Source organism: Myripristis murdjan, chromosome 5, assembly GCF_902150065.1.
Source record: "Myripristis murdjan chromosome 5, fMyrMur1.1, whole genome shotgun sequence".
NCBI classification, from domain to species: domain Eukaryota; kingdom Metazoa; phylum Chordata; class Actinopteri; order Holocentriformes; family Holocentridae; genus Myripristis; species Myripristis murdjan.
This window is the reverse complement of record NC_043984.1, coordinates 17,337,044-17,480,054: the sequence shown is the minus strand read 5'-3', so window position 1 is coordinate 17,480,054 and position 143,011 is coordinate 17,337,044. Positions and strand designations below refer to the sequence as shown.

The window sequence follows — 143,011 nt, the reverse complement described above, 5'->3', positions numbered from 1 at the left end:
TCAGCTGGTGGATGACCAGGAAGTTCTCCATGAGACCTTAAATTTAAAAAAAAAGATAGAATCCAAAAGTCCTGCACAAACCACTGATTTTACTCACTTAAAAGAGCGCTATGTGCTAAATAAGTGCTAAATAAAACACCGTATATTTCTATCAGCTATATTGATAGATTACAATTTATTTTGTTCTTCAGGACATACCTGGTGTTTTTGATTCATTGGGAATCAAGCAGCGCACAAAATGTGGATGAGTGCTCCTTAAGTTGGTCATCAACTTGCCCAGGTTTTCCTGTTACAGGTAAAATGTGACATGTTTATAATTTCCATTATGGTTATTATTGACATCAGAGCTCAGCATCCTAAACATTTCATAGAAATCAAAATATTTATTTTCCATTCACCCCATCATCTGAGATGATGCATGCACCGTTTCCCAATTTCCTCTTACATTTGCTTTTGCAAAAATGTGCAAAAAATCTGTGTGATTAATAAAATATGCATACAGCTCTTAATTTTGGTTTAGATCACTGTATTTTCATTAGTGTTCTTAGCTGGAGAGGGCTTTCCCCAAGCATTTTCATTTCCATAACATTATGACCATTATGCACATTTCCCACCTTGGTCGATATAAAAAAGGATATTTAAAAATAAACAAACAAATAAATAAATAAAAAATAAGAAGAAACTTAAGAAAAGTTAATCAAGTTTTATGAGGCAGGTTTTGTAAAGACTGACAGATACTGATGATTCGAGTGATGAGAAGATTATTTACAAGCGATCAGAAGAAAATAGATGAAACTAAAAATCACCCTGAAGAGAGCTGACACCGTCTGAAATGAACCACCCTTCTTCTTTCCGCCACCCTTCTTTCCACCTTTTGCATCTGAAAAATGCATGTACAGTTATATTTTCAACAGCAAATAAATAATTTCCATGTAAGATCTTTGTGTAGAAGCTAAGTATTTTGCATACTATAAAATATTTGTTGTGGTTTTACTGAAATTACCATTATATAGTCTATGGTGCTAAGTTCTTTTCACGTAGTTTAGCACTCATAATTGCCAAGTTATACAAAACCTCTACCTTCTGCAGAGGCATGGGCAGCAAACAGCATGGACAGCAGCTTCAGTGAAGACTTCTGGTACAGCTGGACGACAGAATCGTTCAGAGGATCCTTGTTCTTATCCAGCCAGCCTGTGACATTGTAATCCACAGTGCCAGCATAGTGTACCAGAGCAAAGTGAGCCTCAGCTTTGCCTTTGGCAGGCTTTGGCTTCTGGAAGGGTGCAGACTTGCCAAGATGCTGATCATTGAGTTTGTTCTTGAAGGTCATGTCTGTTGCCTTGGGGAACATGCACTCCTCTTCAAGGATGGAGAAGATGCCCATTGGCTGTTAATGATAACACAAAAAATAACTTCTTTATTGATGTACTTTGGATGCGGGTAATGATTAATTCTGTCATAGCCGCTAAATATGTCTTGTGCAGTACCTTCTCAATCAGCTCAATGCAGGCAGCCAGATCCATACCAAAGTCAATGAACTCCCACTCAATTCCCTCCTTCTTGTACTCCTCTTGCTCCAGGACAAACATGTGGTGGTTGAAAAACTGTTGCAGTTTCTCGTTGGTGAAGTTGATGCACAGCTGCTCCAAGCTGTTGAACTTGAAAAAAGAAGAAGCAGTGCAAATGTCTGTGCTTGCTCACTCTGAATGAACTTAATGACTTTGTGTAGTTTACTTACGTCAAAGATTTCAAAGCCAGCAATGTCCAGCACACCGATGAAAAAGCTTCTGGGCTGCTTCGTGTCCAGCATCTCATTGATTCTTATGACCATCCACAAGAACATTTTCTCATAGACGGCCTTGCACAGAGCCATGGTTGCATTATGCACCTAGATTCAGAGAGTTCAGCTGAGTTGTGGTTATACAACACTGGAAGTATTTTTAATGTTCAGTTATTGTTTTGTTTCCTTTCATTAACGTTTTTGTTTCAATTACCTGTGGCACGGTTTGACCTTTTGTCACCATTTCATTGCCGACCTTGACTCTTGGATAACATAAAGCCTTGAGCATATCAGCAGAATTAAGGCCCATGAGGTATGCGATTTTATCAGCCTCTGATGAAAAGAGAAATGATAAATCCGCCCAAATCACTGATTTGTTCTTGGTGTAAGCAGATGATAAGCAGTTATCAAATATGAGAATGCATTATCTATCTATCTACCTATCTATCTACCTATCTATCTATCTTTTTTTTTTTTTTTTACAGTGCAATAATTTTAAATTGTTTCTGTGGTAATATGTACAGTTGTACAGCTCTCACTGCTTTTGCAGGGTAGTCTGGGCTCTACTCGGTGTAGTGGAAGATAAACATTTCAGAGTTTGGCTACACAGTCAGCATAGCCACACTACAAGGCATTTGAATCTAGTATTTACCCTCAGTGCCATCAGGCTCGGCCTGCTCTTCACGTTGTTTCTGCTTGAACTTCATGTTGCCATGATGCATCACAGCTCCAGTCAGCTTGTAGATGCTTACCTTCTCTTCTGCATTGAATCCCAGGATGTCAATGGCAGTCTGAGGAAGAAATGAACAAAAATCCCTGATTTCTCAAATTTACAATACTTGTTTATCATTAAACTTACAGTTGGTAAATAAAAGACAAATAAGGCTTTAAAATGACAGCTGGACGTTACCAATAACTCACATAAGGCTATGCTGACATTTGAGAAGCCCCAAAGTGAATACTACAAAAATACTGGACTCCTTTAATAGTTAATGTTGACAATTTTGGATGCCCGATAATGGAGTTTTTCCAGATATCCGATATGCCGATATTTTCCAGTTCTTTTTGCCGATGCCGATAAAATATATATGCGCATATTTTTTTCCACCTAATGTCAGAGAACATCAAGTCTCTCATGCAGTGGAATTAATTATTATGCCTGCTCTTACTGTGAAATGCCCACTAGTAGATGCAGACACATTTTTCTCTTTTTCAAAATGTACACATTCCTCTGGGCAAAACACGAAAACTACTTCAGCTTAGGTTATGTAAAACATGCCATATTTATTTTATATCACATTTTCTTTCAAATAAAACTGTGAAATCCTGACAATGGCCACAACCAGGACAGATTTGACCTATTTCACATATCGACTTATCGTATCGGCAGAAATCTTCATTTTGGGCCAATATTTGTAAAGCAAATATCTGCAGATACCAATGTCGTGCAGATTTTATCATGCATCCCTAAATTTTACAGAGTTTCTACTTACATCAGTGGCAATGAACTCCTCAACATCATTGATGCTCTTGACTGTGATTTCACCCTGACTGATCATGGGATAGTCGTAGGGGTTTGTGGAGATCAGAAGAGTATCTGAAAGATATTTATTACAATGCAATGTATATACAGAGACAGTTGTGGCACAGATTTGTTGCAAAAAAACAAAACAATAACGCAGTTTTATAAACTCGCTCACCTAGTAGCTCTGGTTTGTGGCCAGTCATCAGCTGGTAGAAGATGTGGTAGCTTCTTTCAGCAGACAGCTGGAACGTCACTCTAGACTTCTCCAGCAGATCTACAAACAAAAACACTGAGTGTGTATACAGTATGTCCACAAATAAAACCTTTCTGGATAAATATACACTGGAAGCTTACATGTTTCAATATCAGCTGAAGCCAACTTTCCAGTCGATCCAAAATGGATTCTGATGAATTTACCCTAAGAGAAAATTCAAAAGTCAATATAGACCATGCTTGTGGCTTCATCTATTTTCATGTGCAATCTTTTTACTATTATCTGTTTAACTACAAGGCAAAATTGTTGTTGTTTGCACTTGCAGCACTATATAGTGCAGTATTGAATCATTTTCAAAACTGCTCTACATACTGTTGTGCAAAGATAAACATAAAAAGGGTGTACTACCTGACATCTTAAAAATGCCAAATGTTTTTAAGCAGCAGCATTTTTTGAAGTAAAACTTACAAAGCGGGAGGAGTTGTCGTTCCTCACAGTCTTGGCATTACCATAGGCCTCAAGCAGTGGATTGGCTGCAATGATCTGATCCTCCAGTGAACCCTTAAGATGAAACAACACATGTTTATAGATAGATAGATAGATAGATAGATAGGTAGACAGACACACATTTATGACATGTTTACCTGCATTTTTCCAGGAACTGGCTCTGCTTTCTTTCCTCCAGCCACTGCGATTGTCGCAAAGTACTGGATGACACGTTTGGTGTTCACAGTCTTCCCTGCACCGGATTCTCCACTAAAAAAGGATTTTAGGACACATGCATTGGTTTCAATCATACAAAGCTCTTATTACCCCCCTAAACACTATTTTTAGAATAGACTTACGTAATCAGGATAGACTGGTTCTCTCGATCTGTTGATGAAAGAGGAACATGTGAAAATATATTGTATTACTGCACTGAGCTTTCAGTATTACAGCAGTAAAAGTGTCTAAATTTATGCTTACCTTGGAGCATGAACTGATAGGCGTTGTCAGAGATGGAGAAGATGTGTGGTGGGGCCTCAATCCTCTTTTTGCCTCTGTACCCTGTTACAACTTGAGCGTCATACACAGGAAGCCACTTGTAGGGGTTCACGGTGACGCAGAACAACCCGGAGTAGGTCTGTAGAGACACACACAGTTGTTACTCCTTCTTATTCAACCCTTTACTGTCATGTGAGGTTTGATCTACTGATGTACTGGACCGACGTTTCAGTTCAGACTCACGTAGATCATCCATGCTGCATAGCGCTCTTTGAGGTTATACAGCACAGCAGGCTCGCTGAGGTGGGTCATCATGGCCATATCCTCAATCTTATCAAACTTTGGAGGATTCATGGGATGGATGTCATCCTCCTTCACAGTGAGGCTCTGCACAAACACACAAATGATTTAGCTGTAGCAGTGTGTAGCAGCATTACTAAATAAACCCTGAGGATTTAAGCAGTGCCTTGATCACATGAGGCACCTTTTCGTTAATAGCTGCCCACATACCTTCCCATTCAGAGTCTCCACGGTGGCTTTACCACCTTCTCTCTTGATGAGCTTCCCCTTGAGGTACATCTCAGTGGGTTCAGCCACAAAGTAAGCTGTTTTAGCATCAAATGGGGTGTTTTGGGCCTCTATCCTCTCCCTCTCTGGTTTCCGGAGGAAGACGGCCGCCGGGCCAAAACACTCCATATCTGGATCGCCACTCATGGCAACTCTGTTCCAGGTAAAATGACGACAAAATAGTTATTTAAGGGAAGACGATTTCCTATTCTAGATTAATCTTTATGGTTCCTCTTCATGAACATGCAAAATTACAGATATGTGTTTCTTTAACAGTTTTAACAAATGCCTGACTTCCTACAAAAACAAATTTGCAAAGTAAAAAGTAATTCGATTAAATACTTCCACACCATTATCTGGATACCAAAATTCATTTGTATAATTGTTATGTTTCATAAGCAGATGCATGCGTATTATTTACCTTTTTTGATGCCAACTGATGCAATTCTTGTGCTTATACTTTCAAGGGAAAAAAAATGATTAGAAATGCAACAACTAGACAACTAGACAACAACTAGAATCATTAAATTGCTAAATTATCGATGTTCAATGGGTGATCAACTGAAAGTCAGTGACCAGTGAAGAAGGATGACAGCTTTCTCACCTGTGCTGGTAGCCCGTCAGTCCAAAGCTTCTGTGAAGCCTGTGGGTGCTCCTTTTATACTGCCGCCCCAGCAGGAGTGGCCATCCTGTTAAGGCCATTGAGCTCATCTTGGATGAACTTTTGGTCATGGATGTCTGCCTCATCTCATCACCAGTACTGACCTCACCTTCTACTGTAGCGTGAAAACAAAGATTAAACGAAACCCTAGACCCAAAATTGAGCATGGGTGAAACATTATGGAGATGCTCGGGAAGACATTCAAATATCTCACGGGCTTGCCATGCACTGCTTTGTTTTGCTTGGGGGAATAAGAGATACCAAAGCATTGCTTAAAATCTGTATGTAATCCAAAGAAAAAAAATGCTTTACATGTTTAAGCTTTTCATGTGCATGCAAACATGAGAGCATATCATGGTATCAAACTGAACTCGAGCACAGACATTGTTTGAAGTATCTCTTGAGCTAAGGGACAAGTGTTTAGCTGAAGCTAATTTAAGAGTCCATTATGGTCCATTATGCTCTTGTGCTTTCTTTCCCTCCAGAAGAAAGATGACACTAAAGATGGTGTGTTAAAGTATTCTCTTGTGGTGTGATTAGGTTGCAATAAAAGGCGATATTCAATATGTTTGGCCTTTCTTTATGGTCTTATTAGGACTTAAAACAAATATAGCGTCCAGCTCGCTCATGCCCAAGTTCTTACTATTGCAATTGTTGACAAATGTGTTGAGCCCCCCTGTTATTTACATATCAGATGTTTTTTAGCATCCTGTTACTAAGCATCTCAGAAAAAATTCAAGGCTGTACATCTAGTTGTTTGCAGTTCAGACTCTCAGTATTGTGACAAGCTTGGCGAGGACAATTTAGTAAAGTTCAGTTTCTTTACTTGGTGAGTAAAGATCTATGGAAGTGTGTTGATGCTGCTGTGTTCCTCTGTAGCTCAGTGGGTGGTGCATGGCACTGGCACTGCTGAGTGTTTGGTTCCTGTGGGGGCCTCTGATACTGCAAATGCTTGTGCTTTAAGGGATTCGGTGTAAAAGTGCCCTGCAAATGAGACATTTGTAAGTGAGTCTTTGTAGTGTATTTTGTTCATGTTAAAAAGCAGAAGAAGGCAGCAATTTAGTATTTTTATTTTAGTGTCGCTGCATACATGATGGTTACCCATGGTTAGATGCAATGCTCGCACTGAAATTGTTTGATGAGCATTTTTTGCGGTCTATCATTTTCATTTTAATCTCAGTTTATGACTGTACATTTTACCTGTACAAAACATGGCCACTGGACAAAGACGGTGACCCACAGATAAGGCAACGCGTAGAAAGCGAAGTAAAAGGCAATGATCACTTTAACATTTACAGTTTTCTACAGTACCAGTTTGCTTACCATTTTTATAGTATTTTTTTGGTCATTTTGGTCAGTATGAAAGCCAAAACGTTGTTAATGGATGTATTGCTGCAGCCAGTGGGATAGAAATGATACTGAATGTGCTCAACACTGTCAAACATCACTGTTGCCTGCACGTATATCCCTGCATATATCCTGTACATACATATACAGGATATATGCAGGAGGCTAACACATATAGCCAATATGCACCTATAAGAATGAAAGAGGTGTAAGACCTGTTTCACATCAATCATAAACTGTACAATTCACATTCTCTGACTGTCACTACTGGCTGAACTGCCTGGCTTGTAGACTGCATCAATAATTGCATCAATGCTGCTGTTGAGAAGAAGGGAAACAAACTAAAATCATCTTAATATAAAAGTTACACCGCTTTGTGGATTGATGGACATGGTGATAGGTCTTCAGCCAGTCACACAGAAAGATAAACAGAAGCATGTGTCTGTTTCAATTTAGTTTGTTTACTGCATGTATGAGGGAGAGAATCCAAATTAGTGAGAGAGGTTAAGGGAGTGAGACAGAGAGAGAGTGGGAGTGATGCTCTTCTGTTGTTTTCATAAGTGGACACCGAAATGAAGTGTTCACAACTGAGAATGGTGTTTGCACCAATGAAAACACCAAGATCAGGTAAGTTAATGATTTAAAACTATAAAAGTGCCTTTGCAGTCATGAGTTTGTGAAAATTTGTGCAATGAACTTGCTGAATGTTATTGTCTATGTTTGTTTTTGTTTGATGTGTGTGTTAAATCAGAGAAAATATGTCACTGGCCAGCATCTAACAGCAACACTGTATTTTCCAAGAGCCCATTTTCTGTAACAATTAAAAAAAGGTAACATGTTATTGTCCCATTGTTATCTTTTATATATTTTGTTATCTCTCTGAGTGTAGTAGAATGTGAGAAAATGCATAATACACAGTATTTGAATGATACGCGCAAGATTAAGTGATAGTTCAAAGTGGGTAGGAGCATCTCTCTTATCCAAGTCACATAAAATTCAATGTAATTTACTTCATTTTCTGAAGAAATTCTCAAAACCCAATGCTGATAGATAGAGTATTGAACATGAGATGAATAGCATGGAAAGGCTCAGTGCCATAATAAGTATTAGTGGTACGTCAAAAATCACTCTCAAAGAAAATTAACTTCTTGAAGAAGACAGATCAGGGCTCATCAATCAATTCTAGATGCCAAAAAGAAACTGGGGTATGGTAGAGGTTGACAGGGAGTAGGGTAGTTTGACTCTAGTACGTACAGTAATGCATGATATGAATTAACCATTATTTAGTGAAGTGTAACTTTTAGTAGGGCATACCGTCAGTTTTAAAGAAGCACTACACAATTTCCAGCAACGCATCCTCTTTGCGTTCGACCCGTACAACTGTGTTTGCAAACGAGTCTTGATCTGCGGCCGCCACCAGCTCTATAGGACTTATTGTGCTCATTTGATGATGAAATCAGCATCTAAGATACTCTGAAGATACCATCATCAGAGGTAAGTTATTCATAACAACAGAAACTTCAATGCTACACTACACACTGCAACAGCAAATATCCTGTCATTGTGCCAGCAAAGACAATTTAATATGTCAGCTGCTTATATGGCCTAACAATTGTTTGGTGAGTGCAACTGATTTTTGAGGCTACAGGCCTGGGTTTCTGCCAAGTTATGTGGTATGAATGTCTTACATGCACATTGTGTGACACCATGGAGGAAAATCAACTACGAGACAAGAATGAAATAATAAATTCTCTGTTGGCAAACATAATTTCTGCATTGTATAGGTACCCTAAGGATTTTGGCATATTTCAGATGTGCATTCTTAGTTAGTCAGTTTTTAAAACAACTTTTTTTTTTAACATTTTGTTTTTTGAAAAAGGGTTTAGAGTTGTTTTTTAAGTGAGGTAAATTATCTTCACCATGTCATAATCTCTCATTCAAGACATGCTTTATACTTGACTACTGCTGGTAAACAAATGTTTTTACAGAAATAGATAAAAGGTAAGAATTACTCTCATACCTTTAGCAAACCCTGATGATTTTCTTTGATGTCCGCAGCAGCTGGCACTCGTTACCTGAACTTCCATCTTCTTCTTTCTTCTTGTGTATGCTGAGGGATAATATTTGAGAACTACTGCTGTTAGTTTTCTTGATTGTAAACCACAGTGCAAAACTGGGAACACAGGCATGGTGTTAAATAACCCTTTATCAAGCAATTAAAACTATGTGCTACCATCTTCCAGTTTGTCATTATGAAAATATTTCCTAAGGATACAGTTGGCAAACATAATGACGTAAAAATCTAATTAATCTAATAAATTGGCTGACTCCCTAATCTGACCTCAAATCATTTCACGGACAGAAAATACTGGAGTTTGATGTAAAAAAAAAAAAAACATGGAGAGAGGCATTCAGAGGCATGAAGGAAGCATTAGGTGCAAGTGTAATTTACTTGACTGACAAGAAGGGTCCTGATAAAAACCAAAATAGTCTATATGCATTGGACAAAGTTTTTAAATATGTGAAAATAATAATTACTCTCATTCCGGTAGTCAGAGTGCCTTGTTGCTGTTTTTTCTCTTAATTGGAGATGTGTTATTTTTACTCTTCTGGATATTGATATTGTAGTACCATGAAATCTCCAGGTGGGCCATTTATTAATAATGGAATTTAGGTAGGGTATTTTGTGCATGCTTTCCCTTTGCCTTTTGTAACTTCCAGTCAGTTTTCCACAGCTGATTTTAATACAGGTATGTTGATTGGCCCTTTCACTATGACTGTGGAAGAGAGATCAATGTTAAGTCGCCCCATCACATAATGTGGTGTCTCTTTCTCAGATGAAATTTTGATCATATATATATATATATATATATATATATATATTTTTTTTTTTTTTTTTTTTTTTTTTTTTTTTTGTATTTTACAGCTAGTGCCAGAATATCTATGGCAGATTTATTAAAAAGCTTAGGAAATGTATTCTGCAATATTATTTGTCATATTCACAAACAGTGTACATTTTCCTGCTGCCCAAGAAATGGTCAAATTTCAACCAAATACGAGTCCTTTATGCCTTGATTCTTTCTCTGTGTGGCCACTCTGACAAGCTGAAGCCTTGCATTATGCATGAAGAGGTTTCCTTGTATCAACCCAATAAAAAGTTCAGTTAGTGCTATGTGAGGATATAAATATTATGCTTTACAGAGTTACTGACACACCTTTTAAAGACAAAACAAAAATGCTGCATATGCTCATTAAACTCATGAAAGCAGTTGGGCGAATTTTGGATTCAATTAAGAAATCCCCACACTTTTTCCCTCTTGGATCTCTGCAACCTTATGCAAATTGGTTCATGAAGATGTGGATTTCTCTTTTACTAAAATTAATATGTTGAGCTACTGCGGTCGGGTGAGCTGCAGGGCGGATTCAGGTGAACTTTGAGCTGATGTTTGCATCACTAATGCTTATAGTAAACTCTTGTTTCCAGTATTTACCAAGTAGCCACATAATTCAAAGTTTGATTGGAGTAAATATATTAAAGCAGGATGAAGCTGGGCATGTCCAAAGTTTTCCACAGAGAATAAATCAATAAATAATGAGGATCCTGTATTAAAATCTCCGCCCTGGTCCGTTCTCAGAGTTCGCATGTTTTCCCAGTGGGTGTGTCGGTTTCCTTTTGGTGCACTGGTTTCCCTTACAACATGAAGATGTCAGGTCAACTGGAGACTCTAAAACTGCACAAAGGTGTGCATGTTACTGGTTTTGTCTGTCCATGTATTGCCCTGTGTGATGGACCAGCAATCTGTCTAGGGTTACTTCCGTGCCTTGTGCCTGGTGCATGCTGGGACAGGCTCCAGCCTCTTATGGCCATGAATAGGAATAGGAGTATGGCAGGAATAAATAACTAAGAACATACTATGTGTGTTAGCCAGCCTCCCAAATACAGGACAAGAACATATGTGTGCTAGCCCACCCATTTGTGAGTGCACACTCAAACGGTGTAATGTGTAATATCATGTTTCTGAATGGCCGTGACGGACTAAGGACCTGTCTCTGTTTCTCTGCCCTGTGCAATGCATGCTGGAACAGATCCCAGCCTGATGACCCTGAGAAGAAATAAGCAGGTAAAGACAATGAATGACTGAATGATATGTGTTGAAATTTGGAGACTTGTATCAGTAATAAGTATTTGTCTAACACTGTAGAAAGGTGAAGGGGCTGGGCTCTTGAAATGTTAGTTAGCAACACTTCAGCAGCTCTGTGTACCTTTGAAAAACAGTATGAGCCTGTCCTGGTGTCCACAGGGTGCCACTGCACCCTCCACTTAAAGCACCAACCCACCACAGCGCTGTCAAAAGGGCCACACCTCTGCGTTTTCATACAGCTCATAGAAAAAACACAAACAGGGAACCCCGGTAGCTCACCGGATAAAGAGTATGTAGCATGTGCTAAGGCTGAGCCCTGATCACAGGGTCCTCGGTTCGAATCCAACCTCAGACCATTTGCTGCATGTCACCCCCTCTCTCCACTGTGACTGTCAAATAAAGCAGAAATGCCAAAAGAAAAACACAAACTAAACTTTAAAGGTTTTTTTTGTTATTTAAAATGTTGCATTTTATCATTCATAATACGCATTTATATTTTGTTATGGCAGTATTATTCCTTACATAACAGGGAATAATAAAACATATAGCAAACTGCATTTAGGTATATATGCAACACAGCTCTCACAGAAACACCTCGGCCATAGGCGGCAGTTTTGCCCAGTTCTAACACTAAGTCTGATTCGAGGACAGTTTTGCGATCAAGCAATCACCATCAGGGCTGCAGCACGCCAAGCAGCCTCACCTACTGTGGCTTACAAACATGTTTGTAAGCCACTCTATTTTCTAAAGTAGTTAATAATGTTAGGAGCACTGGCTAATAATTACTATAAATCAATTAGACAGTTTAATTAGTGTGAATTTGAAGAATTTCAGGCCAAATTTCCTGAATGGGTAGGCATATCACACCCCAGTTGTTCATCAGAATGTAGTTAGTAGTTTCCAAAACAACACGTGTGCACTGATGGAGACAGATCCACTCCCTCCACCTCCCACCTCGGCACAGCCCAACCCATCTCCCAAGAGTTCAACAGCGACAGAGACACACAGCTGTTACCAAAACCCAACACTTGGCCATAATTTGAACTGACAATGTTTCACCTAATAATAAAAACTGATCTTGTCAAATATAACTTCAAAATGTTATGGCATTCCTCAAACTAATCTCGCTATAGTCACCAGCAGTTACAGCCGGATATGAATAGCCAACAATATGCAAGACTGTTCGACAACACTGCAATGTGCAGTCTTATGTAATATGACTCCAGCTTTCATTACAGCTCTACGAACAAATTCTCATACAAAATATGAATAAGATCACATTTTTAAGAATTTTGCAGTTAATGAACTTGACATAGCTGCCTTTCAGTATTATAAACCAAAACTAAAGCTGCTGCAAAGTTTAACAAGCAATAACACAAATGAGTTAAGTGTTTACATTTTCCATTCTCAAGTGCTCATCCAAACCACAGCATATATTAAAAACATGAAAAGGGCTGTAAATACTAGTACATAGAAAATCATTTTACTTTGAAAAACTTCACGACTGAGCCTGAAGTTTTTTTTGAAATCATGAAAATCATGATTTCACTTCAGAAAATATATTAAAGACAATATGAAATGCACTTAAAATATATGTACTTACAATGTTAGGCATGCTTGTTACTGTAAATGTAACATCCATGCTCTCTGTGGCCAGCTAGTAGACTGGAATGTTACTTGAGACGCACCTTGGTTTGTTATCCTGAGCACAGTTGTTGCTGCTTGACAAATGAAGAAACTGACAGAGGAGATCAAAGCCCCCCAAAAAACACAATTAGCCTCTTAAGCATGTGGCATTTGGCCGAGCACCAACGAGCCTGCTGCTATATTTGAGTTTTGTCCTAATAAGAAAAAAGTGTTTCAGAGCAGATATCAAGTATCACATTTTAACTCAAGACAAGAACCCATTATATCTCATGGGTAACCACTTTAGAATTTCTTCTTCTTCTTTTCCACTATCATAAGTGTATCATCTTTCCAATGGAAGAAGTGTCTTCTGGCTGTCTGAGCCACATTCTTGGCAAAACCGCTTGATGACGGTCATTCTTGCCATCTTTGACAAGAACATCACAAACAATTTGCATGCAAGAACATGTAATAGCATGTTCACAACAACATGGAGAAAAAGAGACGTCAAACCTCAAGAGCAACAGAGAAAAATGACCCAAGGCTCCCAATCGATCACTCAGTGGCTCTTGATTTGGAGATTTGTCTCTGTCTGAGGCAGTTTTGGGTGAAGCTTCTGGCACCATTGTGAGAAATAATCCCCTGGCAATCCCTCCTTATTCTTACGGCTCACTGGCAGACTTTTTATTTTCTAACAATCTATGACTTGTGTGGCCTCTGCAACAGTATATCACTGACATTTTAAACCTTCTTCAGAGCTCAGGAAGGCTCTGCTGTTGTGCCAGAGAGCATTAAAATGATGCATCAGTCACATCTTTGGACTGTATGTCTGTGACCATGGACTTAACCTTGAGCAAAGACAAAGCCTATCAGCTGCTTAGTGTATTTGCAGATGTCAGCATTCAGTGACTAGGAAAATTTTGTGCACAAATGTTTGTCAAAAGGCTGTTTCCACCTTCACAAATAAAGAAATAACTGAAAATTTCCTTGGATCTTATGTTCTACAGCTATTTAGAACAGCCAATAGTTACAGGAATATGAATAGTACTTCTGAAAATCAAGCCAAAACTACTTTCCCCATTCAATATCCAAGACTGTCAGTGATCTAGCATGGAAGGCATCACATAAACCAAGGAGGCTAATATGACAACTAGAGCTAAGAACTGCAATAACAATGCCAGGCATCATGCCCATATAGAGCGAGACATGTGCAGTGGGCCCCCATCACACATTATAAAAGCCGGAGGGAGTGCCTTTTGACGACAGACACCCGGCAAAGGTAAGATGCTCATTTGCTCTGATATATTGAAACTCATTGAACTACACTGATTAAAGCTAGAGTTATACTCATACAGGATGCATTGTAATGTTACAACTTCACAAAAAAGAAAAAAGAAAGGATACACAGTTATATAAAAGCAAAGATATTTTCAGCTTGATTTAAGGTCTATTATATGAGTTAGTTTTTTTTCCTATTCAGCTAATGTTAAAACCCTTTATCGTCCCTGTCATTTGTGAACTCACCATTTTGTCTTGCTTTTCAGATTTCTGCACAGAGTCTGCTAGAGAAAAAACTTCACCTCACCTGGTGCCCTCCAAGGTAAATATGAATTTGTATTTGTTTGGAAAGGTAGCACCAGAGAAGAGAAATACCTTGAAATAGTAAGGCATATATGATGTACATGTTCCCTAAATCCTCATACTTGTGCCAGGCTTTGGTTAAATATTGGTATGCCAACAGTCAGGCTTATGTTTGGACTTTAGGAAACCCTATTTGGCTACAATAGTACCATTAGTTGTTATTTGTGTGTCCATTCTACCTCTATTCCTTTCATCGTGCCACTGGCCCTGGCTTTTTAAATGAATGACTGCTGTGATATTTACTGACTTGCAGAAAAGCTCCATCATGAGTGCAGACGCGGAAATGGAGTGTTTTGGCGCGGCGGCCGCCTTCCTCCGGAAACCGGAGAGGGAGAGGATAGAGGCTCAAAACACCCCGTTTGATGCTAAAACAGCTTACTTTGTGACTGAGCCCGCTGAGATGTACCTCAAGGGGAAACTCATCAAGAGGGAGGGTGGTAAAGCCACCGTGGAGACTCTGTGTGGAAAGGTGAGGGACGCCATTGGTGCATGCATTGCAATAATATTGGTCAAATGGACAACTGGTACTCTATTTATAGATGTGTTGTCTTTGTAGGCAAACTCAGTTAAAAGTAGAGTTAAGTAACTTCGCCCCACCAGAGGATGCTCTTGCTCAATTGCTCCATTGTTAACACAGGGAGGAGCCCAACTACACGGCACCCTGCTCGGCTCAGGCCCTGCTCAGTGCTCACCAGCTTCACTAGATAACCAGTGCCGTGAACAAGAACAGATAAAGAATATAAGCTTTGGAGTAAAAAATGCACTGCTGTAAATAGGGCTGAACAACATATCAATATTATATTGATAATGTGATTTGAGACTAGATATATCTGGGATTTAGATATCGTAATATCGTGATATGGCGCAAGTGTTGTCTTTTCCTGGATTTAAAGGCTGCATTACACTAAAAGTGATGCAGTTTTCTGAACTTAACAGGCTGTTCTAGCCGTACTAATATTTGTCTCTATCTGTTTTGTCATCAAATCCAAAATACGAATGACTGTTTATCAAAAATTTCATATGTAATATCCTTTGCTTTCAAGTCACATGAATTTAGCTGCCAGTGAAATAGTCATTTCACTTTTTCTATGGTTGCAAAGTGCTTGGAAGGCAAGGTCAAGAGATTGAGATGCAAGCATTCCAAGCTGTCGTCTCCAGTGAAAGTTGTTGCTAATTCTGGAGCGAACAATTACTAAAAATGAGCTGAATTGAGTGACTGGCGTATGGGTGCTTGTGGTGCGTTTAAATTGTATATTTGATTAAAGATAAAAAATCATTTGTTTATGATAAAGGTAACCAGTGTGGCTGTCTACTTGATTTTGTTTACATTCAAAATTTCTCATTTGTCCTTGAGGCCTGATGAACATGTATGAATGCATTTCCTCCCCCCAAAAACATTTTTAAAGTCTTATTTTTTTAATATTTGAAAGTCATATCTTAACAATGGCACATGTAATATATCTCCCCCATGCTCATGGCATGCTGGAGGAACATGATATGTAAACAAAACAGGGGCCATGTTTTCCTAGTGTGCACTATAGCGCCACTGGTGGTCACTAACTACATGGGCTACTTTTCATATGATTCCTGTGGATGTATTATTTTTATTCGTAAGTTTAAGTTTCAACACTATATTTTGCGCCTTTAAAAATATTTTTCCAGAAACCGTTTTGCAGAAAAGCATATGTTGTGAAAGGCTAAGATGGGCTGAGCATGTTTTTTTTTTTTTATATTTTCTTTGTGATTAGCCACAAAGATTAATAAATAGTTTCAAACTGAGGTATCACCCTTGTTCCAATCTTATCATTGCAATTACTGACAATCCAGTGTGAATAATAATAATAAGCTGCATCTAGATAACACCAGTCCACTATTATAAATGCACTCCTGACTTCTGTGCCTTTTGCCATGGCAGAGCCTCACTGTGAAGGAGGATGAAATCCACGCCATGAATCCACCAAAGTTTGATAAGATTGAGGATATGGCCATGATGACCCACCTCAATGAGCCTGCTGTGCTGTATAACCTCAAAGAGCGCTATGCAGCATGGATGATCTACGTGAGTTTTGATGAGTGGTGGAATCACAGTTTAATTAATACAGATATGTTAATATTTGGATTTATTGGATTTGTGCAAAACATTGATATAATATGTAAAACATTTCATCAAAATAGAAAATTCTTGCCTCTTTCATAAGGTTTTTTTTTTTTTTTCACATAAATATTCAACATTGTCACAGACCTACTCCGGGTTGTTCTGCGTCACTGTGAACCCATACAAGTGGCTTCCTGTGTACGACTCTCAAGTTGTAACAGCGTACAGAGGCAAAAAGAGGATTGAGGCCCCACCACACATCTTCTCCATCTCTGACAACGCCTATCAGTTCATGCTCCAAGGTATCAATACTTTTTGTATGCTACTATCTGTCCTAAATACTGTAGCTGCACGACAGAAGCCAATCTCTAACAACTCTATACCATTTCATAACTTACAGATAGAGAAAACCAGTCAATTCTCATTACGTAAGTACCATACTCATTTTTTTAAACAACAGGAATACTGTGATACTGGTTATTTTTTGCAATGTGTCTTCATTGACTTACCTCGCCCCCAGTGGAGAATCCGGTGCAGGGAAGACTGTGAACACCAAACGTGTCATCCAGTATTTTGCGACAATCGCAGTGGCTGGAGGAAAGAAAGCAGAGCCAGTTCCTGGAAAAATGCAGGTAAATAACGCACATATATAAAAATATATATAGTAAATAGGTTAAAGAGGAGCAACCTTCTATTCTTGTGTTCTGTTCTTCCATTAAATTATAAAAGCTCAGTCTTTGCCACACTGACATAATGAATATTATCTCTAGGGGTCACTGGAAGATCAAATCATTGCAGCAAATCCCCTGTTAGAGGCTTATGGTAATGCCAAGACTGTGAGGAATGACAACTCCTCTCGTTTTGTAAGTTTACTTCCATTACTCTTTGATTTTAAAACATTTTTGGATTTAATGAGCACAAACATTCACTATAAAATAGCTATAATAAAATTAGAATCTGTCTCTGCTCAGGGAAAGTTCATCAGAATTCACTTTGGAACAACTGGAAAGCTGGCCTCCGCTGATATTGAAACATGTAAGATTTATTGTGATTTTCAACATGTACTGTATTCTCTTGTTCATAGTAGCATCCATTCATTCAGTTATGCTTCATGGGAAATTTTTCATCCCTTAAATCCCACACAGATCTGCTGGAGAAGTCTAGAGTGACGTTCCAGCTGTCTGCTGAGAGAAGCTATCACATCTTCTACCAGCTCATGACTGGCCACAAACCTGAGCTAATAGGTATAAAGTGGATGATGATTCTGTTTTTCTTCAGTCATTCACTATGGCAAATGACTGTAACTGGTATACTGCAGTGTTTCTTCTGTATTCGTTTACAGAAACTACCACCACCACAAGAGAACACTTGAAATCAAAATAAACATTGTAATTGTGTGTTAGAATTATGTAAAAAAAAACAAAAAGTATACTCCAGTGTTTTATGTGATTATATTATGATTAAAAGCATTTTTAGTCCTAGAACCTCAGCTTGAATCTCAACTTAGGCCCAAACACCAGATATGGGACAAATAAGAGAGCTGCTGCTCAAAAGCACCACAGCTGCACAAAAATCATAAAGGAAACACACGATACAGTATATAAATGTATGTTGTTAATCATTTTTTCAGAGGCCCTCCTGATCACCACAAATCCATATGACTACTCCATGGTCAGTCAGGGTGAAATCACTGTCAAGAGTATCAATGATATTGAAGAATTCATTGCTACTGATGTAAGTCTACTGCATGACAATAGCTACCACAAGCCTGGCTTATACAATGCGCCTTTGTCAGAATGCAAAACACTCAGGATTACCTTTGCATGATAGTTGTTGCTGCTTGTAGCAGAAAGTAACACAAGTCACGTTTGATGTTTCATTTATGAAAGCTTGCTCTGTAAATTACAGACTGCCATTGACATCCTGGGCTTCAGTGCGGATGAGAAGATAGGCATCTACAAGCTGACTGGAGCTGTGATGCATCATGGCAACATGAAGTTCAAGCAGAAACAACGTGAAGAGCAGGCCGAGCCTGATGGCACTGAGGGTATGAAACTTACACAGCCATGATCTTCACTGCACTGACACAATTTTTATCACGTGATCAAAAAGTATGGATTCACAGCACATTTTATGAATGTGTACTAGAATTTAATCAAACACTATTTGTGTTTGTTGTTTTAGTGGCAGATAAAATTGCCTACCTCATGGGTCTGAACTCTGCTGACTTGCTTAAAGCACTATGCTACCCAAGAGTGAAGGTTGGGAATGAGTTTGTGACCAAAGGTCAAACTGTGCCTCAGGTAAGATATAATCAGGAACGAAGAAAGAAACAAATAAACACATATAACTGTCCTCCTCTATTTTCAAATGTAAACTACATTTATAATTATTTTCCCTTTCCACCACCTTTTAAGGTGCATAATGCAACCATGGCTCTCTGCAAGTCCGTCTATGAGAAAATGTTCTTGTGGATGGTCGTCAGAATCAATGAGATGCTGGACACAAAGCAGCCCAGAAGCTTCTTCATCGGTGTGCTGGACATTGCTGGCTTTGAAATCTTTGATGTAAGTAAGATTGGATGAATACTACAAAATCTTTGGCAGTTTCATCGAAATATTTAAGTTATGAGAGCCATCAAACCTTGGGTTTGTGGTATGTTCAATCTTGTAGGACAAATACGTGGGATTTATTTTTGAGTGCACAAGTTTAGTTTTGAGTTAGTGCTATTGTAGACCCTAAATTACCTATCTTAATGTCTTTAGTTCAACAGCTTGGAACAGCTGTGCATCAACTTCACCAACGAGAAACTGCAACAGTTTTTCAACCACCACATGTTTGTCCTGGAGCAAGAGGAGTACAAGAAAGAGGGAATTGAGTGGGAGTTCATTGACTTTGGTATGGATCTGGCTGCCTGCATTGAGCTGATTGAGAAGGTAGGTCATGTATAGTGTATTTACAAATGAACATGTGTATTTGTTTGTTTTTTTTCGTTTGTTTGTTTGCTTTTGTGTGTGTGTGTGTGTGTGTGTGTGTGTGTGTGTGTAATAATCATTTTCTTGATGACAGCCAATGGGCATCTTCTCCATCCTTGAAGAGGAGTGCATGTTCCCCAAGGCTTCAGACACAACTTTCAAGAACAAACTGCATGATCAGCATCTTGGCAAGTCTGCATCCTTCCAGAAGCCAAAGCCTGCCAAAGGCAAGGCTGAGGCTCACTTTGCTCTGGTACACTATGCTGGCACTGTGGATTACAATATCACAGGCTGGCTGGACAAGAACAAGGATCCTCTGAATGACTCAGTTGTTCAGCTCTACCAGAAATCCTCAGTTAAACTATTGGCTCATCTTTATGCGACACATGCTTCAGCTGAAGGTAAATGTCATTTAAAAAATTAAAAAATAATAATAATAATAAAAAAAATCAAATCTGCATGTTGATAGTATTTTAGTGCAATTTTTGATGCATTTGCTGATTCCTTGCATAACAGAACAGTGTTTAAAACAAAATGCATTGTTCTTGTTCAGTGTAATAATTAATATTTAACTCTGACAGCTGAAAGCGGTGGCAAAAAGGGCGGCAAGAAGAAGGGAGGTTCTTTTCAGACTGTGTCTGCGCTATTCAGGGTAAGCATTGCAAATATTTGCTTGCTTCATATATTCGAAAATGAATTGCTTCCTGCATGTAACACTATAATATATGCCTACATTTTAATACAGGTAATATTTTCATTATGTACCAATATATGTTTTGCAATATTTCAGGAGAATTTAGGGAAGCTGATGACCAACTTGAGAAGCACTCATCCTCACTTTGTACGCTGCTTGATTCCAAATGAGTCAAAGACTCCAGGTAGGCATGTCACCACAGATCAAGCATCAAGTATTTACAAAAACTGCTGTCATGATGCAAAACTGGACTAAATGTGTATCTTCAAGGTCTCATGGAGAACTTCCTGGTCATCCACCAGCTGAGGTGTAACGGTGTACTGGAAGGTATCAGAATCTGCAGAAAGGGTTTCCCCAGCAGAATCCTCTATGGTGACTTCAAGCAGAGGTAAATTCTACGATTACACACACACACTCTCTTTTTTACAATCCTGCAATCAGTTATTCGTGCAATCATGGTCTGTTACCATCCAATCAGATACAAAGTATTGAATGCCAGTGTCATCCCTGAGGGGCAATTCATTGACAACAAGAAGGCTTCAGAGAAGCTCTTGAGCTCTATTGATGTAGACCACACGCAGTACAAGTTTGGACACACAAAGGTAATCTATATATCTTGAAGAGGGTTAGAAAATGTATTTTTTAAACAGCTAAAGTAACATCAACAGCTAACCTTTAAATTTAAAGTATGCATTTACATTTTTATTTAAATTAACACTGTCTTTTAGGTGTTCTTCAAAGCTGGTCTGCTGGGTCTTCTGGAGGAGATGCGAGATGAAAAACTTGCTACCCTGGTGACGATGACACAGGCTCTTTGCAGAGGTTTCCTTATGAGAAGAGAGTTTGTCAAGATGATGGAGAGGAGGTGCATACTGAGCTTTAATAATCAATGGGCAACTGTATAATGGTGGACTATTTCTTATAATTACTAACCCAAATATTATGTTTCAATATGGAGTCATTGTTTGCTATCCAATACAACATTACAACATTCAAAATAAATGTTTGTTTCCTTCTGTGGCTGTTATTTCCAGGGAGGCAATTTATTCTATTCAGTACAACATTCGCTCATTCATGAATGTCAAAACTTGGCCATGGATGAAACTCTATTTCAAAATCAAGCCTCTTCTCAAGAGTGCAGAGACTGAAAAGGAGATGGCTCAAATGAAAGAAGACTTTGAAAAAACAAAGGAGGAACTAGCGAAGGCTTTGGCAAAGAAGAAAGAACTGGAGGAGAAGATGGTTACTCTCCTACAGGAAAAGAATGATTTGCAGATCCAAATTCAGTCTGTAAGTTAATCTGAGCAAGAGGATTTTTTCACTGATGAGATATTTAAAAATAGCTCTAAATGCCTTCATCTTTCTGTCATTACTACTAAAGGAAGGTGAGAACTTGGCTGATGCAGAGGAAAGGTGTGAGGGGCTCATTAAGAGCAAGATTCAGCTTGAGGCCAAACTCAAAGAGACATCCGAGAGACTGGAGGATGAGGAGGAGGTCAATGCTGAGCTGACTGCAAAGAAGAGGAAGCTGGAGGATGAGTGCTCTGAGCTGAAGAAAGACATTGATGACTTGGAGCTCACCTTGGCCAAAGTGGAGAAGGAAAAACATGCTACTGAGAACAAGGTTGGTGTATCTTTTATAAGTTCAAACTGTTTACTATTTGTAGAATCCTATAACCCATTTTCACAATATGGCCAATACAGGTTAAAAACTTGACAGAGGAAATGGCATCTCAAGATGAGACCATTGCCAAGCTGACTAAGGAGAAGAAAGCCCTCCAAGAGGCCCACCAGCAAACTCTTGATGATCTTCAGGCAGAGGAAGACAAAGTCAACACTCTGACCAAGGCCAAGACAAAGCTAGAGCAGCAAGTTGATGATGTATGAGCAATAATGATATGTTGTGAAATGAGTCTGATTAAAAAATGAAGACGTAACTAATACTCAGTGTCTGTTAAAACAGCTGGAAGGTTCTTTGGAGCAAGAAAAGAAACTTCGGATGGACCTTGAGCGAGCCAAAAGAAAGCTCGAAGGAGACTTGAAACTGGCCCATGAATCCATAATGGATCTGGAGAATGACAAGCAGCAGTCCGATGAGAAAATCAAAAAGTATGTGATCATTAATTGATGACATCTTAATCTTCATATCTTAATCTTCACTTACATAGTACATATATATGCAACAGGTTTGAGACCTTTTAGTCTGTTTTCTCCAGAGATAGCCAGAGTGAAATCTTCTAACTAATAATCCTATGAGAATATCTGTTTGTGACAGTCACAATGGGAAGACAGTCAGTCTGGCTGTTCAGAGGCTGAAGCTTTCTATGGTTAAAAGAAGATCAAGCCACTTGAAAGCCAGCTGGATTATATTCTCTATAAATTGAGGAGACAGGCTGAGTGAATAGAAAATCTTACCCCTTTGTTGCTCTCATGACAACACATGAAAAATGAATGTTGAACATGCTACTGAACTGTTTTCCTAAACAGGAAGGACTTTGAAACAAGCCAGCTCCTTAGCAGGATTGAGGATGAACAATCACTTTCTGCTCAGCTTCAGAAAAAGATCAAAGAACTTCAGGTTGGTTCAATGCAAAGCATGTTTGGCAGCACCCCACTAATGTCGGATGATCATGTAGTGCAAATGCATCTACATTGTTTATCTGTTGTTCTTAAACTTCTGAATATCAGGCCCGTATTGAGGAGCTGGAGGAAGAGATTGAAGCTGAACGTGCTGCTCGGGCCAAGGTGGAGAAGCAGAGGGCTGATCTCTCCAGGGAACTTGAGGAGATCAGTGAGAGGCTTGAGGAAGCAGGTGGAGCAACGGCTGTTCAGATTGAGATGAACAAGAAGCGCGAGGCTGAGTTCCAGAAGCTGCGCCGGACTTGAAGAGTCCACCCTGCAGCATGAGGCCACTGCAGCAGCTCTCCGCAAGAAGCAGGCTGACAGTGTGGCTGAACTGGGAGAACAGATAGACAACCTTCAGCGTGTCAAACAGAAGCTGGAGAAAGAAAAAAGTGAATATAAGATGGAGATTGACGACCTCAGTAGCAATATGGAGGCCATCGCAAAAGCTAAGGTAATGTAAAATGTAATGTAATATTGAGAAAGCTGTTTCATAACTGTCTTTTAAAAATGTCTGTGCTATTAGTTTTGGACTACCTTGCATCAGCTAAACTTACGTAAATTTCAGGGTAATCTTGAGAAAATGTGCCGTACTCTCGAGGATCAACTAAGTGAGCTGAAGACCAAAAATGATGAACATGTGCGACAACTGAATGATACTGGGGCACAAAAGGCAAGACTGCAAACAGAAAATAGTGAGTACTGTATGTTTGTGCTTGCTCCATGTAAACCTGTCTATTATACTAATTGCAGTGGCATATTTACAAAATGTACATTGAGGCACTTAATTATCACTGTGGCATGTCTCCTCAAACTCAAATAACTGCTCAAGCTCTGAAATCCACAGATCTATGTTGTGACAAATTTATGTGCTGTCGGCAGCACAGCACATAGCAGATATGTTTGGAATGGAAAATTAGTCTTGAATGATGTGAGACATCAATAATTGTACGTGTCTTCTTAGGTGAAATCAGCCGCCAGTTGGAGGAGAAAGAAGCCCTTATATCCCAGCTGACAAGGGGCAAGCAGGCTTACACCCAGCAGATTGAAGAACTGAAGAGACACATTGAAGAGGAAGTTAAAGTATGTGAGCAGTTCAGAATTTTAAGTTAAATAGTTTTTATTTATAAATGTGTGCATGTGGCTGTCCTAGTGGCTCAGGAATCTACAGTTCCTGAAACGCAGTGTCTTGGATTTAATCAAACCAAGAATTCCAACCTTCACTGCATGTCATACCCATCTCTCCCAAACTTTCCTGTCTCTGTCTGCTTTGAAAAATCAGTTGAAAAGGTGGACATCAAAAACAATCCTTAATATATGTATGTATATTTCTTTGAAAGGCCAAGAATGCCCTGGCTCACGCTGTTCAAGCAGCTCGTCATGACTGTGACCTGCTCAGAGAGCAGTATGAGGAGGAGCAGGAAGCCAAGAGCGAGCTGCAGCGAGGAATGTCCAAGGCCAACAGCGAGGTGGCTCAGTGGAGGAGTAAATATGAAACTGATGCTATCCAGCGCACTGAGGAGCTTGAGGAAGCAAAGTAATGGACACATCTGAACTCAAACTGGTTCCAGATGTGTTGATTCTGTGAACTGTCTTTATTCAAATGTGTCTGGTTTTGCAGGAAGAAGCTTGCCCAACGTCTACAGGATGCAGAGGAATCAATTGAGGCTGTGAACGCAAAATGTGCCTCTCTGGAAAAGACAAAACAGAGACTTCAGGGTGAAGTAGAGGACCTGATGATCGATGTGGAGAGAGCTAACGCTCTGGCTGCTAACCTTGACAAGAAGCAAAGGAACTTTGACAAGGTCAGGCTTTGATTTAAGCCTTGAGTACTGAGATGAAGACCTTAGACAGAGATGAGATACATGTTCTTTCATTATGATTTCAGGTTCTTGCAGAATGGAAGCAGAAATATGAGGAGAGCCAGGCAGAGCTGGAGGGAGCTCAGAAAGAGGCTCGTTCCCTCAGCACTGAGCTGTTCAAGATGAAGAACTCATATGAGGAAACTCTGGACCACCTGGAGACCTTGAAGAGAGAGAACAAGAATCTGCAACGTAAGCAAACTTTTGAGAATCCCAAATATTTTGATGGACCATGGACATAGGATTGGTTTTGCATGCAGAGAAATAACACTGATATCTTTTATTTTTAAAGAGGAGATCTCCGACCTAACTGAGCAAATTGGTGAGAGTGGAAAGACCATACATGAATTGGAGAAAGGGAAAAAGACTGTGGAGACTGAAAAGTCAGAACTCCAGACCTCTCTTGAGGAGGCTGAGGTACTGTTTGACAAAATACTTCTAATTCAGTTCAATTTATGTGATGTTGGAGCAACATAATATATTCCTATTCCTGTTTTCAAGGCTACTCTGGAGCATGAGGAATCCAAGATTCTCCGTGTTCAGCTGGAACTCACCCAAGTCAAAAGTGAAATTGACAGGAAAATTGCAGAGAAGGATGAGGAGATAGAGCAGATCAAGAGGAACAGCCAGAGAGTGATGGAGTCCATGCAGACCACTTTGGATGCAGAGGTCAGGAGCAGGAATGATGCCCTGAGAATCAAGAAGAAGATGGAGGGAGACCTCAATGAGATGGAGATTCAGCTGAGTCATGCCAACCGCCAGGCCGTTGAAGCCCAGAAACAGCTGCGAAATGTCCAGGGACAACTGAAGGTACATATAAATGAGTATCACGAATACATCTGGAGGGGGTCAAACATACATCCTTAAGTACATTTCATACTGTGCTCAATTTAGGATGCCCAACTGCACCTTGATGATGCCCTAAGAGTTCAGGAGGACATGAAAGAGCAGGTTGCCATGGTGGAGCGCAGAAACAACCTGATGACGGCTGAAATCGAGGAGCTGAGAGCTGCCCTGGAGCAGACAGAGAGATGCCGCAAAGTGGCTGAACAGGAGCTGGTTGATGCCAGTGAGCGTGTGGGGCTGCTGCACTCCCAGGTAAAATATCAAAAAGTCCACACAGTGACATGTGAAACACCTACAAAATGAAATTTATCTAATCAAAATTATTATTTGTTTAGAATACCAGCCTCATCAACACCAAGAAGAAGCTGGAGGCTGACCTTATTCAGGTCCAAGGTGAAGTGGAAGATTGTGTCCAGGAAGCAAGAAATGCTGAAGATAAGGCCAAGAAGGCCATCACTGATGTGAGTCAGGACTGGTTTAAGTGCCTGTTTAGTTTCCTTATGCTACTGTGTGTTTCTTTTAGTTGCTGTGAGAATGACATGGCGGTACTCATGGTTGCCATATTTTAGGCTGCCATGATGGCTGAAGAGTTGAAGAAGGAGCAGGACACAAGTGCCCATTTGGAGAGGATGAAGAAGAACCTGGAGGTCACAGTCAAGGACCTGCAGCACCGTCTGGATGAGGCTGAGAATCTGGCCATGAAGGGAGGCAAGAAGCAGCTCCAGAAACTGGAGGCTAGGGTATGAGTCATTAAGACCAAACTATTCATACTTACTGTAAACTCATTGGAAATATTTTGCATCTTAAAGTATATGCTTTCTTTTTCATTCAAGGTTCGTGAATTGGAGGGTGAAGTTGATGCTGAACAGAGGCGTGCTGCTGAGGCCATCAAGGGTGTGCGTAAATATGAGCGGAGAGTAAAGGAGCTCACCTACCAGGTAGTGTACTATTTTAGATAATCATTATATGGGCTAAGGACAACTGTAAGATTAGGTTTATCTCCAGTTGTAATGGTATATGATTTCTGATGTACAACAGACTGAGGAGGACAAGAAGAATGTCGCCAGACTCCAGGATCTGGTTGACAAGCTGCAGCTGAAAGTGAAGGCCTACAAGAGACAGTCTGAAGAGGCCGTGAGTGCACTTAATTCTCACTTAACAATGACATCATGAACACATCGTTCTGTCCATGTTTTCTAATGTTTATATGGACCATTACATAGGAGGAGCAGGCCAACACTCACCTGTCCAGGTACAGGAAGGTTCAGCACGAAATGGAGGAAGCTCAGGAACGCGCTGACATCGCCGAATCCCAGGTCAACAAGCTGAGGGCAAAGAGTCGGGAAATTGGAAAGGTAACATCAGCACAGAACTATCTGATAAGAAACTCATTTTAAATCAATCTTGTCATTCAATTTGTTATGTAATTTCAAATGATCTGACAGATATTTGGTGTTTTATCATTCCAGAGCAAGGAAGCTGAGGAGTAAAGAAATCAACATCACATACTAACAAGGAGTCATACAATATGAATATCTTGTTACATGTTCCCTGCAGCATGTTATACATGTGATCTCTGAAGCCATTAAATTTAGTTCCTTGCACCCTGTCTGTGTCTATCATTTCATTTATAGATCACTGACTGATTAATAATATTATTTCAGTTGCAATCCTACTGTTTCCAAGCTTTCTTGGACTTGAAAAATATGCATTACTCCCAAAGTCATTGAGAACAAGCACATACACAAACAGACATGGGCCAGAAATCAAACATAGAACTAGATGAGCACAAGCTCATCTAGGACAAATTGTTTTTAACATATGGAAAAGTAGCAACTACACCACAAAGATTTTTTTTTTTTTGCCATATGAATCCACAAGTAAAATGAAAATATCAAATACCAACTATTCCACTGATTCAAATCAAATCAGAAGAAACACAAGTGTGGAAATGTGTTCACATTTTTAGTGATAGAGTTGGAAAATGTAACTGTTGATCTTACAGGACTTTCAGAATAGTTATTAACATATGCAATGGTTTGGTGACAACAGTAAGGTGGATGAAACACAACACAGAGTGAACAGATGACATAAGGTGCAATAAACCAAAATGTTTCATCTCATTTTTCATCAATTTTGTGTTTTGGACATATGCAGTCTTTGTTTTTACGTCTTCCATGCATCAAATTGGACACCACTGCGTTCATTTTGCCTGTATGTACCATTATGGTGGATGCTGATCCCAAAGACTGACACACCCTCTAGATCTGTCTCTACACATAAACTTCAAAAAACAGGCCTATCAAATAGAAGTTTGTTTGCTGTGTAAAAAGTCCAAAAGATTACTACAACTAAGACTAGAGACCTGCTGCTGATAGCAATTTGGATAACCTAAACTTCTGAAAACTTTACATGCCCCATTTAAATTTAAATTTAATAAGGACCAAATCCAATGATCTGATGCTTTACATACATACATACATACATTTAGATGTCCTGCTTCTCTGGACACAGTTCTTTTTCATTTTACATTCTACATGTGATTTTGAACAGAGGTTTGCAGGACACGGGAACTCTACAATGTTCCTTTCTGTCAAATTCTCCAGTGAAACAAATGTCTGTCTACGGCTTAATCCAAGACAGTGATGCCGGCCCCTGGTCTACAGTTCTATCAGTAATCCCAGTAAGTTCACTGGTTTAGGTCAATGACTCAGGCAAACACTGGTCACTTCTTTTCTAATTTGGCACATAGCTAGTTACAGGTGTGTCTATGGCCATGTGTTTAGGCTATCCATCCAGCTTCCATACACACTTATTCCCATTCAGAGTCATGGAGGAAACTGGAGGCTGCTAGCACATCACAGCCACATAGGTCAGTGGTTCTCAACCTTTCTTTGGCCAATGCCCTCCTATCCATTATCTAGGTACCTTACTGGCCGCCATCAAATGAAGGCTAATTGTCTTCCAAGAATATTAATCTTGCTTATCATTCAGTGTTAGGCTATATCATTGAAATCACTGATATCATTGAAAAAGCCAAATAACAGATTTGACTTCACTGGACAGTTGAAATATCATTAACATTAGTTTCCCAGGGAGCAAAAAAGCCATGCAAATAGAAATTATATTTATGAGTGTTGCAACAGTGAAATTGGCATTCAAACTTTAATTAGGTCTTGTTATTGATCACAAACAGTGGCCAATCAGAAATGCCAAACAAGAGGCACTCTTATTAACTGTTGCAGCAGAAAACGAGAGTAGTCTGCCAAGGAAAAAGTCTGAGGCTACTTGGAAAAAAATCTGAAGGATATGCGCTGCAGGCTATCCTATATTCTTCTTTTTTCGGATCCCCATTAGCTACCACTAAGGTAGCAGCTACTCTTCCTGGGGTCCATTTATATAAAAGCACACACTATAAAAGCACCACTCTATAAAAGCAAGGCCTACATCCCGCTCGCCCTCTTACCTTTGAACGCCTCAGAGTGGTCAGATAGTGACGGTCATCTTCGGTCTCACAGATCTGCACATTCACAACTTATGATCTGTTTCGACCTCACTCTGACCATCACTACAGTCATGGGATGCCTCACACCAAAAGCATTGCGAGGAACAGAAGAATCTAATTGTCCAAACCTCACTGGCAAAAGACATCAGATCTGCCGTGCTTACTGGTGTTGAACAGGTCACATCTAACACGGGCTGGCCCCAGTGCTGTCCATGATGCTACTGCCTGTTCTACAGGTGGCATGTCGCCTCAAACAGTTTCCACTGGGTATTAGCCAACCACCTACAACTTGTTTTGAATTAAGGTTTATGAGATTTTTTTTCTATGCTGTCCTCAGCATTGAAGTGTAATCTGCCAGTGGAATGCAAGGTGGGGCATTAGTCTGAGATACACCCTCCAAGACAGCTCCTGCAGGAACTGGGTCAGACATGGTGGGCTGCAGACAGACAGTTTTTGCTCCACTAAATGCATTATCTAAAAAGAGTGTTTGTGGAAGACTCCCCACCACTGCTGATTCCTCATCCACCTTGGCAGTATCTGAACGGGGATCCCAGTGCATTTTCCCTTCTGAGTGATGCACACCATCAATCAGAAAGAAGGGAGCAAAAAGAGACAGCACATCAGCATCATCCGTGTCGGCCTCCCCAACATGACTCTGAGGATTAGGCAAAGTGACACAGCCCTGCCCAGAGGGAGGGACAATGAAGGGAGAGGAATGATGACCCTCAAATCTATCTAGAGTTACACTCTCAATAGCAGTCAGAACCTGAAGCTGAATGTTTGAGCTGTCACTCTCTGGTGCTGGAGAAGGCGTCAGATATTTAGTAGTTTCAAGCTCATCCTCACAGCTTGATCTGTGAGGGGAATACTGATGACAGTCATGCAAGTGCTCCCGAGAGCGCTTACAACCATACCTGTCTGGACAGCATTCCCTCTCTCTACCCTGCTCAGGCACAGAGCTGCACAGTCTGGTAACAAGGCGAAGTTTCTCCTTTCTAAACAGATCACAAGCTGCACTGCAGAGATGATCCACGTCCTCCCTCAGATGAACCATTCCCAAACACGACGGGCCTTCCTGGTGCCCATCACGGGGGGCCACTGCTGACTGACAAAGCTGACAGCACTGCAGTCATAATGCCCAACAAAGTGGGATAAAGCCACAAGAAAACCCCACTGACTGCCGACAATGGTAAAAATTTAATCAAGCCCACACAAAGAAGATGGCACATACCAGTGTGCACATGAAGCCAACCTACTAAGTCAAACACTGACCACACCAGCTGCAGTAATCTAGGGAACCACAGGGGCTACAGTACTCACCCAAATTTGCAAATCAAGTATATTATAAGATCTGTTATAAGAATCAGACTTTGAAGAAACATTGTCATGACGTGAGCATGTTCAGAAGAAAACAATATTGTGATTGTGGGCTAAAATCACCATGATTTCTTTCTTACTATATCCAACTGCAAAGTATAATTTGATGAGGCCACCAAATTATATTGATTTTTTTTTTCTCATAATTCTACAACTTTAATGTCAGATATTCTGAGTTTTTTCTCTGAACATTACCCCCCACCACCAGCACCATATTTTCCCTTACAATGGCCCTAATATGCTGTTGTACAAAGCTAGCATGGTAGGCAAAAAAAAAAAAAAAAAAAAAAAAAAAAAAACTTCTGGCTGACAAATTAAACAATGCAGTTTAGCTTAGCCTATCATTACCATGTAACCATATAAAGCAAAAAAAAACCGCCTCAGTTCACGGTGACCTGCAGCACACGGGTGATGAACTGAAAGGTGGGTTAACAGAGTAATTCAGTTTCCTACCTGTACCTGGTCGGAGGCCGGACAGGAACAGAGGAGCAGCCGGAAGTTGTCCATGCTAACAGGGGATATTCTGCCTGCCAACCGGAAAATACTAATAACTATTTGAACTAACTAAAAACTAAACTAACCCTAATCCTATTATAAGTGCATTTCGAGTAATGTATTCATGTACATCCCTAATGAAAAGTTCACACAAATATGTCATTTGACAAAATATTATCCCATATTATTTGACCCTTTTACATGCCCTTCGTGCCCTTTTGCCCCCTTCTGCTGCTTCCTGTCTGTATATTTATACCTGTACTTCATTCATAAAAACATTGTGTTGGAGCTTATGTATTTGAACGAAACAAACAAATAAAACACATCTGAGACACGCAGAAGTAAGAAGTATTTTATAGATTTATTAAATAATAATTTAAATGTTCATTTGACCCATATTAATGAGTTGTAAAAACTAAAATCATCTAATATCTCAAAATTATCCCTAAAAATTGAGCTGGCACCCTAAATAAAATTACCTTAATGTCACAGGAACACCCATATTACGCTATGTTTAATGATTAAAAATCTATGAGTTATGAGTTGTGTGTTGTTGCCACCAGGGGGCAGCATTGCACGGCACTGGTGGACTTGGTGCTGTCAACAGGAGAGCTTGTGCTGAGGCAATGGCATGTAAACAGTGCGATACCGTGGGTGGCACACGGATTTCCCCTGTTCACATTTTGTTTTTCTTTTATCGCTCGTTTCAAATGGATGATCAGTTCGCTTGGTCGAGGCTGGGGGCATCAGCTAAGTTTCTGAGATGAGTTCTCCGGCGCTGTCGGCTGTGCCTACCAATTTGCGAGCAGGATGCGCAGTGCGTTATGCTGCTGACTGGGAACTGCTGCAGTGTAAACAAGACTGTCCGCGACCGCTGCGGTGCTGTGGCGGAGGAGATCACCGTGCGCCCTGCCCGCGGTAGTGCAGGTCTCGGCGTAAAGACCTTTTCCCGCAACCCATCTGTGTTGTTTTGCTGTTTTATTAGCCCAGACAGTGCTGCGATGGACAAACTGCCCTAAAGCCACCAGAGCGAGCGGGGTGAGGAAATTTCATCCAACTGGACAGCTGTCAGCAGCTTACTTTTCTGTCAGATGGACTGGGGACGGATGTTTTTCCACCGCTGAGCAAGCATCAACTTCAACCTGAAATCATGGAGACGGATGCTGGGGACACGACTGCACCCGCGACCTTATCACCCCGTCCACCATGTGCGCGCATCTCCTGCCACAAGAGCAGCAACATCTGCTCCCGCTCCTACTTCATGGTCGTGATGGTGTTTTTCCACATATACATCATCAACGTCATTGCACTGCTACTTTACGTGCATTACAACGACGGCCACGGAGGTGCGGGTCCGAGTCGTGATGCCCCCAGCGGTGAGCACCGCCAGCTCCCCGAGTCTCACCGTCTGCCGGCACAGCCCGAGTTCCTGCGTGATATTTCCCTGCCGCGGATCGAGGGGATAAGGGTGAGTAATGATGGGCCAGTCTCCCACTCACTTACTCACTGACACACACACTGCACACATACACACGCACACACACAGTCGTGTTTCCATCACTTCAGAGGACATTACATTGACTTAAATTAATTTCTTGGAGATCTAAACCCTAACCATGACCACTACTTGCCTAACCCTAACCCTTTACATAATCTTTCCACAACCATGAACTTACCTTAACTTAAAATCAAGACCTCATCATAAAATGAACGATTTTTGTCAAGGGGACTTGCTTTGTGTGGCCATAAGGGAGTTGAGTTCCCACAAAATGACTGCGTAAATAGATTTATGTCCCAACAACATTAGTATTACCTGGTACACACAGACACACACACACACAAACACACTCACATGACCTACAAGTCAACCTTCAATTTGTCTTCCAGGTGGGGCATGTCCAGAAGGTGTCACTAGTGACAGATAAAGTACATGAAATGCGGACTCTAAGCCTGAAACCTCTCCTGTTCGGTAAGAGCCAATACACTCCTACAGGACAAGGCTGTTTTTCAGAGGGTGCTTACCCTTTAGGTGTCTGCTGGCTGAGCTGATTCACCAGTGAAGTTCATTTTCAGATTGTCCTCAAAGATCCCTGTAATTTATTTAGAGAAAAAGCCTAACTGTGGTTCCCTCACGCCCAGCCCTGGCTGCACACATTCCCTCTTTGCCTCTTCATCAGTGCAGCACATTAGTGCAGCGCTCTGGCTCTGTCTGTCACTGTGTCTCAGGCTCAGGCCATCTCAAACTTCCCTATACAATCAATTGGCTGCACAGAACTTGTCCTGTCCGCAGAGCACTGCGGCCACGGGTCTGAGAGGGGCATAATTAGGACTTGAAGTCAGTGTGTATATTGAAAACTGTACTGTCCATCCAGTGATTATTCAGGTCAGAACGCTTCAAGAAAAGGAAGGCAAAGTCAGGGTGTGCAGTATAAGCCATCACAAGGCCTCCGCCTAAGTGCTGCAATCTGTGTGCTAATGAATCACTTCATTTCTTCCTTCATTTTCTTCTCTTAAATTCCTTCTTGGCCACAGGGAACAAGCATTTTCTCTGTGACCAAAATGTAATCCTGCAATGTATGCACTTGAACTCTAATGGAAGTTGCTATTAAAGGTTGAACCATGCATCAATGGGCCTATTTAGGCAGCCTTTTATTTGCAGATGATTTGGCAGCAGCCTACATAAAAATAGATCCATTTGTAAAATGAATCTATTTTACCATCCACATTTAACCCAAGGGAAGAAGTCATGTGCAAGTAGTGCAGAAAACATAACAATACAGTGAACTATATCTTGGGAAAAAAGTGCAATTAGGAACGTTTTAGCTGGTGTGGGTGGGTGTGTGTGTGTGTGTGTGTGTGTGTGTGTGTGTGGTATATATATTTATATAGGAAGCATATAAATAGCAGTTAGCATAACAAAGTCCACAGAGGAAGATAGACAAAAGGCACAAAGTGAAATAGGTAAAATAGAATTCAAATAGATAAATGAAAAGAATAGAATAGAGTAAAATCCATTAAAAGTACGTTTAAAAAGGTGCATTTTCAGCTGATGTGTAAAAGAATACACAGTTGAGGCTGTCCAAAGTGTGAATGATAGCTCATTCAACAACTTATATACCCTGGTACAAAATGTTTGGTCCCCTTTAATTATTACTCTGGGCTTCAGAAATCAGAGTAGAGCCTTTTCTGGTGACTTCAGGCTATGTCAGTGTTTGTATGGGGTAAAAAGTTCAGCAGTATTGATGGGGACTTGACCATGTGTGTGTAGGCTATTGGCTCAGCTGGCCGTTGCCCAGCTTGTGTGTACCATTAATTGCTGCAATCATACAGTCCCTTCGATCCACAAGTTTTCTCCCTATAGCTGCGGCTCTATCTGTTTCTATTTTTTTTTTCTACAGAGATTCCTGATTTTTTGTCCGAGGAGGAATGTCGCGTGGTGATGCAGCTCGCACAGCTAAAAGGTCTAATGGAGAGCCAACTAATGGTGCAAGAGGGCCAGGAGGAGCTGGTGGAGGAGCTAAACCTCAGCCCAGAGGACATCTTCAACCTTCTTGATATCAACCAGGACGGACAGCTGCAGCTCCACGAGGTGTATGTCAGTTTGTGGACTGTGGGCTTGTTGTGTGTGACATTCGTTCTTGTTCCTGAGGTGTTTAAGGCGTTGGTGTCTGGGTCCTCCGCAGATATTGACTCATTCCCGGGTGAGGGACGGCATCTGGCTCACACCAGAGAATCTGCGAGAAATCTATGCCGGGCTCAAAGCTGACAAGGATGGAAATGGTGAGAAGTCAACCTGATGTGTCATTTTAGGTTTAAGCCAAAAACTTTTCACACGAGGTATTATTAATCTGCTTTAGTTTCATACACATTTTTTGTTAATGGATATGTTTTGAAAAATATTAGTTGGCATTTTACAGATTGTTTGCTCCTGAAATTGTTCGGAAGATGTAAAAAATGTGCATTGCTGATGACTTTGTGCTTGTTATTGCTTATGAGAGATGACACTTTCCTTAAGTATTGCAAAATATGAGCAAACTCAATATATTTCCTGTCATTCTGTGATTTTTTATTGTGTTCTTGCATACTTGAATTCATATTCTCTACATGATAGAGAGGAAAATGTTTTGATATAATTTTTATAGGTGAAGTACACTGGAAAAGTTAAAACACACACACACACACACACACACACACACACACACACACACACACACACACACTGATGTATCTCAGTTTGTTGATCTAGTGGCTTTAGAGCTTTGTTGGTGTGTGGCAAGATTTTTTGATTTAAGCACAGTCAAGCATTGGCCCAGGGGTTAGAAAAAGCTCTTTAAACAGAAGCAAGTGTGTCAATATACAGAGTTTTAGTGCCATAATCAGCACTACAACCAAAATTATGACTGTCAGCAAAGGGCCTTCTCTCTTGTCTCCCTATTTCCCTGTAGAATTGTACACGCTGACTCTTGTTCATCACTGTACCCTCTTCAGGTCCTACTATTTTTTGTTTCTAGCTGGGAACCAGCTTTTTGTGTTCAAATGAGTTCATTTTTAGTCTCAATGCTCAGAATGGTTCAAAAGCTTGTTGGTCTAAAAGGCTTACATGTGTGATGGGAATTTCATGACAGGTTTAAATTAGGCTGTTATTGAAAGTCATCTAAGGCTTAATCAAGGCAAGGCGTCGTGGTGTATGTACTTTCTCTCATTTTGGACAGGTTTGCTGAGTCTAGAAGAGTTCAGGCTTCTGAGCAGCGATGCATTCCAGCGCTTTCTGCTGCAGCAAGGGGTGAAAAGAAGTCAGCTGGTGAGGAACAGCAGGCACACTTGGCTGTACCAGGGCAAAGGAGCGCACCGGGTCCTCCAAGACATCAAGAAAAGGTGAGCAGGTCACACAACTGTTGATAGCTGTAGTTATACTTTCTCGTGTCCTATCATTATACAATACCAAATATTAGGTGTGCTGTACTTAGGTTATATAATTAGGTTACGTGAGGTTATGTGATCGCCCTTGTTGGCCAGTCTGTCCATCCATCTGTCAGCAGGATAGCTCAAATATTACTTGACAGATTTGTATGAAACAGGGTTGGAAGATCGGTCAGGACACGGTGAAGAACTGATTAATTTTTCAGGCCAACCCGCCTCAGGCAGGCGTGGCAACAGCCAGGGCTTAGCAAAAACAATGCTGTAGTTTCAAGATGCATCCATATAATCTCACAAAACCCAACAAAGAGGTTTGTTTATGGGTCAAGGCAACACTGACGCCACTGATTGCCCAAATGGGTGTGTGCTAGGACAAAAGAAGACCTGCAACCTTGGCAGCAGTCTGAGCTCCACTGAGTGCCTTCATGTGTAACACAAGTGATTCAGAGATATTTGTCTCAACCTTGCCATGCGATAACAACTCTCTTTGCTTTTTCTTCTGTCTAACAAAGGGTGACTCGTCTTACTCGGCTCCCACCTGCGTTAGTGGATTTAAGTGAGCCTCTCCAGGTGGTGCTTTATGAGCAAGGAGGGCACTACCATGCCCATCACGACAGCGGTCCTGTCTATCCTGAAACCGCCTGCACACACACACGCCTCGCAGCCAACACTTCTACTCCTTTTGAGACGTCTTGCAGGTGAGACTGCAGAAATCCACAGTGTTGAATGGGTTTGATCAACCAACATGCAAATATCTGTCAGTGAATGGGTCTGCATTCGTCTGTCCAGTGTGATTACTAAATTGTGTTTGCTCAGGGCTCATTGCTTTTCATTACATTCCATTGTGATAATTATGGGCATGGTAATTTGTGTGACTTTGCATTGCCGACTTGTAAAGATTTGTTTGCTTGTTTGCAGAGTGTGTGTTGTTATGGGGTATGCACGCACACACGTGTGTCAATTTAAATCTATGTTGCACACCTAGGTACATCACAGTTCTCTTCTACCTGAACTCTGTTGAGGGAGGCGGGGAGACCGCATTCCCTGTGGCAGACAACAGGACCTATGATGAAGTGGTGCGTAGTTGTGTGTGGGTCTGTAAATGTGTGCAGAGAGCCCACTGGGCTTTTGAAGTACATATGGTGCATGTCTGTCATATCTGTGTTAACTCACTGGGCCATTGGGTGCTTGAGCCTGACATTAAGCTAAGTGTATCACTGAGTTTGAATTTGTCTTTTAGTCTCTTATACAGAATGATGTGGATCTTTTGGACACCAGAAAGAACTGTGACAAGAGTAACCTTAGGGTGAAGCCTACCAAAGGGACAGCTGTGTTCTGGTACAACTACCTGTCTGATGGGAAAGGTAAATACTGCCAACACAAAGTTCAGCACCATACACCGCAGTGAACAGAGAAAATAAGACTCAACAACACAAAGCACAGATGCAAGTGACATTTCTGAGGTTTAAGCTCGTATTGGAGTATTAAAGAGTTAACATAGTTTGGTATGAGTTTTCCTGTCAAATAGTTTGATCTTGAGCTTGATAGAGGAAAGGTCATTCATGACAATCTTGTTTGGATCAAAACAAAAATCCAATACTGGATTTATATTTCAGATCCTTGTTTACCTTTCCTACATACACCAGTGATTATCTACGAGTCCCTTAAAGCCAAATGCAATCATATGTAAAGACACAAAACTGAGTCCACTTACCAATATATAGAAATGGAAAAAAAAGGCAGCAAAGAAAAAGATAACATTACATGAATATCTACATGAGGTGATTTAGAAATCAAAAGTTGAGTGCAAAGGAAAAATGATTGCTTCTTGTGTATAATCTTAATTTTCCCAAATAGATTTTGGTTTCCTGAAATGGGGGGACCATATATAAAAAAGGGCCACAGATCTATTGTTGTTCCAATTGTTCCAACCATTCAATTGAAAATACCCAGCAACAAAGCTGTGCCCTTTAATTGCTATTTTCAAAACCATCAGAGCATGGAGCTTCATTGTGAACATTTAAAAATAAAAATAAAGGATTTTGCTAAGCAGAAGAAATGGGGAAAGAAGAGCTCTTATTTATTTTATTTTTCTCAATAGGTTGGGTGGGAGAGCAGGATGAATATTCACTGCATGGAGGCTGTATGGTCACTCATGGCATGAAGTGGGTCGCCAATAAATGGATTAACATCGACCCAGACTACCAGCGGCAGGCTCGCTATCAGCAGTTGGTGTCACAACAGCCAGAGGATGACGATGATGATGATGAGGGGCTGAAGATGAGCACTGACCCGTACAATTCTGACACACATCAAGACTTGTAGCTTTTAAACCAAATCCTAAAATCTACCTAACCTTCCTTTGTCCTGTGCACAACTTCCTTCCTTAATGTCCTCTGCGGCCAGTATGTTGAGTTATATTCAGGGAACGAGGTCACAGTGGGTTTATGCAACTGTAAAGAGAGATCTTAATGTTAAATATTGCTTGGATATTGTTATGCTATTTTTTTAACCCTCTGTAAAAACCCTATTTTAGGAATGTTTCACACCTATGAACTTAACTTGGCACAAGAGACAAGAAACTTCTCTTTGCATGTACTAGGGTCACAAGTTCTGCTGTTGCCATGGGCAAAAAACTGCACTTGACAAATGAAAATGGCACACCATGAACTGTCCGTTGTCCCGCCTATAGTTGTTGCGTGCTGTTACCAAAAAAGAAAACAACTCTTGCACTTTCAGTGTGGTGCATGTTTGCCTTTACTTAGTTCCTTGCATCCATGTTGTTTGTTTTTTGTCAGATTTTATTTGAATAAAATGTTTTGTTCAGATGTTACATTTTTACTCATGTTTTGTGTTTGTTGTTTCTTAATGCACTGATTTACCCTTACTGACAATAAAATATACAATATAAAATGAGATTGTGTTTTTTGTTGAGAGTCAAAATTTTCATTTTATCTGTAAAAGGACCATATCAGTGATTTTGCATGTTTAGTCTGATATCTTCAAAATGTATGAACTTCACATTTCTTTTAATCTTTTCCCAAAGCATAATAAAGTCATCCTCATTAGCTCAAAAGCTAAAAAATGTAGCACTGTTGTGTTTTGATGACTTGAAACTGGACACAGTGAGATGGTCCCTCTGCCAGAAAATAGTCCCTGGGGAAATGTCTGCTTTACACAGCCAATTATCAGTTCTGTGGTTTATGAATGGATACAACTGTTAGCAACAGAAGCACATCATAACACAGGTGCTTCAAACAAAAATTAAAATTAAATTTGAAATTTTGATTATATGCCGTGAAATCTATAGTATCCCCGCATGATTTGCAAAATGATTTGTTGCCATGTAGAAAATGGGTAAAGTGTAGTAAATGGACCAAAATCACTAATATAGTCTTTTACGACAAAATATTGTATGCATATTTATATTGACAATATTTACACCAGCCTATATGCACTTCAAATGCATCCCAAAAGTAGAGCAGAAGGGAAAAACAACAAAGAACAATACAGAATTAAAATAAAGAATAATGCCAAAATACATAAGTCGTATGATCAGCGTACTCTCAGTTTCCTCTGTTACCAACATGATGAAACTACAAATGTTATGTCAGTTTGTGATTGGTCTGTTCATTCCAGCCGATGGACGTTTTTTTCAATCCTCTATGCTGATAGCTGACTGTCACTGCTTGGTAAAAGTTTTCAGAGTCTTGTGCTGCTGTGCATTTCCTGCAATGAGACATCTTGTTAGAAAGTAGTAATTTATTTAAAGTGTCATGATCATGCATGTTTATTTGAACTATCAACTACAGACGCACCACTGAAGACTCATATCTGGGGATCAATGACGCTCCACGATGGTCAAGGCAGTACAGCACAGCATCATGGACCGAGGCAAAAAGACGTCTCTTTGAAATCGACTCAGAGAAGAAGTCTCCCAGCTCCAGCTGCTCCACCACAGACGCTGAACAGGAAGCAGGTTACAGGCAGAAAAAACACCAGGATAAAATCCATTCATGTGCCAAAATACAAGCCTATATTATATATAAGAATGTGTTCACTTACCCTGACACCCAGCCATGTAGACATCTATGTCAATCTCACTGAAGTCCTGGAATATCTGTGGGAACAGAATATGCTGAATATTAATGCTCTGTGAGAATACTGCCCTTAACTTTCTTGACACTCAGGAAGAGTTGGATTCCAAAAACTATTCTCAACTGTTTTATCTTCAAAACTTAAAGCTTTTTGCCATTATGACTGAGTAGGTTACATAATTTATTCTTTTTAGGGAATAACAAGTTACACAAAGCTACTCACATTTTTCATCGTCTTGATAGCCACTGTATCTATGAAGTTGGCTGTGGAGAGGTCAAGAATGATGGAGTGAATGTCCCAGGTCCACTTGCCCAAGGACCCGAGAGAGACCCGCTCCAGGTCGCGGCTCAGGGTGTCCTCGCTACTGGACCCGAGGGTGGTGGTGTCCTCGTCCTGCAGGCCGGACACCGAGCCCAGGCTGGTGGAGTCTGGATCCCCTCCTTTCAGGTACTCCCATCTGCTGTGGCCCTCTGGTGTTTGTGGTGTCAGTGGCATGACAAACACCGTCCCATTCTCTCGCCCGCTCCAGGCCTGCTGATCCTCCTGTGTGACACTCCCGTCCATGCACGCATCTCTCCAGCGGCCAGCCTCTTCCTCCACAGAGAACACCGGCCCTCCGGCCAGCTTTTTAGCTGCCCGCCTCTGTGGGATGGGTAGTGACAGGAGTGACCAGTGGGCCAAGATCCAAAATGTCAGTGCAGTCCTTTAAATATATTTATAAACATCAAAACTAAAAATAGCAGAGTATTACCTCTCTCTTGGCTTGCCTTCTTGCTCTTCTCTCAGCCCTCCTCTCTCTACGTTTCTGTTTTGCCTCCTGTCTCCTCTTATAGATAATCATTTTACTGATGTCAAGCCCACTCTAAAAGCAAATCATGTAAAAAAAAAAAAGTCCTTTTTTGATCCCCAAAACTTGAGAGAATTTGGTTTGATAGAGTAGAGACAGTGGAGAAATTAGACCTTAAAATAATTGGTGTTATTAATAAAGAAATTAAACCTTTTCTTTCAGGGCTTCAAGGTACAGGTCAGCGTTGGCGAAGTACACTGTGGCAGAGGAACGAAATATAGTGATGCCTGGAACTTCTCTCACCTGCCAAATAGAGAAGCATCATCATCAGCTCTCAGAGCTAGGGTAGAAAGTTGATTTTTGAAATTCCCTCTTTTTCATCTTATATTTACCTCTTTGTGGGTCTCTATATCCATATAGAGCTCTGTGCCTGGAATGTTTCCCAGAACAGAGTATGTTGGCCTGAAGGACAAGGGAAAATAATTGTGTATTTTTGTTTGTTTGATTATTTCATGTTCTCTTTCAGATGCTAAACTTGGCTGTCTGCTGTATGTATATACACTATATTACCAAAAGTATTCGCTCACCCATTCAAATGATCAGAATCAGGTGTCCTAATCACTTGGCCTGGCCACAGGTGTATAAAATCAAGCACTCAGGCATGCAGACTGTGAAACAAGACATTTGTGAAAGAATGGGCCGCTCTCAGGAGCTCAGTGAATTCCAGCGTGGAACTGTCATAGGATGCCACCTGTGCAACAAATCCAGTCGTGAAATTTCCTCGCTCCTAAATATTCCACAGTCAACTGTCAGCTCTATTATAACAAAATGGAAGCGTTTGGGAACAACAGCAACTCAGCCACGAAGTGGTAGGCCACGTAAAGTGACGGAGAGGGGTCAGCGGATGCTGAAGCGCATAGTGCAAAGAGGTCGCCGACTTTCTGCACAGTCAATTGCTACAGAGCTACAAACTTCATGTGACCTTCAGATTAGCCCAAGTACAGTACGCAGAGAGCTTCATGGAATGGGTTTCCATGGCCGAGCAGCTGCAGCCAAGCCACACATCACCAAGTGCAATGCAAAGCGTCGGATGCAATGGTGTAAAGCACGCCGCCACTGGCCTCTAGAGCAGTGGAGACGCGTTCTCTGGAGTGATGAATCACGCTTTTCCATCTGGCAATCTGATGGACGAGTCTGGGTTTGGAGGTTGCCAGGAGAACGGTACATTTCAGACTGCATTGTGCCGACTGTGAAATTTGGTGGAGGAGGAATTATGGTGTGGGGTTGTTTTTCAGGAGCTGGGCTTGGCCCCTTAGTTCCAGTGAAAGGAACTTTGAATGCTTCAGGATACCAAAACATTTTGGACAATTCCATGCTCCCAACCTTGTGGGAACAGTTTGGTGCGGGCCCCTTCCTCTTCCAACATGACTGTGCACCAGTGCACAAAGCAAGGTCCATAAAGACATGGATGACAGAGTCTGGTGTGGATGAACTTGACTGGCCTGCACAGAGTCCTGACCTGAACCCGATAGAACACCTTTGGGATGAATTAGAGCGGAGACTGAGAGCCAGGCCTTCTCGACCAACATCAGTGTGTGACCTCACCAATGCGCTTTTGGAAGAATGGTCAAAAATTCCTATAAACACTCTCCTCAACCTTGTGGACAGTCTTCCCAGAAGAGTTGAAGCTGTAATAGCTGCAAAAGGTGGACCGACATCATATTGAACTCTATGGGTTAGGAATGGGATGGCACTTCAGTTCATAGTATGAGTAAAGGCAGGTGAGCGAATACTTTTGGTAATATAGTGTATGTATGTATGTGTATATTCATCATTACAACAGAAAAATCTTGAATTGAATCCTACAGAATCCTGTGTCAAAAGCTGTAGATGCTTTTCACACAGTTTGAAAGAGACACCACAGCGACAAATTCCCTATGCTGCAGAGGTGCCTTACATCTGCGTCCTGAAGATAACAGTCAGCAGAGCAAAGGTGATGGAGGCTGCCAGGCCCAGGTCCAGGTTAAAAAGTAGCGTTGACATCCATGTGACCAACCACACCACCTGAGGAGCACATCAGACAATCAAATCACTGTGTTCATCAGGAAATGGGAATAAAGACAAAACTCCAGATTAAATGTCACAAAAATGTTTTATGTCACTTTTGTTGGTGTTTTAAGGTTTTTTTTTTTTTTTCAAAAAAAAAATTTTTACATGTTACATACAGTACATACAAAACTTTATCCACTGACCAGATCAGTCTTGCTGCTCCTCCACAGTTTGACGATGTCAGAGTACTGCTTGAACATACCCTTCAGATTTACAAAGACAATTGCGGCAAGGACTGCCTGAAACAAACCCCGCCATGAGTTTTAGGATTATTAATCAAGTGTGTATACCTGGAAACTTGAATAAGCCAGATCATACTAACACAACATTATATATATGTTAAATATATGTACAAAAAAAATGCTAAAGTAATGTGAAAGGGGAGACAGGGAGTACAGCAATAGCACCTTTGGCAGCTCCTGGAACAGCGGCCCAAGCTTCAGTATTGTCACCAGCACGATAACAGCTGAGGCCATTCCAGCCATCTGCAAAAAGATGCATTCTTCATAAAACCCAAAATGATTTGATATAATTTGATTTTTTTTTGTTGATGTTGTTGTTTTCTGTTTCTAGATTCACACTAGAAACAGAGATATCTTACATTGGCTTTCAGTGTGTAACTCCAGTGTGTAAAGACAGATGCTCTTTGGATTCACTGACAAATTATCAGACCAAGAAAGAGAGGAAGGTTAGAGTTGTACTTTGCTTTGTGGTCACTACGTCTTAGCCAAAAAACATGAAGGCATGCTGCTTTGCAAAAACTAACCACCCTTTAATTAAATGGGCTCAGCACCTACATGTTTCAGCTTCACAGTCTTCTTCAGGGCATAAGCAGTGTGTCTCAGACGTATTGACCACAAAGCAAGGTACAAGTCTAACCTCTCTCTCTTTTTTGGTCTAGTGAGCCGTCCTTGTTCATGGTTTCTGAACTGCTGCATCCCTGCACTCTTTCAGTGTTTTCCTCTCACCTGTGTTTTTCCTCCAGTGCTCTCCTGAATGAGACTCCGGGACATGGAGGAGCACACAGAGTAGCACTGGAAGAAGCCTCCCACTGCATTACTGAGACCCAGAGCCACCAGCTCCTGCAGCAGGGAGGTGACAGAGAGGAGACAGTGTAGAGAAAAAAATACAGCATGTGGATATTAGTGTACACCGATATCAGTTGGCGGAGATAACTGGTTCACCTGGTTACTGTCCACCTTGTAGCCATGCTTTAGTGCAAACGTTTTCCCAAGTGAAATGGATATGGCATATCCTACAATGGCCAGTGCAAAAGCATCGCCGATAACTTCTCCAAAAAGGCTCACATCCGGTATTTTTGGTGGACTTAGACTGGCAGACAGGCAGAGGACAGGAAGGAAATCAGTTAGTTAGTGCTAACCAAGTCGGGAATATTAATAAACAAATGAAGACAACAATCTGGATGCTTACCCACTAGGAATTTCCCCTACTACTGAGATGGTGTAGTTGTTGTTCAAGCTGGCATAGGATGATATCAATGTGGCTGCCACAATCTAATCACAAGAAACATACATGGCATACCGACAAACACACAAATAATACATCTACACACACTCATACGCAAACGCATTTCAATCATTAAATGTCAATCATTAAAAATCTGGTCAATCATGTGCTAAAAGCATCTAATCATTAGCTGTAGATGTCTCATTTTTGCAGTCTTGCACAAATGCCCTGGCTCTGGAACTACTGCTGACTCAGCCTTTTGGTTCTGCTGTGTGTGTTTCCCAGTGCTGCGCTATCAGCATCACTGCAGCGTGCAGCACTGATAATGTAAACCTCTGCTTTTTTCTCACTAGAGATGAGCGAGCGTGTCCTTGTGTCAACTGACTGTGATGAGCTCCACTGGGATGGGCACTGGCAGCTTCGGGCTGAGGAAGGAGTTGAGCTCTTTAGCTGCAATGAGGAACACCATGGACACGGTGCTGACCACCAGTGTGGGCAGATGGGTGTTGGGCAGCAAGGAGCAAACATCTACCAAGGTCTGAGGATGAACAAAGGTAAAACAGGGATAAGGCTACACACATTTACTTCTGCACAGGTGAATCACAAGCAGAGAATCATGCTGAGCTGCACACTTTCATGGTTTTGTCCAGTTAAGCATTCATCACAGTGAGAACTATGGAGAATAATTTAACAGAGACTGTGAAATTAAACGCAGTGCAGATCAGCACTGTTGTATTAACCACATGCATAGGAATCAGTACCAAATATTTGATGGAAGTGCATGGAACACATCTGCCCTTTGCACTATTGTCTTTTTTAGTACACTAGCCCATCACATCAGTGCACCATAACACTGTTAACACATGAAGACTTGAACACCACATTACACTACATGCACCATTAACCTGCTGTTTGCACCATTGTAGATCTAAAATTATTTTTCTGAGTTGCTGTTTCATTGAACTATTTTTTTGCATATTTTTTTCCATGCCTTTTACCTTTTCATACTTTTTTACAGTAACATGTTATATAGTGGTTACTTTACAATTGTGTGATGTATAGTGACAACAAAGCTGAACGCTGAACCTTGATGATACTCACATACACCAGTGACAGCGGCCCACTAAACCTCATAGGTGACACCCCAAAGATGTACTTCAGTTGTGCCACCACAGCATGGGCTGCAGCAGCCGTTGTGTAAGCCCGCACCAGTGGTTCAGACAAGTAGGTTCCCACAAATCCAAACTTCACCAAACCAAGCACCACCTGTGCACACAAACAAACACAATTACTTGTTTAGGGACAGCAGTAATGACTATATGAGGAGTATCTTTTTGTTGGGTGTACTCTTTTGCAGACCTGGATAACTCCTCCTAGGACAGTGGTAGCAGCGGCCACCTGCACCCTGTATAAATCCCTGGCTGTTACGTCCACCTCTGTGGTGAGGTTGGTCCCGTTCATTTTGAGGAAGGCCATGTCTGGAGCTAGTCTCTCTGTCACACTCCCCACCATGATGCTGAGCACGGCAAATGTACCTGAAGACAGCACACATGAGCAACACCTGAATGTTAATCAAACAGTAATAATTGTTGTCCACTGCCCTCCTCTCTCCTTACCGATGGATATGTGACGAGATGTCCCAAAAAAGAAGTAGACCAATGCTGGATAGAGGGACGTGTAGAGCCCAAATACAGGAGGTAAAGAAGCCAACAGTGAATATGCCATGCCTGTGAGAAGCAGGAAAGAAGTCTTGTTACAGTAGCCACACATTGACACTGACAGTTTTGTAAAGGTGTGTTAAATTTTAGGCTTAAAAGCAAAAGAAATATCCTCCAGAAGGATTAAAAAAAAAACTTATCTGCAAAAGAGTATAGCAATAACAAAATAATGCTTATTTACTCAATGACACACTGACTCACTGACACTGAAATAATACAATGGGTTTTTCATTTCATGCACCCATGAGTCATGACACTCACTCAACACATAGATGACTGTGTTCAGATAAAGACAAAAATACAAAATTGCAACAACTAGTTTTTTCCATAGCAGCAATGTGCTGAGTGACATGTCAACATTATAATATTACAAAATTAAACTGGATATTGTCTGGGATTTTGGCTTATCGTAATACTGTCATATGGCATATTAGAGTTGTCTTTTCCTGGTTTTAAAGGCTGCATTACAGCAAAGGGATGAAATTTGAATTGGACTATTCAAGCTGTTCTGTTATGTACCTCTACCTGCTTAGTCATCATATCTTCATTACTAAGACTGTTAAGCAATAATCTGTATAAATATCTCATGAGAGCATACTCATCCCTACAAAACTGTCACAACATCAATATTGAGATATTCAGCTGAAGGCACTGTGATATTTGATTTTTTCCATATTGCCCAGCCCTAAGCAACAGTTATACTTTCTCGAGCATGATGGGCTATTGTCAGACCTTGTGGTAGGTGCATGATGCCCACACTGATGCCGGAGATGAGGTCTGGCATGCCATAGTCCCACACTGAGTACTTGGGCAGCCAGTATAAAACAGGCAAGCTGCTCACCACACTTCGTTTCAGTCTGGGTACTGTACATCTGAGAGGGATAAGTGGAGGAGATAAGTGAAGGAGAGAGGGGAGGCACATGCACCTCGTTATTCTTAACTGTGCTTCAAAAGATACATTTATTAACAGCCATGGTCCATGGTTATCACAGATCAGATTAAATTGCACTCATTACATCTTTGGATTGTAGTTATCTTCAAGCCACTAAATGGAAGAAACCTCATGTCCCAAGTCGACACCACTTACATGGAATAGCACACTATCGAGTGAGGTGCATTTACCTCAGACTTCAAATTGACAAAATAAAGACATGAACTTTGCCTTACCTCAGGGCATCTTTAAGACGTTCGTTTAGAGAAGGGTGAGTGTCAGAGTAGCTTTTTCTCTGTGCTGCCTCTTCTAGTCTCAGCTCGTCCAGCACATCCCTCTCCACCCTGTATTTCCCAAGTCTGTGTGTTGGACCCATGGCGGTGAATCTAAGCAAACTCTGTGCTTGTTGTAATCTCTTTACTCTTCTTATATGGAGTATACACAGCCTACAAGATGTATTCCTGAGATTTGTATTTAAAATAAATTAGACTGTACAAGCTTTGTCTGTCAAAGCTGCAGTGCAACCACTGTCACAAGACCCATCTGCACATGTATTGTACACCATATTGCCTAATGGTTAACTGGTTAACTACAATGATGACTTAAGGAGAATGATGATTAGTAGGCTTTTTTAACAGTGATGGCTGACCAGAATAAACAAAGATGTGCTAATTCTTACCTTAAAGTGGAAAAAGATTAACTGCCTGTTGAATTACAACAACTATCTGTACCATATAGGAAGTATATTCCAGTAATGTCCGTTACACAAGCAGAAATAAACTTAATGAGCCATGAATTATCGGTTTTAAGCTCAAACTACATTGATCCTTGAGGCTTGATGGAGGAAAAGGCTCAGTAAAATTCAAATGTAGGTTCTCAGAAAAGGTCACAAGTGGCCTTTTAATATCTACACAACACAAGACAAACAAGTCAGAAATTCATCCATGTAAACAAATCAGAATAGATCAGACATCACATCTAAAATAATCATGTTAGCTGGTTTTTCTGAAGTGAACATTGAACACAAGTGATATTTGCTGGTATATTTGCTGTAATGGTCTCAGGACTTTTTTAGCCACCAGAATCACTGGGTTAGATTTGATTTTTGAAGTGTGTGCCCACATTGTTGCCTGGGCCTTTAAGAGAGTGCTGTCATGAAATCTGAATCCAAGCTTGAAGCAATGTTTCATTTCAGTCAGTCCAGAGCGACACACACGTGACAGAGACAACAACCTAACTGGAACAGAGAATGATCCTGAATGGAATGCACTATAATGGGGAAACGTCAAAGTATGAATGACAAATGAATCTGCAATTTGTCACTGTTAATCACTTAATGAAAAACCTATTCATGCTCATAACTGCAGCCCTTCTGACCCACTTGCTGTCTGCCACAGCACAGTCTATTTTTGGGTTAGTTGCTCAGAGGGCCAAGGGTGCAGAGGGGGGGTAAATAGCTTTGTCCCTGCTCAGCCCCTCTCTAACCCCCCTTAAACTAACACATTCAACAACATCAACAGCACATGGAGCCTGATGGGAAAAACACGACCATTTACCGGTGTTTTTAGGCAAAAGACAGCCTAACAGTCGGATTTCTTAAAAGCCAAGGAGCTGATGAGTCTGGTAAGCCTATAGTTACAAGGGAATGGGCTGTTTAATGTGTATGGTGTGGGAAACAACAGAACACATTCAATGCTGTTTTTTTGCTCTTGTATTGTACTTTCAAATGTTACTTTTATCATTCAGCCTCAGTGCATTATAATGCTGATGGCTGAAATATGCAGACAACTTGTGCAACCGTGTTGACAGAGCTGTGGTTATTTTAAGCATTATCAAATGATTTATTTACCATGTATGGTTAATCAAGCAAGATAATTGCTCATCCTCAGTTCCAGATCTACTGTCAAAACAGGACACCATCCAAAGTGCATGTGGGTGGTTAGTGTTAGCACTGCAGCAACGTTTAACATTAATATGAATTTACTAACCTCAGCTTGTATTTTCTAAAATAATGATATCAGCAGCTGAAAACTGATTTTGTTGCTTTTTTTTTTTAACAGGCAGTCTTTTCACCTGTTGTTTCAGAGAACTGATCTTTTTAACCTATATCTACCCTGTGTAAATATTATTGCTGCCAAAAAGTAAACCACAATGGATCTTAGAGCTAAACACGGGCTGGCACTGCTGGACCAGCTGAGGAAGATGAGGGAGACTGAGAACCTGACAGACGTGGTGCTGGTGGCTGAGGGCATCAGCTTTCCCTGTCACCGGGTGGTCCTGTCTGCCTTCAGCCCCTACTTCCGTGTCATGTTCACCTGCGGCCTGCGTGAGTGCGAGAACAGGGAGATCTTCCTGCATGACACCCCTGCTGAGAGCCTGGGCCTGCTCCTCAACTACATGTACTGCTCCGATCTCCCGCTCACCAACGCCAATGTGCAGGGCGTCTCCATCGCAGCTTTCCTCCTGCAGATGGATGATGTCTTTACCCGCTGCCAGCTGCACATGACAGAAAACATGGATGCCTCTAACTGCCTCGGCGTGTATTATTTTGCCCGTGACCTGGGCGCGGAGCAGCTGGCCGATCACGCTCAGCGCTTCTTACGCCAACACTTTGTTCAGGTGTGCCACAATGAGGAGGTGCTGGAGCTGGAGGCCCATCAGCTGGGGAAACTGTTGACATCTGATGACCTCAATGTGTCCCGGGAAGAGACCATCCTGGATGTGGTTATGCGCTGGGTGAAGCACAGCAGCGTGGTGGATGGAGAGGGACGCAGCCGGCATCTGCCAGAGCTCCTGAGGAAGGTCCGTCTCCCCCTGGTCAACCCTGACTACCTGAGAGAGACCATGAAGAGGAACACGGCCCTGCTGGCTGATGCAGACTGCATGGAGATGGTAAATGAAGCTCTGGAGGCCACGGCGATGCACCCCTCCGCTGCGCCACGAAAGCTGAAGCTGCGGTACGGAATGGAGTCCACAGATCTGCTGCTCTGTGTTGGTAACGACGGTGGTGGGATTAGGTCAAGATATGGCAACTATGCTGAGCGCAGCTTTTGCTTTGCCCCGTCCACAGGCCGCACCTACTACATCACCTCGCCTCGCTACGGGGAGGCCCTGGGCTATGTGGGCGCAGGGGTTGTGACCGATGGAAATGATATTATTGTGGCAGGAGAGGCGAGTGCGCGCAGGATGTCCCGGCAGAAGGACGTGAAAGTTGAGATTTTCAGGTGAGAAGCTTATTTTATGCACATACAGACTGGTGAGAAAAAAAACAAACAAACAAAAAAAAAAACAATATAAAGTCTCTTTGTAATGTGTTGGGACACCACGAGCCATCAAAGCAGCTTCAGTGCTCCTTGGCAAAGTCTTTGGACTCTACTGGAGAGATGAAACACCATTCCTCCAACAGATGCTGCACATAGTGAGGGATATTATAGCAGGGCTGCCGTGCAAAAAGTCCTTATTACAAAGACAAATGCACATTTGAGAGTTCATTGATGCAAAAGCCACAGGCACTGGTGGACCACTGGTGCATGTGTGGCATCCATCAAGACAACACTACAGGCCTGAGAGCTGGAGTCCCACAATGAGGGGGGGCACTTGGTTTGCATTTTCCACTCAACCCATCAGAGGGAAGTCTCACTTCTATCCTCTCTTCCAGGAGGACAGTGCCCCCATCCAGAGCAAGGGGACACTAAATGGTTTGATGGGAATGAAAATTATGTAAATTTTTTGCTGTGGCCTTCAGTCACCAGTTCTCCACCCACAGGAGATTTTGGAGCAATGTATTAGACAGTGCCCTTCATCACCATCATCCAAACACCAAATCTTTAGGAAAAGTATCTTTCAAAATATCTTTAGGAAGAATAGAGCTCTATCCCTCCAGTAGAGTCCAGAGACTTGGAAATCTTTTCCACTTCTGGCTGCTCGTGGTGGCCTAAGACATTTGCCACCCATCTGCACAGTAAATGTTATATCCAATAATTATATTTTGAGACAGACTGCCAGATTTTGACTCTGCATTTGATTGGTAGTCATTATTATCTGGGGTTTCCAGGTACAAAGTTGAAGCCCAAGGAAGCTGGGAGTGCCTTACGTCAGCAGAATACCGTGACTCTTATGCTCTAGGATCTCTGGGTGACACGCTGTACCTGCTGGGCGGCCTGATGAAGCTGAAGAAGCAGTATCTCATCACTAACAGTGTGGAGCGCTGGTCCCTGCAGGGGGGGCCGTGGCGCAGCGCAGCACCCCTGCCCATGCCTCTGGCCTACCACAGCGTGGTTCAAATGAAAGATCGCTTGTATGTGATTGGTGGTCGAACCCCACAGGTAATGTGGAAACAACAGGATTTCATGATACAAGCAGAGGTGGACAGTAACTATGTACATTTAATCAAACACTGTGCTGAATTACAGTGAGGCCCTTTTCCTTTACTCCACTACATTTATCGAGCAGCTGCAGTCACTTTGCAGAATAAGATTTTACATGCAAAATATAAATAGGATGCACTGTTATTTTTATTTATTTATTTTATTAAATTTATAAAGGACAGTGTGCACTTTCATTAGCTATTCAAAAGAATAAAAAGATGAGTGCACCAGATTTAGCAAGAAAGCTAATTTCCATCTGTAGTCCTTAGACTGTTAGACTTGAGACTAGCAGTACAACATTAATACAGCATTAAAATGCTTCTTACAGGTTAATGCATCAATAATTTAACACTCTGAAAGCACACAATTCTTCAAAATGACCACTTTTACTTTTCATGTTTGCACACAGTTTACTGCAAAAATGTAAGATTTTGAATGGAGTACTGAGTATTGTAGCAGTATTGAGTATTTTTTCATTTTGGTATTGATGCCTTTAGTTAAGTAAAGGATTGCTTGTCCCAGTACTGTATACTTGTATTCAATTTATAAAGCTGCACTGTGCTAAATAAGCAATTATCCCAAAACATACAGATTCACATTTGATTTTTGTGAGACTCGTCACATCAGAAGGCTACAGAGTCAGATGGTATATGAAAGCGCCGCTCTTTTCTGACTGTGCACCTGTTCTACTTTATCATGCCCCCCCCCCAACCTTCCAGTCATACCGGATGGATGATGAGCCCGACCGCCTTAGTAACCGCCTACTGGAGTATGATCCAAACAGAAATAGGTGGACAGAGTTAGGGCCCATGAAGTACTCCAAGTACCGCTGCAGTGCTGTGGTGCTCAATGGTGAAATCTATGTAATGGGTAAGATTTTGTTTGATCAGCTAACATGTGAATGTGTAAAATAAAGTAAGTCCATCAAATTATATGGTATAGTGACATAGCTCTACATTTTGTTTTTCTAAGTTTTCTTGGCATGTAAGCAAGATACCTTCATGCTTGTCCTCCTTCTGTTAATTTCTACAATAATTTAACAAAATGTAGGTATTTGGTGGTAAACCTCATTTCCACTGATAGGAGGCATTGGCTGTGAGGGTATGGATCGAGGGCAATCACGCCGATGCCTCGATGCTGTGGAGATCTACAACCCTGATGGAGATTACTGGCGGGAAGGCCCCCCTCTTCCGTCTCCCCAACTCTCACTGCGCACCAACGCCTCAAATGCAGGAGTGGTGGGAGGCAAGATTTATGTGTGTGGATACTACAAAGGAGCAGGTAGTAAAATGATGTTCATCCATGTCAATGTTTATGACCTCGAAAGATGTTTGGTCTTTCCAAGTGCTCTAACGCTCTCTCTGTTCCTCTACAACCCTTAGATCGTCATGATGACATAACAAAGGACATTTTAGAGCTGGACCCATGGGAGAACCGGTGGACAGTAGTGTCTCGACGTGCTCTGATGCACGACAACTATGACGTGTGCTTGGTGGCAAATCTCAACCCACGAGGACTCATGTCCCCGCCTGAGGACTTACTGAAGCAGTGACTCCTCGGTGAAATCAGATCAAATTCTGTTTGGGACAATTTGCAAAGCAAGTTCAGCTAAGCCTGAGGCACTTATTGCATTTATTTATTTATGCATTTATTTTTCACTGTATCGCAGCTTTGCATGAAAAGCAATCTGCAGTTTACAACTTGCACATTTTAATATGAGAGAAGACCATATAGAAAAACTATTTTGTAAATATTTTTCTTGTTTTTTTTGTTTGTTTTTTGTTGTTTTGTTTTTTAAGCCTGCTATATGATGTCAGCAACAATGATTGATACCCTAAGACATGCTGCTGTGACATTCATGTCTAAAATATTACCAGCAAGAATTTTCATAACAGCACAAAAAATGTTTCCTAATATTCATGGGCCTTGAGCCTCAGTACAGATCACACCACAGCCAGAATGTTTCAAAGTAAAACATTCCTGCTGTGAAGTGAAACATTCTGGGAACATTTAAAAATCATAAAAGTAAACATATACTGTAATGAGTTTGTAATCATTGCAGACTAAGTACTAAAACCTGTTATTACAGTGTAATAACAGACTTTTTTAAAATGGTATCCTCTGCTTAATACCCTAAGAAACCTGAGCAAATTCACTGGATTTCTTTCAAGGTGATTAGCAAATTAGCAAAAAATTACCAGAAAATGAGTTTAAAAATTAGCAAAAATCTTGTGTTCAAGTTGCATTCAAACACCTCTCACAAGCATTTAACACTTTACCCAGAAATCTGCAAAACATTAGTAAATGTGACATGGAAATAACCATAAAATTACCAAAATAGATTTTTTTAAATTTATTTTTGTGTCATTGTTTTGTTTGGGACATGTTTTAAATGCCTGTTAATGGCATCCTAAAGCAGTCTCAGGCAGTTTCCAGATGCATTTCACATGTCAAGAATTTGGGTGATTTTTTTTTTTTTTTTTTTTTTTTGTGCTCATTTGCTCATTACCAATTTCCCAAATCCAGTGAATCTTCTCAAGTTTCAAACAGCTAATAATGACTAAAATATAAGACTGGCTTAGTGGTTTCGTATACATAAATGTGTTTGTTAGTTGAATGCTTGTGATACTAAAAGATGGACAAAATATTTGATTGTGCTTTTGCCAATAAACATGGATTTCATCCACAGGGTGGAGCATTTTTGTAGCTTTAACACAAGACGTTTGAATGTTATGAGCTCAGTCATATGAAAAGTTGCAGTTAGCTTGCTTTTCTAGTCATTAATGGACCATTCCATTCACGATTCAGAAAAGCCCAATCATTAAAAACGTGTGATTTAGGAGGCCGAGTGTGGTGTAGTTCCACTGTGGTTTACAGCCACATGTGAAAACAAATGCAACTCCAATAGTCACATGTTAAAATTTAAAATTTTAACATTAAAAATTAAAGTATGAGGAAGTGTATGTTTCTGTCTTTGCAGTGAGGGTGCTGCACTGTTGTGCTGCAATACTAAAATTCAAATGTCTGAAATTTGTGAAATGAAGCCTCCTAGGAGTTTTTTCTAAGTGCCAAATATGTATGATACACATCTGTACTCTGACCACTAAAACAGGTGGACAAGTTGGGATGAGGTGTACAATAGTCACACATGAGGGAGTAATGACAAGCGTTACTCACCATTCTGCTATTCAAAGATCCTTTTCTGTCTTGTCATGTAGAATGTGTTCAGAGTTCATCTAGACTAAGCCAATACCAAAATATAGGACACAGGACGATAAAATTGAGTCCTATGACTATTGAAGATAAATTGTTATACGTTTGTGTAATGTGCTGTGAATTTTTAAATTTAGTTAGGCTAAATAAAATACTGCAGGCTAGTTGGTTATAACACATACAGGATAAAATCAGCTGGAAAAAGTCAGCACAGATGCTTAGCTGGTAAATGTAATGTCACAAGAAAATTTTATTTGGAAAAATAAATAAGTTTGAAAAATGCTGATTTAATGTGTAGATCATAAATTTTGGGTCACTATCAAAGCCTTAAAGCAGTTCTTATTAATTCAGTGCTGCAGTTCTCCTCAGTTGTTCCACCTTCAGAGCAGCCAAGCTTTAACAGAGTTAGCAGTCAACAAGTTTTATCCTTCAAAAGAAGTGAGTAAACATCAACAAAAACAGAATGCAGGTCACAAGAGTCTAGCTAACAAATCTGACTTTCTTCCTGCACAGCCAAAATAAGGACACAAAAGACACTTTTTGAGTTATTCACTCTTCTTCACTCTTCAATCAGAATCAGAGTTTATGTCAAGCCAGTGCCACAAACCTTTGACGTTTCCTTGGTTGTCAGTCTCAGCTGACAATTTCTGTGAGCTGGGTTTAACTTTGGTGGGGCTGTTACTCTCCTGGGACCAACAGCTCAGAGGGCTGAGGAACGCCCCTGTAGACGTATGGACCTTGGCCCCCCTGTCCAGATCATGAAGCTGCTTGAGAGGTGTTGAGACTATTTTTTGTTGGATGTTATGGGATACAGGCTGACAGTTTTCATCGCAGATAGTGCCTGTGCTCCTTTGTGATAGCAACAGTGGCCTCTTCCTGCACCTCCTTTGAGCCACCAGAGTGGATTTGCGCTTTCTTGTAAAGCAGCTGTTCTGAAAGGGAACTTCAGCTTCACTGCACTTGGGCTTGCGTGGTGTTGGCTGTCTGCATAGGAGCATGTTGTCCTGATGGATGATGGAGAACTGCTTTTCCAACCCTGGTGAGGTCTGGATTGCTCTGTCTGACATGGTAATGGGGCCAGACTTGGTTGAATACTTTGAGACTAAAGTACTAAGCAGGTTCAGGGCCTTGTTGAGCATGTTTTGCTCTCTTCCTTGTTCTTCTATCACAGCTTCCAGACTGTTCTTTATGTTACACACATGGGAACCCAGCTCTGTGGTAGCCACTCCAGTCTATAACACAAATACATCATTGTTACTCAGAAAGTTATTAGCTACAGAAATAAAATAGATTTCATCAAGCTGAAGCTGCAGTCACATTGCCCATAAGCCAAAAGCTGCTCACCTTGTGTATTTTCTCCTCCATTTCTGTCAGCATCTGTTTCTGGGTGCTCACTCTGGTCAGCATTGTCTCAAACTGCTCTGAAATGCCAGTCTGAATACTGGCAAGATTTTTCTGCACTGTGATAAAATGAATAAAGGTATTAAAATGTGCATGTAAACTGATCCTACAAATTCTTTCATGCCTCTGAAGTCAACATTATTTAAACATTATTTTAAGTGAGCTGATGAAAGCTTATTAATGTAAGGATAGGCAAAATATATTAGTGAGTATATATTTGTATAAATGATATATTTGTTTTGGTTTTTCAGTACTGAAAGGAAATTAAATATTATTTATTTATTGTTTAAAAATATGTGTATAAGATATTGTTTATTTATATGTGTATTTGATTTCTGCAAGTTGAAAATGACCGAAATAAATTCACTAAACTAGAAACACAATTTCAACATGAATGAAACAAATCCCACCAAGTTAGAGGAAAGGAGCAATCATTGTTTTATCACTAGGCAAAGAGCACCATCTGCTGGTGATGAGAAGGACGTGTTTGCTCTCTGCTTTTTCATGTGCAGGTATTCCTGGTGTAACTTACGTGTTGTTTCAAAATTATTAAATCCTTCAAGGATTGTTTTGCATACAGCAGTATTCTCCTCCGTCCCAATGCTCCTCTGTTGTATCTGGAAAAGGTTGTAACATTTGCCTTTCACATCTAAATTATAGAACTGAGTTATATAATGGAATAGATAAAACAAAGGCCTATCACTACTTACATTGTTAAGCATTTCTTTAAGATGTATAATTTCCTTGGTGAGAGTGTCACTGATAAAGCAAACATATTGTGAGAATTAAAAAAAAAACAAACAAAAAAAAAAACAGTTTGACTTTCTTTAATCCATAAAATATGAATGAGCCAAGGTGCATAACATCGCAAATATTCTCAGCATTAATATTCCTGACACAAAGAAGCACCTTTCACTTTTTTCTTTTGCCTTTTTCCTGTCTTCCTCAAACCTATCCAGCATTCCAAGAGGCTTTTGTACACCCATTTTGTCCTTCCCTTCTCCTCCAAACAGGAAAGGTTTAGTGTGGTAATTAATCAAAAACTTTGGCTCACTTCCCTACAAAGTGACAAAATAAAAACACTAGTAATTATTATACAAATCATTCCTGCTTTTCATACAATCCATAAGGCATTTCCTAAAAACATATGCACACATGGTACTGTATGGTGTACTGGATAAAAGCATGTTATCCATCAAATAGCATACACTTCATGCAAAGACACAGGTGCACAATGATGACATCCTGATAATGACTTTTTATTCCCATCCCATTTTTATTCACATCCCCCTCATTCTGCCTAAACTGATATGTTGTGTCATATCTTCATTAAGGGTAAGTCAATAAACTACATTTTATGAGCAACAATCTGGACTGTACACACCATGGGTTTGACTATAGTACTGTGCCATAATACTGCTCAATGAAGTAGTTAAAACACCTTTAGAACAGCAAAAGCCTGCTGTTCAATGATACAAGTCTGTTGTTAGTGTACAAACAATAATACAGGTGGCATTATTGATAGTGAATCACTTATTCTCATTCTCATCTCATCCTAAACTGGCATTGCTTGGTGTTTTTTGTCTCTTCTTACAATTTAACACAGAAGCAACACTTTCAATGTGTCGACAGTCCTATTAGCCTATTGTTGCTGAGTGAGTTGTAAAAGTACTGAGTCATGTCAGGAATAAGGGATGGATCAACATGTTTGGTGTCGAGAGCCTAATTTAACAAAACATCTGCGATAAGAGGGTCCCACTTGCTAAACCCAGTGATAAACACACACTCAGTCACACAATAAACCCTGAAACATTCAGATTAAGTGGCTTGTGGACGGTGCTGTCAGATGGCCCTGTAAATGACAATTACTTCATGCACCTGAGATAAATCTGTCCAATACCTCTTGGGAGCTTTGTTGAGAGGTCCTGGATGAAAAGCTCATCTCCTGAGACATGACCTGAGAGTTTTCAGGCCAAAGCTGAGACCCAAACAGAAACTGTGAGTCTGGTAAACTGCAGTAGCCACTGGCAGTCGCATTCCTGTTGATGGTTTTGGCTCCACTAGGTTTGGTAAATAAAGAAAAACAAAACTTGTCCACACAACACACAGACACAAGAAAATGTTTTTGTTTTTTTTTACAAGCGACAAATATAAGAACTGGTCTTTGCATATCATGTTATAGTGAAAAAGGGATATTCCTCATCCTTTCTGGATTAATAGCCAAGGCAGAGAACAGAGTCATGGATTAGCTAAATTAGCTGAACTTTACCTGCTTCCATTTGGGATGTTCAGGATTTCCTTTATGTTCCACACGTTGGGATTCATTTAAACTGGTTACCTGTATGGTTGTGAAAGTAAAAATTCACTTCAAATGTAGTTACTTGTTATTATTAACGCCCAAGTGATATTGTCCCGGTATCTGGCAAACGTTAATGACCTTTAACACAATGGAGAAAGTTGGCTACTTCACCAAAACATAGAAAACATACAGTTGTTTTGTTAACAAATAGCTATCTAATGTTAAATTTATAAGTACTTGATAGTTTACAGTGGCTATCGTTGGCTAAGAGAAAAAAAAAAACAGGTTTTATATTGACTCACACATTTCACCAAAAACCAGCCGTTATCGATAAAACACTGCTCGCGACTTTTCATATTTCGCGCCACATGATGCTGGGCCGAGGCTGCCTTCACGTGCTGTCGTAAAAGTAGTTCATGTAAGTATAATGCGATATATGTTGTATTGCATACATCACATCTATTAGGCTAAAGAGGTTTTGTGATATCATATAACATAAACGACAAGAAAATCTGACAATACAAAATAATCACAAACAATGAAAATCAATCATAATTTATTAATCTCCCCCTTTTTCTGCCCATTTTAGCAGGCAGACTGCAAAAGTAAGAAAGAAAGACAGTAAGAAGAAAATAAATTAATGAATCTGATTATATTTCAGGCAGATGGCATTAATTAAACCAACAGCCTGCCTTTGATGCTGTCCAGATCTGTCCATTAATCTCTCTTGTTTAAAAATTCTGAATAGGCATATACTGTGTAAGCCTAACTAAGGACAAAAATTGTAAGTCAGTATTCATACACACATTTTTACATGCTATTCCTTAAGCTTTGACACTGTTTACAGTAGCTAAGCCTTTTTTATTTTAAAAATATATACACTCAGTGGCCACTTTACTAGATCCACCTGCACAGTCTAATACAATCCGATACAACCATCCTGCCTTAAAGTTTACTTTTCTGATGCCTATAATGCTCAGGTTTTCTTTTTTTGTCACAGTAATAGAGGTGTTCAATCAATTGCATTGTTTGGCACTGAGCTCATAGATAGTGCTGCTGTTGGACCGGACTGCATTTTATTTAGAGGTGTTTCTACTATTCTGTCCCCCCTCATGTAAATATATAGGGAGGACAAAAAATTGGAAACACCTCTCAATATAATGTAGTCCAGTGCAAGACCTCTGCAAACTACAACCTCAATAATAAACATAGAATTAAATGTACACATTCTCCACAATGTCAACAAAAACTGAACATTATAAACTTTCATAAAAGATAGATTTTATGGCAGAGCTGCTGCACTGAACACCATTAGATTGTACAGGATAGATAGATAGATAGATAGATAGATAGATAGATAGATAGATAGATAGATAGATAGATAGATAGATGTACAATTATCGTTGTGGCTTAAAGATGTATGACAAGCTACATACTCACCCACAAGTCGCTCTATCACCGATGACGCACTAGACTTATTCATTCATTCATTCATTCATTCATTCATTCATTCATTCATTCAACACCTTTATTGAATGTTCCAAAATGTTCTTGTATACTTAATGAAATATGATCATATGACATACAAAATATAAAACCACCCTCCCCTTTTCCTACCATCTGACCTCTCCTCCTAAACTTCCCAGTCCCATCCCAGCACCCAGTTCCAACCCAGCACCCAGCCCTCCCCAAAGTCCCAGCCCAGCAGGCCACAAATGTCCCCAGCTGACTGGGATAACAATTAATAACACTAACGATAATAAAGGAAATTGCACAAAAGTGCACAGAAGAAAAAAACACACATGAACCACACAGGAAAAAGAGAGAAAGCGAAGGGAATCACACATACAGCTACACACATTAACCCCAGTAACAGCAGTGACATAAAACCGGCCTTTTATTTTGAAAACCGCCACAGGAAGCAGTTCTGCAAATGGACTCGGGTCGCTGTGCTGAAGACGGAGCCGTGTTGACAAATACACAATCTAGCTGTGCTGTCTGTGTGCGGTGGGCTTGGCCTCATTAACAGCTAGGAAGTGCCGTGCCCAGGCCAAAGCCTCCTGTTTGAGCCGGTAAGTGAAGCCGCCACTTTGTTTTGTTTTTCCCAACACCAAGAGTGACCAGCGGTGTGTGAGCCTGGCGACCTCACTGACAGGACGGATTTAAGACACTCGGCTAGATTTGAAAAGTGTCTCATTTAACGCTGGTGTCATTATAGCGGTGTAATGTTTGCTAGCACAGTCAGTGGATAGTCAACTTCACTGCGACCCAAGGTAGCAGCAGTGGCAGGTGTTAGCTAGCTAAATGTCATACCATTTTTGAAGTGACGTTCATGGCAGCGTCAACCCATTTAATCCCGTTTGGTGTCAGTGATGAAAGTGTGTTTGTATCTGAAACCGACACCTTACATTGATTGGTACAAAGTGGATAAGAAGGCACCAAAAAAGTTATCTAATGTTGCAGGAAGAGAAGGTGAATGCTGGCCTGTAATACATAAACACATCAAGACAGCCCTTCTCATTAATATTAAACAAATATTAGGCTAGTCTTTGTTGACTGGTGGTGTGGTGTGAACTATGATCTCAACTTTATTCCCAACCCTGACCAACAATTATGCCAGGCATCTACAAAGTTAATCTCCTCTAGCCTGGGCATTACTCAATCCTCAGCCAGAAAGTTGTTGAACCTGTCAAACGTATTGTGATATCAGCCAAAGTAAAGCAAGAGAGAGTATCCTAGATCTGTATGAGGACAGTGAAATAGATGGGGCATTTTATGAAAGGGTAAATATCATACTTCGGGTCATATCATGTGGAGGGGAAGACATTGTAAAATAGGATGTGGCTTGGGGAAGGTTACATTGTTACATTGCACGGTTACAAGAGAGAGGTAATTATCCTTGTAAGCTCATTTAGACCTCACAAGTTAGTCAGATTCATCAATAAAGTTTTTCCCACGCATAAAACTTCTGAAAACTTCTTCATAATATGCTGAATATTTTCAGAACCGGTTCTACGTGACATTTATGACTAAAATGCACATCTGATCAGTTAGTTGGTTTTGTTATTTTGGTGAGCTGTGGGATTAAATGGGTTAAGGTATGCATTGCCTGGTCAGAGTGATGGATGCATGTCTAATTTAAGTCTGTTTGGTCTCCAAGGGTTTGAATATGGCTCTGTCATTCCTTTTGGTCTTGGCTGCAACTGTGATTCTTATCAGACCCGAGACGCCAGTAACTAAGGTAGGAAATGGAAGTTATTTAGCTACTGTAAAGAGCCAGTGAGTTTTGTTCAGTCAAGGTGGAGTTACTTATTTGTGGATGACCAACCTGTCTCTGTCTGTAGGCTCTTCATCAAAATTCACTTGAGTGCTGTGGAGACAAACAGAAAGTGAACAGCTCATGTTCAAATGACACTCATTGTGAACCAGGTAAGGTGCATCTATGAATGACTCACCACATCAAATCCCCATCAAATGAACTCCCATTACTTTTACTCCTGGAAAACAGCATATCTTCAATGGAGCCCTCATGATCAATTAAAATAAAATTGAACCAATAGAGATTTTAAAGTAGAAATTTTTGAACAAAAATGCCCCCCTTCCCATCCCATAAAATGAAACTATTTGTCTTCCTGCCTGCTATCGTATTGATTTTCACTTTTGAATGATCCCGCCCCATTTAATGTCTCATCCTAACATCCTGTTATAATAGGACATAAATAAACTCAACAAAGCAAGAGTGCCATTTCAAACATTAGTGATTCAGGTTTGGAGCCATGTGCAGGAATCCACTAAGAATTAAAGAGTTTTTATCATCAAATATCACTGGTCACATCGCATGAGAGGAAACATGTAGTTTCACATCAGTGATCCTATTCAGAGAAACTCATATGGGATGGCTTTGCTCATTTTTTTTGTCCACATGACTTCACGTCTCCATGTGTGGTCACTTTGTGCAAGTTTTAAATTGATGTGCTTAAAACAACAATGCCCTGACTGCTGGATAAGCATGCTGCTCAGAAGTCATCGGTCTTAGTGGGTCAGCCAGTTTTTCTAGTGGTTTGACTTGTCAATACAGGAAAAACAAACACTGTGGATAGGTGATAGTAATCTATATCTCTACTGTGTCTCAGCTATAGAAATGACTTGCATGGTTGTATATTATTTACTTACATACACTTAAATATCAACATTTTATTGCTGCTGGGGAATCTGTGTAAAAGCTGACCATTAAAAACTGGGCATTACAACACCTCAGTGGGAAAGGATCTCAGACCATGTTATTTAGCACATATTACCATCGGTCATAATTGGGTCCATGTTAACAAGGTTTCTAGCTTTTTATAGGCCACTTGTTGCATAGGTTGATGTTTTTTCATTCAGCAGTTTGCCTTGCTTATCAAATTGTGAGAAAGAATGAGGAAAAGTTGAGCTTGTGTGTGAGATCATAGCCACTCCTTGTATCTTGGCAGCCATGCACAAAATTAATCATGTTGTCAAACTTTTAGGAAGAATAATTAATATCCTTGCAATGTTGGAAGAGAGCACAGGTACAAACTGGTAAAAGAGCCAGGTCAAAAATGTGACTTTTGCCATGTCAAGTGATTTTTGTATCTAAATGGAAGTAGATAAGTTTGAGTCTTTATTGTGTATTAGTTAAAATCACTCAAAGGCACAACATGAGATTGTAAATTGTAATATGAGATTATTGCTTTAGTGTAACCATGGGCCCCAATTACTATGTGAAGTAGTTTTATCAAAATAGTGTTATTAAAGTAAACTAAGCACTGAGGGCTCAGCTTTCCACAATCTAATTACATTTATATTTTATTAAAACATAGTTGAACCTGCAATGCAAAAACGTCCACTTCTGTATCACTTGTCTCCCTCTTGTGGCAGTAAATTAAACACTGCTGGAAAAATACACTTCCGGGTTGCTCAGGGGAAAGCCTTTCAAAAAAAAAAACAAAAAAACATTGAGAGTGTCATAGAACCATCAGATGATTTAATCAGCCAGGAAACAATTTTAATTATACAGTTCCAGTAGAAACTGTGAAGTGTGGGAATGTCACTACAGACTCCATCTTTGCCGTGTTTGTGATAATAACAACATAACTTTGATTTCATGAAATCATAATGCCACCTGACAATAAATGCAAAACCATCAGGCATTTAGCCACCTTTGGATAATGTAAAAAGAGAAGCCAAGGCAGAATCAGGAGGGAAGTGGGTTCGATCAGTGTCAGAGAAACAGTGGGTAGACAGAATGCTGCTGCAGAGATTTACTGAGAAAACTGGCACAGGAAATGTACCAAAAACAGGTTATAACAGGTAGACACCCACACACAATACTAACATTGTGTTGACAGTTGTGTTGAGCCAAGCTGTTCATTATCCTTTTTGGAAAAAAAAAAAGAAAAGAAAAAGACAATATATCCAGCTTGTTGTGCTGAATTAAACAGGCGCTGTGTAGAAGGTGAGACTAGATAAAATGCTCTGCTTTCTGAAAATATAACACAGGCAGGCAGGTTGTCTGCTGCTGGAAAGCCCCCAGTGAAAGGACTGAGGAGGATAAAAATAAATGCTTGAACTTGTGAAACGTTTAGGCCCCATAGTGTTCAACATGCCCCGTCCATATGCTCAGCTAACCACAACACTGACCTGAGTGCCAAAAGACCCAACTGTAAAATGTGTCTTTCCTCTAAATTCTGTGAATTATTATGAATTATTCTGTGAATCCCCAGCAACCCTAACTGTGCACAGCAATAATTGTTGAAAAAAAAATAGCCTGCACATTATTTTTGCTGTATGGGTATAACATGGAGAAAGTTGCTCATTTCATTTCCTTCTTCCTTTTCTTATGGTAATGACTTCACAGGATAAAATGGTCACCAGTGGTCAAAAAATTCCAATTAACATGAAATTTATTCTTCTCTTGGATTCCTCAGGATGCTTCTTGCGTGTCCTTGAGAACAGCAATACAATTTGCATATACTGTGACTCAGCAACTGTGGACGTGGAGAATTTAACAGCCTGCAGTTACAGTAAGGATGGAGGACTGTTTATTGTGTGTCTTTGGCTGAATGGAAACTTTGCATGTTACCTTGCATTGGGGTTTTGACTTTTCCTGTTTGTGTGCTCATTAGACTACACTGTGGAGAGGAAAAATCAGACAACAGTAACTACTGTCATTCCAAAAATTGGTAAGAATTGAAAGTTACATTAATAAATTAGTAGTTTTAAAAACCTGCCATTGATGGAGGAACCATCACTTATTGCATTATTACTGTATATTTGATGTGTTAATAGGTCAGTATTATATGGTCAATGTAGGCATTATTTATTAGCTCACTGATTTCACTATGCTATTAGACACATATTCATATAAACACCTGAAACACTGATTCCTTTACAGTTATGTGTCTATTTAGATGCATTTTTAGCATGTTATATTTATGAATTTGCTTCTTAGTTGAAGTGCTTGCATGGCTTGATCCCCAGTTTTTATGGTTCAAGATATAGGGCAACATGGCTTTTGTAAAGGAATGTTAATTGAAGTGAGTTGTAAGCCCGTTTTATAGTCTACGCAAGCAACGCACGCAAGCGACGTGAGCAACGCACTTCCTTTCGTTGTCAATACATTGAACGCAAGCGTCACGGCCAACACTTGAAATGCAACATATCGCTCGCGCTTTAGGAGGTAGCAGAGTCACCGGTACATTCCGGGTGACATTTGCATCCAGCTTAAGCGCTTTAAAATCGAAGGGTATCCAAACCCCGTTTGCCCTGCACCACTTTTGCAGACCTTTTTATACTTTCGGTGTGCATGAACAAATTTATCTCGGTCAGTCTTCCAATCTTTTTTTTACTTTTGCAATGGTCTTTCTCATTGACGCGGCAACCTCTTTCCACGCATTTTCAATAGCTATCATAAAAATTGGGTTGCACCCGAACAAGCTCACACAGCTTTTCCTCTTTGCCCGCCATATTTTTAACCTGCTTCTTCTGTGGATACAGAAAGTGGTTAATTTCAGGTATGTTGCTTGCATTATCACCCCCGCTGGCAACGCATGGTATTACACGCACCGATGCATCGCGTTACAAAAATTTGGACGATACATTTTGCAACGCATCATGGCGGCCAATGCGTCACGATGCGTTCGTGTTTGCGTGCCTTTGCGTCAACTATGAAATGGCCCTTAAAGTTACAAAACAAGGAACAAAGTAGTGCCCTGCTGTATGTGTAAGTGATCCAGTGTGTCTGATGTGATCTGTATGACATTTGCCTCTGTGGTCAGCCACTTCATGTTGGATCACGTGTCTCTGAACAGGAGGTCCAGGTGTGGCAGCCTCTCTTCTTCTTGGAACTTTATTGATAAGCCTCTTCCTGATTCTCTCTGTTGCCTCCTTTTTCTACCTCAAACGCTCCAACCGACTCCCAAGCATTTTCTATCGCCGCAACAAGGGTAAGCAACGCTGTGATTGAAGCAGCAGGGTTTTTTCTAATATTGGTAATAATAACCTTTATTTGTATAGCACCTTTCATTGTAGAAATGCATCTCAAAGTGCTTTACAATACAGATATTACATGGACCGAGTGCCTCACATGTGATTAGACACAGAGTGAACATAAAAACGGACAGAATGCCATAAGTAATGTAATGAACGCATACAATCCAAACATTAACAACCAGTCAAAGCTATGGCAGCATTGCATATCTCCACACTTACAAGTGAAAAACTCAATTAAAAAAACACTCTTTATAATGCTACGAAGCTTTAGGGTCCCTGCCACCCACACTATGATGCACATTACCTGTTTCATCCTCTTCAATTAATAAAGCATGAAAAGAATATGAAAAAACACAATGTTGTTTGAGTGGTATATTTTAGTTAATATAAAGAGCCAATATTTAGTCATTTCTCTGTGTGCCTAATTAACACAGCCTCAGAACCGCCTGTATAATCAGATTCTAGTGTTTTTTAGTTTTTAGTCCTTATAGTCTTTATTGTATATATTTAGCCTTTATTCTTTTTTATTTAACTTTATTGTATGTTCTACTGTTGCTGCTGGAACACCAGAATTTCCCTGGTTTGGATCAATAAAGTATATCTATCTATCTATCTATATCTATCTATCAAATTAGACTCAATTTCTTGTTTTTGTTTTTGTTTTTTTTTTTAACCTCCACAGCCTTCATTTTCCAACCAAGTGAGACGGTAAGTCAGTTTTGTTGTTTTCACCTGTCTCTATAATAGGTTAGATGTCCGACAACACATGACAGTAAATCTGTTTCTGTTTGTTTGTTTGTTTGTTTGTTCTGGTTCCAGGCTGTCATGATACCCTCCTCCTCAGGTAAAAATACTGAGAATCTCAGTTTGTAAGGCAACTATTTTGAGAATGTCTGACCTTGCTGAACAGGTTATAATATTCTAATCTATTGAGTAATCCAGTGCAGGAATTTTCTTGCAGCGTTATGCAGTGTTGTTGATGATTGTTACATTTTTGAGGTGTGCGCTGCCATAAATAATCTCAGACATGCAAGCTCATCTCAGCAGCAGTAAAAAAAAAAAAAAAAAAAACACTTGAGCACTTCAGTTTCCACTAAGAATCTACAGTATCAACAAAGCAGCCTTAGATTAAGATAAGCAAATGAATAGAAGAGCAAATATGGCCTGTGGTGTGTTGAAACACCAACAGTGAGTGAGTGGAAGTGAGTGCATGTTTCTCACTCTGATTGTTCTCTCTTTTTTTTTTCTTCTTTTTTTCCCCACTGAAGTGAGGAAGCCAAGATACGTCAGGAGGGAGCGGCCCTCTGCAGAGTCAACACTGGGTTCTGCCACAATACCGACCACAGCCACGACGAAAGTCTTCAACGTGTAGTGGTGTTCAGCTGGCAGGTGCTGGTAGGCAGGAAAGCCTCAGGAAAGATGTCAGTTTTTCTGATCATGTGAAGGTCTTCAGCAGTACAATAAAAGGCCCGTTTACTCATACATTATATAGGTGGCAGCATTTAACCTGTCTGTGCATCTGCTGCATTCCTCAAATTAGGGCTGTCACTTTTTCTCTCTTTAAATGAACACTGGGGACCCTGGATATGATGATATAAAGAGCCAATATTTAGTCATTTCTCTGTGTGCCTAATTAACACAGCCTCAGAACCGCCTGTATAATCAGATTCTAGTGTTTTTTTAACAGATTTCAAACACATTTGGTTCGTATTTTTACCCGTGCGTGTACTGTAGCTTCGTTGTGGTGAATGAGAGTGCATTGCTCAGGGGATAGTTTTGGTTTTGTTTGTTCCGTTCAGATGGCTGTCAGGAGTCAGTCTTTTCTTTGCTGGTTTACAGTGTATAATCAGCTGCCTTGCAAATGTTTTAAATGTGTCACCAAAGTGTTGATTTGCAGGCTGTGTGACCTGTAAGCCAAGGTGAATCATGGCCAGGGCTGGGCGATAAATTGCTTAATTTGAATTAAGGTTTTTTAAAAAAAAAAAAAAAAAAAAAACGCTGAATCTTATAATTGAGATTTTGACTACTTGCCCCAAATCAGTCATCTACACAAAACCTGCATCTTCAGAAATGCATGTGCAAATCACCTGTCACATGGTCATGCCGGCAAAAGTAAGTAAGTTGAAAGCAAGAAAAATCTCCATTCAAATCATAAACTGTAAAAATTTTGAAAGAGAAATCGAGACTGAATTTTTGGGCCATATCGCCCAGCCCTAATCATGGTAGTGACATCCACGTTGATTGTTTTGGGTCAAAGTGACAGTCCTAATGTCTCATGAAAGACTTTTTTCCTTTGTTCACTTTTTAGGACTTTGTTTACATGTATGATAATTTATTTCCATTCTGTCATTCTGTATTACAGTTTTACTCATCAGAATCAGGCCAAACAGGATAAATAATCTCTTTCTAATAGCAATATAATGTTGAGTGCTGGTGAACTGGGACACTTTATAGGGCGAGTGATGCACTGTATTGGTGACTACTATTTAATTACACACACACATTCATGTTTTAGATTTTAGCGTTTTTATTTATTTCTTATTTCTCCTTTGAGCACTGCAACCAAGCTGAATGTATTGAACATGTACAAGAAAGCACGCATTACAGACGAAAACAAACTAATTTTCTAATCACATTCCTGAACATACCGAATCCTGTTTAAATTCCATTTTGACCCATGGAGTAAATTTAGATTATCGAGTAGATACAACAGATTTTTTTTTTTTTTCCAAAACATAGAAATACCTAATTCATATGCACTTTACCTGACCGAGGTCGTCAGCCACTGTTGAACCTGAAGTTCAGTAGAAGTACTTCTAAATAGATGATGTTGCAAATATTTTGTTATATTTTATTTGCAGTGTGATGAGATTTTTAGAGAATTTTTGTTTCTGTAGATTGTAATGTCATTGTAGCATTGCCAACATCACTTGATTACTTGATAATTGTTTGCCAAATGTCGTCTATGGAAAATGCTCTTACTGTATGCCATTACTGTGCCAATGTGAGCTTTAAATGCAGCCAGGAAAAGTTAGCGTCTTAACCCTCTGACATTATCTGTGATGAATTATCGGATATTTGAATTATATCTTGTGGCCTTTATGTAAACAACCTTAAAACAAGGCTGCTGCTTTTTTACTTTTACTTTTTAGATGGTACAGATGTTTTATTCAGAGAGTCTGTTTGCAACATTAACATCTTTGCAACGAGTATAAAAAGTGATTTGCACCTCCCGTACGCGGAGAAGTCTGAAGTGACGCTGTTTGAAACAAGATAACATGCAAAACTGTCGTGAAATGTTTTTCATTCCAAGAATATTCATCTTTTGCTTTTCACATTAGCTGTTGTGCAGCCATCCATAAGATTGAAAACATGTACATATCGTTTTTATACAAATGATGTATTGTTTTTGTAATGCTGTACATAAGTATTCTAGTTTCAGTCGTCATGAAGTATGTTCTGAAGACAGTATGTAATGTTTACAGAAATAAAGCACCTTTCCAGAATCCTCGTTGTCCTCTGCCTGTGCTGCTTTGTGGAGTTCGCTCTTTTGTTTGGTGGAAACTGTGCAAAGATACCAAATCTCACACTAATATTTACTGTAAGCAATAACAGTTTCAGTTATAGTTCAAAAGAGAAACTTTGATCAATTTGGTGTGTGTGTGTGTGTTTGTGTGTGTGTGCTGTTTATCCACGGGTGTTTTCTGATTCCTTGTGCTGAAATAGCACAAACGCTTTCATCCGTGTTTATCTCTATCAGACATGAACGCTTTCTCACAAGACAGAAATCAGTTAACTAAATTCTGCTGAGCACGTCATCATTATGAAAATAAAACAAAGTAGGAACGACCAATCAGAATCAGAAATACTTTATTGTTCCCTGAGGAGAAACTGGGTAATGAATGTTTGTTTACATTAGACATCAGATATAAATGTGCTGCAATGAAGACTGTTACTATGTTACATCCCATTATAACATTACAGTAGGTTAATGAAACACTAATTATTATCATCTTAAATTACACATTTTCTGCACGTGAACAATTATATAATTCAGTGATGTCATTAAATGTTAACTTTTTGATTACATAAAACTTTTGCTCTGGGTCTGTGATCTTAAATGGTATCTGGTATTGGACTATACAGCTGACAGCAAACAGTATTGTGCGGCTCTATTCACTGATCTCTCAAAGGCCTTTGAGACTATAAATACTACGCACATAAACAGTTTGTCAAGCTGACTTTGATTTTGATCAGTCCCCTTGCAGGTGGTTTCAAAGTCACGTGCAAGATGAAACATAATATTGATTTATTCATTTAGTTGCACGAATAAGCGATCAGCACAAGTTAAAATCCAAATCTTTTAATTAATTGGGTTGCTAATGACTAATTACATCTTTATGTGAATGGCCTTGTTTGTTAATTGATGTATAGAAATAATAATTTAATACAAAATAATAAATATACAAAATAATAATATACAAATAATAAAATATACAAATTATAATTATAATTAAGCACTTGAAAACATTAATATAGCATTTACCCCACAAACATTTTCATTTCAGTTTATAGAGATTGATGAGAAAATAAGACTGAAATTATTGCAGAGTTCAGGGATTGTTTACCACTCTTCAGTATGAAAGAGCAAATATATGGAAGGTTGAAGACAAAATGGAAATTAAGTTTTAATTATCAGTAAATGTAATTATATTAAATTATACATCCAAAATAGTAAAATTCTCAAAAGTGAAACCAGATGTTAAGCCCTCGTCATGAATTTGTTTCTTTGCCAAAATCACTAAAGCTACTCAAGTAAGGCCCCTGTAATAAAAAGTGTACTACCTCTGTATTTATTTATTTGTTTATTTTCATGTATTGTGGTATTAGAATTTGTTAACCTAAACTTTGAACTTTGTGCGGTCAAACACTGACTCTGCCCGATATGTTGATATTCTGTTAAGGCGGGAAAACGTTCGGTAGAATCTGCCTTTGTATGTTTGCTATGTTTTTAGTGTCATCATATCATTCCTTATATTATTGATATTACCTCTAACAAATGTAAGAGGGCTTCTATATTTGGGTACTGAAATGTCACACCTCTGGTGCTGGAGGGAAGGACATTTGCGCCAGCAGCTCCATGTGACTGGGCATACTACTCTATTTATAACAGCTGAATGGCAAAGCCCCCCAGCCTGACATACGCAAGGACAGGGGGACATAAGAGCGAGTCCCTGCAGGGAGAATGCACTGAAAACTGGAACCTGGACTCTTTGGGTCTGTGCAACAGGTACGTTGTTATTTCTACACATAGGACCTAAACACAGTATCAATACAACATCTACATCTCATGTGGCTGTTTTTAGTATATTTGTGTATATTGGTATATATATTGGTGTATTTTAATGATTTCTAACACTTGAACAACAGTTTCCATTCTCCTGAAGAAGAATAACTCCACACATGAAAAGGCAAACATATCACACTGCTTGTTCAGTTTCCAAATATTTTTTGGAAAAGAAAAAAAAGATGTAATATGTTTTTTAAGGTGGAAAGATTTTGTGGGTACAGGTTTAAAGGATGAGCAGGTTAAATGCTTATTATCATGTTGCATTAATGCAGTATTTGTGCTGATGACTTCAATGTGCTTACAAAAGTATCTGCTGGGTTTGTTTGTTAAGTTGATGCTGTACATTGACACAAGACTCCTGAACATTTCATATCAGGTCATATGACCTGTTTTCTGAGAGTAGGGCCATGGAGTATTTTGGGGTCTGTTATGGAACAGCTATTGCTTTGCTGATGTCTGAGGTCAATATTTCCCAACATATTTACTAATTTTCCCGTCTTTCTTTGCAATAAGTAACATGATTATTACATTTGCACTGCAGCAAAAGAGGAACATTTCTGTACAGTAGTTGCCAGCTGACACACAGGATCCCACTGTACCAAATAACCTTCAGACAAATGCATGTACAGTTTAAAGGTGGACTATGCAGAATTGCTTTTGGACTCAAATGACAGAAAGCTTGGAATAAGTGTGTAATTTGAAGGTTGAGTCTATATCGGCATGCTTATTCTACATTTATTTGTTTTGTTTTTCAGTTGAATAATGGTCCTCATGTCAATCAACCCTTGCCAATTTTGCACAGTGCATGTTTAACCTCAGTCTATTGATGTTATAACTTCAGATACAGCATAGCCCATTTTGGACAGCATGAACTGTTGCAAATTATGCAAGGCATGGGATGATTTTACTTGTAAATAAAATATCTAAATATGCAGCAAATTAACACTGATCTTATCAATGTTGACTTGTTTACAGATACCAGAGCATGTAAGGTGCCAAAATGGATGATTTAGATCACAGTATACACATTGCAGAATATGAGTGGACGAGCTTCTATGAAGAGTGCGAGGAGTGCACTCTGCTGCAGCCTTCCCTCGCCGGCCTTGATAACTTAAGCCTCAGTGACTCAGAGGATTCAGCGAGCCCAGTGTATCCGCTCTATCTGCTGGAGTCACAGCAGGGTTTTGCTGAAAACAGTGAGATATCTCAAAGTAATGATAACAGACACAGCACGCCAGGAGAGGCCTGCACTGGCTTTATAAAGCTATCACTGCAGGTTAACCAGAGTGGCACAGGGCAACAGTCAGATAACCTTACAATAAAGCCTGAAGAAGACAATATTTTCCTTAAGAACAATACAGAAAATTCTCTGGTGGCACAGGGCGATGCTGATACATTCCTCTGTTATCCTGGGGAAGATACCCTTGCCAAGGAAGTGGTCCAAAAGGAGACAGGAGTGGCGCAGATCACAGAGGCAACAAACTACAGCACTGCACAGCAATCTGAATGTATAAATGTTCAGTTTTCAGATGGAACCCGCGATGTCACAGATTCAACAGACCTGGAAAAAGGAGACGGAGATGTTCAAAGACAAAGTGGCGCATGTACCCAAAAATCCATACAGGAACCTGACCCACTTACTCATGACCAAGCAGAGCTAAATATGAATACGCCACACACTGCAGAGAGCGATGTGCGTGACAAAGAGAGCAGTGTTGCTTTGAGAACTGAGAAAGAGCGCTGGTTTGTGACGGTGAACGACAGTCCTCTACGGCAACGGCTGCTCGGTACCTCGGTGAAAAAAAAAGTACGAAAAAAAAAACCTTCTCGAAACAGTAATCACATGTGCAGCAACATGCAGGAGACCTCATTTAAACATGGCTCAGAGTTAGAGATAAACAAAACTAATGAATCTGAGGGAGAAGAGGACACGGTGTACCTCACGCAATTATACCAAAACTCAGCAGTGCATCCAAATGCTGAGATATTACCAGAGAGCCTTCACAGAGGATTCATATCAGAATCATCCCAAATTTGTAAAACTTCTTTACCATTTGGAGAAGAAGAGAATGTGTCACAAAAAACTGAAATATCTAATTTTCCCAAAGCAGTTACCACAGAGCCATGGATCGAAAGTAACAAATGTGAACCATACAGCCCAGAAATAAGTTCAGAAAAGTTGGTAAACCTCCCAACATCCCCTGTACATGACAAGTCTACTCTCAAACCTGAAAATGCTACATTGTTAGAGAGCGTGGAGTCTGATGAGTTGGAGGATGGCCTGGAGATCTTCTCCGCTCACAGCTGTGATTCTGAAAGCTATTTTTCAGCCCCTGAATTCAAAGAGGAACCTCCACATGTTTTCAAAGACTCTCTCACCGAAGAACCACCTGCTGATATAAAACAGCTGCCACAGCGGTGCACGTCGTCTCTGACTCTACCCGACTGTCTGTTTATGTTGACTGAGACTGCTGACGTTGACAACATGCAGGACACAGAAATGCATTCCTGTGATACACAGAAGGTGAGTTCTGGGACAGTCTCCAACAACGTTGCAGCCACTTCACACTCATCACTTGAAGAATTTTCCCAACAGGACCACATACCTCAGGGCAGGGAAGATTATGTTGAGTCTGCCGTGACATTTCCATCTGCTGGTCAAACAGCTGACATAATGCCAGAAGACAACTGCACATACGATCACGACACAAACAGCACAGTATCCCACATGCCCTTGGACACACCTGAACTCATAGAACATGAATCAACAGCAGAATTAATGAGTTCAGCATCCAGCTGCTTGGTAAGTGATCAACCTGGATCACCCATCCCTGATTTAACAGTGACACCTTGCACAGTGGCCAACAGTCCCGGGACACATGCTGAAGCGTCAGGCCCTACTCGACCGGTGTACGCTATGTCTGCTTTTTGGGATGAGATGGAAAAATTGACCATAAAAGACATTTTACAGCTTAGGATGGCTAAAAGTCCATCCCCAAGGGAAACACACGATGCCCAAGGATCACCAAGACTGCACATAGACGTAAAAGACAACAGCTCTTTAGTCGATAACACGGACTATGTTCTGCCTGATGGTGCCTCAATGGATACATCAGATACTGCTGACTCAGACTACTTCACTCAGCTTGATGACTCCAAGCCAGATCGCTCAAGCTGTGAATTTTCTACGTTCTCAGATTTTGAGGAAGAATACTGGCAGTTTGCTGGTGCCAGCAGAAACGCCAGTCCTGACCCCCATACCAACATCCAGCAAAGCCAAAGGACAAATGACTCTCCCTTCTCGATGCACGACTCACAGGTGGAGTCCGCAATGCCTGAAGGAACAACTGCTGCTCTGGAGCAATACGCAGGGCAGTGCTTTGACGATCACGCCACACATCTTTTCCTTTCAAGTGAACATGCATGCCCAAAGGGGATGACAAAAAGCAAGAGTATGCAAAATGTGCAAGCTCTCAATGACGAAGATCCACTGAAAGACGTATGTTTGCAATCCATACTTGACAATGCAGAGAAGAGCCTATTTTACAGCAACTGCCAGTCCCTGGATGAAAACGTGGCATTGGAAGTGAGCGATAGCATTATGTTAGGAATGATAACACCTGCACCTATTCTGTCGAACAAAGATATCCTGGATGAAAATTACAGGATATCCTTTCCAGAGGTGTTTGAGTACCTTTTCACAGATGATGAGCCACATGAGTCTGGGTCCATCACCGTCTATGATCCAAAAAACATCTCAGTGGCTCCAGCATATGACTACGCTCTTTCTAATTATGGAACTGACATGTCATTCTCTTCCCTCCATGATTCCCAGTGCAGTGAGGGGAAACCCATCCCTATTTTCTCTTGCTCTCCCCGTACTGTCAGAGATCTCACATTCCCAGAACTGGACTATCTTTTCTTTCCACAAGACATGTACACGGACTGTGAGGAAGATGACAACAGCTCTCCAATCAGAATTGTTTCTCGCATTCACCTCCAGGATAAAGATTCTGTATCGTCTACAGTAAAAGATAACAAAGACGGATGGTCTAGCAATTTGAAAAGATTGCTCTCAATAAGGAAAATGCGGTTTCCTGACAAGGGCAGCGTCTGGTGCCGGAGATCTGGTGCTTGGGTGTTTCCAGTTGAGAGGATACCCATCAAGAGAGCCAACCCGGTCGTGACGATGTTAAATCAGAGTAGAATCTCCTCATTTACTTCTCAATTTTTCAATGAGCTTGCAGTGCGGCAAAGAATATTGAAAAGTATACAGACGACTTTGTCATTATCAAGTGAGTGTAATTCTGAGTCCCCTTGTGCACTTTAATTAATTAATTAATTGATTGATTAATTTTATTAGTAGGTTCTTAAGACCATGTTCAAAATATCAAAGACAGAGCTGCACTTTATTTATAATTTGTCCATTACATGCAAATCTGTCTCTTGTAGAGCAAGAGGGCCTTTTCTACACACTGAAACAGTCAGATATGTGCTTGGTCTGCATTGCTGTTGCCTCTTGGGTGCTGAGATCCTCTGATCCACAGGCTGCAGATACATGGAAAGCAGGTATGAAACTTCTTGCATAATCCCTTTATTCTTCTGATATTATGATTACTCTGTTTGCGTAACTAATACAGTGTCTTAAGTGAGCTATTGCTTTCTACAGAATAACACTTATTCATTAAAATAAAATTTAGCTCTGCTGGCAAACGTGAGTGCAGTGTCAGCTATCCGGTACCTGCGGCAGTATGTGAAGAAGGATCCTCAACCGAATGAACCTTCATATACAGACAGCAAAGAGGAGTAATTTCCAAATGTTTTCACCCGGGTCCACCCATGGAAGAGTTTCAGAGAATGTGAGCAATGCATAATGACTACACACACCTGCTTCCGGGTTGAAAATCTTGACTAAAATTCTAACAGAAATTGTTTTCCACCAGGAAACTGGTTGGGTAGTGAAAACTTTTAGTTAAGACCTGATCTGCAAGAAAGCAGTTCACCTACAATTCAACTATTTAAACTTTTGAGAAGTTTAGTTCTGGGTAAAGTGATGTTGATATGGACCACATGGTAATTAGGCTATACCTGCAAAACCTGTCTCTTGCAAATGTATTGTTCTGGCCTGAATATGCGGTGTGCTTCATACAGTTGTAATCATGTTAACTTGCAGCTTAATGTAATGTGCTACAGTTACCAAAGGTGGCTGTTTTTGATGTACCAATGCAATGTGTATGTGGCATGTCTTTGTTATGGATGGAAAGGATGGATGAAAGAGTTGGAAAAAAATAAGTTGCTGATATTGGGCTGGTTTATGTGAAAGTTGTCAGAAAAGATTAAGAAGGTTGCTGCTAATATTGTGTATTAAAATGTATTGATATGGCCAGTGCAGGATCTGCTGTGGTGCACTGTGTAAAAACAAACCTAGCACATTCTGCAATGGATATTAATACTTATAGCTCATCAATGGCTTCAAGTATAGAAAACAGGCAAAACTGATTTGTTATAGGCAAACACAATAAGTAAGATTTCCATTGAGTGACTTTGTCTCATATGCCACTTTTGCCCTCATGTATCAGCTCTGAATTACCTTTTGCTGTCATTGTCACTGTTGAAAACTATTTTGTGTATAGATCTAAAGGCAAATGATTGCTGCCAGAACATTATATATCTCTTGTCAAACAAGACTAGGTACATATGATTTTTCCATATATGACAGAATTTGTGCAATACCTGGTGTTTATGCAATAAAATAAACCATGAGGACTATATTCTCCACCTCTCCATTCAAGTTAATAGGTTGGGTGTGGGGATCTACACCGTTTGCATGAATACATGCATGAATTTTTTTCATTGTATAGACCAGAAACTGGCTTTCTCTCTAGCACAGCTAGCAGAAGAACTCCAACTGCAAATTGATGAAGGTGCCATTGCAGAAATATTTATTGAAATAAATATGCAATGTATACACTTTCATATTATTTCACATAAATATTGAATTTTGAAGCAGTTCATTTTAAAAATTTCATTAGGATGCCAAGGTCTTTCTAAATTTCTGATCTGAAAACATGGGATAAACTGATCTAGCACAGCCTTCTGTAAGGGGGCAACACAGATGATGGTCCAAATAACAATTCTCTTACCTAATAATACTATATACTGTATTTAGCTTGATTTAGCTTTACTGCTATTGTGCCAAATAGAAGATAAAGGGTTCACAACTACTGTTATATCAATAATACTCATTTATATAGAATATTGTGAACATGTACTATTTACAATCTCAAAAATGAGTGAGTAAAAGCTTAGGTTACACTGTGAAAAGATACCTTGAAATATAAAACTTTAGGATTTAGACAAATATTTAGCAGATTTAGAATAAACCTGATCTCTACTATGCTTTCCAAGTCTAAACACACAACAATGCAACTTGCTACTCTAGTTTGGTGAAAACCGAGGACAGAGTCATGCTAGGTTGTTACAGTCAGTCATTCAAACACGGATTTAAATGCCACTCTGTACAAGGAAATCGTTTAAAAATCAAAGGAATAGTAAAACTTAACACCAAAGTCAGTCAGATGTTTTCATATCCTTTATGATAGCCTTACATTAGCAAATCTACACTACTGTATAGGAAACTGCTTAACTCACTCTACATCTCACATGAATGAGTGAGACTGTAATAATTTTGTTTATAAAGGCAGTATAAATTCTTAACTGATATGAAAATCTCAGACGGACACTGTTTGACAATCCCATTAAGTGCTGAACAAGGAATGCACATAAAGATTCACAAAGATTTTTTGAAATATATTAAAACAAAAAAATGACACACAAATATTCTCTTAAAGTACACAGTATTCTATTCATTAGGTAGAGTACAGGGTTTTATGGCATGCACCATCTGGGACTCACGATGGCTTGTCACCTTCTTTCTTCAGACGGCTGTGGAAAACAGAAACAAAAAACAAGTCAGTGCTCGCTGCTTTTGGCAGTGCAACATAAAGTATTTTTCCAGTACTGTCTAACTACTGCAATCAATCTTGACAGAGTTTGCTCTAGGTTGCATGTAAGAAACATCTTTCCTTGTTCTGTGGTGCAACTTATAGCCAATCATTGACCTCCATTATACTTGGGTTCTGGCAGCTGAGCCTGTAGAGCACAATCTGCACATGCCAGCCTAATTAATTTCATGTGCTCAAACATAATGGATTTAGGCTAATTTTAGCGAAAGCATATCCTGTACATGTATTCACAAGATGCAATTACCTAAGCATGGCAACATTCAAGTTTCAAAGACGTTTTACATTTTTTAAAACATGAATGGGATGAACATGAATGGGAGTTAAATTAGTCTTGTAAGCAAAAAAAAAAAAAAGTGTATTCTGCATAAACCAAAGCAACCAATGACTGTGGCAGACAAATAAGATCAAACTGATCCCAAAATAAGACAAGAATGGTCTAATGTTCCAATATTCAAAGACCTCACCTGTAATAATCTTCTTGCCCAGGTAGAGGGCCTCCATGTAGGTGATGATGTCCATGAAGCCACTGCTGTTCCATAGCCATCCTCTGCAATTCGGCAGACTGAGCATGCATGGCCTGGAGCTGGTGGGCAGCAGACATCTGAGGAATAGGGCCCTGCAGCTCTCTGGGATATGCTGCTCCTGTGACAGGCACATAGACACAAGAAACCACATGATCAAATTAGGCTGGATGGGCCCATAGAAAGTCTTACATCTTGGGCTGTGTGTATTCTTAATGTCAAGGTTACTAACCAAACAATGGGTGGCGCAGCATATCGTGATCATGGGGCAGATCATTGAGCAATGGGTTTGGGATCGGGCCAGTGGGGAAGGGGAAGCGGGCCAAACGTGGTCCTGTTGCCAAGGGGTCCACCAATGGATGAGGGCTGGAACCTGTATGAGGCAAGAGGGCATTTATATCATTACACAAAACAACTTTATGTCAGCTGATCTAAGGGACATGCAAGACTGAGTAATAGCCATAGTCTCAAAATTAAAACCTGTAAAAACAGGAAAAGAAACTGCCTGTTGTGTTTTACCACCCTCACCTTGGTTGAGAGGATCCTGTTGATGCAGATGGAGATGAGAGTGAATATGAGAGTGCTGGTGATGATGCGGCGTCACATTAAGCATCTGAAGCCTGGCAGCAGGGTCACTTGCCACAGAAGCCATTCTCTCTGCATGAAGCCTTTCTGTAGTCAGTCGCTCGGCATAACTCAGCTCTGGGCGTAGTGGTGGTCCTGCCAGCACCATCCTCTCTCGATCAAGATGGTTAAGCCCAGGATGGAAAGGTGAGAAGGGGTGGGGAGGCCCGGCGATGTGCGGAAGAGCCAGTGCCCCATGGCGGGCGAAGTGCTCCATTGGGTTGGCCGAGGGGTGTAAAGTTTCCAGCTCTGGGGGTTTGACCTCAAAGCCAGGCTTCATCCTCTCACGAAGCTCCCTCTCTCTCAGGTTCCTAAGCTCACGCTCTCGCAGGCTGGGCTCAGCACTGTACAGACCGGGCATGTGGTAGGCCAGCAACGGGTCCCCAGGGCTCAGTGACACAAAGAAAGGGTGGTTGCGGTTGGTGGGGGACATAACATGGGGCCGTGCATATTCGCTCAGCGTGCGCAGGGCAGGTGTGTCAGGTCCAATGTAGGGGGGCACAGCAGCTACAGTGGTAGGCGGCTGTTCAAAGGTGGGACGCATGTGGGCCTGGCCCGACATCTGTGCCTCACTCATACGACTGTCATGGGAGGAGCTGGAGGCCCGCTGTAAGCAAAATAAGAGAATGTGAGATAACTGAAGCACATATACTATACATACATAAGTAGAGTAAGGTAATGAACAAAAAACGGCGGACTCACAGCATTTTTATCTGCCTCACGTTCTCGTTCTCTCTCTCGGTCCTTCTCCCTTTCACGCTCCTGACGGGCACTGAGCTCAGCCTCCCTCCTAGATTTTTCCACCGCCTCCTCTCTTTTCTTGGCCAGTTTGGAAGACGCAAGTGGAGTGAAGAACAGGTCCGTTCTAGCACAGGAATTGTAGCCACGGTCCAAGTGTTTGATAAACCTAAAAGAAATGATAGATGTGCATGTATGAGAATGACAAGCCAGCTTCTGCAGTAAAAAAACAAAACAAAAAACATACTATTCATTCCAAAGTTGAGGCGCTGTTGCCAGGTGCGTGTACAGCATAGACTACTGCCAAAGAAGACAGTCATCTAGTGTTTTTGCTTTATTTGTCCATAACTATTTTTTTACACTTTGTGTTATTGTTAGTGTGCATGCATTTCTATCTTACAGATTTATCTGCAGAGCTGATTGCCATGGCTGAGGGATGTAGGCGAATAACTTTGGAGCATATAAAAAAGAATAAGTGTTGTTTATATGTCTCTAAACTGGAATTAATGTCTTTTACTAAGTACCGTGCAGACTGGCTTGCATGGCTTGCAATGTTCACAACGGTGGGCTCTGGTGAGGGGCTCCTTGATGGAGGCGGAGGGCTATCTGCCTCTTCCAGGTCATCCAATGGTTCCTCTTTAATCTGAACATGTGACCCTCCCACAGAAGCACTCGGTGAGGGTCTCAGAGAGAGAGGTGGGAAGGATGGCTGCAAGCTAGGGACAGGGCCGATGGTAGATGGTGCAACAGAGGTGAGAGGGTGTGAGGTTGAACTGGATGGGTGAGAAGAATGGCTGCTTTTCCCAGGGTGGGTCTGTAGCTGAGAGAGCACTGGAGGCTGGGCTGGAAGGGACTGCATGGGTACCGACTGTGGCATGAGCTGAAGAGGGGGTGGGGGGGCGCCTGGAGGGTGCTGGTTGGGCAGAGAATTGAGGGGCTTCAGAGCTGGAGGAGGGGGGAGATTGGAAGGCATTTGGGGGAAAGGTGTTGCAGACAGGTGTGGTAGCTGCTTGTGTGAAGGTGGGATAGGGGTGGTGGGAGGGGGCTTGATTTGGGGACCAGATGAGGGAGTCTGGGGAAGCTGGGACTCCCTAGAGAAGTGTGGGTGTCGCTGGGAGACCTGAGACGACGGGCCTTGAGGCTGCGCAGATAAAGAGCTGAGAGAGGGTGGAACCTGAAATGCCGGTGAATGAGGAAAGCCCTGCCCCACTGTCGAAGGAACAGACGGTGGGACAGAAAGAGAGTGAGAAGCGGGCTGCTGCCGGATGTGTGGGCCCATTACGCCAGCTGGCTGACCACAGGCTGGCTGAGGAGGGTCTGGTGAGGGTGGAGGGGGGCTTTGGGCAGGATCAGCAGAGGGGGTGCTTTGCGGTGGCTGGGGAGTAGTGATGGGGCCCTGAGAGGGGAGGGCCTGAGCGATGGGTGTCTCCGCCAGCACAGCAGTGGGGGCGCCAAGCTCTGATGGGATGCCATTTGGCTGGGCAGATGAGTCAGAGTCGCTGTCATTGCCTTGCTGAGGGCTGGGGATGCTGGGTGAGGAGCTGCGGTTGTCCTGATCAATGTCTTTGGTGTCACTGCTGCCATCATCGTTAGCACTGCGGCTGTCCGAACTTTCCTCCTCCACCTCTGCCTCCCCCTCAGACCGAGAACCCTGGGTTTCCTGGAAGAACAAACAAATCTCAATCAAGTTGTGCTTAGGGGCCAATTCAGGGTGCAGGTATCTTTCTGTACTCATCTGACATTACATGGAACAGACCACCAAAAAGCAAATTAAGAATGAGTTCCTCATCCTCAAGTACAGTTTAATAAGGTAACACCCCACATGTTTTTCAGAGATTGACAGGATTTTATTGCACTGTGGCAGCCAAAGAAAATGTTAAGCATCCGTACTGCAAAGAATATCCCACATGGAAGGTTTGGAAAGACATTTAACATATTTTAGATCTTTTAGTCTAACTTCTGTAAGCAATACAGTTCTGACACTGTCATTCTCAGAGCCTGTGATTTAAGAGCATGTTTTTATACTACTGGTCAAAACATACTGCTTGACAGATTAAGGCACTGAAGTTAGCATCTCTGTGACTGCACTAAACAGGCTCTCCTCCTACCTGATAAGAAGAAAGTTCTGTGTGTCTAGTGGTAATATCCTTGAGTATTAAGTAGGGGGTGTGCCCAAAAGCTCAATTCTGGCACTTTTTATCTCAATTTTTATGCTTTGTCTTTGTGTTTGTCACATTACGTTAGCAAAAAATCACAACCTCAAGTATATTATTACAATTAATACCACTGTGACATTATCAATTCTTTAATATTTTTTGTTATCTCCATATGACTGCTTTAAGGCCTTACCTTTTACTTTCTTATTCTGTACTTACTCTCTGTGGTTTTGAGAAGGGCTATATAAATAGTGTACTGTATTATTGTTACTGCCCAAAGCTACACAAACGTTCTGCTGTTGCTCTCTCACCTGTGTTTTAGGTCTTTTAGGTGTAACTTTATCCGGCTCGTCAGGCTCCTGAGCAGGACTCTCCCGCACACGTTTTGTAGTCTTTGGTAACGGTGCCTCCTCCTTCGTCTTCTGTTCATGCAGTACAACATTTACACACCATTTTAGTTAATTATTGACAGGAAAAGATGTGTGACACTGAAGGTTTTAAACATGTGTCCTTGGCAGCATCAATAATACATGCGCCCTACAGGGATGCATAGTCTGTGTTTGATAGCATCATTTACAATTCCAGCTGGATGTAGCTTTGGGAACTGCCAAGGATTTTATCAACTGTGATTCTTTATTTTTATTCCTTTTTAATGACCAACAGCCTATAACAGACATTTTTAAATGCACTGACTGAAATTTTGCTCCCCGTTCATGATTAGAAATGAATAAACAATGCTTACACCACACTGTTTAATTACTGTGCTGCTCACGATGATCATGATGGCAAAATTACTCCAGCCCTGTACATGCTGTGTATGGGAGTGGCTGCAAAGCTGAGACACGAGTGTGCTCACAGTGCACACAGTGAAAACTAAAAACCTAATCATTCTTAGTTTTAACATCCATCTGATGTGACCTCACTAGGGATAAGAAGTGCTAGATACAGGTGAGAATGGGGTGTAATGTCTTGAAGACATACTGTGATCCAATCACTCAAATCACCTGCAGAGGGGTGTGATTTGTCCCCAACAACATCAAAGGACTGCTGACTCAACACTGTCATGGGCTTTTCAGCAGAGTTTGCTCCATTTCTTTAAGTTGTTTTTTCTCACAAAGTACACAAAATGAAAAGTTTTTTGGTTTTCATTGATTAGTAATATCTATGGAAGGATGACATCTCCATATTATTTGCAGAAGTCATGTATGCAGGCAATCCAATCACAGGTGGTCATCAGACATGCATTTGAGACACATGACAATGCCAGGAGTGAGTGGTGATCTGTTTTGGCTGTCCCTTTATGATCAGACCACCTGAGATGGTGTGAACAGAGCAAAAGTGGACAAACTACACTCCTCATTGAAGTGTACACACACTACCAGTCTGTTCTAACGTTTCCATGTTCGCAATGTAATTAAATCAAGTGTGTGCCAAAGCATGCCCCCAAACAAGAACTGTGTAGAAAATACCAACCTTGTTTGATTTCTTGGAGTCATTCTTACTGTCTGTGGAAGAGGTTCTTGAAGCATTAGACAGAGAACTTGCTCCACTCGGGGAGGGCTGGCTACTGGACTGTTGGTCCTCACTGGTCGGGGAGCCTGTGAGCCTCTTGTGGCCACTTCTTAGAGATGACAGCTGCAGTTTAAAAATTATCTTTGTTATTGATAAAGCACAGTCCACATAAATACTTGTTACTTTGCATAAAAAGCTTATCTTGATTTGCACACCTGATGGTAAAACAAAAGATGGAAGGAGGAGAGTCAGATTTAATGAGATGCATCATGTTGCACCCTGTCTGTACAACTGCTTATGTACCAAATGTGCTAAAGATACCCTTATCTCAACATATTTGCATTTTTACAAGGTTAAATACAGTGCTGCATGTATAAAAGGTAACATGAGCACTGATGATCAAACTGTCACCAGTTGTACTTTCAACACATTTTAAGTCACCACTCCCTCATTGCAAAAGTATGAGAGCTGATGGAAGTGTCAAGATTTTTTTTCTAAATTTGCCAGTTTAACTTTTCATTCAGTCAGAAAAACAACCTGTGCAACTTGTTCATCAAAACTGCATCTTCAAGTCTGCAAAATAGTTAAAATTTCATGGAACTCTTTATTTGTAAGCTGTATGCTATCATTTAGCCCTGCACAGTGTGATCTACCAGGCCAACGTCTGATAACTGAACTACAAGAGTTTTTTAAAAATAATAATAATAATAAAAAAAATAAATACAACTAAGCCCGCATAATGCCATTCCCTCTCAATTTTGTGAAATGTGGCAGCCCTAATAAACACGTCCCCGGTATAAATATTCGTAGCTAACTTTGGCCGAAACTGATTTTGGTGTTTGTTGTGACTGAGTACGTTTACATGCACACCATATTCCGGTTCGGGTCAATATTCCGGCTAAGGTAACTGCGCCGCGGCAACTGGAATATTCCGTTTACATGTTACTTGGCAAGCCCCCGTGTTTCGGCGTATTCCACACTCTAACGTAATGCGACACTCAGCCGCGGGGGACAGCAGCACGCGTATAAGCGTCTGGTCTGCTGGAAATACAGACGAAGAAGTCTTCTTCTTTTTCTTCTGTCGCTAGTTCTATGTTTTCTCCCATCAATATCCTCCATGATATTTAAGTCTTTCATTAGCTGAAGGCAGACTGCAGTCTCCTGGCTCTTGCTGCTGTTCGCCCTGCCGTTTTCCCCGCTTGCAGGTAACCATAGCAACAAAGACGCCACAGAATTCCTTGCGAGTCGAGCATGCGCAGTCGTGACTAAGGTGTTTACAAGCCCCAATATTCCGGTTGGAACAGGCATATGCCAGGGGTCTTATTCGGAATTCTCTCCAACCGGAATATGACCTTAATCGGGTTCGGTGCGTGTTTACATGACGCGTGCGCAACCGGAATATTGCGAATATTCCGGTTAATACAGGAATAAGGTGTGCATGTAAACGTGCTCACTGATTTGGTACAGTATAAGAGGAGATGCCTCAGGCTTACAGTTGCTCTGCTCCGCCGTGTCCTCATGCCATGCTTGCCATTCATCCCTTCCTCTTCTTCTTCTTTGACAGGTTTAAACATGAAGGGAGGGTCTGCAGGTTTCTGAGCGGGCGGCAGGCGGCTGTGCTTGTTGTAGAATGTGCGGCAGGTCGTGCACAACAAGAGGTTGTCTCTGCCCCCTTGGTGCCAATCCTTAGAACCTGTTAAAGAAAAATTTCATACTTCCTTGTCAAACTTTTATTGCTTAAATAATGCAGCCAATGCAACTTTTTCAACTTCCCTGTTTTGCTCTGACACATTAGATCACCACTTGAGTCCTTAAGCATTTTGCTCCATGCCAAATCAAAATTTTCTAAACATTTTCTAAAGCTCCAGACCTATACAGAAATCTTTCGTGAGGGACAACAACTTAAAAGCAAACTTAAAGCTGCCAAATCTGAGATGCAACCGAGAAAGACTTGTACTCACTTGTTGTACCACAATGGCCACATGTGTAGTTCTTCATTTCCTGTTCACTGTCTTCACTGTCAAGATCATCTTCACTGGCAGAGCTCAGGTCCACTGCAAGGAAAAGATCAGCTTAGATGAAGTTCAGGTCCATTTTGTGCAAATACCACACTGCACTGCTTTAGAAATATAAAGAGACTACCTGGACATGGATGGAGGAACCTATTGTGAGCACTGTTACATTTCTGAGGAATACAAAGAAGTGCTCACTTACTTGAATGAGATCGAGATGGGGCGGTCACAGGCGCTGTGGCAGAGCGGGTCTTCGCTTTGCGGGAGGACGGCTGTCGACGCTGCTGTCGATACGCCCTTGTTCCTGCAGCCTCAGGAGTTTTCTTCCAGTGGTAGTAGAAAGTTATCAGTTCACCCTGATGATGACAACAACAGCATGAATTTTCACAAAAAATAGCATGGAAAAGTAAATCACTGGATCCAGTATAAATGGTTCAGTAAATAAAAATAAAATGTTCAATTACAGTCTTTTTACTGGGCAGCAAGTCTTTCCGAATACGGAAGAAATTTTTCCCATACTGTCTCAGGCCTTTGATGAAGCGTTTCTGTTGGGGAGAAAGAGGGGAGAGAATTAAAAGACATTTAGCTACAGGACAAGAAATTTCAATTATCTGATCAATTACAAATCTACAATGAATAAATCTAACAGTTGTAATGGGAGTATTCAGCACTAGTTTGCTATTTGATACTAAAGAGAAAGATGAGAAACTGTTAATATCATACTGCAGGTTTGCAAGAGCTCCTGCAATAAAACCCCTGAGCATAAGAAGTAACTATAGTCATATCAAAAGCTGTTTCAACTGAAACTGGTTAGATGAAGGCAAGCAAACTCTTGATTTCTGATCAGATACATGCAAATTGACAGCGACTGAAAAAAATAAAAGGATGCTCTTTGATAAACGCTGTAAAAAGCTAACAAATCAGCATGATAGTGTTGTGTTACTGAGCAAATGTGTCTCACCACATCATCTTCTGACCAGCATTTCTCTATGAGCTTTGGCACAGGCTTCTTAACCAGACGCTGGAGAGCTTTTGCAGCATCATAATGGCTTGCATGTAACTGGAATTGGAAAAACACAGATGTTTCTCAGGAAATTTGCAGTTAAATGATAGTGGTTTTCATGACTTCACTGGTGAATGGTAAAAGTGTAAGACAAGCTCAGTTCCGCACCATGTTCAGTGCATTGAGGGTGGTGTCATCACGGGAGGCGGCTAAGCATCCATCCTCCGTAGATCCACCATCACACATCCCTGCAAATGCTGCCATGCTCCTTTAACCAAAAGAAAACAAAATGATCATTACAAGTTGGTTCCTTCCAATTTGCACAGTGTGAGCAATGATAAAGCTCCAGGATGTGACAACAATAAGTCATTACTTCAAGAGGAAAATTATTACTATATATGAGCAATCTCAGACCAAAATACTTTGTCTCATTAGATCAAGCTGTGTGCACATTAGGCTTTTATGTATGCACATGATGCTTATATGAATGGATGATTTAGGTCAGCATTGGGATGAACCCATCCATGCCAATTTTTGGACAAACTGAATAATCTTAATCTTTGTAGCCTAGTGCAATCATTTTTATGGTTTGAGTTTCTTGCACTAAACTGAAGTGGAGAAGCCCATGTTTGGACAAAAATCACGCTCAAATGGACTTAAAGTATAGAGTAGCTATACAAATACAACATTTCACAGAGCCCGCCTCGGGGTGTGCTGGTTTTGTCCCACTTGAATGACTTGTGTGCCTCACTAAAAGTGCATTGCAATGAGGTACTTCAGTTTTTCCCTTGACTGTGAAGACAGATACTATAATTTTACTTTCAAAAGCTATGTTTCAATTTGTTACACCTACACTATCACTTGTTTGTTACATTTTAGTTAGATGCTCTTTGCTCTTAATTTCAATGGACTTTTAAATGGAAGCTTTGCTTATGGTACTGTTAATTATGAGTAAATGCCACTTCACATGGTGAGTGTTTACTCCACAGAAGGCACGCATTTTCAACCCAGGGTGAGTGGGCAGGTGCCACTGGCAGTCTGGCAGGTGGAGCAGAAATTAGAGTTGTTTTCATTTAACCCAAAAGCACTGCCTGTCCATCTGCTAAGGCAGAACTGAGCAGTCCTCAACTTTCTGCACAACTTTGTTTGACCAATGGAAGAATCATTATCACTGCCTAATCATGGAGGTAAAGTTCATTCTTTTTTTTTGTTATTTTTATACGTGATTAGTGACACTCAAGAGTATTCAGTGTATGGGAGAAGGTACCAGCTGCACAATGTGACAATTTGATAATGTGACTCTATATTGCACAGCAGACATGCATTATCAAAATACATTAAATTTATTTCTTATGCATTTAAACTAAAACAGCAATTTAAATATGCTATAATGTATGTATACATGAACTGGAATTCACACTGTAATATAAAAAATTATATGCATTCTGAACATTAATATTTCTTATTACTTCAACTCCTCCACTGAGGGCTGCAGATCACAAAAACTACACTGTAGAGCCAAAGGAAGGTCCAAAAAAATCATATTCAAAGGTTATATAGAATTGAATATATGACATCTTAACTTCTCTGATCTTTACCCTTTAACATTTTTTACAAATATATCAGATTAAAAATGAATCATTCTTTGCAGAAAAAGCAAACAACGGTGTGCTACATGTATGGCAGTTTCTGTGTTAGTAATGCAGGGAAGGCCTGGTGATCTGTGGGGCAACACAGACACACAGAAAAATATGAAAAATAAAACACTGATTCCGGCAATTTCTAAAACCACAAGAGGGGAGCTAAAAAGGACGTAGTTGTTGTTATTCCTAGTAAACAAAAATAAACAAATAAGCATCAGTTCAATCAAAAATATTCTAATCTCTGAATGTGTAGAGATACCTTAATGTCCATAACATTTCAAAAGGACAACTGAATAATAGTGAACAACTAAGTGCAGATACTGACCTGGCAGCTCTGAGGTACATGAGAAGGTCACAGTCATTTACCCCAGGCGTCCACACCAGCTCTTCACTCTCTGTCTGAGTCTGGAGGCTGGGTGCAGGCCGCGGCTGCAGCTCTGGAAGCTTAGCCTGCACCGAAACCAAAGCACAGACAAAGCAGAAGTTAGCAGACAACCTCAAAGAACGCAAGTCAGTGGACCTTAATCCAGGTGGACTGAGAACATTTTTCATACAATAACTGCAGAGCAACAATCAGAGCGCTTTTCACAATATTCACAGTTTTCAGTCCTCTAAAAGAAATTGGAAATACTCACATATTAAAATTGTAACCCATCAATTAAATAAAAAGGTAATAATGGATGAGCAAAGTCAGAATCATCAGACAGCATTTTGCTAGTGCTCAGTTATTACTATCCAAAACATTCAATAAAAATACAGTGTTTGACCACATGTGGTCTGCTTCACCCATTTTAATAAACTCACAATTCTTAAACATATAGTAACGCTGAAAGCAAGGTCAAGTCACACAAATATGTCTAAATCAGACCTGCTCAGGAGGTGGTCTGGATTTGTTTTACTTGAGTGCAGCCAGAAGTGCACTTGCATTTGCAAATTGTAAACACCAAGAGCTTCTTGATCATTTGCAGAATCTACTTGGAAATTATTTACAGATGAAAACACACACTCTGAGTGACATTAGGTTTACATTTCTTCCAATAGAAATGGACTAAGACTGTCAAAGGAACCTCTGATAGTGATTTAAAGACTACTGCTTGAAAACAAATATTTAGCAAAATAGATTTAACTAATGGCTGAATACAATAATGGGCCTATAGGTCACTAGAACGAGTTATTTTAAGACCGACAAGTGTTCAATCACATTTATTGTTTTGTTCAACAATACAAATCTTAATCCACATTTCTTGTTTCTGTCAATATTATACTAAGGGGAAAAAAGAAAAAGCGACTTTTTGACTACAGAAAATTTTGCTGATGCATATTTTGAGTCTTGTCTTTGTTAATTAATAGGCTCCCTGGCCCTTTATTTCATCTAATTTTCATTTCTCTCCCAAATTCTAACATGCTTTCCTGGACTTACCTGATGGCTTGGTCCCACTCTAATCTCGCCCTGTGTGCTGTTCAGGCTCCTGAGGACAAACAAGTCACAAGTTCAGCCTTTGCTTTCAATTTTTAAAAAGGCAAAACAACACAGAAAGGTGTGCAAAAAATGGAATCAAAATCTTAACATGTAATTACAAAATGCAAGAACCAAGCAAAATGCAATCCTGCTCACAGCATGCAAAACAATCCACAGCAAATTAAATTTCACAACATCTCCGAACTGGCTGCTGTCGGCCCTGGTTTCCTATTTAACACGCAAGTGCTGGAAAATCCACATCAATTACATATACGGATGATCTGATGCATCCGACTACAGCAAAGTGATCCTTCTGTAATAACAAACCTTGCCTTAATTCTCGCAGCCTGATAACATCCCGCCCCCCATCACTGAGAAACCAATCTCAGTCGAGGCTACGGCGTTTCCTAATTACATAAACGAAACCCGACGCTCCCGCAAAAAGCCTGCCAATCAATCATACATGAGCTTCAATTTGTACGAAAGGGGAACAGTGTGTGCCACTTTGAAACGCCTAACAGGTTGACAGTGTCCAGCCAGCTTCGTCACATGGCTAGCAAAAGTATGAAATCATTACTGTCAGTGTGTTGCCTCCACAAGATGTCGTTGACATAACCTACATAGCGACGGCGACCCGTGGAAATCAACAGAAAACACGTCAAGTGTCGACTGCAACCTAACAGCTAGTACGACAGACACATTTGAGTAAAGTCTGCGATGAATACGGTGTAAAACACTTGGGTGACATCGTTTTCAAAGGAATAAACGTCCAAAAACTGTTAGCCACCCTGGAGAGATTAAGATATCGTTTTGCTAACCGGAGCTGGCTAGCTACACCGCTAACGAGAGTAAGCTGTTATTTGGCTAGCGTTGTTAGCAGACAACTTCGTGACCACTGACATTTCGACTATTTCATACAAATCATCAGCCGAGAGACGCATTTCAGCACACAAACGCACACGCCTAACGTGCAGCGACTCAAATGTAATGCAAGTTGCGAGTTAACCAAGTTACCTTCGCGGACTGAACAGGTCGTCCATGTCGGAGGATGTTTGGATGTGGCTTGTTGACACTATGCAGCGCAGCGGTCGATACAAACTATATGCGATTCCCCTATTACATGGCTATTCAAAATGGAGGCGGCGGAGGGAGTCGGTCTTTCCCAGTGCCACCGCTAGCTGTGCAGTGACCTCAGCCGCAGCTATCAGCCCCCAAACTTCTCTCGGTGTGCACAACTGAGCATGTGCCGTGGATCACCATCCATATGTGAACAAAATCCTGCACAAGTGTCCATGAATCCACACGGTGCGACCCACGGACAAGACTTGATTTAGGACTCTGTTGTGCAAAAGCTTATGATTGTGTTATTACAAGCCACAGCGGCGCTCATAATGCAAAAAGAGTAGTGTTTACCCAGGGGAGAGCGCAGCGTGGCTTTATCATCGGTGAATCAGTGTTTTATAAAAAAATAAATATGTTATTGCATGCATATTAATTGCACTGAGCTCATTTGTGTGTATTTAAGTTGGAGGGTTTGCTGGGATGTGTACTCATGCATGCAACACCAGCCTGGCCTCCATACACTGTTGGCGGCTCAGCCACGAGAGGCCGTGGTTTACAGAGGTTTAACAATATAATATTTAAAACAAATGTCTGCAATACAGTTTAGTGCAATAAAAAGTGCAAACACTATTGATTTCAATGAGCCCTCCTATTATCTTTGGGGTCATTTGATCCAATACATAATTATTATCATTATTATTTTATTGATTGATTGATTGATTGTTATTTCATGACTTTTCCTAATTTAATGGGGACAAGTGGGTAAGCATAAAATTAACATATGTTTTCAATGTCCTGGTCACATTTTGTATGCATCAGTGTTTCTCTGGGGGTCAATTTGATCCCAGGCTGTTGATATCAACATTTTACACATATTTGTTTTAGTTGTTTTGCAGGACACTGAGGAACTATAGCATGCCATTTATAATCTTCAAAATCTTCCCTCTGCTTTAGGGCCTTAACCGAACATAACCACGTGAGAGAACCGCAGATTGTTAATGTGACATCTGGAAGAGAAAACCATGATTCCTACAACAATTTTGATGTATAAGACGGGTTGGATGTGGCGGTTGCAAGATAAAGTACCTGACACATAAACTTGGGTAACAATTTTTATGATAATAATTTTCTGGAAGGTTTAATTACTGGGGTCAAATTGACAGTAACTGAAAAATCAAAATGTTAGTAAAGGCAACAGGAGGATTAATCATGTAATCTGATATGAGCTGAGTGATTTCCGGTCAGCATTTAATGTTCGAACAAGCTGTTTTGCATTGACAGATTAATGTGATTCAGCCAATCAGGGCCAAGGACAGAAATGATCTGTTTTATAATGAAAACTTTGGTTGGATAGGGAAGGCATGAACAGACAGCTAAAACAGACAGGCAGCTGAAGCTCCTGATGGGGCTGTCCAAGGCCATCAGTCTTGCGTAAAAATGACAATACATTTCAGATTTAATATCTTGGTTGTGGGCTTAATTACTGTATTGTTAACGCAGCAGCAGCCTGTGGCCTTGAAAGCTGCAGGGCATCCTTTCCATCCAACATGACCTGACATCCTACAGCATTGCGCTGGCCTCGCTGATACTGTAGTTTCAAATGAGACAATCAATACTTGCCTCCCAGTAATAAATGCTGTGGAACAATACAGGTCAGGGGTTTTACACAAAAATGGGGATTTTAGTCATACCTGAGCTCAAATCAAAGATGAAAAAACTGACAAAAATCCCAACAGTAAGTGAACATTTCTTCCTTTATGACTGAAATACTGTTCTGGCAATAGGATTATGCCATTCCATTTTATGTTTCTTTCAGATGCAAATTATGCCATCAAAACAAATGCATAAATAAAAACACAAAGTAACACACACAGCAGGTATGTGATCAGGAACCACAAATAACCACAAATAAGGGAAGAAAAAACAAGACATCAATGTTATTTATTGGACTGCACTAATTATATACACTACTCACAAAAAGTTAGGGATATTTGGCTTTTGGGTGAAATTTATGGAAAATGTAAAATGTTCACGCTACAGTGATATTATATCATGAAAGTAGGGCATTTAAGTAGAAGCATACACTGGTGATTTCCTCATCTCAAACAATTTCTTGAAACAAAAGCCAATAACAGTGGTGGATATCACAGTGTCAATAACTTGTCATGTGCCCTTGAGCATCAATTACAGCTTGACAACGACGTCTCCTGCTGTTCACAAGTCGACTTATTGTCTGCTGAGGCATGGCATCCCACTCTTCTTGGAGGGCGGCCCTCAGGACATTGAGGTTCTGGGGTACAGAGCTCCGAGCCTCTACACGGCGACTCAGCTGATCCCATAGGTTTTCTACAGGTCTCAGGTCTGAGAAAGTGCAGGCCACTCCATTTGAGGTACCCCAGTCTCCAGCAGCCATTCCCTAATGATACGACCTCGATGAGCTGGAGCATCAAACACCTGACGTGAATTTTGCCGTTAAACTCCTTGTTAGAGAACAGCAACTTGTGCAAAAAGTACTGAAACATTGAACAGTTGGACATGTGCATTCAAAAGTTTACAGAAGGTCACATTAAGTTCACCTGTAAAGGTTATAATGCATTTTAGGTTCATCCTGAAATTTCACCCGAAAGCCGAATATCCCTAACTTTTTGTGAGTAGTGTATATATATATATATATATATATATATATATATATATATACTGTATATATACACACACACACACACACACACACACACATATATATATATATATATATATATATACATACATATATATCACTAAGTCTATTAATGTCAGCACTAATGATTGTGAGTAATTTCCCTCAAGTACCCAGGGCACAACACTATGTCTTTAAATAGCTTGCTTGGTCTGATCAGCAGCCAAAAGAGAACCCCATCCTATTACTTTTATAATACTGTAACACAATATTGGCAATTGTCAAACTGTAACCAGCAAATAATGGCTATTTTTACCTGATAAACTACTAAAACAAGGATCAATTGTCAATGTCTTAATTTCCTGTCAGCTGACTGATCACTTCTGCAGGGGTGAGCTGTGAGGTACTAAAGCGTATCAACAGGAGAACATGGTTAGGAAAAGCCCCTGTTCCCCATGTGTTCTGCAGGAGCTGCAGATTTTTTTTTACCATCACAGGTAATTTACAGAAGTTTAAAATGTGGATGTGGAAGAGAAAAATAAATTAATTTATTTACAAAAGTGTGTTACAATCATTATGAGCTGTAGTTTTTGTGTTGCAAAATAAGATAACAGCATACATGTTTGCATATTGTGACATACAGTCTTGCATGTAGGCAGCTTTTTCATCTTGGGGGGATTTTTATCTCCTTATGACCAGCTTTATCTCACCCACTCAAACGTGTACCACCACAGAGTGCACAAGAACATACAACACAGCACAAATAATCACAGTACATTAAGTCACTAAATTTGTTTATTCACTTTGTTTCTATGTCCAGTTTTTATTATCACAGTTTGTATAGTACATTGGTATCACATAGAGTATGATTAGGTCTATAAATTACTCCACATTAAAACAAAACAGAACACAGTTAGATTTGATAGTCAAGTGTCAGATTTCCAGCAGCTACCTCCTACAGATTACCATATAACCATTACTGTGGTTAGGCTGGACTAGTTCTACAGAAACCGTTATTCCCTGTATATCTTGAAAGTTTTCCATTCTTGTTCACTGTGTTGGTGTGAATGTGAATATATGATTGTGTTTGTATGCACAGTCACTCATTGACTCATTTACGCCATCAATGGATTTCTGAAGTTTTTCCCAGCAAAACGAGCCTTGGCTCCCAACTCCTCTTCAATTCTGCATAAAGAAAGGTTCAGTTAGTTTCTCACTTACATTTACCCTCTGTTTTTTCCACTGCATTTAATCATGTAAAGGTTTAATGTAAAATCTAGAGCAGGTCAACTTAGCATTGGTGAAGCTCACAGATGATAGAGGCTGAGCACCAGCATGCAGGTTTTCAAAATTAAGCTTTTCCTTGTTTCTTATTCTCTAACAAGCACCATGTGTACCAAAAACACTCAGTATTATGGCTGGGTGATCAATCGATCAATTTGAATTTATGTTTTAAAATCAATGCAAAAAATGGCTGAATCGTAAAAACAAATGATCATTATGCCTGCAAAGATTCGTAGTGTAGTTAGTGAAAAACTAGAAAAATTTGTTGTGAAAAGCTTGAAAACAAACAAACAAAAAAGATTCAGTAAGTATTGTATCTCTAATTGGAGCAAGTTACTATCTGTCATTTGAAAAGTACTTTGCAAATGACAAAACTTATGGGTGCAGTCCCAACACAAACAGATAAGTTGGATTAAACTCTAATTCGCACTTTAGAGAACATTTTGCACTATTTATGCTGGCATTACAAGGTTTTGTCATCTGAAAAATAGTTGCTGCTCACTTGTTCCTGTTTTTGATGTTTTCTTGCCCTCTGGTCACCACTTCACCTTTGTCATTTGTTTTGTTTATCTCTAACTGTTCAACAGAAATGGTATTGGCGGGCTTCTAGATACTTAAGGAAATTAACAAAAAGACATGTAGAGCCAAATTATGTTTTTGTTTTAAGTCATAAAAGAACCAAAGAACACCTCAGTCCACGAAAATGACAAGAAAAGGCTTACCTAAGAATCTGGTTGTACTTGGCCAAACGCTCTGAGCGACAGGGTGCACCAGTCTTGATCTGTAGGAATCAATGGTCAATGTCACTGAATGTATAAAATATTTACAAAAGTGTTTTTAGTTAAAATACATTTTCTTTCTAAGCACGCATAAATGTGGTTTTGTGTTCATGCTATTAACTATGGGCACATGTACAGGCATAGTTGTGCCACTGTCCAAATGCACAAACACACACTCACACAGTCAATGACCATGTAATCTCAACTTACCTGTCCAGTGCATAAGCCAACCACCAAATCAGCTATGAAGGTGTCCTCTGTCTCTCCAGAGCGATGGCTGACCATCACACCCCAGCCACTGTCCTGGGCCATCTTACACCTGCAACAAAAATAATGACATTTGCTAAGAGGAAGCAGTCATATTCCAAATACACAAGGTCATTACATGAAATAAACTCTAAAATTCAAATAACCTGTACACATATAACAGACTTAAGTTAACGTGTTGATGATATGAGGGTCTACGGACAGAAAAATGTTTTATTGTGGTTAATTTGTGATACAAAGCTATATAAATAAACTGATTTTACTTGACTTACGCTTGCATAGACTCAGTGACAGTGCCAATCTGATTCACTTTCAGCAGGAGGCAGTTGCAGGCCTTCTGCTCCACAGCCTTGGTGATGCGCTTGGGATTGGTCACTGTAAGATCATCTCCAACCACCTGAATGGCTGTGCTGCCAGTGAAGTTGGACCAGGCGTCCCAGTCATCCTGGTCAAATGGATCCTCAATGGACACCACTGTTGGTAGGAATTTAGGTTTGTAAAATGCAGAAGCTCTTATTTGGATAATTGAACAGTAGTCAAACAAAAGTAAAACCTAAACTGAAATTCAAATCCAACTGTGGTCATAAAGATCCATCAAAATGCATATTAGCAGGGAGATTGCTGAGTCCTTGTGTTGCTGGTACTGCAACTCAGAAGACAATTTGGGTGATCTGCTTGTTGACAATGGCTTTAATTACATTTTAACTGATTTAAAACTGAAATGACTTGTCAAAATTGTGAAAAAAAAAGTTCCTGACAGCTTCCTATAGATTAGACAAGGCAGGTTTTGGTATTGTGAAAGTAAGTGTCCCCTGTATCTCTGCAGATCAAGCAGAACGTTTTACTTTGTCAAACTGTGTTGATGTTTCCTTTATTTAGGCTATACCACGTTGTGTGTTGTTAAGAAAAATAATCATGTATGATTTCCCCTTTAAGTACACTGACTATATGTATCAAATGAACTCCATGAATTTGTTGCAAATCATGCTTGCCAGTAACCACAGATGAAGAATGTGCACTTAAAGCACCATAACTGTGACTGGAAAATAATTTGAATGTGTTATAATTAGCAAGATGCAGAAATATTAGGGGTGGAAATATTTGGGAATCTCACGATTCAATTCAATTGCAATTCTCAGGGTCACAATTTGATTCAAAATCGATTCTCGATTCAAAACACAGATTAGAGACATTAACTTCAGCTCTTACTCCGGTGCACTAGGCTCCAAAACTGGGTCTGCCTCTACTATCTGCGTAGACCGCCATATACATAGACACACGATCAAATGTAAACCTTGAATAAATAGATACATTTAAAATTCAGAAACTTCTTTGTAAACAATCTTTAGGGTCTCAGCATTAATGTAGTCCAGGTTTGAGTGATGTAACTGCAGTAGTTTTTGATCTAGACCTTGTCTCATGCGGTTTTCTTGAAGAGAAATCAGTGAAATCAATCTTTTCTTGGTTTGCACAAACAGAACAAACATTTCACAAGTCTGAAAGCTGGTTTTCATGAATGTTTACAGTCTCATATTTAATATATTAATATAATTTTGTCTGTCAGTTTACATTATTTTTAGAGATATCAGCCAATCTCCTTTACTTTTCTTGAACTGAACGTGGAAGGTGTGAATGTGAAACTAATGTCATCTTGTCAATAACAGCAGGTCCACTTATCAAAAGTTGTGCTGCCGTGACACAATTTTTAACCAAACAAACACATAGAAGAGGTATGCCAATTGTTTCATGATACATACTTGAGGTTTGACTCATCAAAAAACTTTTGCAGATCTTTTGAGAAGAATAGTGACTTTCTCCATAAAAAAAACGATGGAAAAGCCTTCATTATCATCAACACTGTAGAGGAACAGGTCTTTGGAAATGAAACGGCTATGGACATATAGAGTTATTTTCAGTGTGCTATATTAATATGCAAATATTAATATGTCCAATTCAAACAATGTAGCCGTCACTGCCCACATCCTTTCATGTGTTGTTTATGATGGCATGGATGTTAAGCAATAAATCCACTAGAGGGCAGCTCAGAGTCAAAGTTTTCTGACAATCACAAACATGGTGACTGTGGAGGAGGCCGTAATAATATAGCTGCTGCAAAGAGGTAAAAGTGGAGGTGGCGTTGTGGACAGTGAGGGTCTGTAAGGTTATTAAATACATCACAACAGAAGGACAGAGAATTTGTTTCTCGAATATTATCATTTTCAAAAATGTCTTCTTCATGTCTCACTCATAGACTGATCTCTCTTGAATTATTGGTTACGCTGCCCCAACGATTTCTGGTGGTAATGCTCCATTTTGTGTAAAACAGGGTATCTTAAACAGTGAAATCATCCTTCACAAATCGTCTCTCATCCACCTTCAAATTAAATTGTGTGTCCCTCCCAAACAGATATCCTCTTGGTTTGCACTTGTGAATGATTCTTCTCTGCGTCAGACCCCGCTCAAGCTTCCTTTTTCAACAGGAAATACATAAACATTCAGCATAAATGAGCCTTCACTGTGTGTAGATGTTCCTTAATGCAATGATAAATACATTGATGCCGAGCATACTTTGCCTCATCTTTTCAAGTTTAACTGTATGCGTGCAAGAAATAAAAAATGTCCATACAATGCCCACCTTTTGTTGTGTTAAATAATGAAAAGACAGAGTGACAAGTTACCTGGATAATCGTTGACAAAGCTCTTGTAGAGATCAGCCAGCTCGTCAGGTGAGATGTAACGGCTTGGGTCATCAGGGGACTTGAAATCCAGATCATATTTTCCATTCCTGTAGAACTCAGAGGCCGCCACATCCATGCCAATCACAATCTCGTCTGTGTACCCGGCGTTGGAAATGGCCTCCTTCAGCAGCTCCAGAGCTGAAATGAAAAACATCCACAAATATGAAGTATGAAATACTGCAAATTCAAATATTTTGATTAGAGAATGCAAGTTTTGGGGACACTGGAAATATTAATCTACCAGGGACCTACAGTTGATTTTGGTGTCTACCTTCACATTAGATAATGTCTTCACTGACAAGAGGCATTTAATCTCAACATTGGGATGAAACTGTACTTTACTGGAAACTGCAAAAATCTTACTGGCAAGTCCATAACCGCTGAAACAACATGGAGAGTGTAGTTAACATAAGATGAACTGAATGAGCTGCTCTTGCATACCTTCCTTATTCTCTAGGATGTTTGGAGCAAAGCCACCTTCATCACCAACATTGGTGGCATCTTGGCCATACTTCTTCTTGATGACACTCTTCAGATTATGGTAGACCTCAGCTCCAATGCGCATGGCATCTTTGAAGGTGCTGGCACCGATGGGAAGGATCATGAACTCCTGCATGGCAAGTTTGTTACCTGCATGAGAGCCACCGTTGATCACATTGAAGGCCTGCAGGAGGAGGGAGGAGAACAAATCTGTGACTTCATGATTAACTGAAAGCAAATTTGAATAAATATGAAAGTTTAAAAAAAAAAAAAAAAAACACAAGCAGTTGAGCCATTTAGTTTAATCATGTTAGTTTTATCATACAGAGTGCTGACCGGCACAGGCAGGATGACCTCTGCGTTTCCTGCAAGGTCTGCAATGTGACGATACAGGGGGACTTCTTGCTCTGCTGCACCAGCTTTGCAAACAGCCAGTGAAACACCCAGAATGGCGTTTGCTCCAAATTTGGCTGTTAATCAAGGCAAAATGACATTCATTTAGTCTAAAAGCCTTTGCAGGATTTGGATTGTAATTACTACAATGGCACAGTGCTAATTCACACAGTTCTATGTAATAATACGGCATTGATGAATCATTCATTAGTCTTGTACTTAGAGAAACTGTTAAATCCACCAAGATAGTCACATTCATCAGAAGAGAATAATAGAGCAGTTAAATGCCTGGACAGATGAAGACGTTTGAATAGCATCACTTACACTTGTTCTCTGTTCCATCCAAGTCAAGCATCATCTGGTCAATTTTCTCTTGCTCAACCACATTCTGATAGGGTGAGGATAACAGGACAGAGAGGAATCATATTACCATCGTGTAAATGAAGAAAAATTCAAAGTCGTAATTCTATGAAATTTTGAGAACACACACACACACACACACACACACACACACACACACACACACACACACACACACACACACAGAGTTTCTTACCTGGCCAATAAGGGCAGGTGCAATAGTCGAATTGATGTGATCTACAGCCTTTGAGACTCCTGTGACAGAGAGACTGATATGATCCTTCTTGCAGGACATTTGGGCAACTCTCATCAACATAAAGCCACAGATTTGTCACATCATGCAAAATTTATTTTCAAATGCATACTGTATTTTATTGCAATTGTAAAAGGTATGCAACTGTAAAACATGCAATTGTAAAAGCTAACTACTGAGCTTTTAGAAACAGCTCAACAATTTTTTAAACTTCTAATCTCAAAGCATAAAAATAACTATCACTCCACTTAATTAGCATGACACGTTCTCACTTCATAGTAAATCAGTCCCCAGGCTGAAAGATCAACAGAACCGTGTGATCGGCATGCTTTACAGACAATTCACCAAGCACATCACATCTTGTCATTGGCTCAAAAGCATGCAAAGAGCAATCGCAGTGTTAGGATCGGTTAACTAACTGTTTTAGCATACTGAACAAATCTTAGTTCTTATTTAAGCATGACCGGCGGTGACAACTCACTAACCCTTTCACATCTGGCAAAGAGGAAGAGAAAGAATTTGAGGGTAAGGATGACATAAAAGGAAGATAAACAAAGATAACAGGTATTCTGCTTGAAACTGAGATGAGACATAATGAAACCCATTTATATTTAGGTGGTAACCATCAAGCCAGAGCGGATATTTATCTTACTTTCTCATCTTCCAAGAACAAAAGTGATTTACAAACCTTTTCCAAGGTATCGTGACTTGTCATTATCCCTGAGCTCCAAGGCTTCGTAGATCCCAGTGGATGCCCCACTCGGTACGGCTGCCCTGAACAGACCTGAGGAATGTAAAAGGGAGCCAAGAGAGGGAAATGATCACGACTGAACCACAACACTAAATTAACAACACTGATTGCAAAACACAGAGAAAGCGAGTCATGGAAATATAATTATAATGTGTAAGTAGGCTAAGTTTGTAACTGAGATACATCAGCACTAACCTGATGCAGGAGTAAAAACAGGATTTCTTTATCTACTGCTGGGTAACAATACTTGATAATGCATTATACCAAAGTAAATAAATGTACCTTTGTCAGTGTAAAGGTCAACCTCTACGGTGGGGTTTCCACGGGAATCAAAGATCTGCCGGGCATGGATCTTGCGGATGGACATGGTGTAGGACCTTGAGATCAGAGAAAGTTGTCAACTGACTTTGATGCTAATTGGGAATCCTCTGAACAAGACACTAAGATGCTCTGTAGCTCCTGTCAACTCTAATTTGAGAGATAAGAGCCTAAAAAATAATAAAAAAAAAACACAGTTATCTTAATGGTAGATTGTTGCTGCGAGTTCGACCTGCCGCTCAACACTCTTTCCTCCTGATGGCTTACTCACCTAGAATATCCTGACCTAGCTGCAAGCTTAGCAGCGCTAACAACTATGCTACCATCATAATTGGATTAGGCCTTCCTCATCTGATTAATCACATGGTTGGCGGGACGTAGCAACTGCTGCATCTGTCAACACAAGGTTAAGTGTCCAGTTATCCTTTGTTATTGCAAATTACATATTGTATGCAAGTCTAGATTTGGGCTCAGTCGTCACGCTGACATGATTACTATGGAATTTTTGCTTTTGGAATTCACTCAAACGTGATGCACTTCACATGAGATCGCCATTAATCCCTCCCCCTCTTGCCTTTGAGATAAACTAGCAAGCAAACTAATTACCCACACAGTGAGCCTTCCTGCTGATCATTTGCAGGACAGACACGAAACCATTAAGGAAACTGCAATTACTGCTCCAGCTGCCGAAATGTACCAACACCCCTGAACCGGCAGAGCTGGTGCACACCGCTCAGACTCTCAGAGGAAAATCACTGCAAACATCACTCCGATGAAACCCAACAGAGAAAACACAAGCTCATGTAACAACATATGCACATGAGGTTGAATTTTAAATAGAAGAAATGTAAACCTCTTATGGAAATGTGAAAAAACTTGTCAGTCAGTGGTTTAGTTTTATTTTTGGAAGCAATAAAGACGATGCATGATAGGCTTTACATCTGCAGAGAACACACAGATTTGGACGTCTGTGATGTGCAAGACACTGTCTGAGACGTTACAATGGCAGAGTTAAAACACTGTACAGGACTGAGCTGTTGATGCATTTGTAAATATGATTTATACTTTTAAAAAAGGTATATGTGCCCAAATTGTAGTTGTTACTGTATTCATTCAAACGCTGACAACCCATCTGTCAATCTTTTTACTTTATACGTTCATTAGTGTGTGAACATGTTCTGTGTAACTTTGATTGTGCAAGGTCTCAGGTGTTTCTCTACCAAAAAATAGGCAGGGCTGCCTCCGCTTCCTCTATATATAATGAAAATGGTGTTTAAATAATGATACTTTGCACTCTCTGAATAAAGAATAAAACCCATTTTCAAGGTGTGTGTCCAAGATCAAATCAAATTTTTAAATTTTTAGTTGAGCTGCAATACAGTTTCTTTAAACTCACTCCAGTATATTTTATCAGATCTACACTAAAGCTCGACTGATATACTGGCTGGCTAATTTTGTCAGCCAATATGGGCACATCACAAATATATAGGTTTCAATGTGTTCATACTGAATTAACAGGCTCTTGAGAAAATTCGAAAACGATGTTCTAATTAATCGGTTTTGTGCAGCACACCGCATTGTTTACAATACTTTGTACAGCAGGGAGTTGGCAGAGCAGCTGAGCAGATGGTGCGGATTGTGTTAAGTAGTTAATACATTTTTATTGCTAAACTGTAAAATATACAGCCACCAGTACATGTCTTTATTACAACTATATGATTACCAAAAGTCTGATGATTACTTGCTCTAAAAATGTGTTTTTATGTATAAAAAAAATATTAGACAGTAGAGTGTTACTGGAAGTTTTAATTCCAAATGTCAACATCCATATTCAACCCAAAAATCCTGAATATGATGAGCCCTGTTATTGTCAGTGTTGATGCAGAGGAAGCACAACAGTATGAAAACACAAGAGTTTTGTGCCTTTAAATGGACTTGGTGTGTGTGTGTGTGTGTGTGTGTGTGTGTGTGTGTGTGTGTGTGTGCATTTTGGGAGACAAGACCAAGCATTATCTTACACGCATCATTGCTAAGCCATCACTTAGTGCTACTCTTAACAAAGCATTTGCAGTTTTTTTTTTTTTAAAGAGAAAGAAAAGCAAAAAGATGTTTTGTGCATTTGTTCAACCACGTGCCGCAACTTCACTCAAAAACAACTACATGTGTATTATCTGACTTCAGTTTTTGTTTGTTTTGTTTTGTTTGTACAGCCGACTCTTCCCGTTGCATTTCATCAGAAGAGCCAGTTTCCCTCAGCACCATCACTTCTGAACAATATTTCTCATTAGTGTGCACCTCTAACAAATAAACAGCCGACTCTTTTCAGTTTATTACGCCTGTTTCTTCAACCAGAGGAGGCCATGACAAGTTAATTCAAGGTTTTCATCACTTAACAATCAGTACATGCCAGGAAGTGCCATCACTTTTGACAGAGACTAAAATCATTCAAACTGCAGTGTTCACATAATTTCATTATTTCTTTAAGTCCTGTTTACTGCTTTAAGAGCTGCTTCATCATCATCATAAAAAAAAACAAAAAACAAAACACACATTTTATAGTGTGTTTTCTGTATTAAACACCATGCTGGAGGGAGGGAAGGGGGTATAATTATGTGAAAGTCTCAGTCGTGTGAACTTGACCGTCGACATGTCAGCTGGCAGGAAACAGCCAGACTCTCTTCGTCAGGCTGTCACTTTTGGAGATTTAACAGTATTTACTAAGCAGCCGTGTGACACTTTAGCTGAGTAATTGTTACGGTAAATTAAAAGTAGCTGACAACCCAGCTCATAAACTTTTCCAACTTTGATCCAGACGCCTCTCTCTCCCTCTCTCTCTCTCACACACACACAGGCGGATTAGCATTAATTAGTTTAGCAGGTTTGTCTAACCAGCTGCGGGCTAGCTGTTCACGCCGCACCGCCTAAACTAAAACAACAAACTCGGAAACAACTGTCAACAGCGCCGGAGATCAAATAAAATGTCTCCACTCACCTTGTGTGTCAAACTCCAGAAAAGTCAAGCGAAGTCTTGTGAGGAACAGGAAACGTCAAAACGTGGACGCAGCCGAAGAAGAAGAGTTTTTTTTTTTTTTTTTTTTTTTTTTTTACTTCTTCTTCTGCACGCTTTTTTCACGGCAGACAGGAGCTACAGAGCCACCCTCCGGTAAGAGACAGTAGTGCAAAACAAGCTCACAGCCTGTCTCTCAATTTGACTTGGTGCTAGGATAAGAAAAAAATAATAACAATAAGAATAAGAAAAATGTTTTAGTCCCATTCAGCCGTCCCACAACATCAATGGAATAAACTAAAACAACCAATAAAAAGAGACATAAAACTACTACTACGGGTATTTAATGTGTTTCTTTCTTTCTTTCTTTCTTTCTTTTTTTGGTTTAGTGTGAACAAGAGAAGGGGGCTTGTGGATTTTGTGAGTGGCTCTGCAAACATCTCATGGCTTTAATGTCTTGTCATTAAATTGGAATGATAATCCCCACGAGAGCTTTGTTTCTCTGATCCAGGAAGCTGAGGTAATGTCGTAATCTTTTTCCACAAAGCAGGATTAGCTGGTTAGCCAGATAGTTTTAAAAAGTGTGGGAAAAAACAAAAAACATTTTTTTGCCCTCCAAAGTAAAATTTCTATGATCAAGGTTTTTTGATTGCTGTGTTTGAACAATTATAGAAAATTTTGAAAACAGTTCACACAGGTTTTAGTACTTTAGTAAGCTACACAGGTTTTAGTACTTTAGTAAGCTACATCATACAGTTAGCATGATGTTAGCTCAAAACAGCTGGGGGATGCATTTTTTTCAAAATGGTGGGCTTGGGATAATTTGTGCCAAAGGGCTTTGGGGTAATTTGTGCCAGTGGCACAACTTGTGATTATATACTATATATTACTTTCTTGTATTTTATTGTTATTGTACATTATTTTCTTACCTTTGATCACTAAAACTATTCAGATTCAGATGAAGATGATTTGCAGGTGCTCATTTTGGACTTTTTATTTTGTTCTGGGTATGTGTTCATGTGGCGCTAGGCCTTGTTATAGAAAAGTGGCCTGTGAGCTTGTTAAAATAATAAATAAATGTTAAATAAATAATTTTGTATTGAATTTGCTTTACTTTTATATAGCATTATCATTTGTGAGATTAAAATGATCTGTTTTACTTCAATTATCAATTGCACAATTTACCCCAGTGTATTCTCTCTAATGGCACAATTTACCCCGCACTGGGGGCAAGTTGTGCCACAAAACCACTTTTTTTTCGAAAGCTATATTTCTCAAACAGTTTATGTAAGATCCAAAGTGATTGTTCCCAGGGATGCACAACATCCTAAACTATATGTGCATATTTTAGTTGGAGGCATTACTGTAATCCCCTTGCTTTAAAGGCACTTTAAGTAAAAATTGGCACTATTTACCCCACTCTCCCCTACTATGATGGACTACATGATTAACATTGCGACTTTGTAATTTAGTACATACTACGTTAGTTTTAGATATGGATTGTAATCTCAAACTAATTCTGCATTGTGTTAACTTAGCACTTTGTACCTAAACAACATATTTTACACAATTTGACTATCATGATTTGTTTATGCGACTGAATGCAGTGGAAAACCATTGTTTGAACATACAACATGTCAAACTGGCATATCTTAACATTTTCTTACTATTGGAGGAGGTAAGGACTCTACTGATTGCTCATTTCTAGCTGATTTGGAAAAGAGCAGTCACTCTACAGTTTTTCGAAGGTACATTTCTACAACTGATTGAGCTCCACAAGGCAATATTAATCCAACTAGACTGTGTTCACACTGTGAGAATGCGAACAGCTGACATTAAAAACAAACACATGCTATAAAAACTCCCAGCTGTTGTATTGACTTTGGGGTGTGTGTGTGTGTGTGTGTGTGTGTGTGTGTGTGTGTGCATTTTGTGAGATGAGACCAATGTATTCGTGTAATATAGCCTTTTTAGCTTTGGACTTCAGATAGCGTTACTCTGTTTGTCCGGTAGATGGCAGCCTAACAATACCGCATCGCATGGCGCGCAAAGGAAACGAAGAGGAATCTACTTCCTGCAATGAAAATCGTTGAATGAATGAAACCAGCGTGTTGTTACTGGACATTTTTACTCATATAACTTTGTTTTGAGGCTACTGAAAGTTAGTGCTTTTAGCGACAATGTCGGGAATACCGCCGGACACATGGCAGCCGCCCACAGTGGCTTTGGAGACGACGTAAGTTTTTACAACGCTAAGGACTGTTAGTTATCTAGTAAAGTCGGTAAACGTTAGACTTCTATCTGGATGATGCCAACTTCATTTCAGAGATTAAAATAAGATGTCATATGCTGGTAATTTTGCCTGTTTTTTGCCCTGTTTTGTAACGATGTTGGTTTTTGTTTAGCTGTATTTTAGCGAAGTGTTCCTCGTAACAACATGACTAACGTTACTATTTAGGAGTGAGGCTGTATTTGTGAGACTATAATGTTTACCATGTGTTACTACAGCATGGGCACAGTTGTGTTGGAGCTGTACTGGAAACATGCCCCCAAGACCTGCAAGAACTTCGCCGAGCTGGCCAGAAGAGGCTACTACAACAACACCAAGTTTCACCGGATAATCAAAGACTTCATGGTGCAAGGCGGAGACCCCACAGGGACAGGTGGGCTCAGGTGCAGCACCAGGTGGCTCACTGTCTCTCAGCTGCTAGGGCTGCACCTGTTTTTGTGAGGTCTAGTACAGTCTTGCCAATGAGAACACACACATCAGATATCAGTGCGATTATCAGTAAGAGTCCTAGTGCAGATGCATTGCAAAAGAGGTCAACCTTTCACAAGATAGTTAAACCGTTAACGTAAACTACCTGACAAAAGTATTAGGACGTTGCTGTTTATGTGTGTGATGTACTCACAGCACAGTTGGAAAATATCCAGTGTATGATGGTTAGAGACAGTCCTTTATTAAAATCAACATAAACACCAGTTTACCAGCTTTTATTGCCAAAATTGTATCAGATGGCATCAAGCAGAGTTTTCATCAAAGTAACCACTTTTGGCCTTATCAAAACCTTACATATTTTTGGCTCTCTCTCCAATAATTTCAGCAAATATGCACCATTTATTCCCTGCCGTTCGTCTTGCAAATATTCCCACTGTGGTTTGGCATTGTTTGGGTTTCTGGATCTGACTTTACTGTCCAGATAATCCCACAATTTCTCGATTGGGGACAAGTCTGGAGGTTGTGGAGGCCATGAGATCAACTCCAGTCGGTGCAGATGCTCAGATTGTTTTGGATAAGCTTTGCACAGCTTGGATGAATGTTTGGGATCATTATCTTGCTGGGCGCAAAAGTTGCAGGCGAGTAAATGATGTCTTGTCATTATACCATCCATCTTGACGAGGCCTCCAGTCTGCTGTCCACCAAAACAACCTCAGACCATCATTTGACCACCACCATGCTTGACCGTTGGCTGTACATAGTCTTTGTGGATCTTTTCATCGGGACAATGGCGCATACATTCTTCTCTTGGAGCCACACAAGTCAAATTTAGACTCATCAGTCCAGAGAACAACAAGAGTGATTCAAGACTTTAACAAACATTTTTGAGGGATGCAAAATAGTATTGTTATCGGCAAAATCCCCCAAAATAGCAATTATTTTTTTGTCAATATCGCACACCCCTACCACTTGACAGTAAAATATAATATTAGCCTGATAGTGATAGTGCTTCTAAAGCTGATGTCTGCTGACACTGAGTGTTTGCGGTATGTCAGTACATCCTTGATCTCCTAGTGGGCCTTACTTTGACAACAAGTTCTGAAATAGTATGTAATTTCCAGACAGTACCAGACTAGATAGCAGTGGGTGTTATCACTTAAAGTCAAGTTTATTTATATAGACTTTCATCACAGCCATGTTTCAGATGGCTTTATTTACCATATCATGTATTATTTTCATTATATACTTACACAAACCACAGATACATCTCTAAATTACATCCCTATCACTAATACATCTTATACATACTGCATCTACCTCCTATATTGCATCATATACCATGCTACATCTGCATTGCATTGAAATCTGACAGTTAGTGTTTATTCCTCTGCTATCAATCTACTAGCAAACTATCAGTCGAGTGCACATAATTTTTGCTATTTTGCGATTTTTCTGTTGTATTTTTTTTTTTTTTTAAATATGGTTAGGGACAGGACGCTCACTCATTACCTGAACTGAAGTGATATTGTTTCAGTGTAGAAGACACATGGGGCACAGCTGAGCAGATTCTTTGCATTTTTTTAATAAAGTGACATGTTTACTTTCCCTACAGGTCGGGGGGGCGCCTCCATATTTGGTAAACAGTTTGAGGACGAACTTCATCCTGAACTGAAATTCACAGGTAACCACAATAAAAAAAAAAATAATAATAATAATAATAATATTTTGTTTAAGGAAAATCCACATTATTTATTTATTTATTTTAACAAATACAGATTTCACATCAAAAGATTCATATGGTGCAAAAACATAAGCTTTCAGTGTTTGGTTGTCCTCTGTTTCCATGGATACGCCTGGCATTTACCCCGCAGTGACGAAATGAATACCCACACTGTTTGCGCACCTTCTTTTTTGTATACCTGAATACATGACAGCAAATCAAGCATAGGTTCCTGCAAGTTGTCTGCTGTTATTTGCTGTTAAAGCATCTTTATTAGGGACCGTGTTTTGATCTTGAGACCTTCAACAGTTTATCTTCATAGAAAGAGAAAACTCCCTTTGTATATGTTTGGATGACCCATTAGGGCCAAACAGCCCTAATGGGTCAGTTAACTAGCCACACCTGGCTAGTTAACACTAATCAAATCTAACAATATACACAAATTCAAAGCACGTAAAATAATTTGGGCAAATAATTTGTGCTCAACAATGCTTCTGTGTCAAGAAAAATAAAAAGATTACATACTCCCAAATTGGTTGGTGCCTGTAAAGCTAGAACATCCAGTATCTATGTCAACAAGGTCAAAATGTGAGTTCAAAGTGCTTATATTTTGAACTGTGAACAGAAAATGCAATAGCTGACCAAATTTTTGATCAGACTTGAGTACACACTTATGATTTTGTTAATTTATTTGTCTATTTATTAATTTGTTCACTCATTCATGCAGATGCAAGCATACACCCATTTGCTTGTCATAGTTCTGAATAAGCCTGATAACTTTTTTGCCATACTGTGGACAAATGAGCATTTTATGCTTGGACCTGGTTCATCGCACCTTTCAGCTATATTTTATCTATATATGTTATCATTATTATTATTATTGTTTTGTCATGCAAATTTTAAATGGTGACTCATTAATTCACAGCCAGCTGTTATTTTGCATCAGATTAATTTATTTGGTAGTCACAGTAGAGAGAGACAAGAAGGGCAGGGGAGGGAGAGGGGATGGCATGCAGCAAATGGCCTGAGGCCAGACTCGAACCCCGGACGCTGCAATCAGGACTAAGCCCTGGCACATGGCACGCGCTCTTGACCGGTGAGCCACCAGGGCACACCTTGAAAACATTGTATCAGTAATCTTGTAGTGGGTGTATGTTTATTTATTTTTTAAATTGCAAAGTACAAAAGTACAATTTGCTAAAGATTACTTATTGTACAGCTTGAGAAAATATACTGTTGGCATTGTGAGAGTCCACGGCTACTCAGTGTAGTTCACAGGCATACATGAGGAGCTTGTTCAAAAGCCACTGTATAGCTAAGTGGTATTAAAGTAAAAAATTACACAGCCACTCACTGGAGGGACATGAAAAAGCTTGCCACTCTAAGACAGATAGTATTGTTTTTAAAAATATATTTAAAAAACAACAACTATATTCTCAATGTCTGTCACTTTCAGTGTTTCATACCACTGCAACATTAAGTGTTGAGGATTTTCCTGTCACAGTTTTAACAATAAATGATCCTATATAATGATAAAAACTTAAGATCGTCACACAACACATGATCACAACAAATAATGAATGCTCACATCATCAAATAACAGTAAAAAAAAAAAAAAAAGAGCAGCTTCATCTTTATTGAAATTGGTCTGCTGTTCTGATGTTGGCCAGCAGATGTTGTGATTTCACTGTTTTTACATGGTCACTCATCATTTGACTTATTTGAGTGTTCATCAGCGAAGAATGAAGCAAGATTTCCCATCATCAGCTCTGGGAAAAGAAGCAGACCATGGCACTCATGGTGTATGGGGTTTGATATACTAGTTATTCTACTAATAAGATTACATGAGGATTATTTTAGTAAAATTTTGCAACTACAGATGAATACAATGGCAATGTTTTAAATGCAAATATGTTCAAGTCAGGATATTAAAAAATATAAATTTTTATCATCCTCCTTTTATCATCCCTTGCACTTTAGTAATGTATGGTGTTTAGAAAGCTGCTAAATTTAGGCAATTATGAGTAAAGGCTCTGTGATATAACTGATATGTAACTGATAACATAACATACCAGGTTGAGGATCTTTCCTTTCATTCATTTTTGTAGGTGTTCCAGCTCCTCCCTTCCCTTCACCATCACCATCATTGCATTTGTTATTTAATGTAGTCATTTTTCATTTCACTTGTGCTGCGAACCTGCCAGTCAAGGCTATAACCCTTCATTTAGAAGGTAGACTAAACAGCCCTGGGGGAACACGTGCGGATGAGGTGTTTTTGGAGAACAGAAGACGTGCCTGGTGGTCGAAACCAGATTTGATGCATCACATTTTTATGCACTAATATTTCTGCAAATTTGAAATTACGTTTTTGCCCCAGGCATCTTTTGATGTGTCTCTATTTGATTAACTATACCAATAAAAAGGCCTGCTTTGTGTTACAGTGCCTTCTATTGTATCCTGTAGAACCGTGAGCAGTTTAAAAACTTTTACCCTTTGTGTGTGTTTGTTAAGGTGCAGGGATTTTGGCAATGGCCAATGCAGGACCGGACACTAACGGAAGCCAGTTCTTCCTTACCCTTGGACCCACTCAGTGGTTGGATGGAAAGCACAGTATTTTTGGAAGGGTATACCAGGGGATTGGCGTGCTGAATCGAATTGGGATGGTGGAGACCAACACTCAGGATCGGCCAGTTGATGATATTAAAATCCTCAGAACAAGTGTACCCAACTGATCAAACCCTTATTACCAATGTTGTTTATCCTTTTTTTTTTTTTTTTTTTTTTTTTTTTATAAATAAAATGGTTGTTTTAAAACCATTCAGTATGTACAAATTGCTTCTTCCCCCACACCCCCCAGTAACACAGCCAGTGAATTATATGGTCTATACAGAATAGAAGTCCATAAAAGTACTGTAGAAAGACCAGTTTACAGTCCGAAAAGCGGATCAAATAAATGACAGACAATTAAAACCCAAAATGCCCTTGTTTAATAATTGAGGTAATACAATCAGCTTTAGTACAAAATAGGAAATAATGAAGAAAATCAAGGAATAAAAACAAAATAGCAACCAAATTTAATAAAACACAATATGTCTGTAAACATGAATGGAAAGAAAAACACGGGTGGCCCGTCTCAGCAGCCTACATGAATGAGAACGGTGCTGTTGAAGAATCATAGGCTGTTATCGTGCTTATACTACGGTAATAGACTAGTAGCATCATAGAAAACATAAATTGTCTCATAGAATGGTTACATCACAAGTTCCATTTTCGTTCAACCAATTGCATAAGCAATAATGTGAATGGTGCAACCGGATGGGACTCTTGTCTTACAGGTTATTTGCAGAGACTGGCTACATTTCAACATATCTGTTTTATTGTTTGTTTCAAAAACTGTCCAGTTTTTCAAATCTGTAAATCAAGATATCCCATGGTGCAAAGGCTGAAGGTCCATGTTCAGTTATGGATTATACTGTAAATTACCATAATTCTCAGGCTATTACTGTACCACTACCATTCTCTAAAATATTAAGTAAATATATATATCAAATTATGAAATGCCTCCTGCTTATCATCTGGCAAAGACTTTCCCAAACTTGCATAGCTCCTGTATAATTTATATTTGTCCTTGCTGAAATTAACTCAAAAAATGTGTCGCACAAGAAAAGTCATGCAGATTAAAGTTAAAAAACAAAACAAAACAAAACATCAAGTTACTGGGTAATATATTAATAAAAGTGTTATTATAACAGTGTTTTCCAACATATTAGATTGTGGTTTTTACCCTAAAAACCTTCCAAAGTTTAAGCTTTTCCTTGTGTGTTATAGAGTGACCAGGGGCGTCGTGGTGGGGGGAAAAGCAGGACTGATTACCCAGGGCCACAATGCGGGAGGGGGCCCTTGAAAGGCCTGAAATAAAAAGGTTTGCCTATTGGCCGGCTATACAAGGGCCCAGTAAAATTTCATGGGGCCCAAAATCCCTGGCGGCGCCCCTGAGAGGGACTATGAAATTATATACAAAACATCAACAACATTGTTGGGCTGTGGGCCCTCAGAATCTGACTATGACTTGTGACACACAGCGATCATTGCTGCTTGGAAGTGACCTAATCAAATACGATCTTCAAATAAGGCATTATACAGTTTAAGGCACAATAGCAAAAGATACATTGCATTATGGAAAGCCTGAGGAATTATAGCTACACATGCCATACATATAGGAGGCTTTGCACACCACTGCATGTTGTGAAATACATTGGTCCAATATACACTGAATATACATAATATTAAGGACGCTTTTTAAAAAGTACACTGATCAGGAAAATCCAAGTAAAAGCTATTATAAGGGATCCATTCAAATAGTGGTCAAACTTTATTGTATTTTATAGACGTATTGGACAGCTGGCTCTTACACCGTTTGTTTAAATTTCACTCAAAAGTATTGAGCATCTTGCAAACAGAAAAATACATTTTTCACAAAGTGTTCAGTTTCATCAAAAAGTCCACAGTATGAAAAAAGGCCAGACTGTAAATGGTACTGTAAACATTACCTGGAAATTCTTGTGTGATAAAAGTCCAATCTTCATGAAATATTTTACAAAATTTTGCAGCCCTGGCCAATTAACTATGTACACTTTCACAACTGTGAAGATAGAATTTCTGGTGATTTCGAGTCTGGATGTAAATGATTAATCATTGGAGACAAAAAGGCCTCAGAATAAAGTATGCAAATCATCAGAAACACTGGAATTGGAATGTGTGCATACAGACTTAGTGACCACTATGTTAGGTCCACTTGTACAATCTAATCCAATCCAATCCAACTTTTGTGCCATAAAAACTGAGGTAGCCTTCCTCCCAGCTTACATTCTTACAAATAGGAATGACTACGTCTGTAATATTTTGTACATTCAGTGTACGTCTAACACGTCTAAACCATTAAATCAGTTTAATAAACTTAGTATTGTAGTCTACTCTTGACATGCTGTGCTGAGGTTGAATACCTCTCCCTATAGAATTGTGGATAAGTAAAAAAAAAAAAATATAGAATTGAACTGTTCTTGCATATTTTTAAAAATGAGAACACAATTAGTGACAGAAAATGTCACTTCAAAGGAGAGGCATTTCAGAGAATATTGCCATTGTTAGGGACATGTGTTAAGGCATTTAGGTGTGCCATTTCCCTTGCCATCATTGGAAGGTCTTTTGCAGGTTGACAGCTTGTCTTAATGCGCTAGGGAAAGATATTAATACAGTTGTGCTCATCATTAAAGTAAACATGGGTGACAAAACACATCAGCATGATACACTGGATTATAATGTCAAATTACTTTATTTATGTATTTAATTCATCATTATCTCATATACCACTTAAAACCAAGAAATTATCTACCACCTACCTGCCAGAGATTCCCTTTTCCTTGGGCCAATTTGAAAATCATGGTTATTGGAATCATAACAAGAGACGACATGGCCAGAAACCTGCCAATCCAGTATGCCCACCAAGGATACAGGTAATTGTTGTTGAACTTCAGAGGGCTGTACCTCAGGACTGAAAATACAAGCGTTCCCTTCAGAAGATACATATAAGAAAGAGGGAACACCGTTAGATCAAAAGGAAAAAATATTTGTATGCCTATAAATTAGTCTAACCTGTTTTAGGCTGCTTTGAAATGGATATTGCTCACACTGTACAATCTCTGTGCAACAATGTTACGCTGATGACACCGAGCCTTACCTTCCAGTCAAGCTTACTGACATTGGGGAAAAAACTGGATATCAGATATGTTATGACTCTGGGTTGTTTGTTTTTTAATGTGTTTTTGTTGTTTATTCTCTTGCCTGCGCGTGGGAGTGCTCACGCTGATGGCGGGATAACGGGAGACTGATGGTGCCTGATTTACAAGACCAGTCTGTGAGACGACACCTTACTCATCATCCTTCCTGGCATGTTTTTCATGTTACTGTTGTGTGTGTGTGTGTGTGTATATATACACATACATACATATATATATATATATATATATATATATATATATATATATATATATATATATATATATATATATATATACACACACACACACACACATATATGTGTATATATATATATATATATATATATATATATATATATACATATATATAATTGAAGCCTTTTCTTGTGTTTACTTTTTTTTCCTCCTGTGCCTGTGCCTTTGTTTGTTTGTTTTTGATAGGTAAGTTAAGTTACATTATTAGACCTTGTTTTGCTCGTTATTTTGGCTGTACTTCCCCTGATGTTTGTTCTTGCTACGTTCTTCCTATGTAAATTCAAGAATAAACTCATTCTTTTTTTTGGACTGCATTCGCTGTGTCACTGGTCATCCTTGGGAGTGGAGAAAGAGGGGCGTCACTTTTATGTTATGCTCAGGTTCTCCCTAGGCTGGGCAGAACAGACAATATTTTCAACAGCTAACCTCTGATAAAAACAGAAATCTACGTTATTACTTCCCAACATATTGCCAGAGTGATGTTGCCAATTCCTACACTTACACTTGAGCGAACATAAATTTGGAATGCCACAACACAAGGCTGGTCTGGTCATGTTTTTGAGGAGTATCGTAACAGATCGGGTTTAGATTTGGCAGACTGTGAGACCATCATGTAAGTTTTTATCTCCTCATTTGCAGAGAACTGCAGTGTGCCTGTTAAAATGTTTAGACTGGCTTTTGACCCAGAGGAAGACATGAGATCACCTTGCATTCCTACACTGCCCCCCTTACATTTTACATTTAAATGAAAGATTATGCCTACAACAACATTTTATTTTCTTGTTTGGACATTTCTGCTTTATTTGGTTGTGACAGTAGAGAGACATATGAAAGGCAGCGGAGAGACAGGGATCACATGCGGCAAAGAGCACTGTTAGGAATCAAACCCGGCAGGCTGCAGTAAGGACTTAGCCTTGAGCCATCGGGGTGCCCCCCTTCTAATAACTTAAAGCACCTTGTGGCCTGATTCCTACATTCCTAACATTTTCCTGGGTATGAAAAATCCCACTGTGATTTTGGCATAATTTACCATTAAATTTTTTTTCTTATATTTTGCATTTTCTATATACTTTGACCGTTTGTATTTTTGGGGGGAGGGGTGGGGTCTATTTTCCTTACGCAGTATGTCACCCCAAGTTGGCCTTACTTTACTTTTTTTTTTAGGGCCCGAGCACTGTCCCAGTGCGAAGCCCTATTGTATTTGTATCGTTTCTTTATTGTTCTCCTTCTCCCTTATTATTATGTCTCTTTAATGCTTAATTTGATCCCCTAAACATGCTCAAAAACTCACCAAATTCGGCATGCACATCAGGTCTGGCGAAAAATTCGCTAAAATCAAAAATTGAACCCCCCAGGTGCAAAAATGGGCTCGGTAGCGCCACCTAGGGACGCAAAGGCAGCCCCTGCGGCCCACAGGAATGTGATAGAAAGACCAAACCAGCGCCGAAACGTAGATCTCATCAAGCCCGACATTTTTCGTGCCGTGCCCCCCACCTAAAACCAACAGGAAGTCCGCAATTTGCGTTTGAAAGTCACGTTTTCGCCCAAATTTGCACTTTGTAGAAAATCTATCTCCTCCCAGGGTGTTAATTTCATCGGCTTGAACAGCAAATATACAACAGAGGACATAGTCCTTAACAAAAGTTCAGAAGGAATTAGTAAAATTTCGAACCGTTTGGATTTCACAAACCCTCAAAGTCAGAGTGTCCACAACCAGCGCCTCCACTTTTTCCCATGGACCCTGGTGGGAATACTTGCAGAATCCTGGCTGACACTAGGCCCCTGGTGCCTTGGTGCCTAAAGTAAAAGTCTGACAGCTTTCAAACCTATGCCGATGGAAAGAGGACGAAAATGCCTACAAAACTGTATATTATGGTGTGGATTGGACAAAGTTTGTGGCCACGGTGAAGACTAGTTTAACAGGTGGGACTTTTTTTTCTCTGCTCTGCTCTGTTCACACAGTGCATCTGGCTATCCCTCCCCCCACTCAGCCCCATGGTCAAGACTGACAGGGAACAGAAACAGCTCTCAAACTCAAACTCAAGCTTAGGGCGACATCTGCTGGAGGAGTGCCGCTAGCAACTGGGCCAGAACTGTGTGTGTGTGTGTTTGTGTGTGAGTGAGTGAATGAGTGTGTGTGTGTGTCTGTGTGCATGCACATGCGCGTGTGTGTGTGTGTGTGTTTGTGTGGCATGCACATGGCACCGTGAATGGACTGTTCCCGACAGGCACGAGTGGGACGCGGGGCACGGGTGCGAGGGCCCGTCCAACGCTGCTTGTTTTTTAATGAATTTGTTTTCATGTTCTGTTCTTGTACATCTTTTACTGTTGCACTTATTTTATAGAGCACTTTGTTACTTTGATTTTTTTTTCTATAAATACATCAGATACATTTTACTAGGATGTAACTGTAAATAAAAGTATATACTCATGCTTAACAATCATATATCTGCTTATGATTATCATTAAAATAATGTATCCACTTTTATTCAATATTCCATATTCATGTATGTTTTATGTTATGTGAGACACAAAGGCCTTGTCTTCTGCTCAGCAACAGTCCTAACCATTCAGAATTTAACCGAGCCAAATGATACGTGATGATATATAAAGACGGGGTCTTCCCCCACATACTTTGAATTAGCCTACACTAGCAACTTTGGCATTGTCGGTGTATTACTTTTTCCATATTGCAACATTAATCTTCTTTATTTGTCTTCATTTATCATTTACATTCATACATTTCCTTTATTAAAGAATTCCTTAACATAACTCTATGGCACACGTGGTGTGTTTAGTATGGCAGTATCCCATTCCAAATATAACCATCGAGACACTTACAGTGCAAATAAGAGGGGTGGCATAGAGCCAACAGTACTTTATCAGTGATGAAGGCTTATAACCAATCATGTCCTCAATGTTCTCACGGAACCGCTCAGCACCTAGGAGAGAGGCAGGCATGTCACAAGATTTCTTTCTTTTTTTTTTTTTTAGACATGCAAATACCTATTGATTGCACAAAACGTCAAACTATTAGGCCTCAATATGAAATGTCCAACCATGGCATCAAACTGACTATGGTACAAAATAATTAGCTGTGTGGAGAAAAGAAATAATGAACCTATTATGAGCCCATACCATGTAGTGTCAAAGTGCTTATAATATTCATCGAGGTTTATACTTTATTAGTCTCAGTGAGTGGAAAACATGTATGTGTATAATAAAATGTGTCAAGGGTTTAATATATTTTGCACTGCATATAAAAAATGACGATGATAATTAATAGATTAAACATGAACATTTCCTTGTTGTGTACTGCACCATTCCAAACAAGTTGAGACTGAGAACAAATGAAGTGAGTGAGTGGTTTTCACTGATTTCTACAGTTTTGCCAAAAGGATATCCATCGCTTTTGAATGTATTATGTTAAGCTGAGATATTCAGTGGATGGCATTGGTTGGGATATTTTAAAAGAACCCACTCTATTTGGCTGAGATTCACTTTTAGTCTGTGTTACTCAGGGTCAACTGACAAGATTGATAACTCTTTCATTCTGGTGTGTCCAGTAAAGGAAGCGATGACTGCATACCTTGATTTTCTCATCTAATCTTGGGTATGACATACAAATGGGGGGCGCAATGCTGTTGAGAGCCTTGGCACCTGGTAGCAACACCCAAACTATCCAAAGTAAGGGGCCAGATAAATATTCATTGAAGAAGATCCCTATGACTGTTTCAACAAGACTTAAGAGAACCTAGCCTGTAATAAGGGAATACTGAGGCCAATTCTTGAACCCAGGCCTGCAAGGGAAACCCATGCCTAGTGGCTAGGTAACCTCTAGCTTGGTTGGGCACAACCCAAACTTTGTGGGCTCACCATTTTAAAGGTGAAGGATAAGAGTTGGTTGAAATGGCCTCTGGACAAGAAGCAGGGGCAGAGCAGACTTAGGCACCGTGGACCTTGACAATGGAAAATGGTTCTTTGAATGTGGAATGTAATTTGAACATAAAACATCCAAATGCCCACCAAAAATATCTTACCATATATCCATCCGATAATGATTGACTGGCTGATTGACAGCAGAAGTAGAGTGGGACCACTGCACACATAGTGATCAAAGAGCTGGAGAATGTATAAGCCACCCTGAGATGAAATTGGATAACAAATGAATTTTAAAAAAAAAACAAAAAAACATCTTTTACTGATTATCTATCTAGATCAATTCAGTTCACACAAGACCTGCTTTGGCAGTAGAGGCTTGGATTACATAACAACATTATATCTGTATTTTTCTATCTATTTTTAAAGTTAAACAAAACTTTGACTGTGCAGTGTTTTATCTGTTAAATAATAAGATTAATTGCAGAATTCTCACAATGAATAATCTCTATTACAATTAAATTCCTCTTTAATATCTCACCTCAGACACCATAAGCAGGCCAAGCAGATAGCACACAGCACAGATAAGCATCAGCACAAGCTCTCTGCGATATCCTTTACGGACCGGCGAGCAAACATCTGTTATATTAGTCATGATGCTCTCAAGCCCAGCAAACTGTAAATGACAGAGAGCGAGAGAGAAGGGTGGGGGGTGGGGGTGGGGGGTAAATGGAAATGAAAAACAGAATAAACACGATAGTGGTTTTAGAGGTATAAGGCATGCCACAGCTTACCTGACTGTCTATTCCTAGCAAGATGATCATAGTGAAGAAGCATACTGCCCACAACTGAGACCAGGGGAGAAGTGTCACTGCCTGTGGATATACAATGAACACGAGGCCAGGACCTGCAGAGGGAAAGCAACAATGGTTAAAGCCTGTGTGTTCTTAGCAAGCCGGCTCCAATTCCAGCTGCTAGCTGTAGCATTTGACAATGAATACCTAATTTATTCAGTATATTGTCCATTACTGTGTCATGTCTGATATATTTTAATGGTTTAGTCGTTCCACGTGTAAAGGTTTAGACATCATTATAGAAATGAAAACTGGGGACAAAATAAGTAAGAAATTGAAAATATTTTATGGTCATGAGAGCAACCAGTTGTTTTTGCACATTCTAGTAGATTTGTAGAAGCATTGCGAAGCATTTCATGACCTTTAAGTATGTTCTTTATCTTACTTTCATTGATGTGACAAGTCAGAAAGATGTTGACATGTAATGTATAACTGCAATGCCACTGAAAAAGGAAGGAACAGGATCCTTACATATTCTCCAGGCCTACATGCCAGACATCTTAGGGTTAGGGTTAGGGTTAGGGTAATTTGTTTTTTTCAGATTATGTTATCTCGGATAACTGACAGCTACATTTTTATCATGCATGTAAATATTGTTGCATGCGCTGTTACATGTGCTGGCCCACTCAATGGAAAACATATTCAGCTGGCAGCTCCAAATGTGAACAACATCTAGACAGGCTGCTTGTATGATTAAGTTATGCAATTTCTGAGTTATAGTTTTTAGAGAACTGTAAATACAAGAAAGTCTGGAAACAAAAATTCTTTTCCATCCTCTCTCTTCTTTTTCCATACTTTTCCAGACCTGGAAATGATCAAAATCATATTGTATACATTTTCATGTTTTTCCAGACAGTGTAGGAACCATGCGGGACACCATTTAATATACTATGCCTAAGTGTAATCCTTCTATGCTGGCATTTAATGCTGCCATTGTTGAATAGATATCTTGTACACGCTTACCTGACTCAGCAACTGCAGAAATGTTGACACCTTGTTTTTGTGACATATAGCCCAAAATTGAGAAAATGGCAAAGCCAGATACAAAGCTGGTCCCGCTATTCATCAAGCAAAGTATGAAGGAGTCTCTGCAAACAGAAGGAAAGATTGCATCCTGCTATGATTTCCTTTATGGTAAAGTAGAATGTAGGCTTGATAAACTTTTGTGAGTTGTGTCACCTAAAAAGTATCAATATAAAAAAGACTGATGAATGCAAACAGTTTGCTAAACCCTAAAATTGTTCTGTGCACAGTTGTATCCTGAACTAATGAACCAGGCTCTTTGGAAACATGTTGGAATTTATTAACGCTGCGACATATTTACCAACTTGATCTGAAGATGCTGACTGATGATACAATATTGATGTATAGCTGTATATCAATGGGATGGTGCATAAACTGCATAAAGTAACTGCATAAAGTGCATCTAAAGTACTCACTTGTAACAGTTGTTGTTGTACTTGTTATAGCTCCCAAGGGTAGAAAGGTATCCCAAGCATATGGCATAGGAATAAAATATTTGGGTCCCAGCATCAATCCAAACCTGTGAACAAGTGCGTTTTTTGCTGAGACTTACTGTAGCTTATCATTGCTGCTATTGTTTCCATATGATATGGTAAATGGACTGCATTTCTAGTCTACGGACCACTCAAAGCGTGTTACAGTGTTTGCCTCATATTCACCCATTCACACACAGATGGCAGAGGCTGCCATACAAGGCGCCAAGCTGTCCATCAGGAGCGGTGAGGGGTTCAGTATCTTGCTTAAGGACACTTCGACACACTCTGGAGGAGCTGGGGATCAAACCGGGAACCCTCCGGTTTCCAGATGACCGCTCTACCTCCTGAGCCATGCCGCCCCATGATGATATGATATGATATGAAATGAAATGACAATGATGATACCTGTGGATCAGCTAGCCGTGACGCATTGGGGTATATGTAGAAATGGACGCCGTGTGAGGCTCCAGGTAGGGTCAGTCCTCGGATCAGCAGCACCACTAACATGATGTAGGGAAACGTGACTGTGAAGTAGGCAGCCTAAAGTTGAGAAGAAAAATCAATTTGTTACAGATTAGTGTCCACATAGAGATGAATTGAGGGCAACTGGAGTTGTAGTGGCTCGTTAGTGCTCCTTCCTGTTGTGACGGCCAGTGTTTTTAGGGTCACCTGACTCCAGGAATGAACGACAGTCACTAGGGTCACCTGACTCCAGGAATGAACGACAGTCGTGAGGATCACCTGACTCCAGGAATGAACGACAGTCGTGAGGGTCACCTGACTCCAGGAGTGAAAAACAATTGTTGTTAGGGACCCACTGTGACCCTCAACAAGGGGTCCATAACAACCATCATTCACTCCTGGCGTCAGGTGACCCTAACCACACTTCAGATGGTCATCATAACAGGGAGGAGCACTAACTAACAGGGAGGAGCAATAATGAGCCAACACCCTGGGTAAGGTCTCACAGGTTAAATACTTGTGTGTCTGAACTGAAAAAGCTTCTTGGATGGGAAGTGAAATGTTTTTGCCTTAACCGCTGTATCATTAAGAAGAAGCATGGGTCCTGGAGGTTTGGCACTGACTATTGCCATCTAAATATTCTGAGACAAACATATAAAAACAATCTACCCTATATCGTTGGCTATGTGGCCACGAGTCAACTATTTTTGGTGTCAAGTGAAGGTGGACCCATTTGAGTGAGAAGAAACAATGTGAGTTTGAAATGATGCGTTTTGATCATTTTCATGTACAGTATGTGGAGTCTCAGCCTCCTGATGCTATTATCTCTGCATCACCACTGGAAGTCCAAATAAAGCATATTTTGAGGTAAGAACTAATAAATTATTTGACAACTGCAGTTTTAAGTTGAAGCGAAGGGGATCATATGCCAACAGATCGTCTCAGTCTTACCTTTCCAGTGGATTTTACTCCCTTCCAAACACAGAAGTAGCAGATAATCCATGACAGCAACAGGCACAGAGAAAGGTCCCCTTGTATACCTCCCAGCGCTTCTATGCCACTTGAAATATTCAGCACCCGTCGTCTGTGAAGAATGATGCATCAATTAATGTAAACATCCTGAGGCACGTTGTAAAAATGTCCATCTTATTAAGTAATGTAGCCTTACATTCAGTCTTACAGTTTATATTCTTTGTTAAATAACAAGGTGCAAGCAAGGCAAGGTAATTCCATGTTTTCAGTTTCATGTGTTTCAGGAATTTTCAAGGTACAGCTGCTAATATCTTGGGGCAAGGCAGAAGAATTCAGACCACTGCTGTCAGAAATGTCTAATTTGAGAAAATGAAAACAAGTCAATTTGCAATGGACACAAGTGAAATATCTCAGCTCAGACAATTATTTACTCACTTCAAACCTGATAAGATTTTAAAATAGTTTCAGCAAAACTGTTGTTATTCACCTTTGATGATGAGTGGCTCACTGCTTTGGTGTTTTGAGATGCATTTTCCAGTGAATACCATGGAATTGTGTCACGAGTAATTTGATGTCAGTGAACTGACAGCAGTTGCCACACCCTGACACAGATGCAGCTACACATCTGGATAGACTGAACTTCAGCTGGTGTCTATAATAGTGACAGTGTGTACAGTAGCAGCTAAACTCTCTGTGTTCACATCATGTTGACTTGCAGACTGGAAAAAGCCATTCACATTAACCCTCTAGTGGTAATTACAAATATAGGATATAGGGATTTTTGTAGGCTCCAGTAGCTGCAGCAAACAAGTGCATCAAATCCACCGATGTGTGCAGTTTGTAAACAGTTATTGAATAATCAAACATGTTACCTGGGTTCCTGCCATGACCTGGTTACACACAGTAATCTGATTTCTCCTGTGTGCATGTAAATATGGTGAAAGTTCTAGCCAAGCTATTAGCGCTGGACCAGTAGCTATCACAATGCTGCAAAGTTGAACATGCTAACTTTAGCAAGCAACAAGCTGCAAGCTGTAGGCAAAAGTTCAGTGTAATTAGAAATATCGCCTTGTGCTTGTATTTCTCCGCTGACCAGTCAAGATGCAGTTTACATTCATGTTTGTCCAGACTCATAATATTTGTTATGAAATTGTAATGAAAGCATCCCTATGTGTGTGAATACATCTAATGAATGTAATCAAAGGTCATAAGTGTATTTTTTTGGCAAAATGGAAGTCATCACAGATATGTATGATTCCAGGGAATAATCTGCAGTGAGAAACATCTTCACTTGAGATTATTTTTACAGAGGAGTACAGAGAACTGATAGAGAGCCTCGTCACATGGTGTAACAATCATCACTTGAAGCTCAACATCAGGCAAAACCAGTCAGATTGTGGTGGACCACCAGAGGAACAGGAGGCCTCCTGTCCTGGTTATCACCCAGCAAGAGGAACTGAAATGACAATGCTGAGCTCTGGTGTTGAATAACAGCCAGAAAAGTGTTTATGCAGAACATTATGATGTCACATTGTTGACATTTTGGACATAAACTGTCATTACATTTTGTCTTGTCGTGTAGACATTTGCGTGAAAAAATGTATTAAATAGAATATGAATACTGTAGTTATAGCTAAAAATGTGTTTTGTGAAGTCACAGTGACCTTAACCTTAACCTGACCCTTGAACACCAAATTCCAATTAGTGCATACTTGAGACCAAGTGGACGCTGGACATGGATGCCAGATTTGAGCAAATTCTCTCATGGCGTTCCTGAGGAATCACATTCACGAGAATGCAATGAATGAACACCTGAAAAACATTATGTCCCCGGCTGCAGCTGTTGCCAGCGTGGAGCCGTAACAAAAAAGACTCTTTTCAACATGGTCTGTTCAGCTATGTTGTCTGTTGCTGCTCATGGCACTGTTGGCGCAAGAGGCATCACTTCTTGTGAAAACTTTGCTAAAACATGTCGCTGTTGTATGGTAGCAATTGGCATTAGAGAGCAGCAAAGTGGAAGAAGTCGCAGATTACTGCTTCAAGTTTAGAATATGAAACTGTGAAGACTTTTTTTTTTTTACGACAGAATAATTGGTGATAAACAGACTTGAGAGGATTAGCTGCTTTGATCAGTTTGTTTGTACACAAATTCAGTGATTGTAATAAAATGCAATTCAAATCTGATTAAGAGAAACTTGGTCTTGATGCTAAAATAAGCAGTTTTCCCATTGCCTCTGATACTGTAAAATCTCCAGCGCTGGCCTTGGTGAATGTTTCAGCAACCAAACTGGCTAGGAGTTTCTTAGAAATAGGTTGTTAATGAAAACAGACTTTAACTACATCTGTACACCAAAATCAAAAATGCCACAAATGTTTCCTGTTTGAATAGTAAGGCCTAACATCTTTTCAACAGGTTACATAGGTAATATCATAGCTATACAATGGATGTTTAAACTTATACCCTTTCTATCAGACTGATGTATTCAATTGTTGAGAATGTATAATCTCAGTCTAATTACCTTAATTTAAGGGTATTAATTAAACTAAATTTTATTTGGATAAAAACTTACTGCCAAAACTCTATAACAGATGATGTGGCATTCAAAGGCAAGGTCCAGTTAGCAGTGGCATTATGGTTGTTTAATACCACACAAGCATCTGAAATATATCAAAGTATTGTTAAACACAATAGAAACTGAAGATGCATGCTTAATAAAAAAAAACATTCTTAAGTGATAATTACTATAAAGCTATAATATAAAAGTATCACAACTAGAACGAAAATATGCAAAAACTTGTTTGATGTCTATGTTGTTAAATTCTTATTATCATGCCATGTATTTTCCATGATATTTCTAGACATATGCTTGGACTATGCTTGGTTGTGCTAAGACAGTATGCATATGAAGGCACACTCCTCGATTTTGGTTACATGGAGCCATGGGCATCTAAACCTTCTGCCTAAACGAAGCACTGCAGCTGTATGAATGAGGTAGGGAAAATCAAAGCCAACCAAAAGCGGGTGCTTGAGTTCAAAACCAAATCAAGGTTTTTATGCTGTTCACCTCAAGCATGAGGGCGCTCTAAACAAAAATCGAGGAGTGCGGTTTTAAATAACGGCTGGTACGTTACTTGTGCGATACCGGGTGTGGCATGGTTTGGTAACAGGGACATCAAATTGCTTCAGGGCAAATAATTCAGTTACCTGTGTTCCACGAGTTATTGCATGTTGCCCATGGCAACGTGGCAGAGAAGGAAGAAAAAAAGTAGAGAAAAGCCCACGCTAGAATCACAATGTAGCTGATAGTTCCATAAAAAATTATTATTTGGCTGGCGTATCCCATGCCTGAAAATCACACAAGACATTAACATAGTCTTGAACTGTTCATCATCTCAGTAAATTGTGTTCAGTTCATCTCAGCATGCTCAGAATGCTGGGTGTAACTCACCTTCAAACAAGGGGCAGATCTTCCTCCAGCATGTGATGCCCCCCTGACTTGTGTACTGACCCAGTGCTGTCTCCAGGACAAAGGAAGGGATGCCACAGGTCCCGAGGAACAGGGCATAGGGAATCAGGAAAGCACCTGTGAGAACAAGAAATGCATTGCAGAAAATTTCAAACACAGAACTCTGTGTGCTAAGCTCTTATTTGTGTAGATGATACAGGTTTGGGTACCAGGATGGCATGATGAGTATGGGAAAGAGGTATCTGCTACAAATGTCAAAACAACCCCCTGTATAGGCTTGTTTTGTGATGGTTATAATTTGGCCATAATTTTCAAAACTTTGACGTGGTCTAAATCTGAGCAACACATAGTAGTTTAAGTGCCTCTGGATAAGAGCGCTGGCCAGTGTTTCTGACGCTCCTCTGTCAAGGAACCTAAAAATTCACCTTAAAATCCGAAATCCTATGAGTTATCCCGGCTAAAACATGCAGTACAATATTTTCACCAGTTAAGCAGGTATTAAGGCTGCATTCAAGACCCTTCGCTGAATCTTTCTCTGGGATCACTGCATCCAACTTGAGAACCAGGGAATTTGCTTAGTTTTAACTGCCACAAAATATTAATATCATTATTGCACAGTGAGTTCAGCTGTTTTACAGCACGTGCTAAAGACTCACCTGTCTTGCAACTCTTTCTTTTTTTTTCCCTTTTCCCCGCGGGGCAATTTTATCTCCAGTGGAATTAGAGCCAATGTATTTTCATAACACCCTAGTCGGATCAGTTGTGTAAGAGGTTGAGAAATACCGTGATTATAAAATCCTGGCTTTCATAATTTCCTCACTTGGCACTTTTTCAACCATGTACATTTCTTTGAGAAAACAGCATAAGGGAGGCAGAATCATCGTCAAGGAATAAAAAGCTGCTTAAAAGCTGATCCATAAGAAGAATTTCTGGATCTAATCTTTCTGAAGAATGTAAAAACCAAAGTGTTGTTGTATCTGTCGATGAAATAAAATTTGTAGGGATTCAGTAAAGAATGTGAGGCAGCATGTAGCACAAACACAGGCTGTACTGTATTTTCATAGCTTTTCATCACCTGTCATAATCCTGAATCATCAGTTGTGAAGCGCAGGGTCAGCGAGGAGAAAAGAGGAGAGTTTAAAAGGGTCAGGAAAATTAGATTGCATGAACTTACAGCAATGCGTGCTTATTTTCAAACATAAAACACTCTTGTTGGGTGAAAAAAACAACAACTTCAAAATGGCAATTATGGCAACTAAAGCAGCAATCTTTAGAGGATGCTTTTTTTTTTTTTTTTATGATTATCCAGGATTATTCCTCTCTGTGGATTTGAAAGGATTTCAGATGCACAGGGATCATAGAACTTTTTTGGTTGGCAGAGCTCCATGCAATCTTTTAAGTTAAAACATGAAAAATCACCATCACATGAAAAATTGAAGTTACAAGGTTTTCACTCCACAATAATTATAAGTAGATTATGCACAAATAACTTTGCTACATGCTACATGGTGTTAGTTTCCCTCAGCCCACTGTGGGAAAGTACAGAAATTATTTATGTTTATTTAGGAGACCCACTTTTTTTGTACTAAGTACAGCTGTTCTACAGAAATAGCATTTAACAATCAGTTTCTATCAACCTAATGTAGAAGTCTGAACAGATTCAGCTGGGGACATTCAGTATTCTGGGCCAGCAAAGACAAATATATGATTCAAAAATTATTTACTAAATTCTAATAATTAAAAACAAATAACCAGTTTAGGCAGCTTCATGCTGACTGGATCTCCAAACAGCCACGTGTGGATGCATCTGAGATATTTTGGGACTGGAATTCAAATGAATTTCTCAAACCACCTGTGGATGACTATTAACAAACATGGCCGCAGTTTGATCAAGTCGAAACACATTTAATTACATGCCACTTAAAACATTTTGTCTCGAGGTACAGTGCTGGCAGACGATGAAGCCAACTGTTGAAAACTTTCCATTCACGTGCAGCGATGAATAAAACCTGGTTTGGAAATGACATAATATCAAGTGACACCTAAAACTGACTGACCAGACAAAAAACACATGCACCTACATTCCAGCACCATGTTTGTACAAGTATTTGGCTCTGCTCCTTACTTTCTCCCACAGCAGCCACACATTTGTGTACGTATGTGTGTGTGCATCTGTTTCTTAAGAAGTTACACATTTCTAAAAGTCATATCCTCAAACATCTATATATTGTTACTTAACTGTATGTATTTATGGAAATTTCTGTCTTTTCTTTGATGTTTACTACATTCCCTCGTGCTGCTGTCTGAATTGAACTGAATTTCCCTTATGGGCGATTAATAAAGGTGCATCTTATCTTATCTTATCTGTGGCATGGGCTGTGAGCTGTGAGTGGACCCCCACCTCAGTCCACACTACAGTGGACTTTCATCTTTCTGCACATCTGCACAGGAAGAGGATCAGGAAGACAGAACTCCTATCAGTGGTGGAAAGAGTACTATGAATTGCTGCTCAAGTAGAAGTACTGTCACTTTACTGATTCTTTACTTAAGTAGAAGCACTGCTGTAAAAAAAAAAAAAAAAATACCAAATTAAAAGTTAAAAAGTAGCTCATTTAAAATGAACTCGGAGCAAAAGTTACTGCGGTACTTTTTTCAGAACAGTAACTGTGTTTGACTGCAGTTTTTCATCATGCAGCTTTTATTGGAAATTTGGAAATGACCAAAGCATAACCAGCAAATTAGAAGCAGGGTCCTCTTCTCATCTTTGCTGGCTGAGCTTTTAGTTTGAAAGGTTCCACAATCTGTCATTGATCATTTGTTCTCTGTAATGGATCTGATTTAAAATGTAGGGGAGAATTGGCTAACATGAGCCACTTTTTTACAACTGATGATTTTACTGCCAAATAAATGTGTATTTGTTTCAAATAATAGTTAGTTATGCCTCAGCAGGGATGGGATTTTTAATAAGATTTTAGTGATTCTGATTCCATGATCGAATCTGCTTATCAATTCGATTCTTTAACAATTCTCTTATCAAATCTCACTGGGCAACGGGAAGGGAAAAAAAGTACAAATGGGTTTATTTTTATTAACTTTCTATCATTGTATTGTTAAAATGCCATGACTCCTGTCCATCCAAACGACTTTTTCACAACTACATTTGAGTGTTCAAATTACTGCAATATTTACTAAACAACTGTACAAAACTGTAGAAAACAAATATAAATTTTTTCCTCAAACTGGGTACAGAAGGATCAGATGCAAGTGGCATTTGACTGGAGAAGTTCTGATACTACCTGGTACTGGGTTATTTCGCACGATAGCTTAAGAAGTATTGAGTACCAATACCCAGCCCTACAGTGTATACAAAATAAATAGATTTTAAATAACTTTAAACAAAGCTAAAACATGAGTAAAAGTCTCTTCTCCCCTTGACCCAAAAACAAAACTGAGATTGGTTGAGATTCATTAACGTTAGCGTCACTCTGGAGCGTAAAGAACTGACATTCCTGCAAAGTAATTGCATGTTGTGTGGACAAATGTTTCTGCATGCTGCTAGCACTTCCTCCCTTTGTCGAAATAGAAGTTTTGCATGTGTTGCAAGTGGCTCTGTTGCCGTCTTTCCGCGTGAAATAGAACCAAACCTTTGAACGCCTCTGCCTCGACACCATGCTGACTCTATTGACCCTTTGCAGACACGTCACAATTATCACGTGACATGGGAGGCGGCGCCATGATGGACGGCAGAAGAACAGTGGACGTCAATTTAAGGCAAGGAGGTGAATTGTAGTTTGTGCCATTCCGTGGTTGTAGATAGTTTTTAGTTTACTTTTATGGTGGTAAGATGGTGATTTCCTGCTGTGCCGTGCAGTGTGCCAACAGGCAAGGCTGTAAGCCTAATCTAGCCTTTTACAGGATACCTTTTGATGTGGACAGAAGACGGCACTGGGTAGCTGCTATCAACTGTAAGGACTGGCAGCCGTCCAAATACTCCCGGATCTGCAGCGAACATTTTTTACAAGGTCAGTTTCATATTAAAACGTTATCAAACTTATATAACCTTAGCCATGTTAGAGTCAGTCAAAACAAACTCAGTGTAGTTAGCTAACGTAGCTACCGTTAGCTAACAAGGACTCTTCATATTAGCTGGCACTCCTAATTCAGCAATAAGCCCCGTGAAGCCGTGGGTTACAGTGATTTTACAACGGCTGAGGGGCGTTCTAAGTGGCAGCTAATATGAACAGAGTCCTGAGAAGGACTAGCTAACTAACGTCAGTAGCTAGCTAGCATCGCTACTAGTAAACAAACCCTACCAGAGCCCGTCTACGACGAGCCTTGCCACTCTCCATTAACCCCCGTTGTATCAAACTTGGTTGCAGTTCCACCGTAATTCCACTGGGGGTGATCGCGGGCGAGTGCAGAATGAATGGGGCTCTATGGAGCTAAACGGCTAAATTTGTCTCTTACTCCTGTTTATGGTTGAAAAATCGCAAATACTGTTGTAGTTTCTGAAAGTTCAATATGGATTATAGGTTAAAAGTGAAATTAGTGAGAACTTATATCCTTTCAGTTTCCTACAGTTTGGGCTGTTGTTGGCCATAACACGCTAGCATTTGCTAATGAATGCTGATTGGTCAGTGACGGACTTGCGGCTGTTTACGACCAGGGATCCTACTTGATGGCACCTGAAGACCAAGAGAAACGGGAAACACCACTCTTAAGTAGGACTTTTCCATCAAAATTGATATTTGTGTGTACAGAGAATGTCTAATATAGCACAGGCGGGCTCTCTCGAGTGTCTCCGTCTGCTCTCCGGAGACGGGCTCTGGAAATCGCCGTAAAGCAGCACCTCTCAATGTGTGACGTCATCACACTTTTTGAACGGCTTTTTAGAACATATAGGTGAACTTAAAAAATCCAATATTCAGCTGAGTGTATTTTTTTAGCCCCCCCTTTTGAAAACAGTATTCAAATTACTTGACAAAAAATTATTTCCAGAGAAAAGTGGATTTTTAGGGGTGTAGCCCCATAGACTCCCATTCATTCTGCACTCGCCCGCGAGCGCCCTCACATGGACAGAGATGTGTTTCCGAGACCCGGAAGTTAGACGAGAGTGGCACTTCTTCCCATATTAGACATTCTCTGACCCTACTTGAGTTTGTTAGCTAACGGTAGCTACGTTAGCTAACTACACAGTTTGTTTTGACTGACTCTAACATAGCTAAGGTTATATAAGTTTGATAACGTTTTAATATGAAATTGACCTTGTAAAAAATGCTCGCTGCAGATCCGGGAGTATTTGGACGGCTGCCAGTCCTTACGATTGATAGCAGCTACCCGTCGCTGTCTTCTGTCCACATCAAAAGGTATCCTGTAAAAGGCTAGATTAGGCTTACAGCCTTGCCTGTTGGCACACTGCACGGAAATCACCATCTCACCACCATAAAAGTAAATTAAAAAACTATATACAACTACGAAATGTCCCTAAGTCTAACGCGCCTCCTTGTCTTACATTGACGTCCACTGCTCTTTTGCCGTCCATCATGGCGTTCATATTTCGCGCGACTGGATCGTGACGTCATGTGCAAAGGGTCAATAGCAACACAGCGTACATATGCCGTCATAGCGCATGCGCAGCGGAATTGATAGCAGAATCTTTAGGCACTTTGGCAAACGAGTCCAAGGATCACGAACACTGAGAACCGGTTCTGAACAAGAACTGGTTCTCGAATCCCATCCCTATGCCTCAGGTTGTTGTGTACACATAGAAATTAAAACAAGTCTAATTAGTATGGTTTTAGAACAATGACCCATCAAAAAATGTGGTCCTTTAGCACCTCTTGCCCTAAGGTAGGGGTAAAATGAGCATGGGGATAGGGCAAACAGCCCTATTGGGGTAAGTAGTGCAACCGTTAAATACTGACACAAAAATGACACAAAATCAAACAATTTCCAGAGGATTTTTAACACAATTAATGCCATCAATTTACCAAAAGTGAAAACTCACACTTCAAAGTTAAACATACTGTCTGTTGAAAGCAGCGGCTCTTGCTCATCATGTAGCCTCTGGGGTGTTGCTGCTTTCTGAGGAGCTCAAACAGGTCGTGACCTCGGTGAAAACCCATTACAGTCATGCTGCTGTTGCTTTCTCACTAAAATGCAAACTCTCTGCATTGTAAGGGAGTTAATCCATGAAACGTGTCTGCAAGGTTCTTGATGCAGCTGGCGAGTTCAAACTTCAACACATATTGTCATCAAAAATCTGATGGGCTTTTGCCAAGCTGGCAGCTGTTCTGGAAACTTCCCCTTGTTCTGCTGATGTACCTCTTCAGTGCCACTCTAGTCCAGTCATTTTATGAAAAAACCTAGGACAAATTGCAAGAGAAGCAAACTCAACTGATTTTGTATCCTCAGTTTGTCCTGAGTGAGGGAAAAAAAAAAGTCCCAAAAAATCCCATTGGTGGAAAGTTTTGAAAATCACCTATTTATGACCACATATTACCAAAAAATGCTGTTTTTAACACACAGGGGAAAGAGGTTCAAAATTTTACTTTCAGATATCACTATAAAAATTCACAAGTTGATTACACACACAAAGACAAGAAAAAAGTCAATTACAAGTTCTTTGAATTATTCTGTTTACACATGCATATCACACATTATCTGATTTGATATGCGCTAATAAGGAATACAAGGAATAAATGCCAGAAGAGACATTTAAACAGTGAATTAAAAGGTTACTATATATATAGTAACTTTGAATTAAAAGGTTACTATATAACAGTGAATTAAAAGGTTACTATATATATAGTAACCTTTTAATTCACTGTTTAAATATCTGTTCTGGCATTTATTCCTTATATTCCAATTAACGCATATCAAATCAGATAATGTGTGATATGCATGTGTAAACAGAATAATTCAAAGAACTTGTAATTGACTTTTTTTCTTGTCTTTGTGTGTGTAATCAACTTGTGAATTTTTATAGTGATATCTGAAAGTAAAATTTTGAACCCCTTTCCCCTGTGTGTTAAAAACAGTGTTTTTTGGTAATATGTGGTCATAAATAGGTGATTTTCAAAACTTTCCACCAATGGGATTCCTTGGGACTTTTTTCCCCTCACTCAGGACAAACTGAGGATACAAAATCAATTGAGTTTGCTTCTCTTGCAATTTGTCCTAGGTTGACCCCAATTTTGGCCTAAAATTACTGGACTACTCTGTCTGTCCTTTGGTCCTTTGGCACAGACCAACTGGACCTCCCCTCTCACTCTGTACGTATGCAGACTATTTAGACTTTTGGGGGTAAATTGGACACACAGTGGCTCAGGTTTAGTCAGCTTTAAGTATACTACATGTATGACCTTGTTTTGTAGCTTACTGTCACTTAAATTAACATAAAATAATCTATTTTAATTAAGATTCAGGGGTAATAATTTTAGTAATATAATTAATTTACTTTTGCATGACTTTTTTTTTTTTTTTTTTTTTTTTTTTGGCTGTGCTTTGATTACCACCTTCTCTATGTGCTAGGGTCCAAGATGGATTCCATAATGTGAATTATACTTCCTTTAATTTGTGGTCATATGATTACTTGTGTAGGTAACCATACCTACATACAGGGGTGGCTCACTTTACCCACTGGCTCCTCTAACCCATGGAGAAGTACAATACCCAAACAAAAATATACTTTAGTGAGAGTGAGAGTAAGTTACTGACTGAAAAACAAAACAAAACAAAACAAAAAAACTCAAAAAATGTGATTTGCTGCTTTTTCACCTATCACTCCTATTGTAGAAAAACCGGCTCGGCTAAGTGGCACAGACTGAGACTTCCGAAGCAAGGTAATGCCAGTGGTGAAAAACGGGGGGAAGACAGAAGTAGGAAGACATTTTTAGCAAAGCTTACAAAGATGACAAAGGTAAGAAGATAAAAATGTAATTTGTAGCCTACTGCAGCCCGTCATGCTCCAGTGATGTGCATCCTGCAGGACCTGCCTGAACCTGCCGGCACATGAGGACAGCACCGCAACATTATTCAACGACTGCAGTGAGAATTAACACCGATGATGATGATGAAGATGATAGCCAAGAACAAATCAAGTCATGGTTGAAAATTTGCATGACATGAGTTGGACAGCAATCAAAGTCCAGGGACTTTTTTTCCGTTTCTTTCAAAGATGATCTTTTTGCATCTCTGCCAAATACCTATACTGGCCAACCCAGTCTCCATGGGGAAATGTCACCCTTTTACGTTTCTGCAAACTAGGGAAACGTTATCATATCAATGTTTCCAAGCTCAAATTCGTTACATATCAACATTCAATTGTTATAGTGGCCCCTGCGCCCGGGTCACGTGACTTCCAAGTTTCTGACTGCAAAAGGAAGCAAGATGGCGGACATTTCGTTCATTCTCAGTGGAAAATGTAATATTTTAAGATAGTTTCTGTATTAAAATGTGTTTTGACGACATTTCTAGCGAGAAATATGCACTTTGTTTTCATAATCTGTGTTCAGTGAATGTATACGTTCTCTAGTTTGTTAGTAATCACGATCATTTCGCCCGGACTTGCCAGCAAAACGTTGGAATCCAACATTGTTAACATCCGTATAGTGCCAAAGCAGCCTAGAAAATGCAATATTTTGAGGTCGTTTCTATATTTAAATGTGTTTTGATAATATTTCCAGCGAAAAATATGCACTTCTTGCATAATGTGGGTTCAGTGAATGTATACAGTCTTTAATTTGTTAGTTATCACGAAGATTTCGCCCGGACTCGCCAGCAAATGTTAGAATCCAACATTGTTGATCCGACATTGTTGACATCCGTTGCCATGGTGCCATGGTAGGGGAGACTGGGGTAAGATGAGCCATTTTTCATATTTAGGATCACTACATCAAGGCGATCATAGTTTTGTCCCTAACTAATATATGTGCATATATTTCAGGATGTTGTGCATCTCTTCAAACAAACAGAATGAGTGTAAACATAACTGTTTCTGTAATATAGCATGTCCAAAATAAGTGGTCTCGTGGCACAACTTACCCCGTGTATGGGGTAAGTTGAGCATAGGAGCGGGGTAAGTTGAGCCGTATCCCTACTCACCCCCCACCTTCCTCCCCACGTCCATCCCACCCCTCCCTCACCTTCTCCCTCCCTAAATAACAGTCACTTCTTCACATTCATGTGTATTTTTATGTATTAAACACAATCCAACAGGTACAATAAACAGCTGTTTTAACATGCCTTAAAGTGCACCTGGGAAGAGAACATTAACAGCTGTGTTTTTGGAAAGAAAACACTAGAACACTAGCTTCTTGGTGTCCTTGCTGACAGTAAGGTCAGTTATGAACATATGAGCGTAACACATTTGAACATTGAACCAAAATACACTTACCTCATACACTTAATATGTAATTAATATTTATTTTATTTTTATTTTTTAATTAATTAATTAAATTTTTTTTTTTTTTTTTATTCATTCATTCATTCATTCAATATTTCATATTTATTTAATATTTAAGACATTTACGCTACAGCCAAAATACACTTATTAAGTGTATGGGGCTCCGGCTCAACTTACCCCAGAGCTACCATTTCGACTTTTTTAGTCTCCACAGCTAAAATGGTGCACTTTTATGCTAGGTTTATGACCTCATGTTGTAGCTCATAGATACCACAACTGATGTATAAAACAAATTTAAAATGATCTGTTTTGGTCTTAACACAATTCTCATGAAACTGATGATAGACTGAATTCACTTTCAAGAGTAAAAAATGTTTTTTTGGAAATAAATGTCTAACCACTTTACCCATGTGGTTCTTACCTTCACAGACTCCATAAAATGATGCCTTCCTCCTAAATATTTGGTCAAATGATCAATGTTTTTTACCGTTTCCTAGCAACAGGGGTGGCTCAACTTACCCTTTGGCTCAACTTACCCCAGTCTCCCCTATGACACAAACAGCTTACTGTCCCATAAAAGCCCTTTATTTTCTTGCTTTCCAAGCCGTTTTTATTCCAAAGACAACATATGTTGACGTTTATATTATAAATCTGATTACTTTTAATTTGGATATCTTGCAAACTTGAAGCGTTAATATAACTGTCCATGGAACCCACCAACGCGAATAGGCTACTTGATAAAATATCCGAAATAAATCAACATTGTTTGAATGTGCATTTTATTTCCAAAATCTTCGTTCAGTTAATGTATATGATGTTTACTTTGTTAGTTATTACGAAGATTCTTTCAGGTTTCTATCGTTGCTATGGCTGTTGCTATGGACGCTGCTACCACTGTCGCTGATGTAGCTTCTGCTCGGAAGTATTGTCCTCACTGTCACCATGGAAATCTGGGGAGGGAGGCGTGGGGTTAACCTGCTCTCACAGAAATCTGAAATGAGCATGACCTCCTAATAACGCATTGCGTGCTCCTCACGCGTAACCTGTTTTAATCATAGGTTTCTATGGTTTTAATTCCGTGTGATCACCACACAAACAGTGTGCACTGAAAGCCAGCGAGGTTCCGTGACGTCACGCTGTGGGTGGTGGTTCATAGATCCCGGAAGTGCAAATTTAATCGATATTCCGGAAAAAGGTCTGATTATTAGCCATAACGTTGTAACCATCCAAGGCAGACTTACCACGAGCTATGAGGATGTGTAACGATGGCATGTGCTTCATCCGAGTCCACAAGTCCCGTATAATATCAACTTTATTTTAAGAAAACACGTTTTATTTGCAATGTCATATCACGGAGAAGCACTACATTACCCATAATCCTAGTGTTTATCAGCGACGTGTTTGATTTGACTTTCATCAATAAAGTCAATAAAGTGTAATAAAGTGCATGAAAGTTGATAATATACAGATATGTTACGCCATTGAACACAACCCTTTCAGTCAGCGAAACAGAGCGGGTGGAAAAACCGAAGATTTTGGAAATAAAATGCACATTTCCCGCTAGAAATGTTATCAAAACGCATTTGAATGCATAAGCTCTCTTAAAATATTGCATTTTCCACTGAGAATAAAAGGAATGTGCGACATTTATTTTGTTTTCACAGTAAGACCAGCCTGCAGCGCATAGGTCACGTGAGCACAACTTTCTGGTTCACAATTACGTGGGAAATATACGAATTATAGTGCAATATTTTTCGTAGGAATTTGTATGAACGTTGAATGAGAACAGCCTGCTTCATGAATGGCAGATCTATTAATTTGGTTCTCTATTCCTGGATCACTGAAGTCAACAGAAACAGCCAATACACACCATAGCTGCATTTCAGTCTATTTACATGTAGTTCCTCTACAGGAAAATAAGATCAGAATTCAAGAGACAGCTGAGACATGAGGTTAACAGCATGACACAACATTCTTGGTTTTCATTCCACTCAGTTTATTAAAAAAGCACATTTAATTGTTACAACAAAGTACACTGAAGTTCTCGCACACCTGAAGAGTAATTACCTCGGCGGCACTCGGGGAGGCGCTGTTTTGACTGGTAAGTTGAATAAGAGAGTGATTGGAACTTTGGAGGCTACAAGTTTGCCTGCGTTATCCTTTGGACGTGCAATATGGATAACTGCCAATAACTGTAACAATACCTTAATATGAATGGTGTCAAGTAAAGGCGCCTCGTTGAAATCAATGAGCTCTGTGTCTTGTGGGCTGTCGGCTACGGCTGTGTCGCTGTCAGAGTGACGTAATATGGCAGCTGCCAGCGTCGTCATGGCAACGAATGCGCTGGCTTCTGAGGTGACGGTCGGCTAAAATAATTTATCTAGAAACTAGTAAATTACTGAAGTAGACTGTTTAGACGATCAATTTTCACCCGAGTTTGTGTAAATGAGACTTTACATAGAATTAATAAAATCGAGGGCTTAAACAACGTCAACTGTACAACATTAAGCAAAGAGTGTGCAACAGTCTAAACAGTGATCTACCTCATCACAGCCACCCGCACAGGAAACCAACTTTATAAGCTGTAAACAAGTGCATACGAGAGCTGGGGGGTGGAATATAATAAAATATTTACTGCAGCCGAACTGCTAATTACACTCCATCTAGATGACCAATGTTAAGAAAAAGTTAAGCTGTTGGTTAATTTCGGATATATATTTTTTTTAGTATAGGCTAAACTTCTTGGCTGGGGAGGCGGGCAGGCTTGATTTACTTCCGGGTTTTAAACGGTCGTAAAAATGAATATTGAAACAAATATATTAACCATTTCCCGCAGCCGAAACATAAATTACCCTGCCTTTAGTTGGTTTTGTTTGGGAGGGGAAAAAAACATTCAAACAATGTTGATTTATTTTGGATATTTTATCAAGTAGCCTATTCGCGTTGGTGGGTTCCATGGACAGTTATATTAACGCTTCAAGTATGCAAGATATCCAAATTAAAAGTAATCAGATTTATAATATAAACGTCAACATATGTTGTCTTTGGAATAAAAACGGCTTGGAAAGCAAGAAAATAAAGGGCTTTTATGGGACAGTAAGCTGTTTGTGTCATACCATGGCACCATGGCAACGGATGTCAACAATGTCGGATCAACAATGTTGGATTCTAACATTTGCTGGCGAGACTTCGTGATAACTAACAAATTAAAGACCGTATACATTCACTGAACCCACATTATACAAGAAGTGCATATTTTTCGCTGGAAATATTATCAAAACACATTTAAATATAGAAACAACCTCAAAATATTGCATTTTCTAGGCTGCTTTGGCACTATACGGATGTTAACAATGTTGGATTCCAACGTTTTGCTGGCAAGTCCGGGCGAAATGATCGTGATTACTAACAAACTAGAGAACGTATACATTCACTGAACACAGATTATGAAAACAAAGTTGCATATTTCTCGCTAGAAATGTCGTCAAAACACATTTTAATACAGAAACTACCTTAAAATATTACATTTTCCACTGAGAATGAACGAAATGTCCGCCATCTTGCTTCCTTTTGCAGTCAGAAACTTGGAAGTCACGTGACCCGGGCGCAGGGGCCACTATAACAATTGAATGTTGATATGTAACGAATTTGAGCTTGGAAACGTTGATATGATAACGTTTCCCTAGTTTGCAGAAACGTAAAAGGGTGACATTTCCCCATGGAGACTGGGGTGATACTGGCTGCTTGTCCATTTTAGATTTGATTTTATGATTTTACTCACAATACGTTAATTGATTTATTTATCCTTATTTATGTATTTGTTTATTTTGGCATCTGCTTTATTTGATAGCGATGGTAGAGGTAGGACAGGTGCTGATGACTTTGCCGTGAAAAGTGCTGCAGGCTCCACCAGGTGAGACTCTGGCAGTGGCTTAAAAACATGTATGTATGCTTAAAAATAGAAGCCTGCACATGCAGTCTTTCAGCCAGGTTTACCAAGGCATGCCTATATTAAATTGTGCACGTCTCAGTCACCGTCAAGCTGCGCATTAGCCCACTGAGGAGCGCAACTACCTACTTTCTGAGGGGTATGCAGACACATTTCAGGCCCTTACCTGTGTTCTTCTCTGCTACATCATATGGTCAGACAAGCATTATTTAATAGCTTTGAATATATTACACATCTTGCTAATGCAATTTTTCAATATAAATAATATTTTGGAAATTAATCACTTGGTATCAAGTGTTCCTACACTTCCACCTAATAGTAGACCAACCTGTCGCCTTCCCCTGTCTGCCCTGATTCTTTCTCTCTCTCTTATTCTCTTCTTTCTCTCCATCCTCACACCTGAATGACATGAACTTTGTGTTAAGGAGATTTTAAAAATACAGCGGTCAAACCACATATAAAAAACATGAAATTTTAATTTTAAATGATATCCTTATTTGATATCAGTTACTGATTGGACGCTGCATCTGATCAGACTTATCAGACACAGCACAACAGCACTGACGTGTTAGCCTGTATCCGAATGAAGACATTTAAACTCAAGTGTATCCCTACCAAGTTCTATAATTTGTTTTATGATTCACCATCTAGTTAAAAAAATGACAACTGTCTGAACAACAAAATGTCCACAAACAAGTTCCTTTATTTTTCTTGTCATGATCTGTGATATTGTATATACTGATCAGTAGCCTACACAGCTGCAAGACAACAGTAACCTGTCGTTTTACTAGTAGTAGCTTTAGTAGCTAACCAGAATATTTACAATCCTCCTCTTGATACACTGACATAACTTACCTACTGTCTTTCAACCACTTTGAAAAGCTTTTTTTCATCCCTACGAAATCTTTCTCCTTCTCCCTCTTCCGTTTTCTGTTTTGCGCCCCCGAGAGCTTTCTTTTCTGCTTCTCCATCATTAACTCCCTGTCAACAGATGACAACACGATTCAAATGAAAACACTCGTGCTCCTGCGCATGCTCGGGGGGGCGCGCACTGGAGCGCCTATAGTGTGTGTGTGTGTGTGTGTGTGTGTGTGTGTGTGTGTGTGTGTGTGTGTGTGTGTGTGTGTGTGTGTGTGTGTGTGGCGGCGGCGGGGAAAGGGGGCGCCTAATCACTGACGTGCCGCTGTTATTGATCATATCATTTACACATGCACAAACAGCTGTTAAATACAGAAAATGCCGACTCGAAATAATTTCCCCTCCATCGCTTTAGCGCCCCCCCTAGCGCGGCGAGGCGCCCCTATGCGCCGCATATAGTGCATACCCACTTTTTGCACCACTGTGTGCCGGGACAAGAGTGAAGCGAAGAGGCGCGTCAGTGCGCACAGAGCCAGTGTGACAGCTGCAGATGGAGCAGAACCGATGACACTCATCTGTTTAAATGGTTTATAAATATTTCTTCTCCTCTTATTCTTGCACTGGCAAGGCCCTCTCACACCGCCAGAGCTGCTGGGTTATTATGCATGAGCATGGCTATAGGTGGAAACCCCGGGGGGGTCAGGGGGGACAGGAACCTCCATCCATAAAGCTAGTTTTAGAGCTTATTTTGAGTTTCTAGTTCTTATAAAGCTACGTTGATGGACTAGTGGAAATAGAACAGTGAGCAAAGAAATTTGTTTAGAGGATTATTGCTTTTAATACCATGATTTAAAACATATGAACATGTCCAAAGACATGCAGGTTAGGTGAATTGGAGATACTAAATTGCCCCTAGGTGTGAATGTGTGTGTGAATGTTTGTCTGTCTGCCCTGCGATGGACTGGCGACCTGTCCAGGGTGTTTCCCCTGCTTTCTGCCCAATGAGCACTGGGATAGGCTCCAGCAACCCCCTGCAACCCTTGTGAGGGTAAGCGGTATGGAAAATGAATGAATAAGTAAATGAACATGCTGAGGGCTCAACACTGTAGAGCACGTTGCAAAGGAGCATAAGAGAGAAAGAGGGTGGTACAGTAGTGCCAGACAGCAATTTTTTCATGTCCCCTCCGGGAATTACTCTCTGAAATTTTGGCTATAGCGCTTATGCCTATCACATGTGTCTCTAATCCATCATAGACTGTACGAGTGTGGCACGGGGCACTTATATTTTAACTCATACTGTGATCAGTATGTGTGTGCAAAATAAAATCATACAGGAAAACTGAAATTGGCTAATGTGATAATATAGTAACAGAGATGCAATAATAATGTTAAGTTGCATAGACGTATGTGTGTTCGCGTTATTATTATTACAGGAGCCAGGAGCCATAGAAATAGCACATCAAGAGAGCATGAATGCAATAAAATCATCCAAATACAAAAGCAGTTATCTTCTACATTTCAGGTCTACAATGTGGTTTATGAGAAGCCACATGGCAACAGCAATAATTAATAAAATGACTAAAAACATAGTATGATGATTATGATAAAACGATTAGTAGATAGATTAGATTGGCATGATAAAATCATTATGAAAATACAATTAGATGTATGACACTCAACAGGAAAGCATCCACAGAAGTCTTTTTTTTAATGTAGGCTACTAAATTTACATTCATGACTGAGTTAAGGAAGGCTGGAAAAGTACAAGTTTGAAAGAGTCATCATGAGGGTAGCCTCTGTGGCAGAATCAGACACCAATTAAAGTCTTGATAAAACTTGCCACTCTTCCATTTTGCTTCAGGCCTCCTGTACTCTGTTTATTTTGCACTGCTTGATTGTCCAACTTAGATTTACTGAGAGTTTGTTTTCAGCTTGTTTTAATGGAATCAGCTTTAAAGCATCATGTAGAAGTAGTTGAATATTTTTGATCCTCCAGAGGACCACTGAAAGACCCTGAAATTGAGGGGCTTTTGTGGGTGATAAGACCCAGAGAATTATTATTAGCAGCAAAGTAAGTTATACAGGTCTGAATATGATGAAGAGAACTCTTTGAAAGATGAGAATAACCACTACCCTCCCTGACCAGTAAAAGTCTGTAAATTAAAAAAAAATCTATAAAATAAAATCCTCCCCAAAACACAGACATTTTGCTGTAGTGAAGAATTAAGCAATGCATTAATTTCTTACTATAAGGATATTTCTGGTTAAATGGTCAAACTTTAGGTTAGCACTTTGAATAAAATGTGAAAGGTGTTAGTTTAGACAGCTTTTATTTTACAGAAGCATCAGCTCATAAACTTACCACCACCATTCTTGTAGCAGAGGTATGGAAACCTCCACACATTTCCAAGTCCAATAATAGCACCAGCCACAGTCAGAATAAACTCCTTTTTGTTAGCCCACTGGCCACGCTCCTTAACTGTTTGTGGGCTATTCTGCAGCTGAAAAAGCTCTGGCCTGCAGTGAGAGCCTGCCATCCTGCCAAGTGAGAGAGCGTCTAATGACAGGACAGTCAGAGATTCTTGAGCTCCTGGACTGACTTGCTGCAGTTTGTGTGATGCAGCTTTTGTAGGCAAGCAAACTGATTGATCATTGAGTATTTTAGCCACAAGAGGGACCTATAGATATAGATGCAAGTCTCACATTCTTATGTAGAAATTACCAAGGGGAGAGTTAAGTATTCAGTGTGACTAATATTTTTAGACATGGTATTAAAGACTTTGCATTCAGGGCTCTGCCTCACGTGGCCTGAATGACTGATGTCAAACATATTGATATTCCAGCGCTAAAACACATTCTCACACCTGAAAAGGAGTTTCAAACTATGCAATAATGAATGTTCATTGATTCCATGTCATATTTGCAGTTCAAAAACATGCCTTGGTTTCAGCCATGGAAATTAGTGCTGTGAAGCTGTTTTTCAGAAAATGTATGCTGTATATGCAGCACAGTCCATATGTTACTCT

The 143,011-nt window shown here is 40.0% G+C and overlaps 10 protein-coding genes and 1 pseudogene across 11 annotated transcripts in view; 5 read left to right on the top strand and 6 right to left on the bottom strand.

Moving 5' to 3' along the window:
* The window catches only part of LOC115358681 (myosin heavy chain, fast skeletal muscle-like), a 16,165-nt gene extending 10,948 nt beyond the window's left edge, over positions 1-5,217 (bottom strand). The window contains exons 1-17 of the mRNA XM_030050647.1: positions 5,014-5,217; positions 4,747-4,890; positions 4,486-4,642; positions 4,365-4,392; positions 4,164-4,275; positions 3,988-4,080; positions 3,660-3,723; positions 3,481-3,579; positions 3,274-3,377; positions 2,433-2,571; positions 1,995-2,113; positions 1,739-1,888; positions 1,488-1,658; positions 1,081-1,387; positions 807-880; positions 199-286; positions 1-36 (exon numbers count right to left, since the gene is read on the bottom strand). The exon at positions 1-36 is cut by the window's left edge and continues 82 nt beyond it. Coding sequence (XP_029906507.1) covers positions 1-36; positions 199-286; positions 807-880; positions 1,081-1,387; positions 1,488-1,658; positions 1,739-1,888; positions 1,995-2,113; positions 2,433-2,571; positions 3,274-3,377; positions 3,481-3,579; positions 3,660-3,723; positions 3,988-4,080; positions 4,164-4,275; positions 4,365-4,392; positions 4,486-4,642; positions 4,747-4,890; positions 5,014-5,217 — 2,089 coding nt within the window. The remainder of the gene's footprint in view (positions 37-198; positions 287-806; positions 881-1,080; positions 1,388-1,487; positions 1,659-1,738; positions 1,889-1,994; positions 2,114-2,432; positions 2,572-3,273; positions 3,378-3,480; positions 3,580-3,659; positions 3,724-3,987; positions 4,081-4,163; positions 4,276-4,364; positions 4,393-4,485; positions 4,643-4,746; positions 4,891-5,013) is intronic.
* Positions 5,218-14,379: 9,162 nt separating this feature from the next.
* LOC115358682 (myosin heavy chain, fast skeletal muscle-like) lies at positions 14,380-27,176 on the top strand (annotated as a pseudogene).
* A 4,416-nt stretch (positions 27,177-31,592) lies between these two features.
* On the top strand, positions 31,593-38,418 carry p4htmb (prolyl 4-hydroxylase, transmembrane b). Its single transcript, XM_030050703.1, has 9 exons — positions 31,593-32,426; positions 32,846-32,927; positions 34,357-34,547; positions 34,642-34,738; positions 35,671-35,833; positions 36,388-36,573; positions 36,861-36,951; positions 37,116-37,239; positions 37,977-38,418. The coding sequence occupies exons 1-9, from the start codon at positions 32,109-32,111 to the stop codon at positions 38,198-38,200; spliced, it is 1,476 nt and encodes a 491-aa protein (XP_029906563.1). The 5' UTR covers positions 31,593-32,108; the 3' UTR covers positions 38,201-38,418.
* Positions 38,419-38,685: 267 nt separating this feature from the next.
* Positions 38,686-47,343, bottom strand: slc26a6l1 (solute carrier family 26 member 6, like 1). The gene is made up of 19 exons (XM_030050700.1): positions 47,222-47,343; positions 46,787-46,926; positions 45,953-46,063; positions 45,696-45,871; positions 45,438-45,602; positions 44,722-44,874; positions 44,301-44,383; positions 44,054-44,201; positions 43,838-43,951; positions 43,277-43,354; positions 43,013-43,108; positions 42,718-42,824; positions 41,153-41,222; positions 40,971-41,063; positions 40,725-40,835; positions 40,196-40,615; positions 39,941-39,995; positions 39,694-39,839; positions 38,686-39,604 (listed from the first exon to the last, which is right to left on the bottom strand). Exons 2-19 carry the CDS (start codon positions 46,836-46,838, stop codon positions 39,578-39,580), a joined length of 2,205 nt encoding a protein of 734 aa, XP_029906560.1. The 5' UTR covers positions 46,839-46,926; positions 47,222-47,343; the 3' UTR covers positions 38,686-39,577.
* Positions 47,344-48,503: 1,160 nt separating this feature from the next.
* On the top strand, positions 48,504-54,040 carry kbtbd12 (kelch repeat and BTB (POZ) domain containing 12). The gene is made up of 6 exons (XM_030050695.1): positions 48,504-48,608; positions 49,046-50,209; positions 51,040-51,310; positions 52,072-52,222; positions 52,436-52,633; positions 52,735-54,040. The coding sequence occupies exons 2-6, from the start codon at positions 49,137-49,139 to the stop codon at positions 52,902-52,904; spliced, it is 1,863 nt and encodes a 620-aa protein (XP_029906555.1). The 5' UTR covers positions 48,504-48,608; positions 49,046-49,136; the 3' UTR covers positions 52,905-54,040.
* Positions 54,041-55,131: 1,091 nt separating this feature from the next.
* ccdc36 (coiled-coil domain containing 36) lies at positions 55,132-58,291 on the bottom strand. The gene is made up of 7 exons (XM_030051620.1): positions 58,236-58,291; positions 57,867-58,026; positions 56,876-57,024; positions 56,677-56,725; positions 56,499-56,583; positions 55,910-56,025; positions 55,132-55,797 (listed from the first exon to the last, which is right to left on the bottom strand). Exons 1-7 carry the CDS (start codon positions 58,289-58,291, stop codon positions 55,132-55,134), a joined length of 1,281 nt encoding a protein of 426 aa, XP_029907480.1.
* Positions 58,292-60,175: 1,884 nt separating this feature from the next.
* c5h1orf159 (chromosome 5 C1orf159 homolog) lies at positions 60,176-67,833 on the top strand. The gene is made up of 9 exons (XM_030050759.1): positions 60,176-60,337; positions 61,426-61,506; positions 61,610-61,694; positions 64,214-64,309; positions 64,412-64,468; positions 65,597-65,731; positions 66,460-66,485; positions 66,597-66,621; positions 67,046-67,833. The coding sequence occupies exons 2-9, from the start codon at positions 61,435-61,437 to the stop codon at positions 67,147-67,149; spliced, it is 600 nt and encodes a 199-aa protein (XP_029906619.1). The 5' UTR covers positions 60,176-60,337; positions 61,426-61,434; the 3' UTR covers positions 67,150-67,833.
* Positions 67,834-77,046: 9,213 nt separating this feature from the next.
* Positions 77,047-91,131, bottom strand: rereb (arginine-glutamic acid dipeptide (RE) repeats b). The gene is made up of 17 exons (XM_030050658.1): positions 90,835-91,131; positions 89,782-89,830; positions 88,687-88,811; positions 86,887-86,986; positions 86,677-86,775; positions 86,180-86,260; positions 85,918-86,071; positions 85,665-85,757; positions 85,197-85,396; positions 83,665-83,826; positions 82,503-82,613; positions 80,560-81,695; positions 80,000-80,204; positions 79,202-79,904; positions 78,906-79,046; positions 78,617-78,794; positions 77,047-78,072 (listed from the first exon to the last, which is right to left on the bottom strand). Exons 1-17 carry the CDS (start codon positions 90,858-90,860, stop codon positions 78,039-78,041), a joined length of 3,597 nt encoding a protein of 1,198 aa, XP_029906518.1. The 5' UTR covers positions 90,861-91,131; the 3' UTR covers positions 77,047-78,038.
* A 3,184-nt stretch (positions 91,132-94,315) lies between these two features.
* On the bottom strand, positions 94,316-104,279 carry eno1b (enolase 1b, (alpha)). 2 transcript variants are annotated; one of them, XM_030050714.1, is made up of 12 exons: positions 104,154-104,279; positions 101,126-101,220; positions 100,781-100,876; positions 100,036-100,094; positions 99,804-99,867; positions 99,423-99,556; positions 99,048-99,270; positions 98,547-98,744; positions 96,141-96,342; positions 95,812-95,920; positions 95,545-95,603; positions 94,316-94,723 (listed from the first exon to the last, which is right to left on the bottom strand). In XM_030050714.1, the coding sequence occupies exons 2-12, from the start codon at positions 101,208-101,210 to the stop codon at positions 94,654-94,656; spliced, it is 1,299 nt and encodes a 432-aa protein (XP_029906574.1). In that variant the 5' UTR covers positions 101,211-101,220; positions 104,154-104,279; the 3' UTR covers positions 94,316-94,653. The 2 variants fall into 2 exon arrangements, with proteins under 2 accessions (XP_029906574.1, XP_029906575.1); XM_030050715.1 differs by lacking the exon at positions 104,154-104,279 and adding an exon at positions 101,398-101,416.
* Positions 104,280-106,184: 1,905 nt separating this feature from the next.
* ppil1 (peptidylprolyl isomerase (cyclophilin)-like 1) lies at positions 106,185-111,364 on the top strand. Its single transcript, XM_030050767.1, has 4 exons — positions 106,185-106,404; positions 106,677-106,831; positions 108,500-108,568; positions 111,119-111,364. Exons 1-4 carry the CDS (start codon positions 106,349-106,351, stop codon positions 111,337-111,339), a joined length of 501 nt encoding a protein of 166 aa, XP_029906627.1. The 5' UTR covers positions 106,185-106,348; the 3' UTR covers positions 111,340-111,364.
* A 2,368-nt stretch (positions 111,365-113,732) lies between these two features.
* Positions 113,733-142,522, bottom strand: LOC115359249 (sodium- and chloride-dependent GABA transporter 2-like). The gene is made up of 14 exons (XM_030051615.1): positions 142,348-142,522; positions 125,755-125,889; positions 125,511-125,651; positions 124,876-124,963; positions 122,285-122,417; positions 121,277-121,411; positions 120,812-120,915; positions 120,336-120,460; positions 119,313-119,425; positions 119,060-119,194; positions 118,680-118,782; positions 117,481-117,581; positions 114,007-114,177; positions 113,733-113,840 (listed from the first exon to the last, which is right to left on the bottom strand). Exons 1-14 carry the CDS (start codon positions 142,520-142,522, stop codon positions 113,733-113,735), a joined length of 1,767 nt encoding a protein of 588 aa, XP_029907475.1.
* Positions 142,523-143,011: the final 489 nt, after the last annotated feature.

Bases quoted from the DNA above. Each gene is read 5' to 3' on its own strand.
- kbtbd12 (XM_030050695.1), top strand. From the start codon at position 49,137: ATGGATCTTAGAGCTAAACACGGGCTGGCACTGCTGGACCAGCTGAGG. The intron at 51,311-52,071 runs GTAATGTGGAAA...CCAACCTTCCAG, and splicing joins TTGGTGGTCGAACCCCACAG to TCATACCGGATGGATGATGA. The intron at 52,634-52,734 runs GTAGTAAAATGA...TACAACCCTTAG, and splicing joins TGGATACTACAAAGGAGCAG to ATCGTCATGATGACATAACA.
- eno1b (XM_030050714.1), bottom strand. From the start codon at position 101,210: ATGTCCATCCGCAAGATCCATGCCCGGCAGATCTTTGATTCCCGTGGA. The intron at 100,095-100,780 runs GTTTGTAAATCA...TCTCTGTCACAG, and splicing joins GTCACGATACCTTGGAAAAG to GAGTCTCAAAGGCTGTAGAT. The intron at 96,343-98,546 runs GTAACTTGTCAC...TCCTACCAACAG, and splicing joins CTTTGTCAACGATTATCCAG to TGGTGTCCATTGAGGATCCA.
- LOC115359249 (XM_030051615.1), bottom strand. From the start codon at position 142,522: ATGGCAGGCTCTCACTGCAGGCCAGAGCTTTTTCAGCTGCAGAATAGC. The intron at 125,890-142,347 runs GTAAGTTTATGA...TTGTTCTCACAG, and splicing joins CTGCTACAAGAATGGTGGTG to GTGCTTTCCTGATTCCCTAT. The intron at 114,178-117,480 runs GTAAGTGTCTCG...TATCTTCTGAAG, and splicing joins CCACCCCTCTTATTTGCACT to GGAACGCTTGTATTTTCAGT.
- c5h1orf159 (XM_030050759.1), top strand. From the start codon at position 61,435: ATGGCTCTGTCATTCCTTTTGGTCTTGGCTGCAACTGTGATTCTTATC. The intron at 61,695-64,213 runs GTAAGGTGCATC...TGGATTCCTCAG, and splicing joins TGACACTCATTGTGAACCAG to GATGCTTCTTGCGTGTCCTT. The intron at 64,310-64,411 runs GTAAGGATGGAG...TGTGCTCATTAG, and splicing joins TTTAACAGCCTGCAGTTACA to ACTACACTGTGGAGAGGAAA.
- slc26a6l1 (XM_030050700.1), bottom strand. From the start codon at position 46,838: ATGCCAGACCTCATCTCCGGCATCAGTGTGGGCATCATGCACCTACCA. The intron at 43,952-44,053 runs GTGAACCAGTTA...TCCCTGCTGCAG, and splicing joins ACAAGGTGGACAGTAACCAG to GAGCTGGTGGCTCTGGGTCT. The intron at 39,605-39,693 runs GTGCGTCTGTAG...GTCTCATTGCAG, and splicing joins CCAGATATGAGTCTTCAGTG to GAAATGCACAGCAGCACAAG.
- rereb (XM_030050658.1), bottom strand. From the start codon at position 90,860: ATGGACGACCTGTTCAGTCCGCGAAG. The intron at 85,758-85,917 runs GTAAGTGAGCAC...TTTTCCTTGCAG, and splicing joins CCCATCTCGATCTCATTCAA to TGGACCTGAGCTCTGCCAGT. The intron at 82,614-83,664 runs GTTGGTATTTTC...CTGCATGAACAG, and splicing joins ACTCCAAGAAATCAAACAAG to AAGACGAAGGAGGAGGCACC.
- ccdc36 (XM_030051620.1), bottom strand. From the start codon at position 58,291: ATGAATCCCAACGTGTGGAACATAAAGGAAATCCTGAACATCCCAAAT. The intron at 58,027-58,235 runs GTAAAGTTCAGC...TACCAAACCTAG, and splicing joins AACATCCCAAATGGAAGCAG to TGGAGCCAAAACCATCAACA. The intron at 56,726-56,875 runs GTGCTTCTTTGT...TTGCTTTATCAG, and splicing joins GCAAAAGAAAAAAGTGAAAG to TGACACTCTCACCAAGGAAA.
- p4htmb (XM_030050703.1), top strand. From the start codon at position 32,109: ATGGAGACGGATGCTGGGGACACGACTGCACCCGCGACCTTATCACCC. The intron at 32,427-32,845 runs GTGAGTAATGAT...TTTGTCTTCCAG, and splicing joins CGCGGATCGAGGGGATAAGG to GTGGGGCATGTCCAGAAGGT. The intron at 37,240-37,976 runs GTAAATACTGCC...TTTTCTCAATAG, and splicing joins CTACCTGTCTGATGGGAAAG to GTTGGGTGGGAGAGCAGGAT.
- ppil1 (XM_030050767.1), top strand. From the start codon at position 106,349: ATGTCGGGAATACCGCCGGACACATGGCAGCCGCCCACAGTGGCTTTG. The intron at 106,832-108,499 runs GTGGGCTCAGGT...CTTTCCCTACAG, and splicing joins CGGAGACCCCACAGGGACAG to GTCGGGGGGGCGCCTCCATA. The intron at 108,569-111,118 runs GTAACCACAATA...GTGTTTGTTAAG, and splicing joins TCCTGAACTGAAATTCACAG to GTGCAGGGATTTTGGCAATG.